The sequence below is a fragment of the Nothobranchius furzeri genome, chromosome 19, assembly GCF_043380555.1.
Source record: "Nothobranchius furzeri strain GRZ-AD chromosome 19, NfurGRZ-RIMD1, whole genome shotgun sequence".
Classification (NCBI taxonomy): Eukaryota; Metazoa; Chordata; class Actinopteri; order Cyprinodontiformes; family Nothobranchiidae; genus Nothobranchius; species Nothobranchius furzeri.
Genome location: NC_091759.1, coordinates 17,056,848 through 17,182,112, shown reverse-complemented (window position 1 = coordinate 17,182,112; position 125,265 = coordinate 17,056,848). Strand labels below are relative to the sequence as shown.

The 125,265-nt window shown below is 42.5% G+C and overlaps 3 protein-coding genes and 1 long non-coding RNA gene across 4 annotated transcripts; 3 read left to right on the top strand and 1 right to left on the bottom strand.

Annotated features, from left to right (window-relative positions):
* Positions 1 to 2,811: 2,811 nt before the first annotated feature.
* tpbg1b (trophoblast glycoprotein 1b) lies at positions 2,812 to 4,497 on the top strand. The gene is made up of 2 exons (XM_015976792.3): positions 2,812 to 3,265; positions 3,447 to 4,497. The coding sequence occupies exons 1-2, from the start codon at positions 3,012 to 3,014 to the stop codon at positions 4,294 to 4,296; spliced, it is 1,104 nt and encodes a 367-aa protein (XP_015832278.1). The 5' UTR covers positions 2,812 to 3,011; the 3' UTR covers positions 4,297 to 4,497.
* A 20,289-nt stretch (positions 4,498 to 24,786) lies between these two features.
* On the top strand, positions 24,787 to 26,483 carry LOC107396944 (another transcription unit protein). The gene is made up of 4 exons (XM_015976794.2): positions 24,787 to 24,894; positions 25,011 to 25,066; positions 25,146 to 26,368; positions 26,436 to 26,483. The coding sequence occupies exons 1-3, from the start codon at positions 24,872 to 24,874 to the stop codon at positions 26,363 to 26,365; spliced, it is 1,299 nt and encodes a 432-aa protein (XP_015832280.2). The 5' UTR covers positions 24,787 to 24,871; the 3' UTR covers positions 26,366 to 26,368; positions 26,436 to 26,483.
* Positions 26,484 to 27,990: 1,507 nt separating this feature from the next.
* Positions 27,991 to 122,764, bottom strand: arid1ab (AT-rich interactive domain 1Ab). The gene is made up of 20 exons (XM_015976791.3): positions 121,466 to 122,764; positions 72,500 to 72,721; positions 64,095 to 64,691; positions 63,876 to 63,980; positions 43,584 to 43,824; positions 43,403 to 43,477; positions 40,672 to 40,842; positions 40,017 to 40,317; positions 37,574 to 37,719; positions 37,369 to 37,466; positions 37,078 to 37,287; positions 36,785 to 36,989; positions 35,390 to 35,522; positions 34,266 to 34,441; positions 33,855 to 33,984; positions 33,618 to 33,737; positions 33,367 to 33,463; positions 32,371 to 33,190; positions 31,371 to 31,501; positions 27,991 to 31,298 (listed from the first exon to the last, which is right to left on the bottom strand). The coding sequence occupies exons 1-20, from the start codon at positions 122,351 to 122,353 to the stop codon at positions 29,379 to 29,381; spliced, it is 6,786 nt and encodes a 2,261-aa protein (XP_015832277.1). The 5' UTR covers positions 122,354 to 122,764; the 3' UTR covers positions 27,991 to 29,378.
* LOC107396940 (uncharacterized) lies at positions 41,121 to 43,399 on the top strand. The gene is made up of 6 exons (XR_008559832.2): positions 41,121 to 41,257; positions 41,415 to 41,475; positions 41,566 to 41,630; positions 41,725 to 41,846; positions 42,737 to 42,937; positions 43,073 to 43,399. It is a non-coding gene; the product is annotated as an uncharacterized lncRNA (long non-coding RNA).
* Positions 122,765 to 125,265: the final 2,501 nt, after the last annotated feature.

The window sequence follows — 125,265 nt, the reverse complement described above, 5'->3', positions numbered from 1 at the left end:
GGACATGCGTTGGAAAAATTCACCTTTTGCTTCTTTTATGCTGCCATTTCTACTGCCTATATAAACACTTCAAACATGAAAGAAATGCCCATCTGTTTTCTGGTTTAACAATTATATGCCTAAAACAAGCTGTTTAAAAAATACCCTGTTTGTGATGTCACAGGTGGGGAAATTAGAATAAAACCAGTTCTATCCTGGAATAGAGCAGCTACTACTCCAAGCCCCTCCCGGTTATTGGAGCTTCTCAGCTTGTAGCAGCCATGAGCAGGGGAGGGGTGGGCGTGGCCAGCTCCAACTTGTTTTCTTAAAGTAACAGAGCGCTTAAACGGCTCACTCTGGAAGGTCAAGAATTAAACTGCAAAATGCACTTTATATGGGAGGGATTTTGTCCAAAGAACTTCATAAACATGTTTTGTATAGACCATAGAACTGTTATTACTAAAAAAAACACATAATGTCTCCTTTATCTTCATCAGTTGCCTTATAGACTTGTTATAACTGTACTTTTTTACTCCACTTTTTACTTAATCTACTCAGTTTTACACCAAAATTCCCCCACTGAGGGACAATAAATGACTTTGCCACTGAAACACGTCAGCTTTTCTCTTTTGATCGCTGTGAGATGATGCAAAAGTGCCGAGTTGTGTTAGTAAAATATCTGCAAGTTTGTAGCCTAATGAACTAGACCAAATTCTTGCTTTGCAAAGAATGGTCTAGGCATGCTCCATTGGAACCTCAGCAGCTCCTACCAGGACTCTGGCTAGCCAATCACAGCTCTCTAGATGGTTTCAAACACATAAAGAGCTGTGATTGGTCCATAATGGTGGGCCAATCATAGTGCTCTATCTGCTTAGTGAACAAATCACAGAGCTTTATCTGCTTTGTGGGCCAATCAGGGCACTCTATGTGCCTGGTGGGTGGGATGATGCAACAGAGTGAAACAAGAGTATGTCACATTCATTGTCCAGTGGAATGAGGAGATCATTTGAAAGACAACGGTAGAACCCGCCCCACAACCGAGAGCCGTCAATGGAGCATGGCCAGACTAAATAATACATTTATTTAGTCTGGCTTGCCAGGCTAGCAAGTTTGCTCATTCCATGAAATGTTACATTTATGCTCAGGTAAAGCCGGGCGTACACTGTGAGACTTTTTCACTTTTTTGAGCCGATTTTCCACGAAAATCCACGAGATTGGGGGGAGTTTTGCGCCGAGCGCCGCGTGTACAGGGGGTTACGAGAGGCGATTAACACCACGTGACCAGCTACCGATCAGCAATCGTGAGCTCGCACAAACTTCTGGCGCGTTTGATATTTCGCTTGTCCCTCGTGAGGGTATCGCACTGTTGAAGCGGTGCTGCGAGCAGCTGCGACCCAAAAAGTATCAGAACCGCTCACGGCGCATGCGTAATCCTGCATCAACACCGCTCACCCGCTATTTCCCTAATAACACACGCTGTTCATTTTTGTTTCTACACGTTTTTTTTACTCACAGAGATTGTCAAGAAAGCGTGTTTGTCGTGTTCATGTCAAATTAAACTGATGACTAAACACAGATTTACTTTCTTTATTTCGTTTTCCTCATCCAACCCCCATAAACCCCTGTGTGTCCTCCTGCAGCACTCCCGAAGGACAACAGGCAAAACAAGACAAAACAGTCTGACGTGTTGAGTAAAAACTGCTATTTTTAGCACATTTTTAGGTCCGACGTGTTGCTACCAGACGTATGAGCGCATGACTCGTGAGATCTGCCCTGCGAGGAAGTCGTACAGTTTGAGCTGAAGCTGAGTGCTACAAGTGAAAAAGTCACACAGTGTCCGCCCGGCTTTAGAAAGGGGAAATCTAGTCTAAAAAACAAAAAAAGTTAAACCTGTGGTAATTTTATTTACTCTGAAACGTCAGAAGTGGAAGCGGCTCACTCATTAAAGGAAGCGGCTCACTCATTAAAGCTCAGGCTTGTGTATAAACATACAAATAATTTTTTTAATGGGAAATCATGCACGAGAATGCAACGCTGAGACTGAAACGGTTTTAGATATAACCTGCTGTGGTGCCTTGTATCCAGGAGCCCAGTGCAGGAATGTAGGAACCTGTGGTCCCGGAGGGGCTGGCCCATGTGGCTGGGGAGAGGGAAGTCTGGGCCTCTCTGCTCTGGAAATGTGTTTTTCTTTATAGATGACCTTTTTGAAATATGACCTTGTTTCATCAGAGCTGCCAGCTTGAAGTATGGCGTGACCACCTGCTCTCAGAGTGAATTTGGACCACCCCTGTTTTTGAGAAGGGAAATAAATGATGGCTGGGGAACTGTAGTCATTTTCCAACATTGAATAATCATAATAGACCAGGAAAGGAAATCTATCACCTTCACCAATAATAATTACGGAATTACATTTTTGGGGTAGTATTGAAAGGAGAATTTTGTCTTTCATCTTAAAAAGTTTGGACCCCACAACTCTAGAAGTTTATACACTCATGTAAATCCTGTAAAAATCCGTAGAGGAGGTGGGAAGCCTAATCCCACAGAGGTCTCCTGGCACCCACCCCCATGTTTACACCACATGGGGAGTTGGGAAGGCAGAAACAAAAAGAAGCCTTTCCTGTTTCAGTAATCTAATCATGAAGATCTAAACTGTAGGCGCAGGTGAGGGATTATTGGTCCGCTCCATGAGAAAGTCCTGAGAAGGGTCCGCTCCCCCTCCTGAGCGGAACTCGGACCGGCAGCCCCTCCCCGCGGACCCACGCACCAGACCATAGTTTCCTTTAACTGCATTGTTGGGGGAAGAAGCCACGGCAGAGAGGATCAAACAGTCCCAGCGGTCGGTACGAGCCCAGATCTATTCTCATGGAAATCAGACCCTGCCTCCAGGCGGCACTTTACGCGCAGATGCAGCGCTGAAGGCGCATTCCCATCTAGGACGGCGCGTGATGAGGGAGTCTCTGTGTTCCTGATTTCTTCCTTTATTGCCCCGTTATTTTCCCGTTTCTCTGCTGCTGCCCGCCTCCCTTTGCAAAATGCAGGAGTTCACGCGCTGCCTTGTTTTCTGCGCGCTCCTGGGCCCCGTTTACGCATCGTGCCCGCCGCGCTGCGAGTGCTCAGAGGCGGCGCAAACCGTCAAGTGCGTCTCCAAAGACCTGCGGAGCGTGCCCACTGGGATCCCCGGATACACCAGAAATCTGTTCATAACCGGGAATCAGATCAGCCGAGTCGGTCCGGAGTCCTTCATGGGTCTGAGTAATGTGACCAACCTGTCCCTGAGCAACAACAGGTAAGGATGCAGTTAGAGCTTTTTTTATCTGTCATCATAAAAAAATGTATGTATGTATATATATATATATATATATGTGTGTGTGTGTGTGTGTGTGTGTGTGTAAATACACACATACACACATGTGAATACATCCATTTATGTATCTGAAAATTTTGAATGTGGATTTCTTCCGACCCAGAATTTCCGAGGTTGAATCCCACAGCTTCGCTGGACTCCTCCGCCTTCGCTCCCTGGATCTGAGCAGCAATCAGCTGGCTGTCATCCATCCTGAAGCCTTCACGTTTCACAACCAGTCTCTGCGAGAGCTCAACCTCAGCCGGGCTCTCTACAACCGCTCGTCGGTGACAGCCCTGGCTACGTCTCTGCGCTGCAGCTCCATGGGGAGCCTGCGGTCCCTGGACCTATCTGACAACAGCCTCATCTATTTGCCTTCTCATGTGTTTTCCCACCTGAGCAGTCTGCGGAGACTCCAGCTCTCCAACAATTCTCTGGTGGCCATCCACAACTCTACCCTGTCTGGTTTGGAGCAACTTCAGGAGCTTGACCTGATGCTCAATGCCCTGAAGACACTGACTGAGGAGAGCCTGCGAGAGCTGGACTCCCTACCCAACGCTGCTCTTCTTCTGGGGGAAAACCCTTTCACGTGCACATGTGAGATTGAGCCTTTTGCCCTTTGGCTCAACAGGTCACAGGATCGCATCAGAGATGCCGAAGACCTGGTTTGTTCCTTCCCAGCCAGCATGAGGAACACCTCCATACTGGCTGCGGGAACGCTAACTCTGGGATGCTACCAGAGGGATGCAAGAGCAGATCTTGCTTTACAGACCTCTTACGTCTTCTTGGGAATCGTTTTGGGTTTCATAGGCCTCATTTTTCTATTTGTGCTTTACCTTAACCGCAAGGGGATCAAGAAGCGTGTGTACGACATGCGGGATGCCTGCAGGGAGGTGTGGGAAGGCTACCACTACCACTTTGAAGTAGACTCTGACCCCAGGTTGTCACAGGTCTCCACAGATGCAGAGATATGAGAGACAATCAATTTTTCTCTTATCAAAATTACTTTTCATGAATGCATTTGTCAGCAGCTGATTGTAACAAAACATACAGATGTGTCTGTAAATATGCACCAAACAGTATTTCTATTAGCCTTGTTGGATGAAGCATGCACTCTTGAGCTCAGTGGAGAAAAGAAAAAATGACATTTTTCACTTTTTCAGTAAAACTAACATAAAGGGAAGTGCCTAGAGTCGGCTCAGCGTCCAAATTAAACCCAAAACACTGAGATTTTCTGTTCCTATTTAGGTAAAAACAGAAAACACACCACTGCATTATAATTCTAACACTATCAAAACAAACCTTTAGGAATTTAAAGCACAAACAGACTCATTCATCTTTGATCCTTTTCAAGCCCTTTTGGTCCATTTGGCCTCCCTACCCCAGGGTGCCAAAGAGGAATTAACTCACCAAAAGCTTTTTCTCCCCAAAGCTCCACTTAAAACCTGCTTTTCTTTGGCTGTTGGATTAGAAGGAAAGGAGACAATTCAGCACAGGCCAACGGAAATCTCTCCACCCCTTCATTTTTCCCCCTTCCTTCTTCTTCATGAAACTTTGCTTTGTTTCAACTCCTAGAGTTTTATTGTCAGGGTGATGAGAACCAGTCCTGCGCTGAGAGCAATCTGCCTCTCTCTTAAAGGAGGCTGTTTGAAGGAAACAGTCTGACTCTCCATGTTTTTCTGTTTAGGGCCTTTCTTTTCTTTTTTTCCACCCCGGTGATAAGATACAGATGATTCTGAAACACCAGCTACACTAGCCTCTTTCACAAAACACTTCAAGCTGGGCCAGAGACCCTTCTGGCTCTCTGGCTGAGATTCCTGAAAAGATTGAGTCAGCATGGGGGGTGCAGTTACACTGATGCCCTGAGGCACCTAGAGAGGTACTAACAGCTCCAAGCGACGCCAGTCCGTCTGAAGCCATGTGCACACCTAGCCGCGTTTTTATAAAACTGAATATCTTCCCCCTAAACTCGTCCCCCTTTACATTTATCCCAATGCGACTTGAACTGAGCGCTGCTCAGGACTAGCCAATAGCATTAAGCGTGGTTTATGCATGACACATTCACTGTCCGCTTGGTGATGCGGCTCGTGGATGGAACGCGCTTCACAGCTCGCAGCGTTTATGGTTCATGCGGCTCGTTTCTGCAGTGAGCCAATATCCTCCCAAACTGCAGGGGGCAGCATGGAGCTCCATGGCATGCATCCAACACTACACCATAGTAGAAGTAGAAATTACTGTTTACAACATGGCATTCCAGCATTTTTAACAGCGTCCTCGTCTTTTCCGACAGTGCGAGCTATTTCTCTCCAAGAATTATTAACAACATGTTGATCACGGTGATCTCTGAGAGCTGAATCATACAAATGTCTGTGTTTACGAACCTCTGCCATACTAGTTCTTGCCGGTCCGCCATGTTTTTCCGCCTCCGACCGTCCGCGTGGTTAGAAAATTTCCTAGGTGCGCGGTGCGGAAATTTTGGGCCATGCGGAGGTGCGGTGGAGGGGCGTGGTTGTTAAAATGACGCAATTTCGCCACGCGGACCCGTGCGGACCTCGCGGACGCGTCAAGCATAAACCAACCTTTAGACAACGGCCCACGTACAGGTGTCAATCATAAAGCCTCTTTTAGAAAAGAATGCTGCAAATTTACTGCAACGCTGCGGCAGCATCATGGAGGTTAAGATCGTTTATAAGTGGTCAGACCGTGGCGGTAATGTTGCGCTACCGAGTCCTATTTACAAAAGATTACTCCGTGTCGGTATAAAGGGGGGTGGTCTCTGCGCTGCCGTGGACTTCCGTTTAACTTGGACGTAACTTGCTTTTTATTGAGATCACAGCTGCGGCCATTAAGTTTTTTTAACAAGCCACCTGTCCTCCACAGTCCGTTTTTATTTTCATGTTCAATATAATTGCTGGCCGGACTGGAGCTCGGCAGTAACTCCGCAAGTGATCATGACAACACCTCTGTTACACCAAGGCGTATTATGCATTTACAAGTCTACGTGGTGGCATGCCGTGTTCATTAGGCACACCGTGGCGGCAGTATAACGCTGATTTGCCAGCATAGTGTGTCTTCTAAAAGGGGATATATAGCGTGTGACAGCATTTGAGGGAGTACCTCGACACAATCAGAGTTGGTGACACTTCGAATGGACAAGTAAGTCTTTAAAACATATGAATAAATACCCTAACATGAGAATAATAATGATTAAACAATGTGTTTCAGCTCTTATGGCCAGCTAGCGGTGTGCATTCATGAACGAGAGGGGTTGCTTTTCGTCATAAATATGAAAGTGGTGACAACAGTTTAAGGTGGAATACATGTCAGTTAAAAGATACTCTAGATTAATGCAAAAAGATCAAATGCCATGTGAAGCACATTCATTGGCACGCCAAGACTGTAGGTGGCAGTATATACCCAAATCGTCTGCAGTCTTCCCTTGTCCCTTGGAAATGGACAAAAAAAACATCTTCAACGTCGTCCTTCACTTATGTTTTTATACGATGAGCTGCAATAGAGCTTGTAAAAACAAGCGAGTAGAAACACAGGTCCTCAAGCAAATGCTGACAATGGAGAATTTGCAAAAAAGTCTTTTTTGGTGTTGTTTATCTGCTCTTTATGTGGACATCCGTAGAAAACATCTTTGTTTTTGTGAAACACCCAGCCTCATGTGTCCAGGGCTTGAGTGACCTAATAACCATAATCGTTGCTAATAACAACAGTGTCCGTTTTGGGGGAAAGTCATTTTTTTATGCAACATTGAAATCCCAAGTCTTTAATTTGACTCACATGTTCAAACTGAATGAGTTCCAGACGGCAGTATCACTCTTGTTTTGCTTCTTTCTAAATGACAAAAGCAATTCTCTTTGACGCTCCAAATTCAGATCAAAAGACGAGATGGCGACCTGCCATTCCTCAGTGTGTTTATTACCCAAATTACTGTGTGTATTTAGAGTGGATATGGGGCGGGGTTGCATCTGAGCAGCATCTTTATCCCATCAAGATGTCCAAACCTCTCTGAGAAGGATCCAGAAATGTTCACATCACGCTGGGGCCTTTTTGGTGTTTTGAAAACAGCAAAAATGAATGTACTCCTGTTGTTTGGACTGAAGTTTATATTTCCTCTTAGGCCAGTACTTAGTCGCTGAGATATCCCGTAAATTGGTAGCTCAGAGGGCGAGCGAGTCTAAGGGGCATAGCCATGATGCTCATTCCTTTTCTGCGTTTCTCAGTTATGGAATAGCATCTAAAAGTCAAGCGCGCCAGTCCAGCTGTTGATTAAAATCACATTATTGTTCATAACTGCATGTGGGAGGAAAATCCCAGGAGGAGTTTTGGTTTTACACAACACAACAGTTTGCTGCATGTCATTAACTCTCATTATACTCATTAAATTATGCAATAAACAGTCTTTCCGCTCTTTTTTATGAGTTACATTTGCTATAGGTTGTGTTTCCTGCAATGAATCACATCCAGACAGAAGAGAAGCTTGTTAAAAACTCAAATGACTCCTTCAGTTGCATCAAAGATCCCATCTTTGTTTCTTTCAAAGTTCTGAATTGCCACAAGTTATTTCCTTAGCTCACACCCCATCCCCTCCAACTGGAAACATGTTTGAAACTCGGGGGGTTTTGTGCGGCGTGTAGTTTGTGCAGAGTACACACCAACAGCAGGCTTTGATTTTATTTGCCCGCTGCGCTTGGAGAACATCTTGGCGCCATTACATGGATTTAATGACCTTGATAGGAAATATGCTTTAAAAGTCAGCAGCACATCTGTGAGGAATTGAACATGTTAAAAGGAGACCACAACAGTCAGCAGTATGACGACCGAGACAAAGGCCCCCTCTGCTGACACATTTGCTATGACTCGGTTCAGCACATCACGTTCTTTAGGATTCATTTGTGCTCAGAACCAAACCATGCTCACTCTAAACACCTGGCTTTATTGTTTATCTGATATAAAACTCTAACTTCCTCCATCTTTTCCAATGAAAAGGCAGAAGTGGGTGTTGTTATTGTGCTTCCTGCTATAGATCGTTGTGACCAGGCGAAGACCTCACATTTATCATGTTAATAAAGGCGTTAGCTAACCACATATGCACACACACACACACACACACACACACACACACACACACACACACACACACACACACACACACACACACACACACACACACACACACACACACACACACACACACACACACACACACACACCAAATCTTTTTTGTTTTAAAAAAGGCTGAAAAAACAAATTGGAGCACCAATGCTCCGGTTTCCTAGCCTGGCAATTCATCCTATATATGTGAGTAGTCTGGCCACGACCCAAAGACAGAGCTCAGTCATAGGGCGGAATCTTGTCATGAGCTTGTCATGCTCATGGACAGCACAAAGGACCAATCAGAGCAATGAAAAATGTGATGTATTCACCGCTACTGAAATCAGTCAACGGGAAGAGTCCCCTATATAAGGTGGAAGAAACAAATATGTCTTTTTAAAAGTAAATGTACCTCTATGTGCTCAAAGAAATGCCCAAGCCTCGTTGACACCAAGTGCAGAACGGATGCAGTCCTGTTTCCGGGCGAACTGCCATTCAGACTGGCTACGGTTTGTGTGCTGATCGTCACCAGACATCTTCTCCCACAAGAGCACCGAATGATTAGAAACTTGACACAATCCGTTAAAAGAAATAAACCTGTAAAAATAATGTGAGCTATCATACACTGTGAGCTGATATAGCCATCATTAATAAAAAAGCAAAAGCTGGAAAAATAATGAGACACAGGTTTTAATTTCAAATATACTGGAGGCACCTTGCTCAAACACATCTCACTTCCTGTCTGGCACATGTAATTACTTTAAAGTGATAGTGTGTAATTTTCCTGACGATAGGGGCAGTAGATACCTAAATTGTTGCAAGCAAGCTGTATTTTCGTGTCGGAATAAGACCTTACCAACGGATGCCCATTAGGGTCAAAAAGCAAACTTCAGCAAAAAAAAAAAAAAAGCATGTCAGACTCCTTTTCATCACTGGCAACAAGTGAAGAGGTAAATGTGTAAAATAACAACTTTTATGAATGGTGAAATTTTGTAATCATTTGTTACAAATTAGCAAATGCATTTTGTCCTGATGGGCTCCCGTAGAAGGAAGCATGGCGTTGCCCAGAGACTTAGACCCACTCCCATGTAATTTAGACCTGATGTTTATGGTTATATGTTACAAAGCCACCAATATTTTTCAATAACTGGGCCTCATTTAATGAATTTTCAGCAACATTTTGATGGCTATTTCCAGAGATTTCCAGTAAAAACTACACATTGTAACTCAGCTCGTGACAATGTCTCTGATGAGCTCTGAACTGTAAACGCAACAACAGAAGGGCGCTGCTAGGACTGTCCGCCCACACGGCCGACTCTTTAACCTTCCCTCCACTGGGACCCTGCAAGCTTGATGTAGTCATTGTTGGCTACAAACCCGTCTCTCCATCCTTGTGGCTTGTCGGAAGTTTTGTTTTGTTGTTGCTGTGGTCGTTGTACAACGATGAGGTTAGAGACTTTTCAGTTAGAGCCATGCATTTCTCTTTTTCCCATCCAGTTTGATGTAAATCAGACTCAGCTGGGCTTCCCTTAGCTCCCCCTTTATTGAAACTCTGTTAGTAATTTTGCTCCATCACAGTTCAATTCAATTCAAGTTTATTTATATAGCGCCAAATCACGACAAGAGTCGTCTCAAGGCACTTCACATAATAAACATTCCAATTCAGGTCAGTTCATTAAGCCAATCAGAAATAATGTTTCCTATATAAGGAACCCAGCAAATTGCATCAAGTCACTGACTAGTGTCAGTGACTATACAGCAATCCTCATACTAAGCAAGCATGCAGCGACAGTGGAGAGGAAAACCCCCTTTTAACAGGAAGAAACCTCCAGAGAATCCTGGCTCAGTTTAAGCAGCCATCCTCCACGACTCACTGGGGATCGAGAAGACAGAGTAGGCAGACACACACACACACACACACACACACACACACACACACACACACACACACACACACACACACACACACACACACACACACACACACACACACACACACACACACACACACACACACACACACACACACACACACACACACACACACAAAGACTAGTAATGTGTCTATAGTTATATTGTGATGTCTTAGTAAATATTCTATTTGGTGAAAGATAAACTTTATTGTATTTATCCTAGTGGATCTATAATTAAACGGGTAAACTAGTAGTAGCACATCCAACGTCAATGAAAACAAATAGTTATTATCAGGAGAGAGAGAATGTATTAGTGGTTAGCAGCAGTGTGCTAGTTGATGGCCCTCTCCATGAGGCCACCACAGCTGAGCAGAACGTCATTGTAGCTTCTTCTGGGGAGAAAAACACTTACAGAGAAAATAAAGTTAACAGCTGAAATTGCACAAAATAGTACAGTTAAAGAGCAGACTGTAGAAGAAAGTAGTAGAGTGTGAAAAGTGGTCAGTGTATCCTCCAGCAGTCTAAGCCTATAGCAGCATAACTACAGAGTTAACTCTGGATAACCTATCCTATTTAGATGTAGGCATGTTGGAGGCAGGGCAAGGGAGAGCCGTCTTTACCGACTGTACACTCCACCTCCCTGTAATCCCCCACTTGTCCAGATTTAGGCTAACATCAGATTTTAACTATAAGCCCTATCAAATAAAAATGTTTTAAGCCTATTCTTAAAAGTAGACAAAGTGTCTGCCTCACGGACTAAAGCTGGGAGCTAGTTCCACAGGAGAGGAGCCTGATAACTAAAAGATCTGCCTCCCATCCTAAGTTTAGATATTCTGGGAACCACCAGTAGACCTGCAGTCTGAGAGCGAAGTGCTCGGTTAGGAACGTATGGAACAATCAGATCACTGATGTATGATGGAGCTTGATTATTAAGAGCTTTATATGTGAGAAGAAGGATCTTAAAATCTATTCTGAATTTAACAGGTAGCCAATGTAGGGAAGCTAAGACAGGAGAGATATGATCTCTCTTTTTAATTCTCATCAGAACTCTAGCTGCAGCATTTTGGACAAGCTGAAGACTTTTAACTACATTCTGTGGACTTCCTGAGAGTAATGAATTACAGTAATCCAGTCTTGATGTAATAAATGCATGAACTAGTTTTTCAGCATCACTCCTGGAAAGTATGCTTCTAATCTTAGCAATATTCCGAAGGTGGAAAAATGAAATCCGACAAACTTGTGAAACCTGGGATTTGAATGACATGTCCTGGTCAAAGATAACACCAAGGTTCCTTACTTTGTTCTCGGAGATTAATGTAATGCCATTCAGGTCAGGCGATTGACTAAGCAATTTCCTTTTCTGAAGTTCTGGTCCAAAGATGAGAACTTCCGTCTTGTCTTGATGTAAAAGCAAAAAGTTTAGAGTCATCCAATTTTTTTATGTCCTCAAGACAAGCCTGTAATCTACCCAACCGATTAGGTTCATCAGGGTTAATGGATTAATATATCTGAGTATCGTCAGCATAACAGTGGAAGTTTATCCCATGCTGTCTAATGATTTTACCAATTGGTAGCATATATATAGTAAAAAGAATTGGCCCAAGCACTGAACCCTGTGGTACTCCGCAAGTAACCCTGGAGTATGAAGACGATTTGTCAAGCACATTTACAAAATGAAATCTGTCAGACAGGTAGGATTTAAACCAGCCTAACGCTGTTCCTTTGATCCCTACAACATGTTCAAGTCTTTCTAAAAGAACATTGTGATCAACTGTGTCAAAGGCAGCACTGAGATCTAACAAGACTAGAACAGACACAAGATTCTTATCTGAGGCCATGAGAATATCATTTGTAACTCTCACTAATGCAGTTTCAGTGCTGTGATACTCTCTAAAATCAGACTGAAATTCCTCAAACAGAGCATTAGTGTTTAAATGCTGACATACTTGGATGGCCACTATTTTCTCCAGGACTTTGGATAAAAATGGAAGGTTAGATATTGGTCTATAATTCATTGGGTCATCTGGATCCAGAGAAGGCTTCTTAAGTGAAGGTTTGATTACAGCAACCTTAAAATCTTGTGGTACATATCCATTTACTAAGGATAGATTGATTATATCTAGAATGGGGGCAGTAACCAAAGGAAATGTATCGTTAAATAATTTGGTTGGGGTTGGATCCAAAATGCAAGTTGAAGGTTTAGATGAAGCTAATATTTTTGATAACTCCGAAAGCTCAACTGGATCAAAACGGTTCAAGCACAGATGAGGTTCTAGAGTTACCTCTGAAGCTGCCTCACTTACTGAGGAAGAAGAAATCGCATTAGGGAGGATGCTAAAGATTTTGTTTCTAATAGAATTAATTTTACTTGTAAAAAATCCCATGAAGTCATTGCTGCTGAGGGCTAAGGGAATAGATGGCTCAGAGCTACGATTCTGTGTAAGTTTAGCAACTGTACTGAAAAGAAATTTAGGATTATGCTTATTCTCCTCAATTAATGCTGAAAAATAAGCAGCTCTAGTTTGTCGAAGCTTATTTTTATAAAGCACAAGACTATTTTTCCAGGATAGGTAGGCCTCCTCATGGTGAGTAGAGCGCCATGTTCTCTCCAATTTCCTAGAGTTTTGTTTTAAGGCTCGTAGATGAGAGTTAAACCAGGGAGCCAAATTCCTGTCCCTAATTACCTTCTTTTTTAAAGGGGCAACATCATCTAATGCCACACATAAAGAGGAATTCACATGATGAACTAAGGCATCAATTTGTGAGGGGCTAGAACTGAAAATATTGCCCTCTGCTACATGCCTCTGAGATGCTGAGGACAGTAAAGATGGAACAGTTGATTTAAAAGATGCAACTGCGTTGTCAGATAGAGACCGACTATAGTGAAATTTACTTTCATGTCTCGAGAACTCAGTTATAAAAAACTCAAAGGTTATCAGAAAGTGGTCCGAGAGGACTGGATTATGTGGAAAGATTGTTATTTCCTCACACTCAATGCCATAAGTCAGAACAAGGTCTAATGTATGATGGCAGGAGTGGGTGGAGCTATGTATTCTTTGAGTAAAACCAATTGAGTTAAGATATTACTAAAGGCTACATTGAGGCTATCATTTTCGATGTCCACATGAATATTAAAATCCCCCACTACAATGACCTTATCAGTATTTAGCACCAAATCTGATAAAAAATCAGAGATCTGATCCAAAAACCCAGAGTAAGGGCCTGGTGGACGATATAAAACTACAAACAAGAGTGGTTTTACAGTTTTGCAATCTGGATTAGGAAAACTAAGAATAAGATGTTCAAACAAACTGTAGCTATTAATCTGTAAGGGACTGATTAATAAGTCCGAATGAAAAATGGTTGCCACTCCTCCTCCTCGCCCTGTACTTCGAGCAATATGATGATTTAAATAATTTGAAGGAGTCGACTCGTTTAAGCTAACATAGTCCTCTTGCTGCAGCCAGGATTCTGTGAGAGACAGCAAAGAGATCTGATTATCACAAATCAACTCATTAACTAACAAAGTCTTAGAAAAAATGGATCTAATGTTCAACAACCCACATTTAATTTTTCTAGTTTTCTGCTCAGTTGAATTTGTTCTAATATTTATGAGATTTCCATGATTTGCTTTATTATGCCTGATATTTAATCTGTGTGATTTTGGCCGTGGGCAGGACACTGTCTCTATGGGGTAGTGGGTGGGTAACAGTACAGAAGCTGCAGAGGGGTGTGTTAAACTACGACTCTGCTTCCTGGTCTGGACCCTGGGTTGTCATGGAGGACTAATAAAGCTGGCCATATTCCTAGAAAGAAGAGCTGCTCCATCCAAAGAGGGATGGATGCCGTCTCTCCGCATCAGACCAGGTTTTCCCCAAAAAGTTTTCCAATTATCAATGTAGCCCACGTTGTTTTCAGGGCTTCCCTTAGCTCCCCCTTTATTGAAACTCTGTTAGTAATTTTGCTCCATCACAGTTCTGGTGCTAAGCACACTTGTCTCTCTGCTGATTGGCTGAACCTGAAACTGTTTGGGCCAATGGTAGACCTGCGAGCCTACAATAGAGTGTGGCTAGACCGGCCTGCAGAGTAAAATGTCACTCTACTTTTAGTTTGACCAGATTTAGAAGTTTCCATAGGAACATTCTAATCAAGACTAAATAACACTTTCTACAGTAAACATCTCAATGGTTGCAACATGACAAACAAGAATGAACAAATCGTAAACAACTCATTATTTTTGCAAAACACTGTTTCTCTAACTTCCTTTAGCAACCAGCTGTGCTGCAAGAAGGGAGCCTGGCAAAGGTGACAAAATAAAAATCAAGGCTGTAGAAATCCATTTTGTTCATTTATTTGGTTGTGGTGACAGGATTGATCAAAATCTAAACGTGGATGGTGTTTTCTAGGCCCACGGTGACACCCAGTCATACTCCTCAGTAACGTTCCAGCTCCTCCCGGCGTAACCCAAGTCATTCCCAGGTCCTCCTTCAGAGGGATTTGCCCAAAACCTACTTCTGCAGAGAATCCTAATCAAACACTAATTGCCAGATATAATTTCACAATGAATCAAATTAAACTTTAATCATAAAACCTTCAGACTATTTGTTTTACACAGAATAACCACAGACTGCGCAGAACATGCAGACCCTTATGTCCACATGTTTTGTTTTAGGCTTGTGGAATTTAAACAAACCTTCCTTTAAGCCGAACCACAGTGGGTCCTTGTGGAAAACGGGAAACAAAAGGCTTGCGTAAAACACAGCACTGCAACAGTGCAGCTCAGCTCGTGACGGTGTCTCTGATGATCTCTGAACTGTAAACGCAACAACAGAAAGGCGCTGCTAGGACTGTCCGCCCTCACGGCCGACTCTTTAACCTTCCCTCCACTGGGACCCTGCAGCCTTGATGTGGTCCTTGTTGGCTACAAACCCGTCTCTCCATCCTTGTGGCTTGTCAGAAGTTTTGTTTTGTTGTTGCTGTGGTCGTTGTACAACGATGAGGTTAGAGACTTTTCAGTTAGAGCCATGCATTTCTCTTTTTCCCATCCAGCCTTGTTAAATCAAACTCAGAATGAGCTTCCTAAGCTGACTCTTTAACTGTGAGCTTTAGCTTGAAAAGAAGGAAACAGATTTCTGTCTTATGAGCTGGGAGGGAACCTCAAGGATGCTTAACCTTCTGGAGGCAGGCGTTGCAGATTTGCAACGTTAAAATCTACCCACCTGGTTACTCCACATACGAATTTCATGAGCATTTTTTAACTCAGAAGTACCCCTGAAGAACTTAGTTGTCTGTCCTTTTATCAAAACTTATTTTGAGCCTGAGAGGGTTAAAGAACAGCTCAGAGCAGCTCAGAATGAAGATGAATTGTCCAGAGGATGAACAAACTATCAGTCTCTTCAATTGATTATTCTTACTAGAGAAATAAGACCCGGTGTGAGTCATCAAGGTCTCTCTGAACCATGACAACACAAATAAGGCCAGTGTTTCTAGTTGATTCTAAACGGCCTTGACCCATTTAATAGGGACGAGAGATACACAAGACTCCAGTACCATACCATACCACCTTTATTTATATAGCACTTTAAAAACACAGCCATACGGCTGACCAAAGTGCTGAACAGTCGCACAATAACAGAGATAGAAAACATAAAACAGTACTATGAAATACTACCAACAATAAAAAAGACAAGCCGATAAAAAAGTACCAATAAAAAGCTTACAATGGATGATAAAATAAGAGTAGTAAAAACCAAACTAACTGTTGAAAGCAAGGGTAAAATAGTGTGTCTTTAGTCTAGACTTAAAATCTGCCAAGGTGGATGCCAGTCGAACTGTGACTGGAAGTTCGTTCCACAGTTTAGGACCCGCGACAGAGAAAGCTCTTTGTCCGCATGATTTGTAACACGCTTTTGGGACCTCGAGGAGCAACAGGCTGGAGGACCTGAGTGTGCAACCGGGAGTATAAATTGAAAGAAGATCAGATAAGTACACAGGGGCAAGACCATGGAGGGATTTGAAAACAAAGAGTAGCAGATTATATTGGACCCTGTAAGTGATGGTCAACCAATGAAGGGATTTGAGAACTGGTGTTATATGCTGGCGCCTGTCAGTACGCGTTAGGGGTCTAGCAGCTGCGTTTTGAACGAGTTGAAGTCGGGCAAGGGTTGACTTATTGACACCCAGCAAAATTGCATTCGAGTAGTCGAGCCTAGATGTGATGAAGGCATGAACAACTGATTCCAAATTTTTTTCTAGATAAAACGGCTCTTAATTTGTACAGATGGCGGAGTTGGAAAAAACAAGATTTTACAGTGGCATTGACCTGGGCGTCCATCCTTAGAGATGAATCCATCTACACACCCAGGTTTGTCACAACGTTTTTTCGATTTCACGAAACAGATGAAAGATCTGGGGTTTGGAATGAGCTAGATCTGACCGGATTAAACAGGATCAGTTCAGTCTTGGAATCATTGAGATGCAGAAAATTTGTGGACAGCCAACATTTCACATCACGTAGGCAATCTAGAAGAGGCTGGATGGATTGCTGGGGTTTCACCGACATGTAAATCTGACAGTCGTCAGCATATAAGTGATATTGAACACAGTGTTTTTTTTTTAGAATTAAGCTGAGGGGAAGGAAGTAAAGACAAAATAACAAAGGGCCCAGAATAGATCCCTGCGGGACCCCACATGAGAGAGGAGCAGAGCGAGATGAGATGTTGTTCAACACCACCCGTTGGGACCTGTTGGACAAATAAGACCTAAACCAAGTTAGGGCTGGACCATGTATTGCAGCAACCTCCTCTAAACGTAATAAAAGGATGTGGTGGTCGACGGTGTCAAAGGCGGCGGACAGATCGAGAAGTAATAACACATCATAGGAGCCAGAATCAGTAGCCATAAAAATGTCACTGAAGACACGGAGGAGAGAGGACTCAGTGCTGTGCAGGGGTCGAAAACCTGACTGAAAGACATCCATTATGTTATGATTGGCTAGATGAGTTGATAGCTGATCATAGACCACATTCTCCAGAATTTTTGCCAGAAATGGAAGCTTGGAAATAGGGCGATAATTAGAAAGAACCGAGGCATCAAGGCCTGGTTTTTTTAGAAGCGGCTGAACCACAGCATGTTCAGCATGAAGTACTACTTCATCATCTGTTTCATGCATCAATGAGCTATAGAGCTGAGCTAAATACTAAACAAAACCACACAAAAGGCAAGAAAGGATATGATTAGATATAAAAATATACTGCTTTTTCCTACCTACTTTTTAATCGACTACGATACTGTTGATGGTGTGGTTGACTGAGAAAAATTTTCTGATTATAATCAGTCACTCTGAGTTTTTTTATGTAGGCTGAACAAGAAAATAGTCTCCTACACCTATCTCCTGCATTTGCTTTTGACACACAATACACAGTGAAATGCTAGGACTTCAAAAGTCTGACAGATCTACATCACATTGTCACTCAACATTCATTGACTCCCTCATGTTGACTCATGGTGTAGAAGGCTGTTGTTGGTTTAGTGTCCAGGAATCAGCAGAGAATAACCGTTAGCATTAGCAACTTCACTTCACAGCAGAACTCCTCAGGCTTGGATTATTTGTGGAGATAAAACATCTGTGTTGCTGTTATCCAATCTGAGGTGAGATGTCCAAAAATCAGCAAATAAGAGTCCAAAACTTACTTTCTGAAGATCAGCTGTGATGTTGCACACTTGGCCTGCTGAGACAGGGGTTTGTGGGCTTTTTATGCCATGAGTTCTGCCTGCAAGGCATTCATTCTATCTAGAGACCACTGCAAACGTATTGATTAAACTGGTAGTAATTCACACCTTTAACAAGATAATTTCATGTGGAAGTGATCAGTTGTTCGTCTACATTAGGAGGCTAGTAAGTAAATAAGTAAAGTTTATTTATATAGCTCAAAAAACACACAAAAAACTAAAACTTAATTAAAAGACAAACACCCACAGATGATGTCGCTCAAAGCAAGCAGAGTCTTTGGAAACAGGAAGTGGTCATCAGTCTGGAGCAATCCTCAAGGCTAGCCTGATCGGAGACAAGTTAGTGAACCTCGGTCCGGTGAGCACTGGGATCTCAGAGCTGCAGGCCCAGATCTGCTAAATTAATAATCCCAAATCAGCGCTCCCTCAAAGATTTAGCTGCAACAGATTAACTTCAGAAAGCACACAATCATCTATAAACTGTGAATTACTTCAATAATGGGACAAAATGTTAGTGACAGGCCTAATAATTTCATTATTTTTATATATTTTCTTGTTCTTCTGGTTGCCTTTCTGGAGTTCCGGAGCCGCAGATTGATTCCAGAATTCCTTCTAAGCAAAAGAAGAAGAAAAAAGAGAAGAGAACACAGCTTTTCTCTTTCTTCAAGCTGCTGAAGGAGCGGGTGTAAATTCTCTGTAGGTAGTTTGACCTCTTGCTTTCCTGAAGGGGGGGCGGGGGGCGGGGACTTAAGCTCTTATTATTACCTTCATTAATTCCAACTTTGAGCAGATGCCGGAGCAGGAGGGGGCATAACAAACCTATAGGGCTCCGAGGTCCCTGATTGGTCGACAAGAGAGGAAAAGGTCAGAGGCCAGAGGAGAAATTCTCCAGAAAAGGAGATGCCATCTGCTGATTGTCTGTCTCTCTGACTTAAATCACATTAAAGATTTAAAGAAAGCTCAGAGGATAAGAATTGTGCAACGTGTTTTTTTTAGCAGTGAAACAAATGTGAGAAATACAGACGTAGTTTCAGATTCAGCTCTGATATGCCCTTCCGTGTCCTGCTGAGTTGACCTATTCCTTGACCTCACCACGTTCGAGGTACTGCACACACAAAGGCAAAGGCTACTTGGATTGCTCATGCTCAGATTTAATAAGCCAAGTTTAGGAAGCGCAAGATTATATGTCTTCGTCTGTCCTGCATCACGTCATCGCGGGGCATCACAGTCCAACACAACAGACCGAGCACATTCAGGGATGAAAGTTCACACCTGTCTGACAACCGGTGAGCGTGACCTGAGTGGATGTGAATACCTTGCTCAGGTCTTCTTCACACTGAGAATCCCAGATGGTCTCACATTAGTCAAGCAAGCTCAGGATGTGGTTCTCAGAAGTGAGCATGACATTATGCATCTTACCAGCCATATCCAGTCCCATGCATGTCCTCTGTGAGACATGCATGGGACTGAAACATAAGTTTTTGATTTGGATTTACTAAAAAGTCTAAAATGGGTTCAAAGTTTACTTTTATGGATTAAAAAAAGAAGAAAATGCCTTTTGTTAGGGAGGCATTGATACCACGTTTTTCAAACTGATGCAATACTGATACTTGGATCTGAGTACTCGCCAATACTTATTATCGATACTTCTACAACACAAAAAAATGCAATGAATCTGAATACAGGTTTTGCAAGTCACAAGTAAGTCACAAGTCTTTCCAGTCAAGTCTCAAGTCAAGTCCAAGTCAAAGACATTCAAGTACAAGTCGAGCCCAAAGTCAATGATGTGGAAGTCCAAGTCCAGTCCAAGTCCTTAACTTTGAATTTTCAAGTCATAATCAAGTCATCTGTCCAACTTCAATTTAGTGACAACGATAATAAATAAATTCCAGAAATAAAGCTTCTTAAAGCTTCATTTATTTGCTGAAACAAGAAGAAAGTACAACTGAAACTGATTATAAACAAAGTGCTGCTCCACCTGTCTTCAGTGTTTTCAGTGTTGCACTCCGTGTAGCTGTTTGGTGTTTGGGGCTCGCTAAAACTGATTTAATGTCTCTGTACTAGGATATCTCTGAGTTATTGTAGCACATAAGCACGCTAAAACACACATTTTCTGTTGTTCCACCTAGCTTTTAGGAAACCATTTGAGTTTGCACACAGTTTATTTGGTGTTGAACAGTTTGCTTGTCCAGTTAGCTTAGCCTCAGCACAGCTATGGCTACTTCTGTCTCTGCTCCTATCTCTTGCTCTCTGTGTCAGATGTTTAGTTACTCCTCTGCCTCCTTTAGTGATAATGGTACGTGTAATAAATGTAGCATTTTTGTAGCTTTGGAGGCGAGGGTGTCGGAATTGGAGTCCCGGCTCCGCGCTGTTGAAAAACCCGTAAACAGCCGTAGCTACTTAGCTAGCGCGGAGCTAACTAGCTCAGAACCACCCCGTAGCGGTCCTCCAGCAGAACCTGAGCAGCCGGGACCTCAGGCCAGCTGGGTGACGGTACGCAGGAAGCATAGAACCCAGCCCGTGGGCCACCACCAACCCGTCCACGTTTCTAATAGATTTTCCCCGCTCAGTGACGCACCCACTGACAAGCCGGCTCTGATCATTGGCAGCTCCATAGTCAGAAACGTGGCATTAGAGACTCTAGCAACCATAGTTAAATGTTTACCTGGGGCCAGAGCGGGCGACATTAAATCTTATCTGAAACTGCTGGCTAAGGATACGCGTAAATACAGTAAGATTGTTATTCACGCTGGCGGTAACGACACCCGGTTATGCCAATCGGAGGTCACTAAAATTAATGTTGCTTCAGTGTGTAAGTTTGCCAAAACAATGTCGGACTCCGTAATTTTCTCTGGCCCCCTACCTGATCGGACCAGTGACGACATGTTTAGCCGCATGCTGTCCTTCAACCGCTGGTTGTCTAGGTGGTGTCCTGAAAACAACGTGGGCTACATTGATAACTGGAAAACTTTTTGGGGAAAACCTGGTCTGATGCGGAGAGACGGCATCCATCCCTCTTTGGATGGAGCAGCTCTTCTTTCTAGGAACATGGCCAGTTTTATTAGTCCTCCATGACAACCCAGGGTCCAGACCAGGAAGCAGAGTCGTAGTTTAACCCACCCCTCTGCAGCTTCTGTACTGTTACCCACCCACTACCCCATAGAGACAGTGTCCTGCCCACGGCCAAAATCACACAGATTAAATATCAGGCTTAATAAAGCAAATCATGGAAATCTCATAAATATTAGAACAAATTCAATTGAGCAGAAAACTAGAAAAATTAAATGTGGGTTGCTGAACATTAGATCCATTTTTTCTAAGACTTTGTTAGTTAATGACTTGATTTGTGATAATCAGATCTCTTTGCTCTCTCTCACAGAATCCTGGCTGCAGCAAGAGGACTGTGTTAGCTTAAATGAGTCGACTCCTTCAAATTATTTAAATCATCATATTGCTCGAAGTACAGGGAGAGGAGGAGGAGTGGCAACTACAGTATTTTTCATTCGGACTTATTAATCAGTCCCTTACCGATTAATAGTTACAGTTTGTTTGAACATCTTATTCTTAGTTTTCCTAATCCAGATTGCAAAACTGTAAAACCACTCTTGTTTGTTGTTTTATATCGTCCACCAGGCCCTTACTCTGAGTTTGTGGATCAGATCTCTGATTTTTTTATCAGATTTGGTGCTAAATACTGATACGGTCATTGTAGTGGGGGATTTTAATATTCATGTGGACATTAAAAATGATAGCCTCAGTGTAGCCTTTAGTAATATCTTAGACTCAATTGGTTTTACCCAAAGAATACATAGCTCCACCCACTCCTGCCATCATACATTAGACCTTGTGCTGACTTATGGCATAGAGTGTGAGGAAATGACGATCTTTCCACGTAATCCAGTCCTCTCGGATCACTTTCTGATAACCTTTGAGTTTTTTATAACTGAGTTCTCGAGACATGAAAGTAAATTTCACTATAGTCGGTCTCTATCTGACAACGCAGTTGCATCTTTTAAATCAACTGTTCCATCTTTACTGTCCTCAGCATCTCAGAGGAACGTAGCAGAGGGCAATATTTTCAGTTCTAGCCCCTCACAAATTGATGCCTTAGTTCATAATGTTACTTCCTCTTTACGTGAAGCATTAGATGATGTTGCCCCTTTAAAAAAGAAGGTAATTAGGGACAGGAAGTTGACTCCCTAGTTTAATTCTCATTTACGAGCCTTAAAACAAAACTCTAGGAAATTGGAGAGGACATGGCACTCTATGCACCATGAGGAGGCCTACCTATCCTGGAAAAATAGTCTTGTGCTTTATAAAAATAAGCTTCGACAAACTAGAACTGCTTATTTCTCAGCATTAATTGAGGAGAATAAGCATAATCCTAAATTTCTTTTCAGTACAGTTGCTAAACTTACACAGAATCATAGCTCTGAGCCATCTATTTCCTTAGCCCTCAGCAGCAATGACTTCATGGGATTTTTTACAAGTAAAATTAATTCTATTAGAAACAAAATCTTTAGCATCCTCCCTAATGCAATTTCTTCTTCCTCAGTAAGTGAGGCAGCATCAGAGGTAACTGTAGAACCTCATCTGTGTTTGAACCGTTTTGATCCAGTTGAGCTTTCAGAGTTATCGAAAATATTAGCTTCATCCAAACCTTCAACTTGCATTTTGGATCCAATCCCAACCAAATTATTTAAAGAAGCATTTCCTTTGGTTACTGCCCCCATTCTATATATAATTAATCTATCCTTAGTAAATGGATATGTACCACAGGATTTTAAGGTTGCTGTAATCAAACCTTCACTTAAGAAGCCTTCTCTGGATCCAGATGACCCATTGAATTATAGACCAATATCTAACCTTCCATTTTTATCCAAAGTCCTGGAGAAAATAGTGGCCATCCAAGTATGTGAGCATTTAAACACTAATGCTCTGTTTGAGGAATTTCAGTCTGGTTTTAGAGAGTATCACAGCACTGAAACTGCATTAGTGAGAGTTACAAATGATATTCTCACAAAGTTCTTTTAAAGAGACTTGAACATGTTGTAGGGATCAAAGAAACAGTGTTAGGCTGGTTTAAATCCTACCTGTCTGACAGATTTCATTTTGTAAATGTACATGACGAATCGTCTTCATACTCCAGGGTTTTTTGTGGAGTACCACAGGGTTCAGTGCTTGGACCAATTCTTTTTACTATATATATGCTCCCAATTGGTAAAATCATTAGACAGCATGGGATAAACTTCCACTGTTATGCTGACGATACTCAGTTATATTTGTCCATTAACCCTGATGAACCTAATCGGTTGGGTAGATTACAGGCTTGTATGCTTGCTTAGTATGAGAATTGCTGTAAAGTCACTGACACTAGTCAGTGACTTGATGCAATTTGCTGGGTTCCTTATATAGGAAAAATTATTTCTGATTGGCTTAATGAACTGACCTGAATTAGAATGTTTATTATGTGAAGTGCCTTGAGACGACTCTTATTGTGATTTGGCGCTATATAAATAAAATTGAATTGAATTGAATTCATGATTTTTGTCCATGTCGTGCCACTTTTGTGCTAAAATAACAAATGTGCTCAAGTCATCATCAAGTCAAGCCAATAATCACAGATGCAAATCGATTCAAGTCGCAAGTCATTGGCATTCAAGTCTGAGTCAAGTTATGTCTTTGTAGATTTTATCAAGTTAAGTCAGAAGTCATTAAAATAATGACCCAAGTCTAACTCGAGTCCAAGTTATGTGACTCGAGTCCACACCTCTGATCCCTACCTTTTGTGAAATGTAACATTTAACGGAGATTCATCTGAATCAGGTACTTGTAGGTTTGATTTTGTGGAAGTTCGCATATTGATGCAAACAACAGAAAGTTTCAGCAATGACATGTGCAGTTTCATGGCCTAGAAATTTTCTATGGAAATTCCCAAGCAAATACTAAAACAGGACGAGGGCGGGAAAGAGGGGTAACATACGGGAGCTTCCCAGTTAAAATGTGAGGCTTGACAGGAATGGCTGAGCAAGCTTAGTACCAAAGCTGCAATGGAGTAAAACTACAAAGATGGCATTAGCTCATATGAAACGGCTTTTGCATCAACTGCCCCATCTGTCTGTTGTACTTTTCATCATCTCTATAATACACTGTATATATCCATCTCATACTCTCAACTACAATGTTGTATGATTAAAGTTAGACAATCACAAAAATAGCTAGTTTGTTTAGAAAAGCGGGGAAAAGCCTCCCCTAGATAAAATACCGCAGCACAACTTTAACAGACGTGGTGATGTCCCAGAGGTCTTCCAGGATATCGTTCATCAAACATCATGTATAAAACACAATCCTCTTGCATAAACATCACGCACTTTTCTCTCTTCACAAAACACAGTCAAGCTTAGACCTTTCACTAAAGCAGCACAAAGATATCAGGAAGTCTGGTGCGCCTCCTTGTGGTTGAAGTGAGAACACACATTTAATTTTCTGACAAAAACATAAGTTTGCAATCTGCACATCACACCTGCACCTCATGTTTTTAAAGTCGGGATTAAAAAATAGAAATATTCTGATTAGTGATACAACTGCAACATAAAACTGATGAGATGAGCCTCCACTCTCTACCTGAGCAGCACCTGCAGCCAATCAGCTCATTAAGCTGATTGGCTGCAGGTGCTGCTCAGGAAGTGTGGAGGCTCATTAAGCTGACTGGCTGCAGGTTGGGGTATATAAGGAGTCAGTGAGAAAGCATCTGAAGGCTTGTTTGATTCTCTTGCTTGGAGCTAAGCTGTGAAGAAGAGAAATGACTTGTGGACTTGGTTTGGGGTAAGAGCGTTTGATATATATATATATATATATATATATATATATTTTTTTTTTTTAACTTTTGTTTGTATTTGAGTCAGATGGTGTTTCTGATTGTGTCTTTGTTTCCTGAACAGGATTTTGCTGATTTGCATAGTTCAAATAGAGCATGTGTGTTCATTGGTTGAAAGAGGTAAGTGTCACAACATTTTAATGTTTGACGTTTTAACTTGCCACCACTGCTTAATGATCCTGTCTTCTCTGTCCTGCAGCACAGAGCTACCAGAACAGCAACGTTGGCCTCCCACTAGCAGATGGACTGAGACAATTTGGTAGCTATCCCCAGAATCAACTCAGACAAGGCCTCATTTCTCCACGCACGGTGCAGAGTAGCAGCAGCAGCTTCAATGCGGAGCCTGTGGTCAAAAGTGGTTATGGTCAAGGACTCTTCACTAGGAGCCACACACAAGCTCTCCCCCAACCAGCCAGGAGTTCAGTGAGAAAAGTGAAGAGTAGCTTGTTAAAATTTAACCGACAGAGCCCAGTCTCTCCACGTGCTAGTGCTCCAGCTGAACGACAGAGCCCAGTCTCTCCACGTGCTAGTGCTCCAGCTGAACGACAGAGCCCAGTCTCTCCACGTGCTAGTGCTCCAGCTGAACGACAGAGCCCAGTCTCTCCACGGGCTAGTGCTCCAGCTGAACCAAAGCGCTCATTTGGTCTTTCTATCGATATTGCAAGTGGATCCGCAGTGAGTCAGCGAAGTGAAAAGCTTAAGGATCTCGAGCAGAAAGGTTTGTCTGCTCAGCGGGAAATGCCACAGCCTAGAAAGCATCTGTCCAGCAGCCCTAGATCTGCCCAGAGTCCTTCTAGGGAGCGCTATTCCTTGAGTTCAGCTTCTCGACAGTCTCTAGCAGACTCTAGATCCAACAGTCCTTCTGGGGAGAATTATCCTTTCAGATTGGCTTCTCTGCCAACTGCAGCACGGAAAACTTCCTACGCTACTCCAAAGACTTCTTACAACAAGCAAATGAGTTCTTCTGCTGTCCTGTTTGGCCCAGTTGCTCCTGGACCACGTGAGCGCTACACGAGGATGCAGACCTTTGCTCGTGGCCCTGCTAAAAGAGTGGTCTCAAGTCGTCGCAGTGGAGCATCTAAAGCTGCCGTGTTCTCTCCTCGGATGGAGTCCTCAAAACCATTTGAGGGTCAAGGAAGCTACAGGCCAATGAGTCAGGTGCAGATCTACCAACCCAGCAGCGTCTCCAAAGGAGTCTACAACATGGCCTTCCCCAGAAGCAGCAGAGTGGACTCGTCAGTTATGGGATTTGCCCCAGTGACCGTCCACGATATCCCCAACCGTCTAGGGGGCTCATCAATCAGACGGCTGAAGGAACCTGACCAGAAAGGGGAGGCCATCCGAAAGCTTCAGCCCTACACACCTCATCTCCAACGTGGCCGTTCAGGATGGAGCAGGATCCAAGTGCACAAAGTCTAGAAGGTAAAAGTATCTGCCCTCAACATTCAATGTTCTGATTTCTTGTATTAAAGTTTTTCTAATTTCACAGGAACTGAAGCAAATCAGGGGTTTGAAATAAAGATTATTTCATTTAAAACTTCCTGAGTCTTAATTTCAAAGGTTGACTTTGATCCCAGTAGGAATGAGGTTTGTTTAAAAAAAAATAACCTCCCCCAATTGTGTGTTCTGATATTAAAGCAAAGCCTTAAAGCAAAGCCTCAATGCCGTTATCATCAAGTCATCTGTTTAACCAGATGAGGGTGCCACTGACTACAAAGAGCTGCATAGTGACTCAGGTTAAGGATTACAATGGATTCACCTTAAGGAATTTAAATATCCTTTTGCCACCAGATTTAAAAGCTTTGGCAAGCCCAATTTTTGCTTTTGCACTAAGTGATATGCGTGAAACTGAAGAAGCCACAGGCTTGTGTACTCGAGTGCAAATGACTGGGTCAGTAACCTACAAACATGGGAAAGACGGTATAAGTCACTACTAAAGCTGTCATAGCATGTTGAAAGAAATGTGCATGTCACCTCTAGCTAGATAAATTAAAAAATTGCTCACTGGTCTTCAGATTAAATTTCTAAAGTCTGGAAGAGAATCTACGTAGCTGGAAGTTTCCTGAACTTTGGGGTGCCATCTCAACTACAATGCCAGTGGTTACTGGGCTTGTTTGGCAAGTAAACTGGTCTGGCCTGAACCAAAGTATGGGTTCTGTTCAAACCCCAATGACCTGAAGTCTGTCAGCATTGTGGGCTTCCATCACACCTTGTTTGGGTTCACACCTTCACTTTATACTCATGATTTAATTTTCTATTGTATCACTGCTATTTTGATATTGGTTAGAGGTATTTGCCCTGAACTTTATCATGTTGTACAGCGCTTTGTGATATGTGAAAAGGTGCTATATAAATAAACTTTTACTTACTTACCTTAGCAGATGGGGGCTAGGCTAACTCCTAGTAAAATGAGGCACAACAGAATTGATGGACGGAAATTAACATTTTTGGAAACTTGACATTTGGTTATATCCTGTTGAGATTTGGAGTTTTCCTTAACTGTGAGCCAAATCAGAATTACAGGTAAGGAATTCAAACATGTTATTTTGATAGTTTCACTTAAATTGACAATTATAAACTTCCCAACATTGATTTTTTGTACATGTACCTGTAATTTAATACAGCATGATTTGTCTTTAGTGTCCCTGCCATCAAACCCCTAAATGTGGGCCTACAACGCTTTACACAGGTGACAAGAACTCTGGTGGGTCAGGGATGTATAAACCTGACATTTTTGGAAGGTTTAAGCTGGCTTTTGTGACCTTTGTCACCACCCTCCTTATTCTGCCTTTATTCCATTGATTTCTCCCTTTCCTTACTTTATTTTCTCATTTAAACATATTTTCAATCATTAAAAAATATTTTATACTTTTTTATCTTGAGGCGCTATATAAAAGATCATTTTCTTTTTAACATGTTTCAGAGTTTGTACTCCCAGACATGTTTCTGTAGTTTCATCAGAAAAATCTGGGACTTGGATTATTCCTGCTTTATCCACATCAATCCAAGGAAATGTTAAATAAATCCACAGCAAACATCTTACGAAGATTTCATGTACATTTATTCTTAACACGTGGAACATATAGTATAAAGATTTCATACTGAATAAATGATATTCATTAAGCCAAAAAAATGGGATAAAAGGAATTTACATCAAGTCTTTAGCTACATCATCTGAAATACAAATATGCAGAATCCGCATTGCTGAAAAAAAAAGTTTTTTTTTTCTTTTTTAAATTAAACCGGTATCTTCATCGGGGGTCAAGTTCATCATTTGTGACGGAGCTCAAATGAAACCTTAAACACGATTTTTGTTTTTACGCTCCACACCCAGACCGGAGACCAACAGAAATTTAGCTGGATGTGGCATCAAACAGCAGCTGAACATCCTCCTTCCCCAAAGAGCACAAAATCCGAGCAGGGCGAAGCGCTGAAGTAATGGGGGGGGCATCAAGTAATCCACGTCGGTGTGATCGAATGTGGGGAAAACTTGTCAAATATTAAAAAGGGTGAAGAGCAACAGAAGTGGACAAAAGGAGAAGTGTAATGTACAAGGTCTTATTTACACTGCAGCTCGGACTGCATCTAGCGTTAAGGACCAGTCCTATAGGTGACTTTAATATAATGGTCAAGTCATACAATCAAGGGACAAAGAGAAGAGGTCGGGGTGTTGTAGGTTCACCATACTTTGGGGGGAAAGCCGTTATCTCTCTCAACATCAACTAAAACTGTTTTTAAAAACTACAGTTTGCTGCCAAGACAGCGTATCTCAGTGTGAAACAGTATTATTACAGTATGTTTACAGTTTGTAAGGTGTACAGTACAGAATAAAAGTCCTACAATCTACTGCACGGGCCTTCCCACACAGACGTCCGTTCACAGCCAAAAAGTTGTGGTTCCTGTGAGGCCGAGGATAGTAGCATCCAGAGTTACAGCAATGATACCACGTCACAGTCCATGAGTCTGCGTCGCCTCCCAACATCCAACCAGTCCCTCTTCCCCTGCCGACCCCTCTGAGGGGAAAAGTGAGCACGTGTTATCCTCCAAACTCACTGTAAACGAGACAGCAACTTTGGTTACAGTTTGTTTTCTTCCTTTTTTTATTGAATTTTTGTTACTTTTCATTAAAAAACAAGTCCCTCCCACTCAGCAGCGCTCTGTTCTTTAGCCTGTGCGCTCCACGTGCTCCTCTCTGCCAGTCCCGACCCACTCTAGGTGGGTAAAATCCACAGCTACTTCATGATATTCCTTCGTTTCGAGAGAAGCTGGGGTAGAAAAACAGTGAAGTCCAAGGTGATTTTGCATAAATTAAAAAAAGAAAAAAGTTTTTATTATTTTCGCTCGCTCGCACACATCCACACTCACGTATTCACACACAAAAGGAGGTTGAGGGAGAACCGAAAGAGGCAGAGCTGACAGCTCCGAATGGCTGTCACGACTGGCCAATCAGGAACAGTACATCACAGATTACCTGGGACACCAGAGGGTTCATAAGTGGGGACACTGAGATATCAAGTAGCCGTGACTCGTACAAAGTGAACTCCAAGTGGTTTTCCTCCACCTTGGCCAAGGCATGCAGCGCCCGGGCCGCTCGTCGCATCATGTCCACGCTGGTTGGCTCAAACTGTGGGCCACCCTGCATCTGGAGCAGGGAGCTTTGGCTTTGTTGGTACTGCGTGGCTGCTAGGCTATCCTCTAGGAACCCCAGCAGGTTACCCACGCTGCCTTTCTGCACAGCAATAGCCCGAGCTGCCAGGCTGTCACCCTGAGCTAAGTTCGCTAGCAAGACAACTGCCATTTCCCGGCAGACAGCGATCTTCCGCTCACCGACGAGACGTACGAGCGAGCCGTAGAGCTTCTCCAAGCGGCTGAATGGTGGTGTTGCCAGAATGAGGTCAACGTTGTTGTCCTGGATGCTGAGCTTGCTGAGGGTCTCGAGGACCAGTCTCTGGGGTGAAAGGGAGCTGTGGGGCCCGAGCGTAGGGAAGGGATCCAAGGCCTCTGCTGAAGGGCAAACAGCCCAGTGGAGCAGACCATCCAGCAGCGGGAGGCATATGCTCTCAGAGTAGATGGAAAGGTCCAACTGGCCTGAGATGTTTGCCAGAGTGACCAAACAGTTCTCCCGTAACACCTCGAGGCAGTCCCACCACCACTCGTCCCTGCCACAGCTCACACCATCATCCTCCTCTTCCTCCTTCTCATAGGTCACGGGGGCCTGTTTGCGTTCGGGGTGCCTGTGGTGGAGCAGCACCAGACGGCCCAACAGCAACAAGAGGCTCGGGTGTTTCGACATCTCCAAGTCGTTGCCAGGCACAAAGGAGAGGCTTCGGACGATGTTGGAGATGCAGATGCAGCGCCGAGCCAGCGAGTCCTGCCAGTCCAACAGGGTGCTGAGCGGCGTTTCGTCCTTGCTGTGTGGCTCGTCTTCCAGGATTTTGATGTTGCGGCGGCTCTGTAGGTCAGGGTTGATGCTGAACAGGTACTTGCCATTCTCCTTCTGCTCCTCAGCACCTCCACGGACCACCTCCTCTGTGACGGACCCTGGCCGAGCAGATAGCACGTCATCGATGGTGGCCGTGACTGGTGCACCAATTGGAAGAGAAGGGGGGGTCTTCTCTGCTGGTTCCTTGGTGGGTTCAGAAATCTGAACATGCTGCTCCCGAGCCATCTCCTCTTCACAGCACTTGGACTTTTTAGGCTTCTCCACTGTGGTACCAGGCACCTTGTTCTTCTTGTGGCCTTCGGTGGCTGCTGTCATGCATTTTCTCTGCTGAAGAAGATCCATCCGACTCTCAAAGTGGGTCTGGATGTGGTCAGTAGTGTCACCACCTCCAATGCTCCAGTGTATGAGGCCACTGTTGAAGCTTTGTCGCTGCCCAAGTCTGGAAAAACCGTTACCCAGGAAGGGATTCTTCTTTCGCACCATCTTTATGGGCAGCTTATCAAACTTGCTAGCCTGCTTAGGCTTTTCCAAGTGAACATTGGGGTCCTGAAGGGACCCTGAGGTAGAAGTACTGGCTTCCTTGGCAGAAGACTCCTTTTCATCTTCTTCATCCTCTGAGGACTTAGCTTTCAGAAAGGTTTCCTCCTCCTCCTCTTTCACATGCACCAGCAAGGAAGCGTCAGGACTGGTTTTTGTTTCCTCTGTCTCCTCATCTTCCTCATCCTCCTCATCTGTGTGCATGTCTTCGCCCTCAGGAAGGAGGACATCATCGTCAGAGTCGTCTGCTGCATTGGGGTCTAATAGGATACGCTGGCCAGGATCTCCTACTTCGTATTCCTTTAAAATGCCAAAGATCTCAATGAGGCAACGTCTGAAGTACTCCACAACCATTTCCAAGAATCCAGGTAGCTGCAAAATAAATTTTAAAATCAGTCAGCTGATAACTAAACGACAAAACCTTAACAGACGTGCTGAACTTACCTGGCATAGGTTAAACGTAGAGATGCTGTTGTCGTCGTACAGTAGAATGTTAATGGTGTCCAGGGCCCAGGTGCTTTCAGCTAATAAACCCGACTTCAGTGACATCATCACTCTCCACGCTTCAGGAGTGCCTTCAGAAACACAAGTGTCAGAGAAACCTTAAGTCTTTTACACAACAGATAAAAGTCGATGGATAGTCAAGGGCACCACATGGAAAAATGGACAAATGCATGTTACTACCTCTTTACAAAGTCACAAATTAAGGTTGGGCAATATGTACATTTTGTAAACTTATTTTCTTGAGCCTAAATGACGTTGGGTGATAAACGCAATGACACACCGCCATCGTTCTTAATCAGTCTGCAGAAGCAGACCAGGAGTCCTAATGCGAGATTCTTTTCCAAAGTTTCATTGGCGATTTGATGCATCAATCAACCACATACTGTACCACAAACGGTTTAAGCTACACATGTGAGAAAGAGGGGCGGGGCTCCTGACATATCAGCCAATAGTTGAAGCTTTTGCCACAGCTTCACATATTGGATCAAAAGTTTGAAGCGCGAAGATGAGGATGCGAATGGCAGTTATGATAAGTGACGCATCTGAAGTTATCCTTCAATGTTTTCGTCGCTTAAATATGTTGGGTTGTGGACGTACTGTCCCACGTCCCGGCGGTTGTTGACGATGTTTGTCTTTTTTAAAATTTGTAATGGAGAAGTGTTTACAGTGGGTTAACGTCAAATGGGCTAATCCATGCAACCCTAATTAGCACATCTTTGGAATCACAAATATTCCATCTTTCCATTGACGTAGAAAATGTATATGCATACACAGTTGAGCAAAAAAAAGATGCAGATTTGACCTGATAGTTTGTAATGTCTGATCTGCAAGACAACTTCTAAAATAAAATTGCTCTTAAAACAAGATCAGTGAAGGACTCAGACGACTGCTGATGGTCTAAACGCCTAATCTTATCATGAATAAACGAGAAGTTCTTTACCGATTTCTTTCATGGTGAGCCGTCTTCGGGGTTTGAGGTGCGGTTGGGAAGCCTCCACAGAGCCAGGAGGAAAGGCCACATCTCGTCGAATCAAGGGTTGTTGCACAGGTGCCTGACCAATATGCGAGGCGGGCACTGGAGGACCTGCTTTCTGCACCTTGATGCCCGGATGCATGTAGGGAGACTTGCTGGGTGACGTCCTGCTCTCCACTGGCCTGGGCATAGGCGCTGGGCTTGACACCTGAGGAATGTGGTTCTGGGAAGTTTGGTAGGTGGAAGGAAGGGGTCTTGTCATTGGTGGTCCAGAGCCTGCAGGGCCAAACGGTGGCTGCCGCTGGTTAACGTGACCAGGCCACTGTCCCTCATGGTTCATGCGTTGGTCTGATGGTATCATCTCGTCTGAACGGTTCATGCTGTGGTACCCAGGTCCCTGGCCTGGTACAGGTGGTCCCTGTCTGTTGGAATAGTTGAGATAGCCCATCTCATTTCGACCCTGCCACACCGGGCCTTGGGGTCCATCAGGACCTGAAGGCATTGGGCTTCCCATTATCTGGGGAGGCATGTGGGATTGGGAGTTTGGACCTGCAGATGATGGTCCTCTGTCCCGTCCAAATGGGAAGGGAAACTGGCTCTGTGGGCCAGGTGGTCTGCGATCTCCACCTGGATATGGATTATACTGGTTATACATGTCCTGCTGGCCCTGGTGCCCAGAGGGCTGGGGTCCAGGCTGTTGCTGACCACTGTAAGGAACGTTGTACATCTCTCCCTCATGACGCTTGGCTGGAGGTCCATACCCTCCATCTACCGGACGTTTATAGTTCTGCCAATAGATTCATATAATTAGTGACTTCAATTAGTTTGTTTGCACGTAAATGTTTTACTGCTGGAATACAAGACATGGGAAGAGAAACCATGCCACGAGTTATCTATAATTACTAAATAATAATGAATAGGCTAGAGGAATAGTCCTGGAAACCCTGAAAAAAATGTCCGTACCGGCTGCTGCTGTTGGAACATTCCTGGCTGTTGATTTGGGTATGGGCCACCAGGGGGCGCTCCTTGACCAGGATATTGATTTGTATAGGCCTCATGCCTGAAAACAACAAAACAAAAGCTCACAATAGAACATCCTTCTCTTCAGCGATTGTGCTGCTATAAAGTTGTAACAACATCCCTGCAGTCGGCCATGACCACAGAGGCTAAATGCTTTCAGCCAGATTTTCCATGCCAGGCCCTGCTGTACTAACCGCTGCTGTGGTGGAGGACGGCTGGGTGAATACATCCCTGCATCTGCACCAGAAGGCATCATGTTGGGCTGAGGTGCTCCAGGCCCCATGTTGCCATCAGGGCCCATGCCTTGTTCTTGTCTGAAAACCCAACAAACAGCCCCAGTAGCTGTGGTGAATAAACAGCAGGGCACTGGACAGCGGAGCTGATCATCTCTTAATTTTTGCACAACACAACTTGGAGAGGCAGATGTTTACCTTCGATCAAATCCATACGGGTACTGTTGCCTCTGGCCCATGGGAATGTTGCCCATCGGCCCAGGTGGTCCTCTGTTGTACTGCTCACCCATTCCGCTGTTGGGGCCAGGTGGCATGAACTGTTCTCCAGCTAAAACAAACAACCCCAGGTATGGTGACCCCATTCACACCAGACACTTGCATTCATCGATGTTCATTTAAACTGTGTTAAACAGCTGTGAGCATGCTTCACTCAGATCACCTTTAGAGGTGCTCCGGTACTCTAGCTGCCTTATTTGATGTACTGAAGCAAATTCAAGGACAGCTTTTTAATATCAGGTGTAAAAACTTGCATCTAGAGCTGTTTACTTCAGCTTATTAATGTCAGATTCCTTCAGTAACATTTGTAATGGTGATGTGTCCAATACGCACCTTTCCTCATGCCTCCAAAGGGGTCCTTATTTGACTCGTAAGGACCCATTCGGCCCATAATCTCTGGACCACTCATCCCAGGCTGGTAGCCCTGAGAGTTGGGAGTCATGGCATTCCTCCTGGAAAATACTGGGTCTCCGCCATCAGCAAAGGGGTCTTGAAGATTAACACTACTTCTGTAGGAGGACACCAACCATGTTACCAAAATCACAGTGTTCTTCATTTAAAGGTCTCCTTCACTCACGTTTTTTCAATAAATCTGCTGTGGTCTATTATGAATTAATGCCATGCGAGTCATTTTCTAGGGAACAAAAACGCTGCTGCACAGCGTCTTGACCTGTTATTTAAACACCTCTCCTTCGATTGGCTAACAGCAGCGTGACTCTTCCACTGCCTTTGCTCGTCATTCTTAAGTGTAACACCGATGTGTCGCCTCCATAAATAATACAAGCCTGAACATGTTTCGCCATGTTACTGAATTGCTAATGCTAAGAGTTAGCTTCTACTAACAGAGACGTATTCTGATCTCCCACTGCTAAATAAACACTGCCTTCAGCAGTCAAAAGTCAAGGTGGGCGGGGCCATGAATGCTAATTTCCCATGTGAAGAGACTGGCTTTTTCCTACTTGATCATTTCTCTGGCAAATTCTGTGTGGCGGCTAATGCAGGTGATGGGGTAAACGACTGTTTCCTGTTTAGCATTTGCGACTCCAAGTGAGCGATTTTAGAAAAGACCATTTTAAATACAAACATCTTTACCATGTTGGCATTAACAGTTTGCATACCAACTATTGATTGGTATGGTATTTTTAATCACCCAGTTAATTCTGACATAATTACACTTTATTTCCTAAAACAATGATTTGTTTTTATTAGACATTATTATTATATTATATTATTATTATCTATTATAATAATATATATATTATTATTATTATGAAATAGATGCACTCCATGCTCATCTTCCAAAGCCCCTGATGTCTCAAAAATTTTTATGCTTCTTATATAATGTCATCAAAAAGTCACGGTGCTGAGTTAGCATCTACCCACAAGCATCTTCCCTGCATGCTGTGATGACACCATTAACACCATAGAAACTTGATACTGTGGCTTCAGCTTCTTACCTGACGCCGGGCATTGGAGGCATTTGTGAGTGGGGAGTGGACGCTGGGGTGGGGGGTTTCAGGTCTCCCCCTTCTGCCATTGAGCTAGTAGTGGACTGTGGGGTTTGGGGTCCTTGGAGGGACCCTGAACCAGCTGCAAAACAAGAATTAAACTATTAAGTATATGGGCAATGTTGCATACTGTTTCTCCTTTCCTTCTGTTGAATGAATGAAGACGAGAGTATTGAGAGGCCCTTCTGGACACACGCAGGTTTCAACAATCCTAAACCCCACGATGAACTTATCTGTGGCTTCACTGAATAAAGAAGCCTGGTTTAATGGAAATCCACGCGACTCTGTGGTTGCACCGTGGCACGGACCGACTGCTGCTGAGGTGTGTAGAGACGAAAGACAGCCGAGGGCGTGAGTGAGTGATGGTTTGTTTGTGTTGTCAGGATGTGTAGCGCTCATCCTTAACTTCAGCTTAGCTCTCACTATTAGCATGGCAGGCTGATGAGTCACAGGTTCCCATTCATTACACCAGCACATACACATGCACACACACACCACTGGGGTCACTGCCAGGTCACATTTATTCACATTTTCTCACATCAGCCTCTCCAGTTCTCACACACACACACACACCAACTCCCCCCCCCCCTCCCCCCTGCTCCCTCTGGGCAGGGATTTCCCTCTACAAAGATGAGGGGAAGGAAAGGGGAGGTGGAGGATCTCACAAGGATATTAAAAGTAGCATGGCAGAAACAGGGAGAAACAGACTGAATCATGTGACTCTACACACACACAAAAGCCCTGTCCTCATTCATAATTTCCTCCTCAGTGCTAATCTCCAGAGGACTGTTGCCTCGCTACTGAGGCGACAGGCCGGGCAGCCACAAAGCACCGCTGACGGATTCCTCCCTCCAACTAACTGGAGGACAGATGCCAGCCGACATCCTGACGTCTCCTGTAACCATGACGCTGTGTTTTGCATCTGACAAAACGGGTCTCGGCCCGACTGAATCAGCACGTGGTTGCTCCTTGCAGCAAGAACATGCATCTGTTCTAGGCAACAGCCTGGTCCGTGGACCACCATTCCACTTCCAGGCCAACTTTCGCCTGACCACTGCTTGATCCTAACCCTAACCTTGACCAACAGGGTTTAGAGAAATTTCAACCAGTCGGACCAAGGACCAATCAAGGTAAAGTTGGGGTAGTCCTTCAGCCAATAATGCTTCTTAAACTTCTGAGAGAATATTTTTGTCACTTTTACGTTTTAAATCCAGAACCACAGCAAGGATTTATGAAGAAAGCAACAACATACAACAACGCTGCCCTAATTATGCTATATGCTACACCAGCCCACTGATGGACGGCGTTGGCATGAAGTTAGGCCAACTGAGAGGCGGGGCTCACCTGGGCTCGGAGGCTGGATCTTCGTTTGGTTCTTTTTTGTATCCGTGTTGAAAAAGTCCGGAGGTGGGTCTTCACCACGTTCGATCTTGCACTCGAAGGCATACAAACACTGGATGTACTGTTTCTTTAGCGAGCTCGCCGCGCTGCTCGACGTGCCCACATTCAGGTTAGTGGCCAGCTCCCTCCACTTTTTGTTTTTGTTCACCTAGAGGTAAAAATGTTCTCATGAGTTACAGAGAATTCTCTCTGAAACTCAGATATTCATGTGAAACAGGTAAAAACCACCAGCACACCTGGGTGAGACCACCAATCTCTTTGACGGACACATAGAGTCTGAAGAGATCGAGAGGCTTACGGCCGACAGCAGGAAGATTGTTCATGCCCATGGCCTTTTCCTCGGCAAAAGCCAGGTACCGGTCCACCCACATCTTCCTCTCAGGCTCAGGACCGAGCTCATACAGCCGAGTGATCTTTTCATTAGTGATAGTGGAAGAACTCGACTTCTGTAGAGTGTAAAAACCATTAGATGGAAGAAATACCTCAGGAGAAAGAGCACGATTACCATCTGCACTTTGATTTCTGACCTTTTTGGATTCAGGCTTTGGAGTCCCCTCGACTTTGTTGTTGATCTTTTGGGTGGGGTTCATTTTGTCCATACCAAACTCAGAGCTAGGAGTCATTCCTGGATGTTTACAGGGAAACCAAAACAACAACAAACATTAGCTGTCTAGGAACACACATTAAATCCCAAATGTAACCTGATAATCCTGCAGCGGAAGACGAACTCACCTGGGGAGCTGTTGGTCATGTTTCCACCCATTGGATAAGACCCTGGCCCTCCCTGATTCATCACACCGTGCATGCTATTCATGCCTGGGCCGTATGGAGAGCCTGCTCCCATCATGCCCTGGGGCATGCTTGGGTAGCCCGGCGGTCTGGAGAAGACAAAATCCTTTCAGACGGCACATTTTGTAAAGTGCAGAACATGACTAAACAACATAAATGTGTATTCTCCGTAAACATAGGGCCAAAACTGGCAGAAGAAATAAAGGCTGATGGAATAGAAAGGGACACTGGTGAAAATAATGAAAGGAATAGAAGCTCAATATTTTTGAGAGAAGTGGAAGAGAAAGAGATCTATGGCATAGTTAGAGGACTTAAGAACAAAAACAGTACAAATTGGAATGATATTGATATGGTAACAGTAAAAACAGTCATTGATGGTATTGTAAAACCCTTAAAATATATATTCAACTTGTCATTTCAAAAAGGGCTTTTTCCACCAGATATGAAAGTTGCTAAAGTTATTCCCATATACAAAACCAGTGAAGGCATCATTTTACAAACGATAGACCAGTGTCGATACTCTCCCAGTTCTCTAAGATACTGGAAAGACTTTTCATAAAAAGATTTGACAGTTTTGTGGAAAAATATGAATTACTGACAGATAGCCACTTTGGGTCCAGAAGCAACGGATCAACAGCTTTGGCATTGACAGATTTAATGGAAAAGATAACGGACTGTATGGATAATAAGAGGTATGCACACTCGGACTTTTTTTAGACCTAAAAAAGGCGTTTAATACTGTTAATCATGAAATTCTATTAAAAACTGGAAAGGTACGGGTTTAGGGGAATCGTTGGGGGCTGGTTAAAAAGTTATGTAAGGAATAGGAAACAATATGTACAAATAAATGAATATAAATCTGATTTGATGGATATAGCTTGTGGAGTACCTCACGGTTCAGTACTGGGCCCTAAATTGTTTATTATGCACTTAAACGATATCTGCTGAGTATCAAAAATTTTAAAGTTTGTAATATTTGCAGATGACACAAATATACTTTGTTCAGATGTGGAATTGACACAGGTTTTGGAGTTGATCACACAGGAATTGACGATATTAAAAAAGTGGTTTGATATAAATAAATTATCATTGAATCAATATAAAACCAGATTTACCAAAAGAAAAACATCAGAATAGAAATATGTGTGGATAATGAATATTTAGAAAGAGTAAATGAAATAAAATTTCTTGGTGTGATCATTGACCATAAGCTCTGTTGGAAGCCACACATTACTTATGTTCGGGGGAAATTGGCACGGGTCGTTGCCATCCTGGGGAAAGCACAGAAGATGTTGGATCAGAAAGCCCTGCACATGTTATACTGTGCTTTACTACTGCCATATATGAGTTACTGAGTAGAGGTCTGGGGAAGCATACAAAAGCAACATACAGACGATAACTATAATACAGAAAAAGGCCATTAGAATAATAAATAATGTGGGGTACAGGGACCATACAAATGCACTCTGTCGAAATGCAAGTTATTAAATTCCAAGACTTGGTGAAGCTCAAAACAGCACAAATAATGCATAAAGCAAGAAATAAATTGCTTCCAAAAGAATTCTGTGTATTGTTCAAAGAAAGAGAAGGTGGGTATAACTTAAGAGGGAAATGGAATTTAAAAATACAAAGTGCTAGAACAACTTTAACAACGATGTCAATCACAATTGCAGGAGTTAAATTATGGAACAGTCTAACAGAAGAAATAAAAGAAAGTAAAAACATAAACCAGTTTAAAGTAAAATATAAAAACCTAATTTTAAATAAGTGTAAGAATGAAGAAAACAGGGTTAACCCAGGATGGTAATGTGGCTGGTTAGGTTGTTGTGCTTCTTTTTCGGTGTTTTTGGTTTGTTTGTTTGTTTGCTTTTTTCCCCATAAATGGTGAATCTGCAAATTTACACATTCTCTGTTTTTCATATGTTGTTTTGTTTTTTTTGTTTTAATATATATATTTTTTTCTTTTCTCATAGGTTATTTGTTTAAGATTGAAAGAAAATTAAATGAATAAGAAGTAAAAATTGGGGGTAGGGACAAATAAGTAAATACTTCTGCCTACTCCTTTTCAAACAAATAATGGAATGATATTTTGTAATGACATATGTGTGAAATGTTTGAAATAAAAATGAACTGAACTGACCTTTAGATTTAAATGAAATCTACGCCTTTGCTTTCAGATTTTACAATGTTGGGCTTATTTTCTTGGAAGCATCAGTTTATGTACACGGCAACGACCAGGCCCATGCTCACTTTGTGGATTAAATCTCCACCCAAGATTGGAGGAAAATTATTTAAAAAATGCTGTTTTTTAACCACCAAGTCTGCAGTACTAGGGCATCAAATACACAAACACAAGTGCTTCCAAATGTGTCACTGAAGCCCCCACCTGTTGTGTATAGAGTTAGTGGGACCGTGATGCATGGGGGGGCCACCCTCCTTCCTGTTCATGCCTGGAGGGGGACACATCCCGGACCCCACCTGGGGAGGCATGCCAGCCATGTTGGAGCCCATGCCAGGACCGTAGGGCCGTGCGCCCATCTGTCCAGGACCTATCCTCCCAGGAGGCATGTTTCCATACGGAGCGCCGCCTCCCTGACCTGACATGGGGTTCATAGAGCCACCCATCCCTGGACCACTGGAATAGTTGGCGTTGGGCATCCCCGTGTAACCAGGCTGCCTGGAATAACCTGGAAGTGTTACAAATGAGTCACACATTTAATAATTGTCTTAGACTTTCTGACAGATTAAATACATCTGCAGGTCCTTGCTTTGTTTCACCAGCCCAGCTCTAAAGCCACCTGTTCTGATGAGCAGCCTGATGAGACAGGTTTTATCTGGCCCCGCTGTTTGCTACCATGACTCATGGCAGAAGTTCTTCAAAGCCCACAGAAACCATCCAAGACTTCAAAGTGAAGGAGTATCATTGCATAAATGATACAAAGTAAGTGGAAATTTGCCCATCAAAGAAACGGGGCATCTAAAACCACGTGTTCATGCTCTCCAGCTGCTCTTTACCCATCACATCTACAAAGGTGCCTTACCTTGTGGGCCATACTGGCCCCCCTGAGGACCGTAGTTTCCCATGGTGTTGTTCTGGGGATAAGATCCCATCCCACCATGCATCTGGCCTCCCGAAGGCTGGCGTGGAGATAAAGCAGAGCCAGGCTGTCCAGGGGACCCGTATGGAGGCATCTGAGGGTTTCTCATGTACACTGAGGAAAAAGCAAAGGTAAATGTGTTTGGGCTAGTGATGGGTACCAAAATCTGCACCTCTTTGGTACAGAACAAACATTTTTTGACACTTTTTCAGTCCCTGTTACTGTGATGCTCCAATTCTTTTCCTGCTGGCACCGGCACCATGTCACATGATGTGCAGAGAAGACAAGCTTGTTTACTCACACACAGCCCCCTCCTCTCCCTTTCAATACATCTCCTACAAGCTAAATGTTGAAAATGCCTCCCACAATGTTCGGCTGCGGTTTGTAAAAGATAACGGGAACAGAGGAAATTGCAACATAAGCAAGATTTGTTCCACGAAATATGGGAATCTCTGCGATTTGTCAAAGCAACTCAACGCGCATGGAATCACCTTGTGAGCTGAAGCTAACATCACAGACAGTTCCAGAGGTAAGCAATAATAAACAAATAAAAATAAAAGCACAAATACGCCATGAACGAACCTCTCTGATGTTTGTTTACCTAGCGTTCAACAGGATTGTTATTATTGACAGGAAGTGAAGCATTAGTATTACTGGAAGGCTAGTCTTCTGCTTCTTGTATTTAGTGTTGCTGTTAACATGAGACCTATGGAGAACACGTGAAGAGGAGCTGCAGAATCATCAAAAGTGAGCATTATTGTGGCTTTTATTTGACGTTTCGTGTTGATTGTCCTAATGTATTAAATTTGATGTATTACCACATATTTTCCAATTCAGCAAACCAGAACACCCGAGTGCCGAGCTGGAACCCCTCAGAGGAAGATCAAGCAGCAAGCACAGAGGTGTGTATATATTTATTTATGTACCTCGTTATCAAGATGGAAAATATGATTTCTCTAATATTTCCTTCCTGTATTTAAAATGTAATATAAACAGAAGTGACACCGGCTTTCAGCCTTTGAGGAACTACTTTTTTGGAAGATCAGAAAATAGAAGCAATCACCACCACAGACCAGGTTCATGTGGAGCTGAAACTGTACAGGTTTCCTTCATTGTTGGTGAGCGTTAACCCTGTTGAGTGCTGGTGGAAAACGAAGATTTTGCCATTACTGGACACAACTGTACAGCCTGATTCATGCTTCTCCGTCTGCGTCAGCGCGGAGACACGCAACGTCCTTGCGGGCCTGCCGGAGAGCTTCGCAAGGACGGACGGAGTCGAGCTCTCTTTTCTAAACATACGTCAGTCGAGACGGACAACGCAAGCTTGTGATTGGTCAGGACGTGGCTGTCGTCTACACCGCCGGCATTGCGCCCTCAAAAACATAAAGAGAGTCGAGGATAACTAGCAGCAGACACGGAGAAGCTTGAAGAATACCTCGCAAAAGAACTCTAAAAACATGAACGTTTAATTCCCGTGACTGGAGGAGTGAAAAGATGTGCAGCAAGCGTTTTATTTATGGACGGAAATGACAGGAAACGTGGGTTTAGAGGTGGCGAGCGCAGGAAGAGGTGGAGGAGGATGAGAGACAAATTTGTCTGTGTTAAAAGTCTCTTTTGTACAAAAAACAATAGTAAGACTTGGACCGATACATGACAGGATACCACAGAACAGCGCTACGCCCTCTGTGGTCCTGCCGGGGAATTGCTTTGCAACACTCTCCAGGAGACGGAGAAGTAAGAGAGCAAAACGCTTCCGTCAATCCGTGCGTGTCTGTCCCTCGTGGAGCTGACGGAGAAGCATGAACCAGGCTTAAACGTACCTCTGCAGCCAAGCATCCTCAACACCAGCTGAACGCACATTTTCAACAGTTGGGGGCAAAATCAGTCAAAAAATTGCATGTCTGCTTCCAGAAAAAGCAGACATGCAATTTTTTCTGAAGAAAAACAGCTAGAACTCATGTTTATATAGTGAGTTAATTTTCCTCTGTTTCTGCCCGCAACCCGACAGACCTCCACCGTGCTGTAGAAGAGGTATATGATCAACAGGAGGATGGTGAACCCCTCAGGTCTCTGCTGCAGCTTTTCTTGTGCCTTTAAACCAGGATTTTCAGATATTGTTGGTCTTTTTAGGCTTTAACTCTACTGGCCAGCAACTGCCTGAAATTATGCTGACGCTGTGCTAGATTCACATTCTTCGGGAATCACCTAGGTGATACAAAAGTACTATTTTACCTTTTACATGTGTGTTATTGCAGGCAATTTTGTTTAAGCACTATCCTAAGAAACTACTGTTACACTTATTTGGACCTGACAAACTTTAAACATGTTCTTACTCAACCTGCAGGATGGAAGGACCAGAAACTGGATGCAGTAGAAGTTCTGGCACATCTGGATATTTTACGATTACACAACATTAGGGAAAGCTGCTGTCAGATGTTGCTACGGGGAGCTTTTTGCATGCCCATATTAAACTGGACCTGAACTGAACTACAGATCCTCACTATGAGATCTCACTCAAGAGGCAACAGAAGAAGGTGGCACAGCTTCCTGCTAACCAAATATTTTGTTTTTTGTTTTTGACTGTCAGGTAAAAAGTCACGTGGAAAACTACGGCTCAGAGATGTTTGGTTTCTTACTGGGACAAGGACATTAGTAGACATGACTCTGGACTCACCCCTGTCCTGGTTCATAGAAGAATGCATGATGCCGTCTGAATGGACGCTGGGCGGCCGGGGTGGCATCTGACTACCTGCAGGACAGCAAAGGAATATCATCTCAGTTACTCAGAGATCTAACTTTGTTTCAGTAACTTTGACATTTAAGGAGCTAAATAAGAAAAGCAAAGCTATTTCTACCTGGCACAGCAGCGGGGGACAGTGGGCCAGTGCGAGATGGGGTGACGCTAGCAGGGGAACCCACGGGTGAAGGCGAGGGCCCGCGTATGCCTGGCAGATGTGGCGGGGTGTGTGGGGAGAAGGGGGACTGGGCTGGGTTGCTCTGCTCGCCCTGGCTGCTGGACACCCCGGAGGTGCTGATGCCCGGACTCAAGGCGGCTTCTGTGCCAGTGGGCAGGTCATCGATGGAGCCCGAGAGATCCTGGAGGACAAAGAGCATTTAGTTCAGAGATGACTTCAAACAACACTAAAAAGTTTTAACACATTGCTTTCAAACTGGTTTCAATGGTTTTTCAACCATAAACCTGAACAACTTCACATTGGGTCATACCTGGGCATTTTACGGCCCGCGGGCCACATACGGCCCTTTGGTTGACTTTGACCGGCTCGCGTCAGGTTAATTGGAAATTACAAAATAAATGTATTTTCTCATTTTACCTCATGCATGGGCTAAGGCTGCATTGCTTTTATTTTGAAGTTGTTTTTTACGTGCACAATGACGCAATACGTATAGCAACAGGTGCCCGCGGTTGACATGGTGATTGTAGCCCCGAGAAATGTCCGCTCATGGAAAAAAAAATAAAAAAGAAAAAGAAAGATGCCAAATACAGGATTTTCAACAAAAATTGGACTGCTAAGCATTTTTTTTACTGAAGTCGGAGGTAAAGCCGTGTGTTTGGTTTGCGGGGAGGAGATTGCCGTGTTTAAGGACTACAATTTGAGTCGGCATTACGACAAGAAACACTCGGAAAAACACAAGAACTTGTCTGATGCTGAGAGGGCACGGACATCCGAAGCTTTGCTAGCAAAGTTGCAAAAGCAGCAAGGCTGTTTTACTAAGCTTCACACATCCAGGGATGCAGCAACCAGGACCAGCTTTGTGATATCCCACAAAATAGCTAAAAACAGCAAGCTGTTTTCGGAGGGAGAGTTTGTCAAAGAGTGCATGGGGGACTCTGCCGCACTAATATGCCCTGAAAAAAAAGGCGCATTTGAGCAAATCCCGCTGTCCAGGCGAACCGTGACCAGGAGGATCGAGGACATTGCGGGGAACCTGGAGCTTCAGCTGCAACGTGAAGCGGCAAGTTTTGACTTTTTCTCATTGGCCTTAGACGAGAGCTGTGATGTCTGGGGGATAACGGAGCTCACAGAGGAGCTGGCAGCAATGCGGTCGATGAAAGGGACAACGACAGGGAGTGATCTTTTTACAGAGGTAAATACGTGCATGGACACTCTGGGATTGAAAGGGGAGAGACTGTCAGGTGTCGCAACAGACAGTTGTCCAAATCTTACAGGCAAAAATGTCGGACTTTTGAAACGCATGCAAGATAAAGGGACAGATCAAAAATAGGTGTTTTTGCATTGAATTATACACCAACATGTGTTGTGCAAGTCAGTGCTAAAAATCAACCATGTTACTGATGTTGTTACTAAAATAATAAACTTCATCAGGGCGCGGGCGATGGATCACAGACAGTTTGTGGCTCTTTTGGAGGACTCCACACAGCTGTCAGATGGCTCAGCCTGGGGAAAGTGCTGAAGAGGGTTTGGGACTTGAAAGCAGAGATGCGAGAGTTTTGCGAGAGGAAAGGCAAAGACATTCCAGAGCTCTCAGATGAGGATTGGATGGCAGATTTTGCATTTGCTGTTCATGTGACTGCACTGATGAATGAACTGAACACCAGACTGCAAGGCAAGGGCCTTTTTGTTCATGAAATACACAGCCTCGTGAAGGCCTTCATGAGAAAGCTGCAGTTTCCTTCAAGTCAACCGGAGAGCAACACTCACTCACATGCAAACCCTGAACGAAGTCACACCATCAGCTGATCACCTCAGCAGGTACTCGTCCATGTTAGGAGCATTACATGGTGAGTTTTCAAGGCGTTTTGAAGTTCTCAGAACAATGGAGGATGAAATGCACATGATTTCCTCTCCCTTTACCTACAGTGTGGATAATGCACCCAGTGATGTGCAGCTGGAGCTCATTGACCTGCAGTCTGATGCAGTACTGGCAGAGCACTTTAAGTCAGGATCTCTGCTGGATTTCTACTCTTCTCTTAAGGAGGAGAACTTTCCAAACCTGAGGAGACATGCTCAGAAGATGTTGGTTCTCTTCGGCTCTACCTACCTTTGTGAACAAACATTTTCAATGATGAAGTTTACAAAATCCAGGTATAGATCCTCTCTCACTGATGATCATTAGTCAGCTGTGCTTCGCTTCTCCACCTCAGACATTCAACCTGACTCTGATGCACTCGCTAAAGCCCAGCAGAGACTAGATTTCTCTCACTGAATAAGAAAAAAATCGCTTAAAAACACAAAATAAGGTGTTTGGACCACAAATGAAGGCAACTAGCAGTGAACTGGGACACTTTTTTTTGAAACCTCTTTCTCAAGATCACAGTTCAGTGATTTTATTTTGTGTCTGTAGAATGCTAAGAACCTCTTTCCAACAACATTTGAAACTCAGAATGTGGTTTGGAGTGAATGTGACTAAAACTGTTAACTAATATAAGTCACAAATGTTTAACAAAAACCAAATGTGCACTTTGTTTACCATTGTCTTGGGACATTTGAATAAATCACATTTTTGTAAGCCAACCTCACTTTTTCCTTTTTGCTCATTTATAACATATAGTCTACTCTTACCAGCTTGAAAAAACAATGGTATTTACTGCTTTTTATAAAGAAATACCATTAATATTATGCATAATTGACTTCAGCCTTTTGGCCTGGCCCTCCACAATATTTTCTGTTTCTCATCTGGCCCCATGGAAAAAATAATTGCCCACCCCTGCATTGGGCGGCATTCTGTAGCCCTCTGCTGACCAGAAACTGCATTTAACAGATTTGTGGTTTGAATTAGCGGGAGGTCTCCATCTGCTTTGCAGCTTTAACTGTTTACATACTAGGGATGTGAAATGGTGAAATGATGGTGATATGTATCACGATACAGGGGAGGCGATGCAATATATCACAATATGCTGTGATACATTCAGTCAGACTGCAAATTAAACTCAAACAAACATGTCTGCTGTGAACCAAATTTACGGTGCATCTTCATTCGTTTTGCCGTTCATTTTCAAACAGTTGATTTTTCCTACTCGGAAGTCGGATTTTCCGAATATCGAGGATAAAGCGAACGCACCATTAGCTGCTAGCAACGGAAGCTCAAGTATCAAGCCAATGTTGTCTTAACAGTTTATTTACCTCAGGGGTGTCAAACTCATTTTAGGTCAGGGGCCACATTGAGGGAAATCTAGTCCCAAGTAGGCCGGACCGGTAAATTAAAACAACTTCAGATTGTTTTCTTTGTTTTAATGCAATCAATATAAAACAAGGCTGGAGCCTGAGGACAGTGTATCCAAAATAGTACAAGTACAACACCTGAAGTGTACTTGAAAATTTGAAAAATAAATAAATAAATAAATAAATCAACAAATAAAAACATTCCTTAGTGATTCAAAGTGCTTACAGATCACATGGCTAGATCAGTTTCATGCAGCACTTAAAGTATATTTGACTCATTTTACTTTACATCGTTTAGCTTTCAGCAGCACATCAACATCAGGAGTCATATCCTGAGTGGCGGCCATCTTCAGGATGTGATTCAAGTTGTTGTGTGAGCCTTGAGCGCAGCTTTCTTTTTATTTACACTCAAAGATACGTTTATTTTCACTCTACATTGTAAAGTATGAAAATAAAGTTTATCCAACCATCTCGCGGGCCGGATTTAACCCACTTGCGGGCCGGATCCGATATTTGACACCCCTGATTTACCTGCTGGAGCAGATTAAGATGATGATAGCTCACTTAGAACATTATCAATGTTGTCATCGTCACCCAGTCACCAATCGCATTTAGTGATGTAGACCCAAGCTTCAGAGCGTGTTTTTTCTACTGTGCTGTTAGCTCTGTTTACATCTTGCCCACAGCGACTGACGACATAACGCACTTGTGCATGCGCTGCCGTCTGTCTTGGGAAATCAGATAACGAACGCTAGTGTGTGAAAAAAGGTACCAAAACAAGGCACTGTTTTATATCACATGAATTGGTCCTTGGTCGGTACCACAGATTTCGGTCAGTGCATTAAAAAACACAGAATATGCCAGTAAAGAAAAGTAAAAAAACAGGTCAACATTTCCTGATTGAATTTATAACCATAAAGACTCCTCGGCTCGCTGTAAAGCGATGTCCAATCTTCACGGACATCTTTAACATCTCCTTGGAGTCCTGCCATGTTCCAGCCTGCTTTAAGCTGTCCACCATTGTCCCTGTCCCTAAGAAACCCCGTATCACTGAACTGAATGATTATAGGCCTGTGGCGCTGACGTCTGTAGTCATGAAGTCTTTTGAGTGCCTGGTCCTCCCTCATCTCAAGTCCTTCACCTCCCCCCTCCTGGACCCTCTGCAGTTCGCATACAGAGCTAATAGGTCAGTAGACGACACCATCAACCTGGCCCTCCACTTCATCCTGCAGCACCTGGACTCCCCGGGAACCTACGCTAGGATCCTGTTTGTGGACTTCAGCTCTGCGTTCAACACCATCCTCCTGCTCTGCTCCAGGACAAGCTCTCCATGCTTAACGTACCCAACTCCACCTGCAGGTGGATCACTGACTTCCTGACGGACCGAAGGCAGTGCGTGCGGCTGGGGAAGAATGTTTCCACCGCTAAGACAATTAGCACAGGATCCCCACAGGGTTGTGTACTTTCTCCTCTGCTCTTCTCCCTGTACACAAACTGCTGCACCTCGAGCCATGACTCGGTTAAACTGATCAAGTTTGCGGACGACACCACCCTCATCGGGCTCATCTCTGACGGTGATGAGTCCGCCTACAGGAGGGAGGTGGAACGGCTGGTGTACTGGTGCAGCAGCAACAACCTGGAGCTCAATGCTCAGAAGACAGTGGAGATGATTGTGGACTTCAGGAAAGTCACAGCCCCATCTCTCCCCCCGTCCTGACGGACACCCCCATCACCACTGTGGACTCCTTCCGCTTCCTCGGAACCACCATCACACAGGACCTTAGGTGGGAGCCATCCATCAGCTCCCTGCTCAAAAAGGCCCAGCAGAGGATGTACTTTCTGCGGCAGTTGAAAAAGGCCAAGCTGCCGGCCCAGATGATGGTGCAGTTCTACACGGCCATCATTGAGTCCATCCTCACCTCCTCCATCACTGTGTGGTACGCTGGAGCCACGGTGAGGGACAAACATAGACTGCAGTGCATTGTGCGCTCTGCTGAGAAGGTGATTGGCTGCAGCCTTCCATCTCTCCAGGACCTGTACGTCTCCAGAACTCAGGGGTGTGCAGGTCGGATAGCAGCTGACCCTTCTCACCCGGGACACAGACTTTTTGAGCCGCTTCCCTCAGGCGGGAGGTTACGGTCCATCCGGACCAGAACCTCCCGCCATAAGAACAGCTTCTTTCCATCTGCCGTTAGACTTGTGAACAGCTTATAAACACACAACCATGCTGGTCTTCTGTACTCGACACAACGTCACGTTATCGGCCATGTTACCATCACCTGCCTTTTTTATAGCTGAAAGTTTTATTCTAGTTTTTTTTATTCTATTTTTAATCTTATTATTCATGTTATGTGTAGCACATTAGTACCGAAGCAAGTTCCTAGTTTGTGAATTGTTTGTTCACTGACAATGGCAATAAACCTATTCTGATTCTGATAGTATGTGAAAAAGGTACCAAAACAAGGCACTGTTTTATATCACATGAATTGGTCCTTGGTCGGTACCACAGAATTCTGTCAGTGCCTTAAAAACACAGAATATGCCAGTAAAGAAAAGTAAAAAAAACAGGTCAACTTTTCCTGATTGAATTTATAACCATAAAGACTCCTCGGCTCGCTGTAAAGCGACCAAACATCACTCCACACAGAGCATCCTGATCTAGATGAGCATGTATAATCTCCATTTTTATTCTGGTAAGTTACAGATGATGTGTTTTTTGCACAGCTGTTCTTTAGTTCCATTTGAGCATGCATATCGACACACAGGGTACACACACACACATCGTTAAGCTAATGTGGGCGCACTGAAACACAACACGACTTCTTCTGCTACACTCCTATTGGATGACCGTTTTGATAGTTTTACTAGAATAAACTACAAATGAAACGTTTACCTCTCATCTTGGCATTTACATTCACTCATGTCACAAACAAGACAGCCGAAAATGTCCATTATGCAAAACCGCGGTAGCAACAAGTTGTCCTCGGTGCTCCAGTCTTGGGTTTTTCATATGGAACCAAACCATTTATGATGCTGATTTTGTCCATATACCAGTCCCCGACTTCCCTCTTCAACAGATCTCCGTATATTCTGCATCCTTTTCAGGATTTTAATGTGTTGTTTAACTTTTCCTTTCTCCCAAATCTGCTTCTTCTCTGTAACGTACTGTTTGTTTCCATGGTTTGTTTACACTCGTGCCGCTACCAACATGTCCGCCATGTCCCAGAATGCAACACAGAATCATGTGTGATCTCAAGCCTAGTTATATAAAAATGACAAACATGAGAAAAAGGCAGAAAAGTAGCATTTACTGTACAAAAATATTTCCGTTTCATGTTTCTCTGAAAGCTTAAGTTCCATAACTGATGATGATGCATATTGCCAAAGAAAACCGTTTTTTGTGACTTGCAAAGAGAAAATGGGAGTGAGTGGGGGGTGACTGAAGCAAGTCATCTCAGGAGGCAGCAGAATGAAGCAGCATGGGGCAGGGACTCTGCTGCCATGTGGTGTTGTTATTGAGCCAGGCTGGAACACAAAGACGAGCTGGGCCGGCAAGCGGACGAGAGGAGAGGAAGGCAGCTGGCGACGATTATGTTTGTAGAAGGTGAATGTTTACACACTGGGCCCGTCACGTGGAGAACATGTGCTCAGTTAGAAATGCAAGCTCATCTGCCAGTCACACTGAAGGAGGGAAAAAATAAGAGGGAGGAGGGGGGATGTCAGACACACACACACACCCACTGGAAGGTGGCCAAATATTCCCATAGAAATCTCACACTCACAGGCTGGCGGCAGCCCTGAAGCCGGCGGTTTTGCACTTGAAACGGCGCCCATAGCTATTTTTGGGATGTGACCTAGCGGAGGAGCCCCGGAGGGAGCGGCAGGGAGGAAAAGCTGATTCAGAATCCCCATCCCCCAAATCTTCAACCCACCTTCACCCAGTTGCCTCTGCCCCCCTTCCCTGTTGCAAACATTCAAACGCACATGTTTGCTACCTGCACGGGGAACATGAAGCCCATTCAGGCTGGGGGGTTGCTCAATGCAAATCCGCTAGCGGATAACCAGTTAATATTCTCTCACATGTGAAAGCAGGTCAGCAAGCGCCCCATAAGACTGGTCATCTGACAGAGGTCTTGGTCTGCACTGGACGGTCTCCATGACAACCACCTTTTTCCGCCTCCTGGCTCAAAAACACCGTGGAGAGGCGCCCTCCCAATTCAAGTAATGCTCCACCAACACCATCCTCACAGCCTCAGATGAAAGGAGCAAGAAGTCAAGGGTCAGCTAGCTGAGCCATGCATGGAATCTGATTTGTTTCCTGCCTGTAAAACACACGTGTAGTAAGGGAATTCTGTGCCTGTTCAATTGAACTTTATTAACAGTTTTGTTGCTGAAATGTGAACAAAACCAAGGTTCGAATAATTGGTTTAATTTTCAGTTTTTTGTCTGTGTTTCCTTAAAAACACAGACACAACACATGACTTCATTAAGAGAATGTCAAAAGTCAAGAAAACAGATCTGAGGTAAAGAGAGAAAACGTTGAGACAAATAATACTTCTTAGAACTAAATCTCATCAAAAGACTTTTGCCTGGAGGGACGGGAAGAGCCAGAACAAAGGGCTCCTGAAGGCTGGAGCAGCACTGAGTTTGTAGCTTACAGTGCGAGCGCTCTGTAAGAATCCGACAGCTCCGATTCCTCAGCCTCAGTAGGCAGAAGCATTGTACACCCCCCCACACACACACACACCAACCTACTCCCACTCTGCAGTCATTGATTTTTCCTGGCTCAATACTGCACAGCACCAACCTGTTCTGCTGACTGCACAAGCCGGACAGCGAGAGCAGAGGGAGGGGGCGGTGGGATGGTGGTGTTTGGCAGTTGATGCTGCTGCTGAGGCTCTGCTATTCAGCACACTCATTATTAGAAGGCAAACGATGATGGGGATGTGGACCAGGCATGAGAGGCTAAGTTAGAGGGGTGATAATGAGCAGAGATGAGGGTCACGGCGGCAGCATAGTCTGTAGAAAGCAACCAGCTGATGGTATGGCTTTATATACGCTCAGGTTTTTTTTATACACGTAGAGAATGCAGCTTGGGGTTGGGGAGAGAAGGAGAGAGCTGCACATCTTTCTGTAGGAGCCTTTCTGTGTGTGCGGCAGCCATTTTGTGCTTTTCCCCAGCACCACCTAACATGGAACGTCAGGGCAGCTGAGCGGTCTTCGTTCTCTCTCAAGAGTCCACGAGAGATGAAAAGGAAAGGTATGGAATGGAGAAAGTACCTATAAATACCACTCAGGTCTCATATGAGTTTTCCCAGGGGCAGGTCTAGTCTGGGAATGTTGAAACGGCAGAAAGTCTCCAGCGTTCCCACTAAAGTACAGGTTCTCCATCGCTCCAGTGCTGTGTCTGAGTCATCTGCTCTCTGCCAGCCTAATGTATTCCATTTGCAGATTACTTCACTGAATCAATCAAGCCTATCCAAAGCCATTAGCCCGCCATGCCAGCCGACCCCCACCCCCTCCCCCTTCAGGAGGAGGGAGACACAGAGCTGTGTGGTGGCCCTAAGATAATGGAACATATCTGGAATGTGTGACCCTGGCTAGTGGTTTCTGGAGTGGGTGTTGGTGGGGTAAGGCAGAGGGGGAGGGTTCACCCCACTGTCACACACACTTTTCCTGACCTTGCCCCCACCCCCTCCTCCTGTCATTCCCAGGCATGACCTGGCTTCCTTGTTAAACACAACATAGAATACATTTAAAAAACAGAGGATTCAGAAGGCTTGGCCTTCATATTTATTCCCGCCTCTACCTCAGTGTCTCTCCTGTTGCCTAGCAACCATGACAGCTCTAAACAGGAAGTTTAAACTAAACTTATTGGCAACTCAGAACCTGCCATATAAGCTTGTTAACAATAATTCTTTCTATTTTATCTGATAAAATATATTTAAAAGAAAATATGCAAATGCCGTGATGACAAAACCACTTTGGGCTTTAAATGTTTTTACAGCCAAATATTTTTATGCTTAAATTTATTTACTTACAAAAATTGCCTTTTCAGCTCGTAATGCATCCTGGAATAGCCTTTGCCCGTAAGGATACACGAAGTATTTTATGGAACCCTTCTCAGGCTTAGTTTAAGCTCCGCCCCCTCCATATGAATAAAATGAACTCTTTCCTGGTTAAATGATAGAAACATCTCACATGATCCTTTCCAGGTGTTGTTGATTATTGATTTGTGCAGTTCTGTAATGTGTTTCAGTCTCAGTGGCCTAGTGGTAGAGTGTCCACTCTGGGATTGGCAGATCGGGGTTCAAATCCTGGTCGGGTCATACCAAATACTTTAAAAATGAGAACCAGTACCATCCCACTTGACACTCAGCTTTAAGGTGTTGGATCGGGGGATTAAACCACCAAATGGCTCCCGAGCGTGGCCATAGCTTCAGTTCACCGCTCTCCATGGAGATGGGTCAAATGTGGAAATGTAATTTCACCAGTGTGTGATGACTAATGGGACTTTGACTTTAACCTTTTAGATAAGTAAAAATCTCTGATTATGTGTTATGGGAAAGGGTGTTATACAACAACATGGAAGAGGAAGTCGTTGAGCCATCCTCATCCAATCTGAGGATCTCGTCGTTTCAGCCCTTGTATTTTCTCTGAACTCAGACACTAAGTGTGGTGATAACTCAAGTCAGGGAGACGTTACCATCAGAGCACAATGCTCTGCTTCCCAATAGGTGCTCTGACTAAACACAATTCAGCCTGCTTGGCCTAAAAATAGACCAGAAGCAGCTCTGTCTAACACTCCCATCAAACCCCAGCAAGAGAGGAAAACATCAGCAGAATCTGCTGAAGCCTCAGCTTCATCTGTCAATGTATGAAGGCCTCAGGGAAGTCCACCAAGCTCCAGCAGCTCCAGCCCCTGGTTGAGGTTTGCAGGGCTGAGCACAACCATGAGGGGGCACTCCCATCCCACTCTGAGGAAAGAAGTAGAGAAAGGAGCAAAAGCAAGGCAACAGCAGCCATTACAGGCTTCCACGCACAGCACAGGGTGAAGAGAAACTCTCCACACACAGATTAGAGCACCTTACAGGTGTGATATGAACCTCTGCTCCAATCATGTCATTAGCCAGATCTGAGAGAGGGAGCAGACAACTCCAAAAGTGGCCATTATTTGAACTGAACATGTTGCAGAGTTGCAAAGTACAATTTTTCTAAAATGTGAGAAGACATCTAGGCTGATAGCTGTAGCAGAGTGACAAGGAGCTCGGAGGTTGGAGGAGTCCTGCTGGGGGGTACGCACACAGCCCGGAGCGTCAGAGCTAGCTCCAACTCTCAGGAGATCACTGTTACACCGCTGCCACACGGGAGGGATAACAACATCCACCAATGGAGGATGAAAGGGCAAACCATGAGAAATGGGGAAAAGGAATATAAATTGGATTTGATCACTGCTTCGTTCAATCAATAAGGAACTCAGGGCCAAATATGAATTTTAATCGATAAGTGAGGAGATCTTTTAATAAAGGCCCCTTATTTACCTAATGGATCTTCTCAGTGGGGGAAAAAAATAAAGGAGAAGCACTTGAGCTAGCCTGCAGAGATGCCAGATAGCGGGGGGGGGGGGGGGGGGGGGGGGGGGGCTGTGAATAATAGAAAGATGATGTACATGTGTACATGATGTCTTTTGTACAAATCACAATAGTAGCAAGGGGTCCCAAGGCAGCGCACAGATGCCCGAGTGAAGCAGGCAGCTGCCCAGCCCGAGGTGAGGGGTGCTGGGATACGGTGAGCCAAGGGGAGGGTGGATGTGTGGTGGTGGTGATGGGGGCCTCCAGACCCCTACAGTCACTCTGCCTGCTTGCTTTCCCGGACCAGCATCGCCCCTCCCCTTTAACCGTCTCACACAAGGACGCAGCGTTCGCAGGGGGGGGGGGGGGGGGGGGGGGGAATAAAAGTGTGAGTGAATTAACGAGAGAGACGAAAAATATATATAAAGAATAAATGTAGAACACGGAGGTTGTTTCATATTGTGAGAGTTAATTTGACTGTGAGGCTGCTCTCATCCATCCAGCCTCAGCAGCGTTTTTCCTCCGTTTTCCAGGAGAGAGCAGAGGACAGACAGTGCTGCAGTCAGCCACAGTCTTTGTGCTGCAAAACTAGCTCAGCCCAGCAGAAACGAAGGCAGAAGGGAGGGGCATGAGAGTGAGCAAAACGGGAGTGTGTGTGTGTGTGTGTGTGTGTGTGTGTGTGTGTGTGTGTGTGTGTGTGTGTGTGTGTGTGTGTGTGTGTGTGTGTGTGTGTGTGTGTGTGTGAGAGAGAGAGCTTGCAAGAGCAAAGCAGGGGTTTTTTGAGAAACAATTCACTGAAGCAAATGCAGAACAACACACTGTCAGCAGATTGAAATTTCTCAAGCACATTAATTAAAAATCATATAGAGGAAAAATAAAAAAAGGGTGGGATGGAGACAGAGAGGGGAGGCAGGGGAGAGAAACAGACGAGCTAAGAGAAGGGAGGGGGCAAGGGCTATGAGTGAGAGGCACCCTGGAATCTGAATAAGACACGTCCACACAGGAAGCAAGGGCCCCAGAATAGCAACAGGAAGCTGGCCCCGGACTCTGAATACTGCCAGCGTCAGAGCCTTCCAAAACAAGGCTTTGCTGCACGGCGTTATGAAAGCTGATTTACTGAGAGAGAGGAGAGGAGAGAGAGCCAGGGGGGAGGGAGGGGAGCACAGGCGAGGGAAAGAGAAAATGAGAATTTAGACTGAAAGAGGAAGGAGAGAGGCATGGAGAGGAGGAATAGAGGTATATTAAACATGGAAGGAAAGGAAAAAGAAAATGCATCATATAAGAGAAGCTAGAGAGGGGGCTGGGCTGGAAAGAAGGGACAAAAAAGGAAAGAGAAAAGTGGGCCGGCCTTGTCAGGCTGATTGCTCCAGAGCTATGTCGCAAAAACAAGCTTAGCTGCCGCAGGAGAGCAGAGCTGGGCTGGGCTGAGCCATGGAGAGGAGGGGGGTGCTGGAGCTGGAGGACTCGGGATGAAACATCCACAGACGGTACAGAAAACTCAACATCAGATGATGGTCCAGAGCTTTAGGAGGCAGATGGACCTGACTTCCATCTACTGAGGAAACAATACCACGTAAAACACAAAATCACATAATTAAAAGGAGCTTTTTGAGCTTGTAGCATCTGAAGCCAACATCCACTCAAAATATGTATATAAAAACGAATGATGGTGTTTTGAGAGCGTTTTCCACTCTCCTCCATTAACTTCAAATGTTGCTGCCATCATTGTTCCTCAGAGATCTCATCAACCAAAAATGATCAGAAGCACTTTAAAAACAAATTAGCCAACAACACCGTCAGTGATTTGTCTAAAATCTGAATATTCTTGAGCTCGTCCAGTTGAAACATCTAAAATTGTAACGGTTTCAAACCACTGGCTGGGTACCATTCTGTTTATTAGCGTTGTAAACCGACTGGTTATTAAAAATTTGATTCAAGTTTAATTCTATTTATGCCTTCTTCTTCCTCACTTAAAAAGCACCATATATGTAGTCTACTTAAGTACACAACTGTTCTTAGATTAAAAAAACAAAACAAGTAAATTAGTTACTGTTTGGTCATCCTTTAAAATAAATCAACTAAAGACTTATTTGTGAGATCAGGAGGAAACCAGAGAGGACAGGAAAAAAAACAGGCTCAGGCGTGAGAGTGTGACCAACATGTGACCTTCCTCTTAAGTTTGAAGCACTTTCAGGAGCATCAGAAGAGAGAAGCGCTACAAGAAGTGGGCGGTCCTGAGTGGGATTAACCCCTCAGTGGAGCAGGGCTGTACAAAAGACCAGGGAGAGGACAGAAGACTTTTTTAAGTGTGGTGGAGGGATCAAAAAAAAAAAAAAAAAAAAAGTAGGGCGGCGGTGGTCTGGTAGTTGTTCTCCTTCCTGTGGTTTGACAACAAGAGGAAATGTCGCATCTCAGAGTATAAAAGCCAGAGAGTGACAGCAAGACACTGGACTGCTTTGTGTCTGTGGGAGCCCTGATAGATAGAGCTAGGAGGAGGCGATCAGCAGCTGATGAGTTACAGATACTCGTCAATAGGGTTGTTTCCACTATCAGACCTTATGGGTAACTTTACCAGACCTTCACGGTATTCGTCAGGGACCAACACAGTACCTGCCTTGGAGCATGTACCCAGAAACTGCCTGGTAAAGTCAGGAGATGTGGGCAGCTCATGCTGATTGGATGCAACTCGGTGGAAAAGGAAGTTGTTGCTCAACAATCTGGCGTTTTTATAATGGGAAGACTCGGCAGGTGAGCGGAATGAAAATAAAATAAAATTGCAGATTCTTAACTTCCAAAGTTGAAAAATACAGCGGAAATCCCTCCACAATGCCATTGCATGACTGTGATCTCTTACAGAGCGCCATACAAACAGCATTTCTTATGGTCATTGATGTTTTTCACATAACACAACTCTAAAGAGTGCCGGTACACACCTCAGCATATGTCCATCAGAGCAGAGGTGGGGCTGGGTGAAGATTCAGAATTAAAAAGCTAGGTGTCCCTCCTTTCTCTGTCAGAGCGTGCACGGGGGGCTGGCATAGTAAGCAAACTAATTTCTAAAGGCTGGTTTATGCTTGACGCGTCCGCGAGGTCCGCACGGAAAAGTTGCGTCATTTTAACAACCACGCCCCTCCACCGCGCCTCCGCACGGCCCAGAATTTCCGCAACGCGCACCTCGGAAAATTTCTAACCACGCGGACGGACGGACGCGGAAAAACATGGCGGACCGGCAAGAACTAGTATGGCAGAGGTTCGTAAATACAGACATTTGTATGATTCAGCTCTCAGAGATCACCGTGATCAACATGTTGTTAATAATTCTTGGAGAGAAATAGCTCGCACTGTCGGAAAAGACGAGGACGCTGTTGAAAATGCTGGAATGCCATGTTGTAAACAGTAATTTCTACTTCTACTATGGTGTAGTGTTGGATGCATGCCGTAGAGCTCCATGCTGCCCCCTACAGTTTGGGAGAATATTGGCTCACCGCAGAGACGATCCGCACGAACCATAAACGCTGCGAGTTGTGAAGCGCGTTCCATCCGCGAGCCGCATCACCGCGCGGAAAGTGAATGCGTCAAGCATAAACCAAGCTTTATCAGTAGGGCTGGGCGATATGGACCAAAACTTATATCTCAATATGTTTTAGCTGAATTCTGATATATGATATATATCTTGATATTTTTCCTCCTGTAAAATATTTAAAAGTTAACTCACTTCAAGCTGTCTTGAGAAATTATATACATAAATCAGTAGATTATATGCATAACAATGTATTGATTCTTGTCAAACTTTAACCTTAGTGCCTATTCTCTCCAGTATGAGCTTTAGAAACACTGGTACAGCTGTCTGCTAACACCCCCCCCCCCCACACACACACACACACAGTTGAGAACTAGAGGTGTATCAAATGTCCCATAGGCACTTTTTAATTATATATTTATAACTAATGTAAAATTATGTAAATGTCATCCAGAGGTGGGCCATGTTGTTTATTTCTTGTCCAGAGAAAAAATAATCTATCATGTTAAACTAAATGTATGATGATGTAATTGCACCTACTGAAGGTCACATGGGTCATGCACAGTGGAGTTATTAGTTATTGGGCCAAACATGGCTGGAGTCTAACAGTATTGGCTCATATCAGCGATTATACTGCAATGATTCAGTCTCTGGTTTCTCTTTTATGAGTATTATTTTCGGGCTACTGTCGCCGTAACCCACGCCTTACAAACGCTTAGATTTTTCAACAGAACTACTCTTAACAGAGTATTTAGTAGCATAGCAAAACCAAAAAAAAAAAAAAAAAAAAAAAACGGAACCGGAACAACATTTCTCACCTGTTGAGCTCGCCTTCAAAATAAAACGTTAACCCTATAGTTTACTATTCAAACCCTTAAATAAGTTTGAGGTCATTTGGCCACTCCGGCTATCCATAGATGTTTCCCGATTACACAGGGAAGGGAGGGGTTTGACTCATCTCTCTGCACACGCAGGATGGAAAAACAGAACTTCGTTGGCGTTAAACGTCCCCAAATAATTAATAACCAGGACGCCAAATGCAAAGTTTAGATCAGCACATTTACCCAGAGGCCCTCAGATTGAGCAAACTTGTGAGAATACATGTAATAGCCGCTTAGAGATGGAGCAACATGTTGCTAGCATAGTGGCAAATCGCTAGCATAGCAGTTTGACCAGTTATATCGATATAAGAATTTAAAGTCATCTTATATCTTGTTTAAAAATTATATAGATATTTTAAAAATATCGATATATCGCCCAGCCCTAGTTACTAGTAGGCCAAGAAAAAGTCCTGATACGCTTAGAGTTAATATTATAAAGCTCCGATATGGTATACCAGGCCATACGGGCCCACTTAAAACACTGGTCTTACCTCACTGTTATTAATGTCTATGGGCATCTTTAGGTGCTGGTTGGTGATGTCAATCACTGCCAAAACGGTAGCGATATGCTGACGTCTCAGCAAATGTCCATAAAGATGCAATGCTGAGTTATCCCCCCTTTAAGGATTTATGTCTGAATTTCTTAGAAATCCGTAAAAGTGATACTTACCCTGAACTGTGATATAATGTAAGCAATACCTACGTTTGTTTGTCCGAAGCCCATCCCCATCCAGTAGAGTCCAATGCAATTTGAATTGAGCACCGCTCAGCACTAACAAACGTTAGGACTTAACCTAACGCCCAAGTGTTTAAGTACTTACCCGATGCCAAGTTTTTTCAAAAATATATACATATATGATTAAAGAGCATAATATGAGAATAAAAACTGTAAAACAATGTGTTTTAGCTCTACTGGTTGGCGAGAGGTGGACGTTCACGAACAAGAAGCATCCTATCTAGCCGTAAACACGGACACAGGGAAAGGAACTTAAAGTGCAATACATTTATCTGCCTTTAGATGGTACTGTCAGAGAAAAAAGTCCCCAAATTACTTCTTTAAAGGACTAATTTTGTATTGAGACACAGCTGCTGAGCGGCTGAGCCAATGTCAGTTCCCCTCCTATCCCCCCACCCCCAAGAAATGTCCAGAAACTCGTTCAGTGGAAATAGGCTAGGTTTTTATGTCAGAATTAATGAAGAGTACCTGTTTCAAACATGGTGGGAAAGGTGGCCTTGAAAGCTCCCACAGGATTCATGAAAGACATTAACCAGCTGTTTTCGCAAGCTGTACACCCTTCTTCTGATAAGCTTCTATGAGTAAAACTAGTAGAGACCTTTTAATCAGCAGCAATGGTTATTCATTACAGCATTTAGTCAATAACATGAGACCTGTTAGAGAACAAAAATGCCACTTTCCTCCATCTAATACTTAATTCACTTCCTTTCCTAGAAATTATATCAGCCTTTGCAAGTCACAGTAAAAGTCCAAGACACAAAGACTACAAACACCTATTGCCTTCTAAGAGTAGTTTAAGGGTCATTGAGGATAACTCACGATAATATTCAACAGTTGTATATGTGGCCTAGAAGCAAGGTGAAAACAAACCAGGAACCAGTTCAGCCTGCTCAGCTAGTTCCACCATTGAAGCCTGTTCCCCTCCCCCCTCCCTCCTCACATGATCCACAGCACTGCTGCAAGGCAGACTGCTGCGCCCCAACCAGCACCTTACAGCAGGAGCCGAGCCTCTTGCTCACCTTTATTCCCACCTGAGTGGCATGGTTTTGCATAAATGCTACTGAAGTAGCTAAATATTATTGACTCTTTTAGTGGTTGCTAGGCTGGGATTTGAACAGAAATTAGGAAGAAATAAAAAAAACCATCTATGATTTCCTTTGACTTCCTAAAAACCTCAGTCTGGCCTTTAAAGTACAACTCAACGTGTTCTACTGAGTCACTGTAAATAGAAGCATAGAAGGAATCGTTCTGCCTTCATACCACTAAACATATTAAAACAACAACAAAAAAACAAAACAATGGAAACAAAACATGTTGGATTTTCTTCTATTGCACAGTCAACAATAACAGTCGGACAAGAATATTTAAAAATGTATTTTATATTAACATGTGGCTGTTAGCGAAAAAAAGTATTAACGCTAGCTTACAAATCTTTACGGACAGTAGCAGAAGCTGCACGATTTTGTGCTGTACGTTGGTCTAGCCACTCTACAATGGAAGGTCAGCAGGTCGAACAATCTTGTGTCTTGCCGATCGCAGTGCTCTTTCGGTTTGGTGGCAGGATAACGCAATGGAGCGAAACAACATAGATGTCAACAGCTTGTTTGAAACAGCTTTGGAATCAACTTCGGACTATTCAGACTTGGGCTTCCTTTGTTTCAAGAGCAGACAAAGGTACTTAAATCCGTTATTTAGAAAAAGAATGTATTAGTGTATTTTTCGACAGTGTATGGAGGACTGCCCTGCTGGCTGACATCGTATTGGTGTGGTTCAAGAGCATGCAGAGATAGTTTGTAAAACAACCACAGACTCCGCCTCACAACTGTGAGTCTATGGCCAGACTATGGATTCATATATATAAGAGGGCTTGCCAGGCTACCTTATGCACTCGCATTCTTCAAAAAACTGGAAAAATGGACTTAAAAAAAGACCAAAATAGCAGGTGGCAAAAAAAAAAATCTATGTATGGTGGATGTAAATTATCTCAATCAAATGTCTTTATGAAAAAAAAAATCATGCAAGAACTTGAGAGATGATCATCTACTGTGACTGGGCATGAATCAGTTTTAGCGTCTGGTCTTCAATCAGCCTAAAAGAGCACACGTCACCCCTCTGTTCATTGAGCTCCACTGGCTACCGCTAGCAGCACGCATCAAATTCAAATAGCTAACACTAGCATACAAAGTCTGAGACGGTACGGCTCCCATCTACCTGAATCCTCTTGCAAAGGCTTACGTCTCGGCCCGGCCGCTCCGGTCATCACAGGATGGTCGGCTAGCAGTGCCTACACCACGCTCAGGACAATCCAGACTCTTCTCATGCATCGTTCCACAAATGTGGAATGACCTACCAAGCACTACCAGAACAGGGGCTTCCTTTTCAATTTTCAAGAAACTCCTGAAGACCCTGCTCTTCAGAGAGCATCTTCTAAACTAGCACCCTCCCTGCATCCGTCCCCCCTCTCTACTGTCCACTCCTTGTTCCCTCCTCTCCATGACTGATGTCAAGTTGTTGTTATTGTTGTTGATAGCCTCAAGGGCAACATGCCGATTATCACTTGTAAGTCGCTTTGGACAAAAGCGTCTGCTAAATACATAAACATGAACATAGTGTCAAAACCACTACATTACATGTCCTGTAGTTTAAAAGTCTTCTAACAAGGTAACAGAGAAGATGCTTGTTTTTTTTCATTTGGAGCAATATGGAGCTTAGAGTAGTGGTGCTCCCCTCTCTTTTACCCGTTGCGGTCACTTAGCTCTGTATGGCAGACCCTTTATTTTTGTGTGAAAAAAGGGCCTTCAGATGATTTTTCCACATTTTTATAGTGATTAGCATAACTTATCTTTTTATTGCAAACAGTGTTTATTCCTTTACGCACCACAGAGAAAAAGCTGGTAAGTTTTAATGTTCCTTTCAAATAATACTTGAACATGTATTTGGTTTTTGTCTACTATCTCACAGTTATAACTTTCCTGAGAAATTCAAGAAGACAAACAAGTTTTACAGTTATAGACCTCACACGTCACGCTGAGGATTTGTAGCGTCATGTTTTTCAGGTCAGACCTTTACATAAATCATAAACTGGTATCAGCCCTAAAACCGAATTTAGTGTAGTTCTCATATTGTATTTTGTCAGAGCTAAAAGGAAGAATGTGATCCAGGTGCAACAGATATCCCAGGTGAACGAGAACTGAAAACACCTGTAGGAACAAACTCAGCTGCCTTGACTACGCTTGTCAAAGTCCTGCTATCAGGCAGCATGGTCTAATGTGCACACAGATGTGTGCATGCTGCAGGGCTAAATGGGAAGAGGATTGGTTTACATCTACCTTAGCTAAATTAATGGCTCTCCTGGCTAATCACACAGGACAAATGGGGAATCCCCGAGAAGTTAGGGGAAAAAAAGAGACGAAACAAATAAAAACATCCCTGGCCCAGCTAGCCTGGCCAATGACTGAGCCTACTGAGAGAGGTATAAATAAATAACAGAAATAAATAAAATAGCAGGGAAACACATCCTAAGGGCATCCCCTAATGGCATAGAAAGCTCTGCCTCTTACCCCTCCCTCCTTCTTCAACCCCGGCCAATCACTCACAGTATTTGAAGTTATTTGTTTGCACCCCCCTCCCCTCCCCTCCCCTCCCCTCCCCTCCCCTCCCCTCCCCTCCCCTCCCCACTCCACTACTCTCTCACTCTCATTCCCTCTCATTAATGATCTCATTTCTCACTCTCGTTCCCCGAGGCCCAGAATGAGGTTAGCGCCACAGTCTGACCTATAAACACTGCCATGGAAACGGCGATGTGTTACAACAAGACCCCTTGTTATCAGGGAGAACCATCAGACTCCACTTTTACTTCCAACAACACTTCTACCAGATATAATAATCTTAAAGATGTCCGGGGAAAAAAACAGGAAAGCCCCTCAAAGAATCGCCTAAAAGAAAGAGGTGAGAAATGCATCTGTATTTCCTTTGTTGCTCTTAGGGTCCACTCCAAAGTAGCTCAGTACAGAACCAGGTAAGTGTCCAGGTTTATTAGCTGAAGGAATAGCAGGGTCTACTGAGCCACCCATGAAAGGCAAAATGCCAAAGTATAACATCAGTGAGATCATGGCTGCCTGTAGAAATGTCTGTTTATGGTCATTTTCTGGCTTTTCCAGGCAGAGCAGTAAAACAGACCAACAAAATCCAGACCCAACTAACAATCATCACAATTTCACAGCTGTACTGAACGTGTGAATGGAATCGGCTCAAAAACCAGGTGTGTGAGAGGAATAAAACACGAGGGGTGCTCACCGGCAGACTGGATGGTCGAGCCTGCATGCTGTCTTCCTGACCGCTCTTGCTGGTTTGGTTTGAAGGAGCACTGGACTGAGAGCTGAAGGAATCCTGGGAGAGTTCCTGATTATAACACAAACAGATAAAACAGACCAAGGGCATGAAAACAAGAGCTGTAGTTGAGCACTTAATAGTTGTTGGCTGTTAAAATGACCGTGAGTCCTGAGCAGGTCGTACCTGTGGAGGAGGCGGGAACCTCTGATATGGTGACTGCTGCTGCTGTGGTGGTTGCTGCTGTTGCAGAGGGGGTGTCTGGGAGTAAGGTGATTGACTTTGCTGTCCATGACCTGTGGGTTGCTGGGCTGGAGGAGGTGGACCTCCTGCTTGATTCTGCTGCTGTTGGTTCAGGGGTCCTCGCTGCTGCTGTGGAGTTTGCTGTTGAGGTGGCTGACCTGCTCCAGGTGGCTGTGGGTATCCAGCTTGGCCCTGAGAGCCCGGCTCACTTTGGGGAGCAGGGCCCTGCTGTTGCTGTTGTTGAGGCTGCTGCTGCTGGGTAGGGACATAAGGTGTCTGTCCTGGCTGAGATTGTGAGGACTGGTTGTAAGGAGGCTGGCCTGGAGCAGAACTGTGTGGCCCTTGAGACTGTTGATAAGCAGCCCCAGGCTGGCCATGTTGGCCAGGAGGTTGAGATGGATGACTCTGCTGGGAGTAGGGAGGGCCAGAGCTGCCTTGGGACTGACCAGGATATGGAGGTTGCGGTGGGCCATGCTGACTGTAGTAGCTCGGATTCTGCTGGCAGTAGCCTCCTGGACCTTGCTGTCCATAAGTGGACATCTAAACAAGAGACAAAAGGAAGATGTGAAAGCTAAAGAAAAAACTAAAAACCTCATTAATGCTCTCTACATAAGACATTTTATTCATTTTTTTATAGTTTGAGCAATGAATTGCATCCATGTTATAACCCCTATATCAGTTGATCCCAAGGTTTTCAGCTTTTGACTCACATAACGACAGCCTCAGAGACGTGTGACCATGACTGTTGTAGGTTAAAGTATACAAACATAGATAATAGGACATTAAACAAAGAGCTTTTTCAACCACTGTAATAATTTTATAAATTCAGTTTTAATTTTAGTTGAGGCCTAACAGCTCTTGGGCAAATATGTTTGAAGTTAATTGGATTTCTATAGATCCTTTACAGACCCAACACTCTACGTTTCATGGCTGATGGTGGGATCCTGACCCAAACGTTGGAAAATATTGATATTTGCAAACAACCAAACCTTTAAAAACTTGTGTATATTAGGGTGCAAAGTTATGACAATAGTAGGAATGCAGATTCAGATCAGTGTGCAGTTCTGACCTTAGATACACAATTCGGCACATTTTGATTACCTCAATAAGCTGTTTTTGAGTTATGTCTGCAAGATTGGTCAGTATTAGTCATCAAAGCGGGGAGCAGATTCATAAAAGCAAAAACCCCCAAACCAGCATTTGGACTTCCATCTCTGAAGTAGGAATCCGGGCCTTTTCATATTCTTTGGGTGTTCTGCACATTTACGTTTTTCAATGCAGTGTGTTTTCATTTTATTACTCATCACTCAAAAAGCATGGAAGGATGAAGCATTGACCTTGTGAGGAAACACGCTAGCATTTTAGAAAAATACAACCTTTTTAGACTGGGGGGGGGGGGGGGGCACTCAGCTACTCAAGAATTCAAAGAAATAACAAGATGGTAATGAAGAATTGCTACGCATTTAAAACAACATCAAGTGGCTCTATTGTATGTGGCCGACAGAGGCAAGGAAGCTGTTTTCTTCTCTGCAGGCCACTTATCGAGTTCATGGTCAGACACCAGGCAGGCCAGTATGAGATAATCACACCACACAATGGGCACAAGACCACCGGCGGTGGACGTTGAAGAAAAGCCTCCACTCTATGGGATTCCCTGCATGTATTTCTCTGTTCAGGTGTGCTGGCTGGCTGAGAAAGTTCAAACAGGGTCTTATTCTCTGCTATGAGTAAGTTTCAACTGCAAACTGGATGTTGAGTTTTCAGCTGGATGTGCTGTCCACTGCGCCCATCTACGCAGCACAATTTTTCTCCTTTTATTAAAACTCTCAAGCGTGAAAACAGACCTGACAGGGAGAACTTGACTGTTCTTGTCATGTATGATTTTGTCAGGGCTTTCCTTTAGTTTGTTTTAGGGCAAAACAAAAACTGAAGGAAGTTTCAAGCAACAGTGTTGGTTATATATGAAAAGTTAATTTCATGACAGCATGGTTTTGTAAAAACAGCTAATGTTTCCCAACCCTGGTCCTCCAGGCACACTGTCCTGCATGTTTTTCCATGTTGCCCTTTTAAACACCAGTGTTTCCCTGCTGCCACACACCTGACTTAAATGAATAAGTGATTAACAGGCATCTGCAGCACTTGGTGTCCTCCTGAGGAGTCAATGTAAATCAGGTGTAGTGAAGCAGACATGGAAAAAGTGCAGGAGAGTGTGCCCAGGGTTGGGAAACACTGTTTTAAGTAATAATATCAATTGGCTTGTGTTAGCATTAGCTCACTGTTAGCACTAGAACAGTAGGCTGTGGCAGTAAATATTGGGCGTGTCCGAATCCACGGAAAGGATGCTTGTAAGAGTGCGATGACGTCATAGCGCAGCGACGAGTACTGTTTGAATTCCAAGAATACTCATTCTCACGTCCTCAAACGCGTCCTCGCTCCGCCCACATTTCGAGGACGGGTCTGTTGTATCCTCACAGAACAAGGCTATCCCAGCATGCTTTGCGCGCCGGCTGTGGATTTTCAACAGGCAGAGAAAATGGGGAGAGCTACGAAGTTTTAAACGTAAGTTTGTTAAAAGCTAGCCGTAGAAATCTAAAAAGCTTAAAGCGGTTCAGTTTATAGACATTTTTCGTTTGTATATTTGTTTTTTAAATTATGTTTTAGGCAGAAATCAGCCAGACCGAGTTTGTATCGCGGGTCCCAGTTATTCCCGTGTGTGTGTGTGTGTGTGTGTGTAGCGAATTAAACTTGTCATTTGTTTTAAGGACAACAGAGCAAAGAAGCGTTTTTATTAAGCTTAGAGGTGAAGAGTGAAGCTGTTTACACACAACCACTGAAGTTCTTCTGTGAAAAGTAGTTTTACATTCAGAGATTTACACAGCTGACACGTTATAATGAAGTAAAAAGTTTGTGTGAAGAATATAATTTTTATCTTCTCATGTGGATAAATGTAAAAATGTGTTTATTGCCTTTTTGTCATCTGTGGTCTCTGATTTTCTCTGTAGGACTGCAGGTGTCCAGGGTCAGGAGAGTCTTTACCTGGTGGTCCTCCTGGGAGAGAGTCCTTCTACTGTCATCATGTTAATGTTATTTAGCTGTTTGATATTTGAACACATTTATTAAAACAAATAATAACTGATAACTCTTACTGGTCATTGATTTTATCACCAATTTTATTATTACTGATGTTTTTGAACATGTTACATGAACAGAAAATGAAAAGATGGTAAGGAGACAAGATTATTTATAATAGGTTACACTTGTTTACAGATCAGAACCAGTATGGACCAGTTTTGTACGGTTAAAGCAGGATTAACCTGAGTGACTCTTCCTGGATCATTTATTTAAACTGAGTGAGCAGGAAGTCTTTAACAGAGCAGTTGGATCTGCTGCAGGAGGATCCAGATGTGGATGGAGGGCTGGAGCAGACCCGTGGCTGGACGTTTCTGGTCAGAGGAACATCATACAGGACGGTCTGCAGAGAGAGCTTTGGGACGCTTCCTCTCACTGTCCACTCCATCGTCCATCTACAGGGCCTGCTGGGCTGGCTCAGACGACGGCTGTTAACAGCAGTGGTGGTCTGCTGGTACCTCCTGCAGGACAGAGCACCACTGACCTCCTCCACACACATCTTCCTCACGCTCATCCTCCAGACCCACAACTTCACCAGCACAGAGGCAGATGTGCAGCACAGTGCATGCTGACCTGTAACAGATTAAAAAAGAGTTTTTTTTATTGAAAACTGTGAAACAAAACATATAATCTGCAGTGCACTGGTTCTGTTCAGTTTAAAGAAAAGCAGCAGGGAAAACTACAGAGAATTTACATTTTTAAGACAGATCTAATCATTAGGCTTAAGTTGAATAAACAAATGCACACTGAAAACAGTTCAATGCTATTTTATTAAAAAGCCTGTTTTTTAAAACGTTTTACCCTCATTTGATGCAAAATAAGTTCTACGGTCCAATTTACATTAGAAAACATCCGACTGCATTCAACATTTATAATGCATTTGGTTTATATTAATTACCTACATGATAATACTCTGTAGTAATGTGTTGTGTATGTTTAACAAGTTCATTCTGTAGCTTAAAACATACATGAAGCCATCTAAAGTTAGCATGTAAGTCCTGAAAGCTTCTAGAATAAACAAAGTTACTTTACCTGAAAACGGTTGTGAACAAACGCTGCTGATGGACATGAAGCTGCTGCAGCTCCTTAATATTCCTGCTCCATTTTCGCTAGCTTTAGCATTTTTCCTTTGCGTGTAGCTGCCGCCACGGCTGTGACGGGACCTACGGGCCACCGTAGAGGTGAAGGCTAGACTGTCCGAATTCAGAGCCGCTGGGTTCCGGTTTTAGCGGTCTTCAAGGACCCGGCCTTGCTAGACCGGCGAGGACCCATACTCATAAGCATCCTTTCTTTGGATTCGGACACACCCATTACCAGTAAATTTGTCTTGCCAGTTAGTTGCGTAAGAGCACATGTGATGACATCTTACATTCACAGATGGAGAAGTAGCAAGCTAGCAAGAGCAACTCCTGCTAACTGTCTTGTTTGAAAATATATTGATGTTTTAAGAATCTTGAGATACTGTCCAAACCTTATTCAATTCAATTCAATTCAAGTTTATTTATAAAGCGCCAAATCACGACAAGAGTCGTCTCAAGGCACGTCACATAATAAACATTCCAATTCAGGTCAGTTCATTAAGCCAATCAGAAATAATGTTTCCTATATAAGGAACCCAGCAAATTGCATCAAGTCACTGACTAGTGTCAGTGACTTTACAGCAATCCTCATACTAAGCAAGCATGCAGCGACAGTGGAGAGGAAAACTCCCTTTTAACAGGAAGAAATCTCCAGAGGATCCTGGCTCAGTATAAGCAGCCGTCCTCCACGACTCACTGAGGATGGAGAAGACAGAGCAGACACACACACACACACACACACACACACACACACACACACACACACACACACACACACACACGTAATGTGTCTATGGTTATATTGTGATGTCTTAGTAAATATTCTATTTGGCGAGAGATAAACTTTATTGTATTTATCCTAGTGGATCTATAATTAAACGGGTAAACTAGTAGTAGCACATCCAACGTCAAGGAAACAAAACGTTATTATCAGGAGAGGGAGAACAAAAACTCTGGGTCGTGTTTTTAGGGGAAACAAACACAGATCTCTTTCTGCTGATTTTATGACCAATCTCGTTTCCCGATCAGCTGAGTTTTGGTCATCAATAAATTTAAAAGTAGGACTGGACGATATGGAAAAAAGTATATAGATAAAAAAAATTATATTGATCGATATAGATAATTCAGGGTATATACAGCAATCCTTAAGTAAAATTTACTACTTTATAATACTTTTTTTTACTACCTTCAAAATTTTTTTAAAACCATCACAACACTTAATTGCAAGTGTTAATCAGCGACCTATTTACACATATTTTAACATATATAACATACAAAACGAATAGACTTAGAGACTCACTGATGTTGACAACGTATTGCACATATTTATTTTACTTAGAAAATAAGACAGGCACTTCTGTTCAGCGGTTCAGACAGTTGACCACGAGGCCTGAAATGATGCACAACGACCACTGAATATGGCGTCATCATTATGTGACCGGATATGCTAAAGTAGGGCTGCTCGATTATGGCAAAAACAATAATCACGATTATTGTGACTGAAATTGAGATCTCGATTATTTAAGACGATTTTTCAATTTATGTAGATTTTTGTTTTTATTCAGTCATAAAACTGCTCAGGGCACAATCAGGGCAAAAATAAACAAGAAGCAAGATGATCACTAAAATAACTCCCGATTCCCAGTATAAAAAGACCAATATACTTGTGGCAAGGTGGATAGACGAGAGCCCAGGCAGGATTCGATCCCCAGACTCCCAGGTGAGAGTCATACTCTCTAACCAGTCAGCCAAAGAGACATCCCCTTGGCCAAGTAGCCAGGACGCATGATCTATCGGGACACTGTGACAGGACACTCACACTGCCACATACTTATAGCTCATAGTTTATGACCCTAGGGCTATAGACCTTGGTTTAACTCATTTAAGTCTAACCAGTACAGACCCAAATACCAATATCTTGCAAATACTGACAACAAGAATTATACAGTGGCATTTATAACAAATACATGCAAATTGATGTTCACAAAATGTTGCATAACATTTATTGAGTCGTGTCAAGGTGCTGTAGGAGAGTGCACTAGCAATGTGTCCTCAGAGAGATTAGTTATTATTTATCAGCGTGAGGAACTTATTTCTACCTTATTTATAAACTATTTATTTACAAGTCGTCCATCAGTTAATGTAATAATTGTCCCAATCACAGCTGCACCCCCCACCCCCCCAACCCAGTCTCACAGCTATCAGGGGCAAGCTGCACGCGCACATTTAGCCGTTTTTAGCGGCTCAGGAGTCCGCAGGTACGGTGTGTGTGTCACTCACTCTGGTTACTCCAACAGGGAGCCGGCTCCGAGAGCTGTTTCTTTAGCGACTGACACATCACTACATCATTCCCTTTCCTAATGTCCTGAAGAACGGTCCGGAGCGCAGGCGGAGTGTTTAGCTAACCTGCAGGAAATGTCGACGATAGTTATCCAGAAAGTAGCTAAGGGTTACCAGAGATGTTTCTGAGGTGTTCGCTAGGTACTTTTAAGTTAAAAAGTCAAGAAGGGGGTCTGAAAAGCTGTTAGAAATAGCGTCAAAGTCGCCAAGTTGGCAACACTGTGAGGAGCGCTTCATTTGGAACTCAGGGCAGCGCAAGTGGGAGGAGCAAATAATCGGCTTGTTTTGTTTTTATAATCGTTCAAAACATTTCATTCGGAATATATTTCTATGTCGATGTTCAGAATACGACACCTGATAGTCTGAAAAAATTAATACCTAATTTGGAAAAAATAATACCTCTGTGACCAAATTTAACACTTTTAATGGCCTTAAATTTGACTATTTTTATTTATCACTTTTTAATACTTTTTAAAACCCCGCGGACACCCTGTAATTATTGAAAAATATTTTAAAAATTGTAGAAAATATTTTGCGTGGACCCCTGGCCATTTTATTTTTGGTATTCTGAATTTTTTCTCTGCCTCTTCTCACTGCAACATTTTCAGGGCTGCCACAAACGACTATTTTAGTAATCGACTATTTTAGTAATCGTGTCATTTATAAAAGTTTAGCTTATTGCACCAGGATGCTCTAATATACCATCTTTAGCTTCTAGTCTGAAGTGTGATCAGCTATGGGTCATCTAATAATAAAGGCAAGATGACAGCTTAGCAAACAACTTTAATCAACTTTGGAACCTGTTGATACAAATGCTACAACCACATGGAGGTAGACACCTAAAACCAAAAAAACTTGTGTTCACAAGAGGCATGGTGCCAAGGTTGAAGCGCTTCATCTTCCAATCTTCTCTCAGGAAATAGCAGGACACACCAAGGTACGCCTCTGTAGCACGACTGGTCTACATGTCAGCAGTCAGGGACCATCGACAGCTCTGAGGGTCTGCTTTAGCATAATGATAAAAGATATTGAAGTTAGTTTATTTACCAGACATCACCGTCTTTACTGGTGTTGCTGCAGCTATAAATACAAGTAACTCTGTTGATGTTAGCTAACAAGAGGTAAACTTACCGAGGCGACTCTGTTCTTCCTCTTAAGATGCTCGTGCATCGCCGATATGCTCCTGTGAAAGGAGAGTTTCGCTTTGCAGAGTTTGCACTACGTGGCTTTCTTTTGAATTAGTATAATGCTCCCAAACTTTTTCAGATATGTTGCGACTCAACACTTTCTCCGACGATGAAGGCTGAGCTGGATGGCCACCACAGCGCATGCGCCTTGGAGCTAAAGCGGTGGCTGAGCAGAGAGGCAGGAAGCAAAAGCCAAACGTGCAGCAGCAGGCGACATTTAAAAAAAAGTTTATAAAATAAGGTCCTTTTTGTCGGCCATGTCGTGACGAGTCGACTAATCATGGCAGTCCTAAACATCTTGCTGCGGCTGCCTCTCGCTCTCTTTTGGTTTGAGAGGGGAGGGCCTGATGACGTAGCGTGCCGAGTCTGTGGTTTTGATTGGTTAGGAGTTAGTAGTGAGTCTAGTATGCTGCTACCTGATAAGTTATAATGAAAAAGGAAACTTTTTTATCGAAGTTTTATCGACCAGTTTTTATCTATCGCACCACATGTCTATCGATAGATATATTGAACTATTGAATTATCGTCCAGCCCTATGTAAAAGCACAACTTATTTTGCTGTTAACGTACAAAATGTAAAAAAGCCGATTACAAAAAGTCCATACACACTGACCTGCTGTCCGTACTGCATGCCACTCATAGAGCCTGGTGTGCGGCTCTGCATCCCCATTGGGTATCTCTGGGGGCCTGGAGGCCCAAAGCCTTGTCCAGGGTAAGAACTTCCTTGTTGGGGACCAGGACCAGATGGAGGCCCATGCTGATGCTGGGAATAAGGGTTGGGTCCTCCATATGGCTGGCTACGCATCTTCCCTACCTGATCCATGGGGTTTGGAGTCTGAAAGACACAAACCAAGAAAACATTTAGTTTGAACATGAAAAAAACAGTCACTTTTGTTTACTCGTGTTTTTCGGCTGACTTCGGTTCATTATCAAACAATTTCTACTCAACAACTTTCATTACGACGTAACCGATGCTCTGATTAGGACCCGGTTGAGTGTCATGTAAAAAATGGACTAATTTGATCTGTTTTTGTTGGGTATTTATAAAAAGCTTTACTTAGTGATGAATACAAATAATGATTATGTTTTGTTCTGTGAGCGTAATCCCATAAAACCGGTCACAGTATGATCAAACAAAAACAATACAAAGAGCTGAAGGCAGAGGAAAAAAAGAAAACAGTAGTGGATTTACTTTCCTACAAGAAAAAGGAGGAAAAATAACTGGCAATGAATGAATGAACGAGCCCACTACATCCGCCAGGAGCAAAGCCTTGCCCAGGAGACCACCACTCCAGTGGGTGGATACTGTTACGGCATAGGACAGTTTCTAAGAAAACAATGTTAAGGAAGTGGAAGCGTCTGCAACAGCTGGAGCCGGGCCCACCAACCCTCAGCTGGAGCCAGAGCTGGATGGTGCCCACAGACTCCAACAACACAAGGTCCAACAGTCGTCAGTAAAAACAAATGTCCTCCTGACAAAATAGAAATGCAATATTGGGATTTCACTGAAATTCCTGTAAATTCCATAAACAAAAAACATGGAAGAGCTTGTGGCCATAAAGTAATTGATAAGGGTGTAACGGATTTTAAACAACGATAGTTTGTCTGTTTTGTGTTGATTACATTAAATCAAATGTTGCACCATAACCACAGGCTGAAGCAACATTATGATTCTTTCTTCTTCAATTTAATTTCAGCAGAGTCCACATTTCAGACTTAGATCCCATGAAAGCCAAACCTATGACTGACAGTTTCCCCAACCCTTATTGGCGAGTGTGAACCCGTGGTACCAGCACATCACCTTCCCATCAAAACCACCACGGCAGCATCAGAAAGTATGAGCCACAGCAGAGGCTTTGAACACCTTCCGACCTGCTGACCTCAGGCGGCAGACACAAAGCTTTCATTGCTTCCCACGGTTATTAATCTCTGTGGGGTTTTTTCCCTCCCCCAAAAAAGCTCCTACCCTTGGTGAAGGAAGACAACCACAGAAGCTATTTATAGCCTGCGAGACGGAGAGGGCAGTCTGCCGAAAATGTAACAGGCCCCAGCTGCACCGCTGTTTGAACCCGGGCCAAACCTTGCTCTTCCTGGGCTTTAATAAAGCAGCAGGCTTTGGCATTCAGTGAATGACAGAGCTGTGATGAGAGGGGGGAGGTCAAATGAGGGCTGTGGACTCAGCAGGAGGATGGTGTGTGTTTGTGGTGGGAAATATTGTACGTGTTGGAAGTGGTGGGCCAGGGGGTGGGGTGAATCAACAAGCTGTCAGTGTGGTCAACCAACATTATCCAGGATAACATATTCCACTCCAGATCTTCCCTCTAGCCTCCCCCAGGCCACACTTTCCTCCTCTCCTTCAGGTTTGCAGAATGTGTGTGTGTGTGTGTGTGTGTGTGTGTGTGTGTGTGTGTGTGTGTGTGTGTGTGTGTGTGTGTGTGTGTGTGTGTGTGTGTGTGTGTGTGTGTGTGTGTGTGTGTGTGTGTGTGCAATGTTCCCTTGGGTCATTACTGGCCACACCTTGGGGGAGAGGTAACAGGCCCCAGAAGGACATCTCCTATGACCTCTAATGCACTTTTGACCTCACACTAGAAGAAGGACAACATAACTTTCTCCTCCTCCATCTGACATGATGCCAAACAACACACAGCTCAGAGACGGCGTGGTGGAGTAAATACCACGCTGGAACTGATCTTAAACAATTGCACGAGTCAAATTTAGGTAGAACTTTCTTTTATCTGTAAAATGTGACACTGATAGCCAGATCACCCACTGCAAATCCTTCAGTCCATCCTGACAAAGACTGAAGGGCGAATTAACTGCAGAGCAACAAAGCAATAAAGAGAAAATGGATCTATTTCTTGTGTGATAATCTTTATGATCCTTTATTGGCTAATTGAAACTTCCACTACATAAATTTGATCTTCAACTGGCTGTGAGAATGCTTCCACACTGGTTCTGCCTATATGAGTCAACATCATAGACATATAAAAATACGGTTGAGTGATTCAAAAGTGAAGCAGCATGAACTGAAAGGGCTACGGTGTTTCTGTGGCCTCCCTCAGATCCACAAGTGATCAATATGACTACAGTCTTGCATCGGAGTTGGTGCGTGCGTCCCGGCTGCCACGGGAATCAGGAACAGCCAGGCGCCTGCTGTTTTTGAGCAGGAGACAGACAAAGCCAGGCACCCGCTCAAGTTTCTTATACAGCCCCACTAACATGGTTGACCAAGCAGTTAAATGACACAGCAATCCCCCCATTCAACCAGCAAAATAAAGTACAGAAATATAATTTTACTTACTGATAAAAACAAGCAGAAACTGTTTGGATGATCTGTTAGTACAGTCAATAACCACAGCTTGCCCTCTTTGTCCAAATAATTCCACAATTAACATCCAAACAGACCGAAGACACAACTAAGGTTCAGAGTTTTGAACTGATCGAACATCCATTAATGTGAGGCCCAGGCTGAGGCCTATACCTGGGGCTAGCTCCCACTGCTAGCTCTGACGGTCATTAATTATTCAGAATTTTAAGCATTAAACTAGAAAAATGTGTATTTCTTGCAGAAATGCTGTTAGAATGCTGGATAGCTGAAACTGTAAGCTGAAGCTGCTGAACAACTGAAATGAAGCTGAAACTAAGCAAAACTGTCTAAATGAGCTGAATGTATTGAAAGAAGCAAAAAGCACCAACAACCAAGTAAAGCACAAAAAGTAAGTGAATAATAGAGAAAACTAATCCTAAACAGCAGAAAACCGAAATCTGTGAACATTGTATAAAAATCTGGAAAGCTAAAATGTCTAAACACCTGTTATTTCAGTAGGAAAAGTTTAACAGTTTAATTTTTACATTTAGCTGAACTGTGAAATTAACAGTATATGCAAAATTTGGAAACTGATTGCTGAAGCTGCTGAATAGCTGCAGTGAAGCTGAAACTAAGCTAAACTGTCGAAATGAGCTGAATGTATTTAAAGATTTAGAAGCAAAAATCACCAACAAATGTAATAAAGCTCAGAATATAGGTGAAGAATGGACAAAAATACATAACAGCAGAAAACTTACATCTTTGAACATGTATTAAAACTCAAAAGTTGAAATGTTTAAACAGCTGGCATTTGAATGACAATAGTTTAATAGGTACATTTTTACAATTGGCTGAACTGTGAATTTAGAAACATTTAGATATCTGAAACTGACAGATTAACATATGTTCAGACTTGATATGGAATTGATGAATGGTTGGATGAATTAAATGATGGATGGATGTTAGATGGTTTATTGGATGGATGGATGAATAGAAACATGTATGGATTTATATGTGGATGGATGGATTCCTTAGGCCAAGCCGATCAATTTGATGTCTCACATGTGTGGGTGTGCAATTCCATTTAGCCAGAAGATGATTGAACTCTCTCAACCAATCAGGGAGCTGGGAGGGAGCGGGGCACTTTCCCACTTTCTGACGGTCAATTAAATTGAACTTGTTTCTAGTTTTAAGTACAGATAGTTCAAAAAGATCAAAAACAGGAGTCTGTTATTGGCTCAATATTCAGCTTTTTAATATTCATTCCTATGAGACTTGGTTAAAGTGATTTGTAGTTCCTTGTGTTGCCATGGTAACAGATGACAGGAGTCTGCTTTGATAGTGCAATGCACAATGTCAAATGTCTCTTTTAAACTTTGAATAACATTTCTATATTAAAGTATGTTGATACAGTTGTGTCTAAAATGTTATTTAATTTTGTTGCTAAGCACGTTGCCATGGTAACGCAGAACACAGTATCAAGTTAATACAAGACTCGTAGGACCAAGCAGGTTGAATTTATGTATCATATGTGTAGGTGCATATTTCCTTTTAGGCAGAAGACGATTGAAAACTCTCAGCCAATGAGACAGCAACGAAGGAGGAGGGGGCGGTTCCTGCCTTCTGACTAGTGTTAAAATGTCAGCCATGCTGCTAGTTTTAAGTGTATAGAGCTCAGAAAGAAAAGAAACAGCAGTATGTTATAGGCTCAATATTAGGCTTTTCACAATCATTTCAATGAGACTTGTTTGGGGATATCCTTATGCACTTGTGTTACCATGGTAACAGATAATGCATTTAAAATTTAATACACGATTCCGGAGACCAAGTTGGTCGATTTGATGTATCATATGTGTGGGTGCTCGATCCTGCTTGGACAGAAAATGGTTGAACACTCTCAACCAATCAGAAAGCAGCACTGTTTTCCCGCCTTTTCCCCGGTTGTTGGAGGCACCGTACTCGTGTTAATGAGAGAAGCCTTTAAATCTGTCCTTCAGAAGTGAAATTGGACCTGTCAAACTTCTCATCACCATTCGAAAAGTACTGCACCGATTTGAAAAATCTGGGCGGCAGAAGGCTTTGGTGGTCATGTGTGCCTACCACAAAGTTTCTAGAAGATATGAGAGAACATTTCAGCCGTCTGTCGGCCACAAGTGCCTTTTTTTAAAGGGGTTTGGATCAAAGCTGGCACAGTTCTTCTGGGGATTGTAATACAAAAAATGTAATACCAACAGCAAAACTGAAGACAGCACTTAGAAGCTGACAAAAAACCCCACTAAATTTGAGAAAATCATTAGTGTACTATAAAAGATGTGGTCGGTGGAAATTTTTGTTTCAAGATTTCATATATTATGCATTTAACAGAGCTCAGATGTGATTTCAGACCTCTGAAACGTCTCATCGCCATTCAAAAACTGCTGCACCTGCTGGAAAAATTCAAAAGGCGTGAGCGGCAGAAGGCTTTGATGGTCATCTGTGTGAATTTTTATGTGCCTACCATGAATTATCTAGAAGCTACGACGAGAACAGTTTAGCTGTCTGAAGCCGATCGGAGGAGAAAATCTATGTTCCTTTAATATGGGTTTCAATGAGACAGAATCAGGGTCTCTCCTTCTAAGGCTTGTAGAGAAAGAAATGTAACACTTAAGGACAAAATGAAACCCATTCTGAAAAGCTGACAAAAATTCCTACTTTTTGAGCTACAATTCGGTAGTCCAAACTGTCTGGGTGTTGGAAAGAGTTGTTTCCAGAAAATGTGAAGGTCAAAAGTTAAGAGTGTGGAATTTTCAGTTTAGAGTGGTGAGAGACATTTTTTAAAATTTGAATATTCTCAAAGAAATGAACAAAATGACCACAATGTTTGGAGTACTTTCATGATTTATAGCTCAAAACAAAGGTGTATCCGCTAGCTGCAAACCAGCGTGTGTCTCATTTCAATTGGACTTACGGTTTTCTCAGGACAATGCCAGAAATGGAGCAAAGGAGGGTCATTGTTCCTTTCTCTGCCCTTATAATTTTTGTGATTTTTTCTGAAAATCTCAAGCTGTACCTCAACTTCTACCTGTGATTTTAGAAAAACTGTAATAGATATCAAAAAGATTGTCAACCCATTAATAGCTGAAAGTCTTGTGAGTTTGTTGAAATTTGAATGAAGTCTCCAAGTTAAAGTTAATCTACGAGTTCAAAAAAGTGATAGGATTTAGCTGAAAATTGAGCAATCCCATTAATTTCAATGGGACCAAAAATCGTAGAAAAAGCTAAATATCTCAAAAAGTAGGGATGCATCAATCAGGTGTTTTGCTGCCGATCACCGATACCGATCACGTGGATTGGCCAGAAATTTTCTACAACATTATAATGAGTGCTACAAACTAGATAATCTGGGAATAAAGGAAATGTAACCTAATCTAAAATGGTCTGTATTAGGGTTGTCACGGTGTGAAAATTTAACCTCACGGTTATTGTGACCAAAATTACCACGGTTTTCGGTATTATCGCGGTATTTTTTTTAAAACGTGCTACATTTTCACACAATTAAACCCTGTATGTCAGGAAATATTGTCCTCAGTTTGTGTCTAAATTTTGCCTAAAATGTGTTATTTTGTAATGATGTTGTTTATTTGTTTACATTTTTTCCCTTTAGTTTTTAAAATACCAATATTTGCCCATAACTTCTTATTTTATGTCTGTTTGATGTCATCATTTTAAAAATATTAGTTCAGATGATACTCAGTACTCAAGTAGTCTTCTAATCAGATACTTTTTTACCCTTACTTGAGTAATAAACCCTATATCAGGAAAATATCGTCCTCGGTTTGTGTCCTTCCAGTGAGCTTTGCAGATGTGGGAAAATGTCATCAGGCAGTAATCATTGTTAAATTCATAATTATTCTCGGAGAGAGACCAACTCTTATCTGCCCCTGGGAGCCCCGTAATGCATAGCGTCATTTCAACATGGGGGTGTCCGCGACACAGTTTATATGCAGGAAGCGGCGCTGCGGCTGCTTTATATAGCGACTCGTTGCTTTCTCCCTCAACCCAAATCCTCGGATCACGCATTTTAGCTAAAACGCTAACGTTAGCTTGCCTTGTGTTGACTGTAGAGTTGTGGGTGATGGTCACACAAATGTGTCATGAGATTTGAAGCGTTGCTGCCTTTCACAGACACTTTTTCTGCACGTGCTGCAAACAGGATAGCCGTCTTCTATCAGCTGTCCCTCGGCATTCTTCAAATATCCAAAAGATGCCCGTACTTCCCACTTTGTCTTCTTTGAGGGATAAAAAATGTCCTGAGCACTGCCGTCTCCTCCTTTGGCCATTATTTCAGCTTTAGCTTCAAGAAAGTTTTGGTTGTAAACAACAAAGCGTGCATGTGCCGCCGGCAACTTCAGCAGATGATACGGTGGCTGGTAAGGGTCACCGCGCCTACACCGCAGCCACGGTAATCCACCGAGATAGTATAGTTTTTTTTAAAAACAAGACGGTTATTATTATTTTTATTTTTTTTTACCGTGTCCTGTCTGGCTGTGAAGCAAGCAGAATTGATGTCTGAATGCTGGTAACAAGCCTTACAGATTTACTCTCAGAAGCGTCTGCTTTTAATGTCAAGCCTGATACTTAAAACTTTATTGTTATTGTTTTTGAATGCTTTGTAATTCCGACCAGACACGGAGACAGAGGTGAAAGAGAAAGGAAAAGACAAAAGGTGGGGAGGGGTCCACAAAAATAAACAATAATCAACAAGAGTCTGCTTCTAGACCTGCAGAAAAAGACAAAAAAAAAGCAAAAGGGCAAAAAAAAAAAGGGACACAACAACAATACAACAAGATCAAGCTATCACTGCGTCAACTTGAAGAAATATATAGTCAACATTGTTTAACTGAAGAATCACGATAATGAATCACAGTGCATTAAGTGCCCACCATAGTCTTAAGACCTGTGTTTAACGTGTCCAAGCCCATAATTTTGAGAGCACCATGTGAGCACCTGTGTGTGTACACGCGCTTGTTTATGTAAGGTTTCTCTATAGGAGCATCCAACAGAGAGTGTGAGGGACCACAGATCCGCCCCCCAAAGATGTGTAGAGACGGGGGGAGCTCCAAGTCCCAGACACCCATGCGCTGCCCCAGAACACAGGAACCCCAAGGAGACTGCAACCAGAAAGGCCCCCGCCCCCCTCGAGAGGCACACAGGATCGCCCCGGGGGGCCACAACCAGCAGCCGGCAGAGTCCCGGGAGACATCAGCGGCAAGCCCTCAGGCCCGCCCGCAGCCTCCCACCCCCTAGCCGGCCGAGCCCGGGACCCAGCGACCCGGGACCCAGGGGCGACCACCCCCGCCGGGGACCCAGCAGAGCCCAGGGACCCAGACCCCACCAGGCAGCCACCGGGATTGATCAGGCAGACGCCAAAAATCTTAAACCCCCAGACCCGGTTGCCACGAACACTCAGGCAGACCAAGGCACCATACCCCACACCAGGTGTAGCAGGGGGAGGGGGGACGAAGATCTATATCATCAAAAGAAGTTCCAGGAGAGAGGAGGAGTCAAAGGCCCCACCTGACATATACAGTCATACACAAACACAGTCACACACTCCCTCCCTCATGCTCACACATACACATACAACCCAAGACTTACAAAAATGTACGCCGGACATCCACTCATGCTCCCCATACACACCCTATTCACTCTGGTCCCGGTACTGCTGCACATTGGGTACAACCATCACCGGTAACCAGAGTTTGACCCTTTCTGCTGGGGTGCTGATGAGCAGGCTCCCCCGCCCAACGCTGAGCACAGCAACCCACCACCCCAGACCCCAACCAGACGGCCAGATCTCCCTCCTAGCCTCCAGCCCCAGGGAGCCAAGCAACAACAGAGGTGTGCTAAGACCCCTAGTCTCCCTCCGCCTACTCTAATATAGTGTTGTGTGATCATGAGGTGTATTCCATGGCTGTGGTGAGCGGGCAGTGTGGGCATCATCCGGCCTATGCCAGTTGATGCCACCGCACCACCCCACTTACACCCTCAGCCCTCGGTGTCCAAGTGTGGTTTAAAATTGGAAGTGGGCACCGGCACCTGGGAGGAGGCTGAGATATCCCCCTGCCAAATGCCGTTGAATGTGCTCACTCCCAAGGCCCTAAGTGTGTGTGTGTGTGTGTGGAATGTTGTCAGTGGAAGTGTATAAGGTGCAAATAAAATTGGGGGCAGGTTGCCACAGGAATGCGGAAATGGGGTCCATACCCGCACTCCCTGACTTGCCCATCCCCCAAGGCCCTATGTGTATGTTTGTGTGATGATGTGAGGGAGCAGGAGGAGAGAAATATGCGGGGATGGGGAGGAATGGCTGGTTGGGCTTAGCCCTCCAGGGAGCCAGCTCCCCTACTGGCCCCAATAGGCACCTCTGTTGTCAAACTGCCACCCAGGGCATGGAGACCCCAGCCCATCCTGCCAGGGCCCAAAGCAGCAGCATTACAGAGCCTCACCGAGTCCAAGGGCACCAACCCAGCCCCACCCCAGCCGAATATCTATGCCCATCCCTGCATTTGCACAACTTCCAGAATATATAAGACTTAAAGACTTAAAGATGGGATAACTGCAGTGATGCGGACGCTGAGCCGATCTGCCGTGGTGAAGACGGAGCTGAGCCAGAAAGCCAGGCTCTCGATTTACCGGTCGATTTACGTCCCAATCCTCACCTATGGTCATGAGCTTTGGGTAATGACCGAAAGAACAAGATCGCGGATACAAGCAGCCAAAATGAGTTTCCTCGGTAGGGTGGCCAGGCTCAGCCTTAGAGATAGGGTGAGGAGCTCGGACATTCGGGAGGGACTCGGAGTAGAACCGCTGCTCCTCCGGATCAAAAGGAGCCAGTTGAGGTGGTTTGGGCATCTGGTCAGGATGCCTCCTGGTCGCCTCCCCGGGGAGGTGTTTCGGGCATGTCCTGCCGGAGGGCCCCGGGTCGACCCAGGACACGTTGGAGAGGTTACATCTCCAATCTGGTCCGGGAACGCCTTGGGGTCCTGCCGGAGGAGCTGGTGGAGAAGGCCGGGGAGAGGACGGTCTGGAGCACCCTAGTTGGGATGCTGCCCCTGCGACCTGGACCCGGATAAGCGGAGGAAGACGAGACGAACTAACTAACTAATTTAACTAACAACTATAAAGAGAAACAGGATCACTATAGTTTGAATGCTTTCAAACAATTACACTTACAAAAACATTCACCCGCCTCAGAGTTGTCATGAATATAAACATGATCTATTAGACCTAAAATGGTGTTTTGAACCAGGCTGTGAAATTGGCATTTTTAACATGAGAGTCGATGAGGGTTTGCTCACTTCTGACACCAGCCCCTAGTGGATGAGGATGGAATGGCAATTTTGCCACTTTCTTGTTTGCTTCAGGTTTGAGAGGCTGGGGTTTCCCCTTGGTCAACATTCAGAGATCCAACATCTCTCACCAGTGGGGAAAGATTGGCAACAACAAAAAAAAGGACAAACACCGGAGTCGCACCCAGAAACAGACACTCATGGTCAGTGGTCTTTTGAACAAAGAAGGTATGCATGGCAATTGAATTATTACACTCACACATACTTTTTACATTAATCTCTAATATACAAGGAGTGCAGAATTATTAGGCAAATGAGTATTTTGTCCACATCATCCTCTTCATGCATGTTGTCTTACTCCAAGCTGTATAGGCTTGAAAGCCTACTACCAATTACGCATATCAGGTGATGTGCATCTCTGTAATGAGAAGGGGTGTGGTCTAATGACATCAACACCCTATATCAGGTATGCATAATTATTAGGCAACTTCCTTTCCTTTGGCAAAATGGGTCAAAAGAAGGACTTGACAGGCTCAGAAATTCAAAAATAGTGAGATATCTTGCAGAGGGATGCAGCAGTCTTAAAACTGCAAAGCTTCTGAAGAGTGAAAAATCGAACAATCAAGCGTTTCATTCAAAATAGTCAACAGGGTCGCAAGAAGCGTGTGGACAAACCAAGGCGCAAAATAACCGCCCATGAACTGAGAAAAGTCAAGCGTGCAGCTGCCAAGATGCCACTTGCCACCAGTTTGGCCATATTTCAGAGCTGCAACATCACTGGAGTGCCCAAAAGCACAAGGTGTGCAATACTCAGAGACGTGGCCAAGGTAAGAACGGCTGAAAGACGACCACCACTGAACAAGACACACAAGCTGAAACGTCAAGACCGGGCCAAGAAATATCTCCAGACTGATTGTTCTAAGGTTTTATGGACTGATGAAATGAGAGTGAGTCTTGATGGGCCAGATGGATGGGCCCGTGGCTGGATTGGTAAAGGGCAGAGAGCTCCAGTCCCACTCAGACGCCAGCAAGGTGGAGGTGGAGTACTGGTTTGGGCTGGTATCATCAAAGATGAGCTTGTGGGGCCTTTTCGGGTTGAGGATGGAGTCGAGCTCAACTCCCAGTCCTACTGCCAGTTTCTGGAAGACACCTTCTTCAAGCAGTGAAGCAGGAAGAAGTCTGCATCCTTCAAGAAAAACATGATGTTCATGCAGGACAATGCTCCATCACACGCGTCCAAGTACTCCACAGCGTGGCTGGCAAGAAAGGGTATAAAAGAAGAAAAACTAATGACATGGCCTCCTTGTTCACTGATCTGAACACCATTGAGAACCTGTGGTCCATCATCAAATGTAGGGCTGAAACGATTCCTCGAGTACCTCGAATAATTCGAGTACAAAAAATCCTCGAGTCAAATTCTCTGCCTCAAAGCTTCGCTTAATTCATGTTTGATTAATTCATGGCGTTGCAATCGCCCGTGGTCATGTTTCACCCGGACCGAAATAAGTGACGCACATACACACGGCACTGAATGCACACGCGAGTAGCGAACGCAACTTAACTTTCTTTTAAGCCATGGCGGACAATGTAGACCCCGGTGGAGTGCGAAAAAGACACAAAATGTCAAAGGTGTGGGACCATTTTTCACGTCGTAAGGCGGAAAACGTAGTCTAGTGTAAATACTGTAAAATGGATTTAGCCTAAAACAACACCACATTCCTCGATGCTGCAACCTGACCAGGAAACATCCACATGTAAATGTCACTTCTGCAAGCGGGACTCGGAGCCTCTACGAGATAATGCATTTTAGCCTGTATTTCTATATATTCTGCGGACACTGTGCGACTTTTTCATTTGTAGCACTCAGTTTCAGCTCACACCGTACGTCTGGTAGCAACACGTCGGTCTTAAAATGTGCTAAAAATAGCAGTTTTTACAACACGTCGGTCTTAAAATGTGCTAAAAATAGCAGTTTTTACAACACGTCTGACTTTTTATTGTGTTGTTATTGATGTCCGTTGTCCCTCGGGATTGCTGCAGGAGGACACAGGTATTTATGAGAGTGACAGAGGAAAATGAAAGGAAGTAAATAAATGTTGTGTGATCAGTGTAATTTGACATAACCACGGCAAACATGCTTTCGACAATCCTTGTTAGTGTGAGACAGAAAAAAAGTGTAGAAATTAAAACGAACGTGTGTTAATAGGGAAACAGCTGGCGAGCCATGTTTGCGCATGCGCCATGAGCGGTTCGGGTGCTGTTTGGGCCGCAGCCGCTCGCATTTGTTTACTGTGAAGTAAAGTTGAAGTGCTGAAGTTTTGAAAACTAATTTTGAATAAAGCTTGAAGAATAACTGGCAATTGCTTTCTCATTTCAAGAGGTCTTTCATATTTTATAACATGCTATTTGATATAATGGTTTAAAAACGCAAAAGAGTAATTTATTAAGAGTACTCGATTAATCGATAAAAGATTCGATAGAGTACTCGATTACAAAAATATTCGATAGCTGCAGCCCTAATCAAATGTGATTTACAAGGAGGGAAAACAGTACACCTCTCTGAACAGTGTCTGGGAGGCTGTGGTTGCTGCTGCACGCAATGTTGATGGTGAACAGATCAAAACACTGACAGAATCCATGGATGGCAGGCTTTTGAGTGTCCTTGCAAAGAAAGGTGGCTATACTGGTCGCTGATTGGTTTTTGTATTGTTTTTGAATGTCAGAAATGTATATTTGTGAATGTGGAGATGTTATATTGGTTTCACTGGTAAAAATAAATAATTGAAATGGGTATATATTTGTTTTTTGTTAAGTTGCCTAATAATTATGCACAGTAATAGTCACCTGCACACACAGATATCCCCCTAAAATAGCTCAAACTAAAAACAAACTAAAAACTACTTCCAAAAACATTCAGCTTTGATATTAATGAGTTTTTTGGGTTCATTGAGAACATGGTTGTTGTTCAATAATAACATTATTCCTCAAAAATACAACTTGCCTAATAATTCTGCACTCCCCTGTATTTAAAAAGGTAGCTGAGTGAGAAAAAACATCAACATTACAAGATGTCATTGAACATTTCAGAAACCAGAAAACAAATGGACTGAAGGCCAGTACATTAGCTACATAATCTCAGCATGCTGATCCAAAAGTTGCAACAACACGATTCTCAGTTAAATGTGCATTATGTAGAAATAAAGTAAACATGTATTGTGTATTTTAACAAAATTCTATAATTATATAACTCACAAAGTTCACAGCTTTACTCTGTGCAGATGTGAAACCAAGACTCAAGGACTGCTGTCGAGGAAACATCCGAGTTCATCTTGAAGCTTTTTACAGTCAATTTAATCCCAACTCTCAGCAATAACATCAAATGTAGTTTGGTGTTTAATATTGCTGAGATGAGAATAAAAATATCAGAGATGACGTCCATAATTTCTGCAGTTTCTAAAGACATGCTGGGAATCTTACTGAACTTAGACTGCATCAGTTCCAACTTTGTTTGCCCGTTATCCAAGATAAAGACATCGACTCTGACAGTGCAGGACATCAGTGACTGGAGGTGAGAGAGCCGATGGATTCAGTGGGGAAAAAAACAATGTGGCATGTAAAATTAAGCAATAGTGCAGTACGAGGCCTTGTGCCATAAAACAAAGATTCACACAAGAAAACCTCGTTAATGCTCACGGTGACATTAAAGTTTTCTTCTATTAAAAATAAACAGACTAATTGAAAAAACATTTAAGTTGAGAAACAAAGAGTTGCCACTAGTTGATTATGTGTTTTAGCTCTGTTGTCCAGCTAGAGGTAGGCTTTCCTGAACAAAATATGTTGTTTTCAGCTTTAATTACAGAAAAATGGCTTATTGCCGTTTTACCAGATCTGCAAAACAAGTCTGCTTTTAAACACAGTCACATAACTCTCACCCCTCCCATCAGCTATTTTTCTTAGGCCACGTCCCCGACATGGAAACACACACATTGCCACAATAAACGTGAGAGTGCTAAACGCCATTTGCATTTTTCTAGGTCCAAATGTCTTTTATTGTCCGTGACTTCAAAAAAAGTTTTTTTTTGTTTTGTTTTTTAACCATGTCCTGTCTGGCTGTGAAGCAAACAGAACTGATGTCTGAATGCTGGTGACAAGCCTTACAGATTTACTCTCAGGTGGAGCATCAAAGCGTCTGCTTTTAATGTCACGCCTGATACTTAAAACTTTATTGTTATTGTTTTTGAATGCTTTGTAATTCCGACCAGACATGTAGACAGAGGTGAAAGAGAAAGGAAAAGACAAGATGGGGGGGGGTCCCACAAGACTAAACAATAATGAACAAGAGTCTGCTTCTAGACCTGCAGAAAAAGACAAAAAAAAAAAAAAAAAAAAAGCAAAAGGGCAAAAAAAAAGGGGGACACACAACAACAATACAACAAGATCAAGCTATCACAAACTCAAAAGTTTTTCATTTTCAAACTCTGGTAATTTGTCCTGACTGGATGGTCTAATCCGGGGGAGGGGAACCCTGGTCCATTGAGGGCCACTATCCAGCATATTTTAGTTTCAATCCTACTTCAACTCACCTGATTTCAATCAGCAGGTGATTAACAGGCTTCTGCAGAGCTTGATGAGCTGCTGAACAGGTGACTCAACCACTGAATCAGAAGTGTTGGAGCACACATGCAGGATACCAACCCTCGAGGACCAGGGTTCCCCATGCCTGGTCTAATCGCTGGTTCTGCACCAAGCCATGTTACCCACAAAATATTTATAACTATACTATGTTAGAACAATGTTAACATGCATGAAAAAGCTTTTATTAAGCTAGCTTGTTTTTCAAATTTGACATAGCAGCTTTAAGGTGCAATACAAATTTTCAGCCTCTAGATGGTGTCATCTTTAAAAAACGCCCAGATTTTGTCTTTAATTTGAGGAGCTGCCATATTTGACATCAAAGTCAATATTTAAAAAATTGTTTGACTTTCTGAGTGGGGATCCAACCTCCCTTTCCCACTGGGAAGTTGGAATTTACAAGTTCCAAGTACAAATGGAATGCACCATTAGATGTTCCCAGAATTGGGTTCTCTGAGGTTGTTTCTACGATCTGTTGGAGCTACACAACCAGTCACGGTCCAGAGTGCTCAGCTGAACACTGGTACTACTGAGGTCTCTACTTACCGCAACTTTTACATTTTATTTAGCCACATTTAGCTAACAGCTGTAACAGGAAAAACAAACAAGTACGAAACTCCAGCATCAATTTCTTTCTTCTCTTTCATCAATCCCAGTTTCTGTAGCAAATACAGTTTTTAATCACATCAATCGTTTGTACAAATTTGCTGACGTAACTAAATATTTAATGACTATCCTTCTTAATCACTTGATCACTGAGCATCAAGAAATAGAAACAAAGCCTCTATTCAATTTAGCCATCAGGACCTTTTGTAATAAAATTTTAGTAACATATTTGATAACTAATTTCAGATCAGTTACATGGAAACACCCACATTCAAGTGTAAACACCAACTTTACCTAAACTTCAGGGGTGGACCTTTAAAGCGCCCGAGCGCCAATGGCGCTAAATTTTCTCGTCGGGCGGTAAATACTTGACGACTTACCGCCCGGGTGGCGCCCAAGCCTTATTTGTCATTTACACACCGGCTTTCACCTACATCATGGCCCCGCCCTGTAGGAAGCTGCAGTTTTCGTTTCGCGCGTGTGAACCTGCGCGCCTCTAGCCACGTACTGCACTTGTACGATTCGTGCACGTCCTGCACGATTCTAGTTATTGTCACGTGAACAGTGGCGGCTGGCCAGTAGAGGGCGATAGGGCGCCGCCCTCCCAGTTTTTCCGTGTTTTTAATTTTTATTTAAAAAAAATAAATAAATAAAATTAACAATAATCACATATTCTAAGTTAATTGTGTGTTTTGTAACAAAAATAAATCATATATATATATATCTATATTGGTCTCTGCCGGTCTTTGCCGAGCGGTGGAGGCTGTGTGCGGTTTTTCAATCGCCCAAACAGGACGAGACCAGCTGTCCAATTGCTGACAAGAATATCAAAGGGTAGGAATGGGAATATATCCAATCAGCGTCGACGTTGTTTCAGAACGTTTCAGAAGCATGATGGGCGATGGAGCTACCGCCAAAGGTTTCGTTGGTGTTCGGTAGAACTCGGAGAGTCGTTTTTGGTCGTGACGCAGATGTAACATGGATGCCGCCGGTGACTACAACCAGCATGGATACCGGATCTCAGCAGCCACTGAATTCAGTTCGGTCTCTTCTCCAGTATCCGTTCGAGAGGAGAACTATGGTGGAAAAACTTAATGTCAAAGAGCTTGGACCAGATCAGCCCGACGTAAAGATAAGCCAGCAGGAGAAGGAGAGAGGTAAACTGTACACACTAGGCTTCTCCCGAAATTGGTACACCAGGAAGGCTTGGCTAGCTGGATGCAATCACGCTAATGCGTTATTTTGCTTTCCGTGTTTGTTATTCAAAACGGCTGGGACAGATAAGGCATGGATGAGTCAGGAGTTACAGACATGAAACATTTTTCTGAGAAGGTGAAGAAACACGAGTCATCCCGGGCACACATGGACAACAACACGGTGAAGCTAGCCATGCTAGGCAGCAGAGCTAACGTTGCCATGCAGGGAACAACAGCAGCTGGGTGCAGAGGTAAGCTGTACATTACATTTCTGTGAACAAGACAATCAGAATCAGAAATCCTTGGTTGTCCCACAAACCGGGACATTTGTTTAATAACATGTTTAATGTGCAATAACTGTAAAAACTCATTTCAACACACATACTTATTATACATATTTAATCACGTAAATGTGTATTTCATGTAAATTTGTACATACATCAATCTGATTCCATTTTACTTGTTACACTTCTGCTGCAGCAAACAAATTTCCCAGCTTTTGGGACAATAAAACATTTCTGATTCTCAATCAGATGTTTTAACCTCAAATGTAAAAACATCTGATTGAGAATCAGAAATGTTTTATTGTCCCAAAAACTGGGAAATATGACATTTGTAAGAGGATACTGATGACATTATTTCCTATGAAAGTGTTTCCTATGTACTTATCTGTTGTTTTTTATTTATCATATGACAGGTTTTTCACACCATCCTGAGCCATGCAAAAGAAGATTCTTGTCACCACACCCATGACCACAGCCGAATCAGAAAGGTGCTTTTCTACTTTAAAGAGGATTAAGACTTTCCTTGAGGAACACCATGACACAGGATGGGCTGAATGCTCTTGCCATGCTCTCCATGGAAAAAAAGCTTGTCATAAACATTCTTGACTTCAATAAAAAGGTCATCGAGAGCTTTGCCACTCAGAAGGACAGAAGGGCAAAATTTCTGTACAAATGAGGTAACACACACACACACACACACACACACACACACACACACACACACACACACACACACACACACACACACACACACACACACACACACACACACACACACACACACACACACACACACACACACACACACAAATGCATCCACTTGATCTTTGAATAAAGTTGACCTTGGCACAACACTCCAGAAATATTTAACTAGGGCTGCAGCTATCGAATATTTTTGTAATCGAGTACTCTATCGAATCTTTTTTTCGATTAATCGAGTACTCTAATAAATTACCCTTTTGTGTTTGTAAACCATTATATCATATATTGATGAGCCAAGATGGCGCCGAGTATGGCTGCCTCGTCGCGAGCTCCACCAAGTTCCAACATTACACGCTCCATACTGTACATTAATGCCACTGTTTTGCACATACCAACCTCTGTACATTTTATATCTCATATCTTATTGTTTACTTTATTCATTTGTATACTTAGATTAGCCATTTTTATATTTTACTTGTTTTTACGTTACTGTATTTTTGCACAACTCTATTGCTGTGAAGCTCGCACACAAGAATTTCACTCGCATGTACTGTACCAGTGTACCTGCACATGTGACGTGACAATAAAAGTGATTTGATTTGATATCAAATAGCATGTTATAATTATGAAAGACCTCTTGAAATGAAAGCAATTGCCAGTTATTCTTCAAGTTTTATTCAAAATTAGTTTGCAAAACTTCAGCAACTTTACTTCACAGTAAACAAATGCCTGTGCAAAAAATAAGTAAACAACCTGAGCCGATGTTCCCCTCGTGCGAGAATCTGCTAGCCTGCAAGCCAGACAAAAACTAGGAGGATAACGCTGCGAGCGGCTGCGGCCCAAACAGAACCAGAACCGCTCACGGCGCAAACAGCTCGCCGGCTGATCCCTATTAACACACGTCCGTTTTAATTTCCACACTTTTTGTCTCACACTAACAAGGATTGCCAAAAGCATGTTGCTGTGGTTTTGTCAAATTATACTGATCACAAAACATTTATTTACTTTCCTTTGTTTTCCTCCACCACTCATAAATATCCGTGTCCTCCTGCAGAAACGCCGAGGGACAACAGACGTCAATAACAACACAATAAAAAGTCCGACGTGTTGTGTAAAAACTGCTATTTTTTAGCACATTTTAAGTCTGACGTGTTTCTACCAGACGTACGGTGTGAGCTGAAACTGAGTGCTAGAAACGAAAAAGTCGCAGTGTCCGCAGAATATATAGAAAAACAGGCTAAAAAGCATTATCTTGTAGAGGCTCCGAGTCCGCTTGCAGAAGTGACATTTACAGGTGCTGCAGCACGGAGGATGTGGTGTTGTGGTAGGCTAAATACATTTTACAGTACTTACACTGGACTACGTTTTCCGCCTTACGACGTGAAAAATGGTCCCACAACTTTGACATTTTCTGTCTTTTTCGCACTCCACCGGGGTCCACGTTGTCCGCCATGGCTTAAGAGAAAGTAAAGTTTTATTCGCTACTCGCGTGTGCATTCAGTCCAGTGAGCATGTGCGTCACTTATTTCGGTCCGGGTGAAACATGACCCCGGGCGATTGTAAAGCCATGAATTAATTAAACATGAATTAAGCGAAGCTTTGAGGCAGAGAATTTGACTCGAGGATTTTTTGTACTCGAATTATTCGAGGTACTCGAGGAATCGTTTCAGCTCTATATTTAACAGTGTAAATTTCTGGCATTTTGTCTAAGTAGTGTTTACTACCATTACTGTAACAGTGACCTGCTCATAATTTTTTGTGTTCACTCAAATGTTGAAATTAAACAAAATGTTTTTGTTACTTGCCTCTTGCATTGCCTATTTACCATTTATGGTCGTGTTATTTTATGTGCAATTTAATGCAGTATTTTTCAACCTTGGTCTGCAAGGCAGCGTGCCAATAGTCAGACACACCTGGATTAATCAGTTTGTCCAATAATGTAAGACAGGAAATAAAAGAGCTGTGCTTAATTCAGGAAATAGTGAAGTTGTGCACAAAGCCCAGAAAGCACAAGTTTGTTTAAAAAAAATAGCACAGCCCCACCAAAAATATTTTTCACCAGCTGCCACTGCACGTGAACTATAAGTTCACTATTAAAGACGAAGTGGAACCACGCTAGAAACACACAAGCACGCAGGAAGATCGCGCCACCACAGGGATTGGATTTCTTGATGAAATCTCCGGCAAAACGCTTTAAAACTGGTGAGGAGAAGCGAGACAGTTCGAAACGGTATGAAGCAGTGAAGCGTGTGCGAAGGTGGAACGATTCTTGGAGGTTTAAAGAAGACGGTAGGTGCAGAGAATGGCCGTATTTGAGTTGAGTAGCGGCTCGCCTGGAAAACAGACGAGAGCAGACGGAAGCAGCAGGGGGAGTGGCTGAAAGCCGGCGTTTAACGCCGGGGACACACCGGCCGCGGAAGCGCCCGAAGCGAATCGCTCACGAAGTCCGGCCGCTGCTCGCCGCTCCTCAGTCCAGATCAGACGCTCCCCATTCGAGGCTCAGACGCTCCCCATTCGAGGCTCAGACGCTCCCCATTCGAGGCTCAGACGCTCCCCATTCGAGGCTCAGACGCTCCCCATTCGAGGCGCGCCTCGGCTCCGCTGTAGTTTTTCTTTTAATTACTTGGTGTCCTCCATTTCCTCAGCTCTTTTCCTCTGTGTGTGTGTGTGTGTGTGTGTGTGTGTGTGTGTGTGTGTGTGTGTGTGTGTGTGTATGTGTGTGAGTGAGTGTGTGTGTGTGTGTGTGTGTGTGTGTGTGTGTGTGTGTATGTGTGTGTGTGTGTGTGTGTGTGTGTGTGTGTGTGTGTGTGTGTGTGTGTGTGTGTGTGTGTGTGTGTGTGTGTGTGTGTGTGAGTGTGTGTGTGTGTGTGAGTGAGTGTGAGTGAGTGAGTGAGTGAGAGTGTGTGGTGTGAACCAGTTGTTTCTGCCAGTTGAATCTCTTGGACTTCCCTGCATGTGTAGCTCGCGGGTGACGATGGATGAAGATATTGCGTTAGCATTCACACTTGTTCAATTTTCAATTTTAATTCTGGTGCCTGTTAGCAGCTGAAACACATCCTCACGTGCTTGTGGATATCATATATTGTATATGAAGACATGACTGTAATAATAAGTAAAGGTTATCAGCTGTAGCTTCAGTGTGCTCATAGGAAACGTGACAAAAGAACACAAAACACATTTCTCTTTATGGCCTATATTGTTGTTATCATCAACGTAACATGATTTACAGAATACATGTGACCAACTAACATTTCATGTTCTACCACCGGATGTTTGGATCAAAATGTGAACCAATCAGATCTTAGATCAGGTGAGAGCCAGGCGTTTCCCGTCATCCTCTAGGTTTTGCAGCCGAGGGAGAATAACTGCAGCGCCTTGCTCCAAAATCTGCGGCCGCCTTGATCTCACGAGGTTATCGTTGCCTACGTATGCATGACGTCAGAGCAAGTCGGGTCAATTCGGACACAAATCTAACCGGCATGCACAGCTCGCTGATCACTGCTGGTCTAATCTGCGCAGAACTGGCTCATCTCGAACACAGTCAATGGCTCGGGTACAGCAAAGCGGAGTTGGTGATGCACTGCATTGTATGCCGGAAGTATGCGACGACAAAATCGAGTTTTGTTGAGGGAACAAACAAATTCAAACTTGAATACGTTATTATGTTTGTGAATGTGTACAAAATAAAGGTTTATTACATTTAAAACGGTTCAGTTGTTATTTTGACTCGTTTTGGCAGCTGACCAGCGGGGCCGGTAGATTCTTGGCGGGACCGGTAAATATTCAGACTTACCGGCCCGGCTGGCCGGTTGGTTTTGAAGTTAATGTCCACCTCTGAACTTATATAAAAGATGGCTGCATCACAACCCCAGGCTAACCCTGCTAATGATGTTGCTGCTTTTTTCCTGTTTGAGTGTTTAGAACAAAAGGTCATAAACATTATCATTTATAAGAACAATTTGCACTCTCTCAGTTTTAAACACAGCACTGGCTTTCCCTTTTTTGCTTAGTCATCTCATCAGTTTCCTCTTTTATAAATTAATAAATAACCTAAATTAGCACGTGGCTAATCTGCATGAAGGAAAGGAGAGTACTCTAGCCAGAAGAGGTTGCACAGAGTGTATTGTGTCATGACTCAGACTGTCAGTGGATATTGCAACTATTGAGAACTGTGAGACACACAGAATGGGGTGGGGTGGGTTTGGTGGGGGGAGACAGTGCCTGGAAGCAAAGCTGGAGCCTATGGGGCTGAGAGCAGCAGATGGACCATGGGGGACAGACGATAAACAACTGCTGCTAATTTAATCCACCACATGGCCTCTGCTGAACACACACACACACACACACACACACACACACACACACACACACAGATATCCCGGTTGCTCCCACCCATGTGACGTGCAACGGTGACAGAATCTGTGGCTGAAAGTTATTTAATGTCATTTCTATTGTTTTAGACATGAACCCTCTGGGGTCCAGGGTATAATTTGCCGTTTTTGACTAATTTAGAGTTTCCCTTTGTATTTCCAAAATAAAAACCATAACCACTGCCTTATGTGGTATCAATCTTTTCAGCACAACCTGGACTTTATGAATTTATACTTATTGTTTATATTTGGACATAAAGGTGTTGCATATTAGACCTTAAATCACTCAAAAACACAAAATCCAAATTGGAAAAAAGTTGTTTATTTTACTGTGAAACCAAATGTTATGACAAATGTTTTTTTATAATTTAGAATGGTAATCTAGACTTTACATTTCTAAAATAATATGACTAAATTTAGCAAATAACAAATTAAAAAAAATTATTAGCCCTCTGGGGTCCAGGGTGTAAATCACAGTTTTTGACTCATTTTGGTTTCTCTTTTGTATTTTCTAATAAAAACAATAAATATTACCTTATGGGGTATCATTTTATTCAGGACAACCTGGACTTTCTGAATTTATACCTATTTTATTAATTTGGAAATAATGTACATGCATTTTGGAGTGGGGAGTGGCTCTGACAGCTGCGCGGCGCCGCCCACTCCTCTTGTTGGATCTCCGAGGAGCCGGATCTCTGCATTCATCCTCTACCTCATCATGACCCAACTCTTCTATGAGGAAGGATGGATCTGCCACATCATCATCATCATCCTCACTATCTGCCTCAGACTCCGGCTGTGACTCTCCGTCCAATTCCTCTGATTCCAGTTCAAAAAACAGCCGTACCATCTGAACTGCCTGGTGGACATTTATCCTTCCCATCATCCTTTATTAAAGCCTAATAGAAGCCTACTAAACTGCAGAGACAATATATCTGTCCGGATCGCTCTAAAATATGAAGTTTACCGTCAACATCTGTCTAATTGTTTGTTGTTACTCCGCTAACGCCACTCCTTTCCCCGCCAAGCGACTCCTTTTTGCACACATCTCGTTGCTCGTGCGGCCTTCCTCTCTCTCTCAGCTACATAATGATGCTTTTTATCAGCTGAATATGTGAGACTTCCACGAACAGCAAAAGGATCTCATGTTTTTGTGGGTTTTTAATGTTCACAAGCGCATTCCCTCTCACGGATTACTAAACTGCTGTTTTGACAAGTTATCAGGTTGTCTAAAAATAGGTCGTTTTTAGTTTAGTATAACTCCGCTTTTACGTTGCCTATTAACAAAATTTAAAAACTGGGGTGTAGTTTATAATCTTCTTTTTAAAGGTGAATTGAAACCGAAATTCAGGGAGGTGGAGTCTTGCTGCTACAGCGTCCCAAATCAGACCTGTTCAGAAGATGCAGATACGCGTCCATGGACCCCAGTGGGTTAATGTGCACAGATTGTAAAAAGTACTCAGATGTGAAACTAAGTTTGTTTGTGCTAAAATAAATATTATTTAAAATAATTTTAAAGAATGCTAAAAGAACTAAATGTAGGAAACTATAAGATCTTTGATGGACTAAAAAATGAGCTACAATCAAACACAACCTTCTATCTGACATCCACAACCCTCCATTAGTTGCTTGGCACTTTTTGCTTTCATTTCCAAAAGATTTTTGACCAAACGACACAATGTTTTATTTCATTTTATCAAGTTTGAACTGCTGCGGGTAGATTTACAACAGGCTGGTTAATCTAACCAAGTATTACAATAGGTCATGTTTTTAGTAAACACTAGCACTGTTCAAGTGTTCCTCCTTAATTTCCTCCCATACAATGAATAGCTGCAGTCCATCGCCTGCATTTTAACAGTACCAGAGTAATATGAATATATAACCATTGATTACAATTCAATCTGAATCTAACATAGCACAATGCAGCATGCCCATTGGACTAAAAGCATATACAACAACTACAACTGTATGATTCACCTCACTAGTACAACAAAAAGCTTTTACTTTCATGCACACCGATCTTATTTTTACTGCTGGCATAGCACCCTATTGTGAACAGTTCAACTGAAATAACGTTGCATTATAAAAATACACAAAACCTTTATTTAATTTAAACACAACTCATTCTTGCAGGAATAGTAAATAAATCTTAGTTGTAATTGCTGTCGGCTAAATCGCCAGAGAAGGATGATTTTAAGCATAACAACTGTTAACTAGTCCTGTTTGGCTGAAAAATACAAGGCTGGCTAGAGTGAAAGAAAACATTATTGTTACAAAAAGAAATAAATACAAAGCATTAGTGATTTAAATAACTGACTTTCTGAAAATTGTAACCAGAGCAAAACATTGTTGCCCATGCTTTGCTCAAAATGGGGGGTGATGAAAAAATGACAGTCTGATCATGTTGCAGTTCCAGCTTTATTGACTAAGCAACTAGATTTAAATACTGGATGGGTTAAGGACTGAATTTAATTTATGTCATTGATAGCGTTGGCCAGCAAGTGTCACAGCTATGTTTTACGAAGCCTTTTTGAGAAGTGACCGCCCATTTTTTTAAGGCCATACACATGATTTTGTTGATTAAAAATACGCAGAACCATGATATTCTAGTGTAATATGGTGGTGGTGGAGGTGTTAGTTCTATATTGCTTGTTTTTTCTATAACTTTATTGTTGAAAGATTTTGTTACATTTTAATATAAAGACGTTAAAAAAACATGCTATTCCGAACATCAGCAGTTTATTAATAAACTGGTCAAAATCATGAACTGGTATGAAAGGTCAACAGTGATGGATGGAGGTCAAATACAAAATATGGAAATCACCCCCCACCACCTTGTGACCACTGCATGACTCAAGAGAAGTAAGGATTTCCATTGAGCAGTGTGAAGAGGGTGGACCCCTTACACCTTTTCTACCAGTGTCATCATCCACACAGCAACACCCGGCTTACCCAGATGTTGACCCAGCAGTTCTAATAAATTCAAAGCATGTTCATCAAAAAGAGGAAGAACAATCTCACACACTCTGATGGAGCTGATGAACACAGAAACAACAAAAAGATCTGACATGTTTTTGGCACAACTATGGCAAAGTTTTGACAAACTACTTACAGTTTGGTACAAAGAGCCATGGGTGAATCGTGTGAAAAGCAATTTAGTTTTTCGTCTCCACTCTTGCTACATGCTTGCTTAGTAAAGGGATTGCTGTAAATTTACTGCTAGCTCTTTTTAGAAGACATCCTTATGGCAAATTAGCGCAATACTGCCACCACAGTGTGTCTTGTGAGCGTGCCGTGGCGGCATGGCGTGGGTATTTTGCGGCATTTGTGTCACTACACTTGGTAGTAATATTGCTGCGACACTGGACTTGTGAATGCATATTGCACCTTGGCGCAACCGAGGGTGGTGTTATGATCACATGGGGAGTTACTGCTCCCCAGTAACCCCCATGTCCCCAGTTGACAGTTTCTCTCTCACAGTTGATAATACAGTGGGGCAAAAAAGTATTTAGTCAGCCACCGATTGTGCAAGTTCTCCCACTTAAAATGATGACAGAGGTCAGTAATTTTCATCATAGGTACACTTCAACAGGATTTTTAAAGAATTTATTTGTAAATCAGGGTGGAAAATAAGTATTTGGTCAATAACAAAAATTCAACTTTGTAACATAACCTTTGCTGGCAATAACAGAGGTCAAACGATTACTATAGGTCTTTACCAGGTTTGCACACACAGTAGCTGGTAGGGCTGCTCAATTAATCGAATTTTAATCACGATTACGATCTGAGTTTTGAACGATTATAAAAAACAAAACAAGTCGATTATTTGCTCCTCCCGCTTGCGCTGCCCTGAGTTGCAAATGTGCTAAATGTGCGCGTGCGGCGTGCTAAACACACGTGCAGCTTGCCTCGATTGCTGTGAGACCGGGGTGGGGGGTGGGGGGTGCAGCTGTGGTTGGGACAATTATTACATTAACTGATGGACCTGTAAATAAATAGTTTACAAATAAGGTAGAAATAAGATCCTCACGCTGATAACTAGGGCTGCAACAAACGATTATTTGGATAATCGATTAATCGGATGGGGTCTCGACACGATTAATCGGATTACATGGGGAAATTTTTAAAAACTGCTAGGGAAACGTTATTTCTCTCCTTCCTTCACTTTATTTAACACAACATTATTAGAAAACAGTTCAATAGCAGAAAAACAACATGCCATCACCTAAATTGTCTTATAAGGTGTATAGACAGAGACCCTAAGCTACATCTATCTGTGACCTAAAATGCTTGGTCCAGTTAAACAGCTTAAGGGCAATTCTCATCTGTTTTGTTTGATCTCATCTGTAGACATTTATTATAACTGGGGATGTCAAACAAATAATTTTTAAATGTAATTAAACATAGGCTGTGAATTAATCAAAATTGATCACTATTTCCAAAAATGACTGAAAAAATAAGTTGTCACACACTCCATGGAAACTTTCAGAGAATCCACAAATAGTGGCTTTCAAATTGTTTTGTTACTTTCTGCAAGTTTAGAAAAGAAGCAGATGAGACAGCATGTCTGATAATTTAGTTTTTCATCTGATAATATTAGAACAAGTCAGTAATGCCTGAGGGGCTTTTATAAACACCATATAACTAACACTACTGGAGAGGGCATGAGTTACACAGAGGCTTCTGGGGAGCCCAGTTATTGGGGGGGGGGGGGGGGCATTTTGCCTCGGCCCCCAAAATGTCTTGAAACGGCCCTGGGTGTGTGACTGAGTGTTGAAGGTGACCTGAATAGTATCAAATTTATAAATATTACATGTGTGTAACTTATTGTTTTATAGGTAAAAACGTGTAGTGGAGATAAATCTATCTACATTTTACTTTTCAACACTTTGTTTTGTTTTGTTGTTTTTATTGAACTATTTTCCTGTCCTGTCTGTCTCTCTTCTTCCTGCATCTCCTCTTAATTCTCCAGAAAATCTGCTGCCTGGATTCTTACTTTTTCACCTCATCAGTTACTTCTGAGCAGATCAAAGGGATCTCCTGACCGCAAAGCGCAGAGCGCGTTTTCGATGCTGCATCAGTGAGGTGAAATCACCACAGCACAGGTGATGAGCTCCGCAGTAGCAGAGCGCTGCAGGCACAAATAAGACAGAATATAGAGAACATGTGCGGACAAGAACGATCGTGTGCTAATTATAGTTTTTTGGTTGCGCCACTTTGAGAATGGACCGTGCGCTGGAAGCAGCAGCCTGGATCGCTGCGCAGCAACGCAGCGCTGTGCCGCTCTCTGCTCAAAAGAGTCCAAAAATGATATAATATAGAAAACTTTTTTCCGGTTCCCCTGGATGTGTAGGATTTACAGCTCCCCCATAATTCGATCCCTGCTCCTGGATGAAAAGCCAGACATTTTCATCAGTACAAGAACCCGCAGTCCGGACGCGCCGGACAGAGAGTGAAAAGTGGACACGTCCGGGGAAAACGGAACGTACGGTCACCATAGTCCTCATAAAGCGGGAAATTATAGATACAGTAATTTGCTCGTGCCCTGGGCCCTTTAGAGTTCGTGGGCCCTGGGCAATTGCCCAGTTAATCCGGCCTTGGGCGGAACCGGTTCGCAGCAGCGCGAGTCCCCCCGCTCATCTAATAAGCGTCGCGCTCACGACTTTAGACTCTTTTTTTACGAGCTTAGGGCATGTCTAGCCTGTCTTTTTTTACGAGCTCAGGGCATGTCTAGCCTGTGTAATAATCCGGGACTTGGATGAATCACTTTTGAAAAGTTTTTAATTTACCCGGACACAGAGTTCTCTCCTTCCTCGCTGATGATCCCGACATGCTTGCGTTTAAGACGCTGCATCATCCCGTGCCATGCTAAGTCTGACCTAAACGTTGCAGGTAACGCATGGCTTCGCCTGATTTAACTGAAAATGCTCCCAAACTTAAAAAGTTTTTACTTTTTTGACTCTCGCTGCTTCTGCCATGTTCCTCTTCCAAACAACTGCCGGCTCTCCCTCGCGCTGATCTGTCTGCGCGCAACGGCGGGCGGGAAGGGGGGGCGCTTTTGGAAGAGTTGTGCGACACAACGAATCGATGACGCAATTCGTTGCCCACGCTTTTAGTAATCGATTTTCATCGAATTTATCGATTCGTTGTTGCAGCCCTACTGATAACTAATAACTAACCTCTCTGAGGACACATTGCTAGTGCACTCTCCTACAGCACCTTGACACGACTCAATAAATGTTATGCAACATTTTGTGAACATCAATTTATTTGCATTTATTTGTTATAAATGCCACTGTATAATTCTTGCTGTCAGTATTTGCAAGATATTGGTATTTGGGTCTGTACTGGTTAGACTTACATGAGTTAAACCAAGGTCTATAGCCCCTGGGTCATAGACTATGAGCTATAAGTATATTGGTCTTTTAATACTGGTAATCAGGAGTTCTTTTAGTGATCATCTTGTTTCTTATTTTTGTCCTGATTGTGCCCTGAGCAGTTTTATGACTGAATAAAAACAAATAAAATCAACATAAATTGAAAAATCGTCCTAAATAATCGAGATCTCAATTTAAGTCACAATAATCGTGATTATTGTTTTTGCCATAATCGAGCAGCCCTAGCCACAATAGCACTATTAATATTGCATATCAGTATTGGCCCATATTTTTATATCAGTGCATCTCTAAGTTCAATACTGTGTTATATTCATTACAGTTAAAATAACAGTTTGTTGCCAAATATAAGCAAAGCTTTGCAGTAAAGAGCCACTTTTAGACACAACATTGGCCTCACCCAGTCCATCTTTTAGTTTAAAATGGTACCAGTTCTTCAGTCATGAGTCAGAACTTGTGTCTCTATTAGAAACATCACAGCAGCAAGACTGTTCTGACTTTTAACTTGTCTGATTAATTACCATACTGTGAGGCATCAAAGTAACAGACTATCTACCACTCCCTAAAAGGCTAGGTCTTGAAAATGAGGATGTAGAGCATTTAATGAGAGCATAACAGTAAAATATATAACATATATATACTTATAATACAAAGAAACATAATAGCAAAAGCACTCAATTAAAAAGAAAATAATTCATCATTGTAATAAATGTTATGGGACCTCTCTTAAACTGGTAAAAAATAAACTCTTTCCCCAAAACTGATGACAAAGCAACAATTTGCTGGTCCCAGAAGTCACAATTTTAAACCAAAACCAAACCAAAGCACTAAACATATCCCTCAAGACCAGTTCTGCTACTTCATCATGATGCATTTTGAGCTTTCTAATCTACACAGGTCAATAGAAGACTGAAGCAAAAACCAGACAAGAGAAAAAGGTAATACTCAGCCAGTAAAACACCAGCAATTTTAAGAGCACAGTTAAAATAGAGGCACTGGGGTCACACAAGCACTTCAGCAGGAAACCTCATGAAAGAAAAAGTCATTTTTGCTCTCATCTTCTACTCAAAGAAGAAGGTGCTCCGTTTTTCAAGCATGATTCCTCCGTCAGCATTGTAGGAAGGACAATGATAGCTTACATCATGACATGTGCTGCCAGGAAGGATGCTTATTCAGGCTGACCACTAGCACCCTGGATGACCTGTTACAAAAAGTGTGCCACCCAGTAACACGCTAGGAATACCCAAGTTGCTGAGTGAGGCTGTTTAAGGACCTGGCCCGGGACACCAGCTGCCTCGTGTTGAGAGAGACAAGTCTGACACTGCTCTTGCACGAATGCACACACATATGCATATGTACACACAGACAGAGATGTGTTATAACAAGACTTGTTGCGATCTCAGATAAGAACAGTAAGTAGGCTGATTGATGTCAATATTAGAATCAGAACGTCAGTAAAAGCATTTCCATACAGTATAATGACTCATGGACAAACTGAAACAATTTAAACCACGGAGGTCGTTTTTCTGCATTCTCACACTGATGTGGGACGTAAATCTTCAAATCAAAACAATTCGATAAAACATCACATTGTCATACATCAATAGTCTAATGTTGGCATGAACCAGGCAACTAATGTGGATTCAATGAGTCTTTAGATTTTATTTGGGATGCACTACTTGATTTATTTCTAATGCAATGTATTGTGGTTTTAAAACATTGTATTATAATTAGAAAACAATCATCAATGCATTTTTCTACACCTCAACCTGTGTGATTACTAAATATTTATCAAGCAAAATTAATTTACTTCCACCAAGTTATTAGTAATAACAAAAAAATGCTGTGCTGATAATGTATACAACTGCCCTATTTCCAAAATTAAAATACAAAATCAAAGACCACTTCAGCAATGGTGATTTGTGATATAGTATTAAAAATAGAACTCGGGCGCATATATAACTATGAATAAATACATAAATATATTAGAAAAGTGAAATACTTAAAATAGGTCTAAAAATGTTTGATTCATCTATTCATTAATTGAGAACCTCATTAGCTCCCACCATAGTGCGGAGCTATTCTTCCTAAGGTCTCTTCCATTTTCATTACAAACATTTAGGTACTTTTGGAACAAACAGCAAGAATGGATAACGAAGAAGAAAAAACACCAAGTAAATGTCCGCTAGCTTGAAGGACTCCCGTGCTTTTGACTCCTTCAGTCTGAATCAGCTTATACATGGCTGTAGCACACATGATCTTAGGTTTGTCCGCCATGACGGTTTTAAAAAAGGCTTATGTGAGACAAAGTCGATGGGACCCAAATGAGGCAAAGCCTGACTAACATTTCCTATCTTAACAAAACATCATTATTTTGATTGAAAGATTGAAGAAACTAAAAATACTACATTGCTAAAAAAAATTATATATCATCTAAATTGTTAATGTCAACTACTTAGTTTGTCATGGATATAACCACTCAAAGCACTAAATTCATTAAATTGGTATAAATAAACAAACATTAATCAAGAGCCCAAAAGTTTAACAAATCTAACATTAAATCGTAGAATTTTTTTCCACAAATATTACTTTAGACTAGGGCTGGGCGATATGGCCTAAAATCAATATCACGATATATTGAGGATTTCACCTCAATAACGATAAATGGACGATAACTACAGGTATGCACAGAAACAAAAGTCGTCCGCTAGATGGGGCTGTCACATGTATTAGTTGAGTCACATTTTTACGTGACTCAATGTGGTACAGCTTCTTAAAGGGACAAGAATGTTGTCAACCTAAACACATCATTTCAATTTTTATTATCAAATTTATTGACATGGAATAAATTATCTTGATAATAGTCAAAAATTTCGATAACGATAAATTTTCGATTTATTGCCCAGCCCTACTTCAGGAAAAACTGCAGTGTATTTTAATGGGAGAGCCTGTAGGAAAAGGCTAATTTTAAGCAATATTTGAATGTTTTGAGGTGTAAACAGAAAAAAGATAAACAATCAGCTCTAATCTGGTCCATAAAGCAAATATTCTGCATTTAGGTTTAGTAGCTTTAAATTTGTACAGTTATGTTTAATAATCTGGAGATTATTTACAGATTTCCAGTAAGAAAGAGGGTTCTGCATGAAACTTTGTTTTCATAATTTCATTGGCTATTTGATTCATCAGTCAACTGTAAACAGCACTGCTGCTGGATCACACACACACACACACACACACACACACACACACACACACACACACACACACACACACACACACACACACACACGATAATAGAGAGTGGTAATTCTGACCTGTCAGCCAACAGCTGAGGATTTTGCACCATGCAGAGGTGAGAGGTAAGCCTTCACCTATTGTCACTCAAAACTTTGAAGCCAACATTTGGATGGTAACAGGGATTATAAGATATGCATCTGAAGGAAATTGTGAATGTTTTATGTGGTAAATGATGTTGTATTGTGAACGTAAGACTTTTGTGGACCATTAAATGTAATGGAGTATTTTTATTGGACATCTGGATGTAAAAAGGCCATTGTTTGTATAAGAGGCTTCAAACTGAGTTGGTGATTATTTTGAATTCCTTAGTGGTTTGACAAAACTGTATACCATATATACAGCTATGATTGGATCCTTGATTGCCATATTCATATAATTTAAACTAATACGTATAATATGTATATGCACTAGGGATGATCTGATTGATCGGCCACCTATCAAAACTTACAGATTTCCGTGACAAACTTGCGACAGGGTTTCCCCTTGCCCTTTATAAGATGATGGAATGTTCACGTTTCACCTAAATCTAAAAAAATGAGTTAAAGATAGAGCAGCAAATCCGTCCCAAAACGTTCATTTTAATTTAATCATATATTATTAAGTCTACTAGTTTACACCGAATTCAATAACTAGCTGTAAAATATCAAATTACATAAGAATCTTAATGGTTTTGTGTTTTGACAAAAGCAGCACTACTAACACACCAATTCTTTCTGTGGCTCTTATGTAGCTTAAAATCTAAAGACATTCACTGCACACTGACCACTTTTTTCCCAGTCATACCTGAAATGAGCACCTTGCATTTTTTTGGTGAGCAACAACAACAACAGTTCCAAAACTTCACCCTGACAGAGAGAAGCACAACATAAGCACTTGGCTCATTTACAGCTTCAACCTGTTTTATCTGCATACAGTCATCGAACAATATTGGGATTAAAATCTATGCTTTCTGAGATATTTTAGTTTGTTTGGCACAAATGGCCAACCCTAAATTGAATAAATTGTCATATTTGGTGCTGATAATGTCTTAAGTTTATGTATGCATGATAGGAGATATGTTATGTTGGTTACTTGAGGGTTTAGTTTTTGTTTGGGGGGGACCCCACATATATCGGTTTATATCAGAAAGTAAGAATTAGACAATTACGGTGAAGCAGATATCAGTGGGAAAAAAGGCAGACACTAATACTTAGCAAAAAACTTTCTCTATAATTTATTTGTTTTATTCTACATGAACTAGAAGCTGGTCCAGCGTAAAGCCAACACAGACATGACACAAACAAACAGAAACCCTGTGCATACACGAGGACAGGGAATCAAGGTAGACAGATATATTGGACGGTCGATTAATGATAGGCAGAGCCACGAATATTCCTATAGGAAGCCTTAGAAAAGAGGGGTTTGTTGCTTTGAAGTTGCTGCAAGTGTACCAAAAGTTTTTTTTTCTGGTAAATATTTGATTTTAATACTGTGCAGTGCAGAAAATTAAGATTCAAGAGTTGGTTGAGTTAAGAGATGTTGAGCCTTCACTTATATTAGTGACATTTTAACACGCAAATAAGTTGAGAAACCTTGCTATGAATATTGGCCCACATATCGTCCGTCGGCTGCCCATAACCTATACATAGCTGCACATAGAAAAACCCACATTGGATGACCTCTCCATTTATAATAGATTCAGCGATGCCAAAATAAGACCAGAAGGAACAATTCACAAAAAACACGTAATAACTACAAACCAAAACAATCAGTTCCAGCTCCATATACTAATGTTTGTTTCTCTCTGCTTTATAGTCAAACCATTGGCCTTTATTCTAATGCAGATCAAAGGTGAGAGGCATATAAAAGCTGCAAGGAAGCATCATTCTTTACCTTTTCAGTAACAGCATTCGCACCTATTTAAAGGTTAACCACTTTATTTCATAAGAACCCACACACCATACGTCATGCAAATGAGTCTGTAGTCCCGCACAGGCTCATTGAAGGATATTACTATGCTAATCTAGAACATTTTCCAAGCTAAATGTCAAAAGAAATGAATTACTTTTACATTTCAGCATGGGCCTAAGCAAAAGCCCCAGCCTGACATTTGTCCATAAGGGGCTCGTTTTCCCCCACTGTACTGTCAGATGTAGCACACATCACACAATTAAACCCATCAGCACATTTTCACCATCAGCGTGTGTTTAATAACACATCATTGTTCACTGAAAGACTAGTGGTATAACTCTTGGACAGATAAAAGCCTTAGTGTTTCATCAGTGCTGTGATGTTTTGTGTGGGATGCTTCTTGAAACAAAAACAAGAAAAGGGTTGGAAGCCATAAGTTTGTCTCGTGGCTGTCAGCGAGATGAAACAGGCTGGTGTTTGTACACAAAGACGAATGGCTGGTGACATGAGGAGTAAGAGCAGGTCAGACTCCTGAGGCAGGGACACACACACACACACACACACACACACACACACACACACACACACACACACAATCACACACAAAGTAACTACCATACTTTATGCACAAATACACACAGCTGTCAGGGACAGACGAAGATCATTCACAAAACACCCCCCTCCCTTCCCTGGGTATCACCGACACCATTTCTCCCTCATACATACACACACTACCCCACACACACATATAGAGATGCCAGGAGGCAGCATGCGGTCTGTGGCCTGTAGAGAACCATTACTCAGCAGTGAAGACTAAAAAGCAGCGTAAACGTCCCTATTTAAGCAGCAGAAGGGAGTTCGTTTTTGTTTTGATCTGTGTTGCTTTCCTTAGCGGTTTTGAAAGTGTCTTGTGTGTCAGAAATACTGTAACTCCGCTTGTTGTTGATGATGATATCATTGGGATCTGAATTATCAGACACATTTTATCTAATGCCAGCCTCTGCACGATGAAAAAGAGGATGGAATAAAGAAATGTCAGGAATGGGTCTACCCAAAAGCATCTAAAAATAGGACTGATACAGATTTGAATATTAAAAACTCAGAAACTAAAAAGGAGAATATTTAAAAGCCAAGTAGATGAAGTGAAACAGCGTGGTTGCTAGGGCTGTCACGGTAACCGCAAAAATGAAATATCGCAATATGAAGAAGCCCACCGCGCTGCATCATGGGCCAAAGCGATTACTGAACTTGGTTCAACTCAATGATGCATGTTGAGAAGGACGGCTGCACTGGTATCAAAACGAAACGTTACTTTGCTCCTTTGGGAGCACTTTGGTTTTCAGTACGTCAGCTGCTGCGCAGCCAGAGTCCTTGGCCGAGACAGAGCTGCCACCAGCGGCAAAAAAATAATAATAAACGCTCGGAGACCTCCTGAAGTCCCGGACAAGCACTGCTTCTGCAACCGTCCTGAAGAGAGTTTGAGCCGAGCTGGAGCTCACTCGCTACCTGCAGGAGGAATGCATCCACCCTAAAGAAAACCCCCTGACATGGTGGAGCAACAACCGGGAGAGATTCCCTTTGCTCGCCAGTCGCACGCAAGTACTTTTCCGCGCGGAGCCGTGCGGACCTCGCGGAGGCGTCAAGCATAACCCAACCTTTAGTGCAACGAGCGCACCATCCGAGAGGGTTTTCAGTGTTGCTGCAAATGTTGCCACCCCTCTCAGATCCTCTCTGAAACCGTATACGGTTAACATGCTGGTTTTCCTTGTGGGTAACAAGGACGTGACCGAGCTATAAAGCACCGTCATTCGTGTGTGTGAAAGTGAAATGATAGTGCGCCCGCCCCCCAGCGAGCGCGCGCCCGATACATGTAATTTTTTATGCTTGATTTTAAACAACTAAACAAAATGGGGACTTGTTTCTTATTTGTTAGATGCTGCAGCCAAATTAGCATTTAAAAGTTTAACCGTCTCCTGAATTTTGTTGTTTTTAAGTTCAGTCGGACTCCGACTGTCGGAGAAACAAGCGTTACTGCGATCTGTGTTGTTACTGCCCTTTGATCTGCATTCAGTAAAGTGTTATTGAAGAAGGCACGGCAATTTTTAACCTTTTTTAAATGTGTAAACATTATGTTTAGATAGTACTGCAATACAAAAAAGTGCTGCAATAATATCGCACACCGCAATATTAAGCCACCCTGAATCACCGCAGGAGGAATTCCTCAACCGCGACAGCCCTAGTTGTTGCATTCATGAATGAAGAATGGATTTCCTGTTGGACTTCTGTAATTTTTACTGTAAAGCAGAAAAAAAATTTCAACAGCAAAACCTAGAATTAAAAGCAAGACAATATCCTCAGTATCAAGTAGGATTGGACAGTATTTGTTGTTGACATTAAGTTCCTGTTGAAATTAAACATTTAATTAATTAAACAATTAATGTTTCAAAAAGATGGCTTTGTTTGGGTTCACACCTTCACTTTGTTTATACTAATGATTTAATTTTCTACTTTATCACTGCTATTGTTTTTATGACGTTTTTATTGGTTAGAGGTATTTGCCCTGATCTTTATCATGTTGTACAGCGCTTTGTGATTTATATCTGTGAAAGGCGCTCTATAAATAAACTACTTACTTACTTACTTACTAAACAAGGGTATACGGTACATACCTCTCTGAACAGGTAAGACTTTCTTCTTTCATTTTAAAATTCAGTAATTTCTTGTTATTGATAAGCATCATGATACGAATAAAGACTTTTTCACTCATACCATTTAGCTCCATCTCCAAACTGTATGACTTCCTCACAGGGCAAAACTCAAGGTCATGTTCTCAAACTGTACGACCCAATATAATGCAACTCGACTGCTGAAACTGTACATGCGGTAGCAACATGTCAGTCCTAAAAATGTGCTAAAGAATAGTAGGCTTAACACAAGATATTGGACCTTCATCTCCAAAAACCCAGAAGACCAGGAGTAGGGCTGCAACAATGAATCGATAAATTCGATGAAAATCGATTACTAAAAGCGTTGGCAACGAATTGCGTCATCGATTCGTTGTGTTGCGCAACTCTTCCAAAAGCCCCCTCCCCTCCCGCCCGCCGTTGCGCGCAGACCGGTGGAGAGCCGGCAGGTGTTTGTAAGAGGAACATGGCAGAAGCAGCGAGACTCCAAAAAAGTAAAAACTTCTAAAGTTTGCGAGCATTTTCAGTTAAATCAGGCGAAGACATTCAACGTTTGTAGGTCAGACAGCATGGCGCGGGGATACTACGGTGATGATGCAGCGTCTTAAACGCAAGCATGTCAGAATCATCAGCGAGGAGGGAGAGAGCTCTGTGTCCGGGTAAGTTAAAAACTTTTCAAAAGTGATTCACCCAAGCCCCGGATTATTACACAGGCTAGACATGCCCTAAGCTCGTATAAAAAAGTCCATAAAATTGTAAGCGCGACGCTATTAGTTAGGCGGGGGGGGGGGCAGGGGGGTGGGGTGGGGTGGGGGGGGGGGGGACTTGCGCCGCTGCGAACCGGTTCCGCCGTCACATTCCCGCAGAAACTGGTTGATCACACCGGGGCCAGACTACTAACATGTGGTTTTACAACCACAATGTCCTCAGAAGCGAAAACGCTTTTAAAAGGGAGGGAGGAGTCCTAACTGTTGCTGCAGGCGTGTTGTGTGAGAGTGCAGTTATATACTGGTTAATATATTTTTGGGTTCAGTTGCTTTCATGTGGCCTAATGTGAGTCTATTTGGGATCATTGGAATGATCAGCAGGATTTCTTGATGTGACTTTATGGCAGTTGCCCAGGGCATCATCACAAGGAGGGTGGCATTCATTTACTTTTGTTTTAGTTGGTATTTTTCAGTCATTTTTGGAAATATGGTAGTGATTAATTTTAATTAATTCACAGCCTATGTTTAATTACATTTAAAAATTAGTTGTTTAACATCCCCAGTTATAATGTCTACGGATGAGATCAAACAAAACAGATGAGAATTGCCCTTAAAGAGCAAGTCACCCCCAAATAAACTTTTTTTTGCTGATAAACTAAATAAACGAGTGTCTAATCGTGCTGCAGACACGTGTCGTCAATAATTTGGCACTTCAGTGCATCTTAGTTAAAATTTAAATATTCTGCCTAAAACTGGCAGTGTTGTGCCGTTGTCAGGTAAAAACTCTGCACTGTATTTGAATTTAAATCTGCCACCGCTATTGGCTAAGAAGTATGATATGATGTAAACTGGTACATTATGATGTCACAATGCTGTCGTGAGCCTGAGTGTGTGTGTATTTGTTAGCGGCTCCGCCCTCTCGGTCTGCCAGGCAACAGCATGTGTTGCATTTTTCAAACATAAAGCAGGAGTGGAGTTAGACTCTGGTAGGGGTTGACTTGCTCTTTAAGCTGTTTAACTTGGACCAAGCATTTTAGGTCACAGATAGGTGTAGCTTAGGGTCTCTGTCTATACACCTTATAAGACAATTTAGGTGATGGCATGTTGTTTTTCTGCTATTGAACTGTTTTCTAATAATGTTGTGTTTAATAAAGTGAAGGAAGGAGAAAAATAACGTTTCCCTAGCAGTTTTTAAAAATGTCCCTATGTAATCCGATTAATCGATTAATCGTGTCGAGACCCCATCCGATTAATCGATTATCCAAATAATCGTTTGTTGCAGCCCTAACCAGGAGACTGTTGAAATCAGCTGTCCTTCAGGCCTGTTGTGGTTGTATCAGGGGACACGGGGAGGGGGTTACGTGGGGATGAAGAAGGAAGACTGGTAAAAGAAAGTAAATTGAGGCTTTGGGATCTATTTTATTTTACGTAAACAAAGGCAAATACACTTTCTGGACAATCCTTACCATGGTGTGCAGAGAAAAACCGTATGGACATGGGCAGCCATGTTGGCGCATGCGCTGTGTGAGCCGTTCTGGGACAGTTGTTTCATGGAGATGCTTCAGTGTGATACCTTCACGAGGGACGGGCAGAATTTTTAACATCTTTTATACTTGTGCGACTGCATGATTGCTGATTGGTTGTGAGGTGTTAACTTCTCAAAACCCTCTTTATACTACACGACACACAAAACAACACTCGCCCCGAACTCAAAGAAAGGAAAACCAGCTCAAAATGGGTTAAAAAAAATCGCACAGAGTGCACCTAGCCTTAAATAACCGCTCACACAACAGGTTTACAACACCTCACTGAAATTAAGAGAATCAAAATCTGACCAAGTCGTTTTCCTTAAAAAGCTCAATGACTTGGTAATGTTACAAAATCAAGATGTTGCTTGTATAAATATTTTCTCTTCCCACCAGCGTAAAACACTAACTGTCCTATTTTATTGTGTTCCAATTTTCTTCCCATCCTCAACTTTTGCGGCCAATGCACTTGTAGAAGTATTAAATGCAGTAATGTGTTTATAATAGACTTAATTCAAGACAATTTTGTCCAGGTCTGTATCATAACATAGAATTTCTAATTATATTGGTGCATCGGTATTTTCTCATCACATTGAGGTCAGTTTCTTACAATAAGAGACTGAAGCATTAGACAAACTAAACCATTAAAATAATCAGACCTAGACCTGATAAAAATAATATGCAGGTAAGATAAGGTCTAATTTTAAAAAATGATCATGATTGATATGAATTTTTGAGCCATAAATTATTCATTTTACACCACATCCTGTGATATGCTAAAAAAGTATGTTAATACACTGTTTCTACATTTAGTCTTTACACTCTGCCGCCAGGCTGCTTTCTCACATGAGCTCTAAGCCATGTGTAAATACAGTAGCAGCAGGCAGCACAAAACCCATGGACTGGCATTTTCCTTTCCGTCTTCAACTGTGGGACTTTTTAGACAAGTACTTGCTGACTTGGTTTGATTATGATTCAGTTCTTACTGAGTGTGGGATGTCGGCCTTGCAGAGCTAGGAGGGCATTCCTGAAGGCTCGCACCCATGTTTCAAGCTTAGAGAAACACCTGCCGGTGTTAAGCCATCCAAAAGCAATTCTTAATACAAACTGGAGCCACTCGTAATAAAAACCCTAATATTAGCTCTCATCAACCACTAAATCATCACTATATTTCATCAATCAGGTGGCCGCAGACAGGTGAAAGGCACCATAAAAACACTTTGTGGGGATATATTACAAAGAGATGCATCTGTTGCAATTAAAAGCCCAAATGTGCTGATGAATGAGGAGTGAAATAATTTAATTACAGGAGGATGCAGGCAGGCTGATTTTGTAGAGTGAGATGGCTTTAAAAGAAACTTCAACCTAAACACTGCTCTGTAACATCAACGTTCTAATCAAAACAAATTTTGGGCGATTGGATTAATTTATTGACCATTAACTGAGCTTTTTATTGACCATTTTTAAGAGGTATATTTTTTATGCCTATTAGTTTCGCACATTACAACTTTCCATGTCGCATGTTTTGACACCGTGACTGCTTTACCCCCAAATTCCACTACCTCCGCTCCGCTCCGACACGAACGCCGGAGCAAAATCGGTCCCGTTGTAGTCAATCAGAGCCATTCCACTACTGCGGCCGTGCTCCGGCAGTGCGCCGCCCTCTGTTCCGGCGTCCGGCAAAAATAGAATCAATCCTATTTTTGCCGGACGCCGGAGCACCTCCGCAGTAAATGGACAGAAATCACAACCGCCCAACAGGAAAAGGAGCAAGCACAACTTCCGTTTTTCACAATAAATCGATAAACAAAAGGCGTTTTTTGTTTCATATGCACAGGTTTAACAACTTTTAACAACGATCAATGGCGGCTGAAGTTTAAATGCACAAAAATAAGCCATAAATACAGTTTCCACTATCAAAGTAGTCACACTTTGTTGATCCAAACACTGCTGATCTCTCAACACAAATGATGGGCAGATGAAACAGCTCATGCCGATGCTTCTCCCACACAACGGGTGTTTGGATCTAACTTCCACGTTTATTGCTCGGACTGTATCGCAAGGTCTCGAAAATCACGCGCATGCTTGTTTGCCCCCCTCAGGTCTCCGCACTGGAGCAGAGCCGTTGTAGAGCGGGTACCAGTAAAAATTGAGTTCGGAAGCGAGCGGCTGCAGAAGGCGGGGGCGGAGCGGAGGTAGTGGAATTTGGGGGTTAGTCAAACTTCTCAGGAAATCAAAATATTGTTAACTTTGAAGCCTCATGTCATTGAAGGAACAGGGCCATCGCAAACAGTCCGACAAAGGTACTCAAATAAAATGGTCCAGAACAAGTCTTACATCCACAATCCAACATAATGTCACTGAAAACCTTCAAAGTTTACTTAAGATGCATCTTTTTCTCATCATAACCTCCATTAGCAGCCTTGTATTAGCTTCAAACTTTTGATTCACATATTTGCTGTGGCAAAATCTTAACAAAACAAGAGGTGGACCCACAGGAATTGGGCATGGATTGAAATAATAATCATAACTTTTAATTTTTATATTTTAGTTAACTAACAAAGTAGCATTTAGTTGCAGCCGGTGCATGCTTTCATTACTGGGATGTACTTTGCAGTGTTTCATTGTTTAAACGTAAAAATAGGTTTGCTTTTAGCTTTTGCAATAATGAACGTCTTGTCTTGTAGGCAAACCACATTTATACTGAAATACTTTCCAGAGGCTAGCACACTGCTCTAATACCGCCGCTTCTTGGTGTGTCAGCGTATGACTCAAACAAGAAAACAATACTTTGATTCAGTCACAACTTTATTATTAAACTCTGCTTTTACCTGGTGCTCAGTGACCCGTCAGCATGTAAAAAATGTGTTGTATTTTCATATCATATCATTAATAGTGCAAAAAGACAATTTTGGCGCATTCACATCTGGGTTGGCCCGGCCTTGCTCTGGTAGGTCAATTATGTTCACATCTGACTAATCTGTGCATTTTCTGTGCTCAGCTGACCATTTCTGGACCTGATCTCTGGCAGTCAGCTTCATGCACAGACGACCCAATATACCAAGTACCGACTGATTGGCCGGCTGAAGTTCATGCCTACTTATAGAGGGAACTTCGGATTGGTGGGTAGAATCAGCCACTGGCGGCTTCCCGCTAGCGCAATACATTATCAGTTTGGAAGCAGTAAACATCTTCTACTGCTCTGACCCACTGCTCCAACTGCCACAGTGAGAGGAAAGTGTGTGCTTCTCACAGCAGTCTCAGTGAGAGAGTAGGAAGCTGTGTGTTTCATGTCAGAATCTCCAAAGGCAGCAAGAGCAGTTTTAAAATTTTGAGGTTAAAATAAATCTAGGATAGCCACTAGCATGAAGGCTAGCAAACATTTATCTCAGATTCTCCAAACAGGCGTCTCTGACTGCTTTATGCTGCACAGAAGTTGCCAGTTAATGAACCACAAAAGAAACCTTTCAAACAATCTGAACAATCGCTTTAATTCTGCAGGATAGTTTGAGTTTATCTTAGGCTAAAGGAAGTTTGATGGTTGGTTTTGAAATATTTCTGCAGATATTTTGTTCAGATGACAGTGATTCAACAACTGCAGCTTGAAAACAATGTGCGTTGTTTAACGATTACATAAAAAGTTAGTGCACTGTCATTTTTATTAGCTTTATGAATGTTTAGTATTGTTGTGTGGAGAGTATTTACAACACTGTCATGTCTACAAGGTTTAGCACCATCTTTGTAACCATAACATCATTTGGAGCTTTTCCTACTAAAAACTATGAAAACAAACATTTTACCGTACTAAAGACAAAAATGCTCCTAATCAATAACACAACCAGCTCTGGAAGTAGAGGCAAACATTTAATAGTGGCTAAATCAAATTCAGGTGCATTTTCAACACCATCAGGACAAAACCAAGACAGGTTGTGGGACATTTCTGGGAGGGGAGAAGGTGACGGAGAAAATATGATGGCTCTGTCCTTTTCGATACTGTGTCTCCATACAAAATAGTAGCTTTTAGGACTTTGCCAGGACATTAGCACATCGCAACCATTTCGCCAGTGAGCAATGTCACTGATTAGTGCCATAAGACTAGAGCTGAAACAACTAATCGATTTAATCGATTATAATCGATTATTAAAGTAGTTAACAACTTTTTTAGTCATCGATTAGTTGTTTAATTATCACATTGTACCGCATAAAATTTTAACTCTTCCTCACGCTGTAGGTGATTCTCCAAATACTATTACCTTGGTTACTCTGTGCCCTCACCGACTGTGCAATATTACCCAAGAGTTCTGATTGTAAATATGTTTTTACCCCCCCATCATATCATATGCTGCTACAAACCCATATTCTTTTACACAATACTTTAATCACTTTTGTGAATCGCCTGCACCGACGGCTTAATTATCCACAAGGATGCAGTCATGTATTTAATTAATTATTTTTTATTTTTTTTTACTTTTTATTTTTTTAATGAATATATTGTATATCATATTTCTATTTCACCTGTTCCTTTGTCTCTCCAACTGCTTTGAGCATGTACATGACACAAGAATTTCCCTCGGGATAAATAAAGTTGTTCTTATTCTTATTCTTATAAAGTCTATTTTTACTACAATCTGACATCAGTTACAATCTGTTAAATTTGCCGCCAGTGTGTGGCAGTAATGAGCCACTGATCTACCAGTGGAGCCGTAGAAGAAGAAACGAGCCAATAAGTGCCCTCGGTTTTCGTGACGTATCACGTTACTGACGCGCATCTTGCTGTGAGAGATGGCGGAACAAGAAGAAATACGGAAGAAAAATAGAAGCGACAAAACTGAAGAGAAACCCCGGACAAAAACCTCACGAGTATGGGAGCACTTCACTCTAGATGCCATGAAAAGACGGGTGACCTGCAAAATATGCAAAAACCATCTAGCATGGCACGACGTCCCTAAGTGAACATTTGAGACGAAAACATGTGGGGGCTGATGCAGCAGAGGAAGAGCCAGCCCGGTAAGTAACAGAAAATAAACAAGCTAAATATATTACACGTAGATCAAATTTGGGACTTAGTGTTAGCCGAGTTCGTTATAGTGGATGTTAAACATGTTTTTTTTTTTTTGCCGCGTCAGTCTACGGTGTTCTACTTCTGATTGACTAGATGCAATCGTGAATCTCCGTGTTGTGTATCATGGGCTTGCCAAATTTAGCACGTCTGTTTATAAGGATGTTCTCGTTAAGAGAAAAACGGCACGAACCCATAACTATGTTCCTCATTCAAAAAAAGGACAACTCCGTGGTGAAAAATATACAAACGAGCTGTGTCCAGGTGAATATAACGCGGCATAGTTGTACGCTTTCAATTTTTAAATACAGGAGAAATTCAGAAAAAGTCATTTTTGTACCTTTAAAAGGCTGTTTTACTGTCTAACGCTGTAAAACGCCTCACAACACATTTTTATCATGTCTCTTAAACAGTATTACACAAAATAAACATTTTTCACATTTCTCTAGCTAATTTAAACACTCCCGACTCAAAGTAAAAACCTCATGAGCTTCTTACTTATAGTAAAAAAGATTTGACTTTTTTTCTGAATATCTCCTGTTGCGGGCTATTTTGTAGAACGTAACCCTCAAAATAAGTGATCACTGTATATTATTAATTAATTCAAATAATATAATATTGATTTAGTGTTGTAGTGTGTGTGCTGCTTTATTTTATATGTGTACTTATTTCAGTCAATTTGTGTTTCTTATGCAGAAAAAAACAAGCAACGACAACTACATGGGGAACAAGACACTCACCCCCCAGCAATGCATACCACTTACAAACTCTATTCTAAACATGCTGGTAAAAGACATGAGGCCACTATCCATGGTGGAAGGAGCAGGCTTCCAGCTAATGCTAAAAAATTATTCAGGACTGATATTTTGCACTGTTTAGCTCATTTTACACTGCTGACTGTGTTCATGTGCAATAAAATAGATTGCAGTCAACTGCATAAATCTCTTATGTTTTTTTTCTTAACTGAAATGCATTAATCACTTGTATAGGTTAAATAGCTAAACAATAACAAACCGATTAATCAAAAAAATAATCGACAGATTAATCGATTATGAAAATAATCGTTTGTTGCAGCCCTACGTAAGACAGTCAGAAACATTATTAATGTTGAAGACACTATATTCTGTCAAAGTATACATCATTCAGGGGAAGTATTAAGAAAGCAGTTGTGAGACTAAGTGACGTTCAATGACCAAAAGAAATGCTGTTTAACAGAGCTCTCGAAGAGACCCCAAAGGGGCATAAATTACAACGCTGAGGAATTTCTGCTGCATTTTTGACATCAAAAATTTAGAAACAGCGTTCTCAACACATTGTCAAGGCTAGTGCTACCACGATTTGTCACAATGACGTTGGCAAACTAAATCATTGACAATAAATTTAATAATCAATGTTTTTCATTCTATGAAGCACTGTTTTTCATCTTGCCTGCTGCAGCACCTTCGGATGATTTCTGCCCTTCTGTTTGAAGCACATCAGCTGTCGCGTCACCGGAAGAACAAGACATCGTGATGAGCAGTTAACATAATTGAAATGTTTGGGAGCATTTTACAAAGATAAGAGAACCACGTGCAGTGCAAAATCAGCAAAGTAGAACTCTCTTTCACGAGAGCACAACGATGATGCACGAATACCTAAAAGGAAGCACGTTGTGGTAGAGGAGGAAGAGGGACAGTTGCCACTGTAAGCTAAGCTAATTACCTCTCGTTAGCTGCTAACATCAACAGTGAGTTACTCATATTTATAGCTATAACAACAACAGTAGTGACGGCGATTTCATTACCTTTAGCACATGTATGACATGTATTTACTCAAACATTACAAATGCTAATGATAATGCTAATTTATCATATACCTCTATGTTAGTGTTAAAAAAGCACTCCTTCAATTGACGAGTTTGGAAGCAATCAAACGTGCACACACCGGCAAATGAGGACCCTGTCACTAGAACAGCTATTATCTTGTCTTTATTTTTAGATTGCAAATAACAGATCACACTTCAAACTCGAAGCTAATGATGTAATGATAAGCTGTACTTTATACATGATGTGATTAATCGCTAATCGCCCAAAAAACTGGTGATTAGTCAATTATCGTATTGACACAAATATAAGACGAGTTTTTTTTTTTTTTTTGGTTGAAAATAAATTTAAAATGTGGGGTCGTCTTATAATCGGGGTCTAAGCATTTACACATGCAGATATTTGTCTGGGGTCATTACACGTCCGTAACAGCAGAGGGCGACAAGCTGTTTGTTCACAACAGGAGAAAAAAAATGGAGACGAGAGGTCCGAAGCAGAGTGGACCGAAAGTTGGGCAAGTTAACATAGTATGGCAAAGTTATGCAAATTTTAAGATGGGTGGTCAGTTCAGCAGAGGTGTCAACATTGCATATATGGATGCCTTGGATGGCAGTGAGGATGACATTCAATGGGAGGAGCTGGCAGGACAGGTGTAGCAATCTGATGGTACACCGGGACCACAGCAGCATGAGTGAGTACAGCAAGGCAGAGGGAAATTGAATTAAAGCCTCATTTGGCTTTTGATTTCACAAGTCAGCAAAGTTCTGATAGTTTGCATGAAAATAGTATTTTTGCTCAGTATTTGTTCTCAAATTTTCAATAAAAATATTTTGTTTAAAAATGTATTTATTTTTTGTCTTTTCCTGAAGATTAGTATCGGGGGGGGGGGGGTTGTCTTATAATCGAAGTAGTCCTATATTCGGGTCAATACGGTATTAAAATAATTGTTTGTGGCAGACCTAGTCAAGACTGCTCACTTTCATTTCCCTCCATTACGCTTCTCCATCAACTCTTCCAATTTTACAAATGTCGATTGTTTAACAAAATCTACTGGTTTCATTTCCCACGAGTTACAACCAATTAGCATGAGTTAACCACAAAGTCCGCCCAATGAATATATACCCCAAGCAGGTACCCGTTTGATTCCTGAAATAGCCCGGAAAGTAGTTCTTCTGAGCCAGCCCAGTAAAACTGAGAAACACATGTATTGTGAAGATCCGTAAAAAATTACTCGGACATTCCGATAGGGGAAACTGGCCTAAAACCTGACCAGAAGCCTAAGATCTGAGCACCCAAAAAATGTTTGCGCAAACAAATGTACGAAAAGTACATCTTTGTTTAGTTTTCTGTACAATAGGCATCAATACATTCAGATTTTCAGTGTTCCCATTTCTTACATCAGGAATATTACAAAAAAACAAACAGTGATTGTTGTAAATATGGAGAAATCTGTCGTGCTTTAGGTGCCCCATGACAGATAACACCTAAAATATAAATAGTTAAATAAAAATGGAACTACAAACTTTGCTTTAAAAATCTGACGCAGATCTTCCTGGGAAGGAACACAAACAGCCTGACACAAATCTTTTCCACTGTTAAAGCTATCCAAAATCGCTCGTTTGACAACACCATTTACTGCCACTGATATCAAGTCACAAAATATTGGGGTATCTGGTTTGAAGCATTCTGTGTCGAACACTTTTGCTGCCATTCAAGCCCAACTGCAAAAGTGCACTATGTGGCTGTAAGTGGCTGCAATTTACGTTGTCATTCGGGGAAGGCGGCAATCACAATGTGTGAAAAGCAGTCATCTTCCAGCCTAAAGCAACAAGTGATTGTATCACAACTCCAGAGGAAAAGTCAGACTTAATGAACACCACTTTGCTGGGAATGAAGTAGTACAAAGCAGACATCTACTTTCTTGTACATGGGCAGCACAACCTGTGTCATGACTAATTTATCACCTCATCATTTGAAAATTTCTCCACAAAACAGCACCATTATTATTTCAATCTACCTTAACAGGCAGAAATATGACATGCTTCTTGCAAACATGATCTGGATCTACATGGATTTTTTCCCCCACAAATACTAAATTATAAAGCTTAATGTTTAGTTTTAAGTCAGTTTACTTGAACTAAATTGTAGATGGCAGGAGCTACAGAGTAAAAATACTACATGTGTGGCAGTTATCTCAGAAAGGAAAGATCCAGGTAATGACTATTGACATGGAAACCCTGCCAGTGGAAGTAAATTAGGCAATTGTAAACCTGCAGGGAAAAAAAGCTGTGACACTTGGCTGACACCTTGGTTGCTTGTAAACAGAAATGCAGCCAGTCCAACTCTCGTGGTTGGAAGACATTTGAGCGCACGCCACGGATCTCCTTCGTTGCTGTTCTAAAACCAGTGGGAAGCTGGGCTGTACCACCACGCTACGTGACCACACCTACTCCATCTTTTGCCTTGGAAAGAGTAGTTACAAGTATAAAAATAAACAACAACAAAAAAGACAACATAACTTCACGTGTAGGTCTATGCTAAAAAGGTAATAAAGCACAGGTGTGATGTTAGGTTTGGTCACAAATATAAAAAAACAAAGGTGGATCTAGATCAGTACAGACAGAATGCAAATTACTGCAGAGGGAGGAAGTGAGCAAACAGTGCACACAAAGTGCTTTCAAAAATACGAACGAGGACTAGATAATAACTACAAAGATGCATCGCTTTTAGTGTATTCTTCATGTTTTGATGGGGCGTGCAGATATATCTCCACTTAAGGACTTATTTCAAAGCTATACAATTAAATTTAGATAAAAATCACAATAAAATAGCCCCCAAAAACTGTGGTGTTAGTGATCGACCCGTTAAATGAGCAAAGAAGGCTTTTTCTGCAGCCTTCTATTAGAGTCAATTATAAATGGCCGAGAGGAGAGGAACTGGGAACCAATCAGATCGCAGCTCGCATGTCAACCTAAGACCAACTGTCTCCTGGCTCTGACAGCAGGATTTTACCTCCATAATTCAAATCCCAAAGCAAAGGCAATCTGCACTTTGACAACTCTCAACCAGCGTGTTTAACTACTGGTGGCACAATTTCAGGAAAATAAGCACAAAAAAGCAGATGGGGGAACAAAAGGGAGGCGAACCGAGCCACTAGGAATGAATCATCCTGTCAAAGATGAAGCATTATCTGATCACAAATCGCACTTTTTTGACGCAAGCAGACGGAATTATGAGCAAAGAAGCGGCTTTCAACCCAGCCCGGTGGAACGGTCTATTCCCCGGCAATTATGCAAATGTTATTTAACGGGCATCAGTCATTTGCATCTTGTTTATTGCCCTGAAAGGACCAGTGAGGAAATTTAATGGTATCAACACAAAAAAAAAAAACGTTTGATGGCGTTTTCTCACAGAAATTGAGCAGCGATGCAATCCAAACATAAGGCTAGAAGAAAAAAAACTCATTCTCCGCTCTCTCTCACACACACACACACACACACACACACGTTCTCCTCACTAACTCTTGATCTACTTAGTCAAACTCCTGCCCTGTACCAAGGAGGGACACACACCGGCTCCCACAGCTCTTGGGATGGGTTCTTGCGGCACACGCGGCTTCTTTCTCCGAGTAAACACTGTTGTAAGGGTGGTATTGAGAGGAAAAACAGAGGCAGCCATTTTATAGAGCTCCTGCTACATAGACAATGGCTGGTCCAATGCAATATGCAACTGAACACAGCCTCTTCTCGGCCACAGTTTGGCTGAGTGTGCCGGTGTAGTAAATGGGAGTTTACCTGATTCCTGCTGGGTGGTTGTCCGGTGTTTCCCGGGCTCATGGGAGGTGGATGGTGGGTCCTTTGTTGCCAACTCGGGTGAACCCCACCATACTGACTGCTGCCCATGTCCCCTGGTCCCTTGTTGGCCCCTTCCTGATTGTTATAGTCTCCTTGGGGGTAGTTCGGGTAACTCTTAGTAGAGCTGGGAGATGTCAAAAGCTGATTTAAAGTTGGTGTAGACGTAGGCTGTTGATTTCCCATGTTATACCTGTGATTATTGTAAGAGGCAGCCATAGCGGTGGTTCCTCCTCCTGGCTGCTGCTTGCCTGGCTGCCCCCCAGCCGCCGGAGGCTGGCTGTTACGCGGGGAATTCATGGGCCCGTATCCTTGGCCCTGGTAAGAAGTCCTGTTCTGGAAGGGGGTGTAGTTGTTGTAGTTATTGTGATAGCCGTGTTCGTGTGAATTGGGGGGGTAAGGGTCCATCATGCCTGGCCCCGATGCAGCTGCCATGCCAGGGCTTTGTTGTCCGCCATGTTGAGGAAAAGAGCCCCGGCTATAGGGCTGATTGTAGCCGTATGGAGGTGGAGGAAAGGGGCCCTGGTGGTGGCCCATTCCGGGAAGGTTGTTCCCTTCGGGTCCGCCTGTATCATTCTGATTGCTGCTGTTGTTATTTACCCTGGGCAGATTCCCGTTGCTGTTCTTCATGTCAGGATCCCCTCCTCCCCCGGCGTTCCCAGCATCGCTCCCGTCCTGCAGCTCCTTCAGGCCCGGAGATCCCACGTCATGTCCCGTTTCCTTATTTTCATGTTGCTTCTCTCCCGGTACCGACTCCTCTTGAATGTCCCGATCCGGCTTTTTGAGTTCGGGTGGCGGGCTAGTGTTGAGAGTGGCGACCTGAGCGGCCATGATATCCCTCTGTCTCTCTCCACTCTTTCTGTACCTCTCTCAACACGGCGGCTTACTCGCACTCAAACTCCGAATAACCATTGAATATTAATACAATTACATTTGTAACGACATACCCGCTGTCCCGGTTCATTCCTCCCCTTTTCCTCCGGCCGCACCGGTGTCCAATAATCCACCGCGACTCCGTTTGAAGTTAAAAGAGAGAGGGGTAAAGTCTGGCTAAAAGATGTGTAAACACGGAGCCAGAAAAATAAATTTCACCAACACCAGTCAGTGTGTGTACGTGTATGTATGTGTGTGTGTGCGTGTTGGTGGGGGTAAGGGGGGGTTCTGTTACAGAACAAGGGCGCGAGCTAGAAATCAACCAGACCAGCACGAGGCTCCGCGAGACACAGCCATTTTACCGAGCTATCGCGAGAAAACGAAAATCTGGAGCGGAGCAGGAGCGAAAACTGGATCTGGATTGTGCTCTCTTCCACAAAACGATGTTTACAACAAAGGTAGCCAATTTAAAGGTTTAAAAGCCTTAAAACTTTTACAGTAAATAACATTTGGAGTTATTAAAACAACTGGAGACTATTCTATTTGTTTAAAGCTAATGCTAGATGTGGATAAAAGCTGTACGTCTTGTTTTGAATTCAGAATATAGAACATGGCATGGACGTAATTTTTTATTAAGGGACTTGTGCCCCAACTTTTTCAAAAGGCAGTTTAGATCCTTTAATTATTTCTGCGTATCATAACTGAATTAGGTCAAATGTTACGTTATTTTTTAATGATCTAGTGATTAGATATTTTAAAAATGTGTGTAATAACTGGATCCTTGACTCCCCCATCTCTCAAGCCATGTGTGTCCTCCCCACTCTGAATTAAAATAAATTGGAACACTGAATCATATAACTGATTTATTACTATCCAGATCATTAATACTGCAAGTTTTTTTTTCAAAATGCATGTTGTAATTCACAGTTATTTGTTTTTTATTATATATAATACATTAAAACCTTAAGCTTTTATTCCCTTTGCTTTCACACTAAAAGTTGATTATAACTGCTCTGAGCTCAGAGTGAAACAAAAACCGTGTCTGTGCCACATTTAAATGTGCATCTGTTTTTATTACTATCTTATTAGGTGGTGAAGAGTGGAACAAAACAGGCTACAGTGTCATCTTCTATGAGAGAGGGCTAATGGGTGGAAATGACTGCCTCCATGTGTCTGCAGCAGCAAATGAGAGGACTGAGCGCAGCTCAGGAAAGTGGAGGAAAGCATGAAATTACAACCTGTGTGTGTGTGTGTGTGTGTGTGTGTGTGTGTGTGTGTGTGTGTGTGTGTGTGTGTGTGTGTGTGTGTGTGTGTGTGTGTGTGTGTGTGTGTGTGTGTGTGTGTGTGTGTGTGTGAGAGAGAAAAGACACAGAGTGAGAGAATAGAAAAGGAAGGAGGATGGGCTGGAGGGGGTGGACTGAACCAGTCACAGAGCAGGAAGTGAAGACAGAAAATGAGAAACAGTGTTGAAAAAAGAGACTGCGTATAGGTCAGTGAAATGAGATGCACTGTGTATTATTTTAGGTGGATTTGAGTGTGGATTGATTTTCATCAATCCACACTGTTTTGGGTGAAAAATAAAGATGCTCTGTATAGTAAGAAGGGACAAGAACTTAGTCCCTCCCTCCCCAACCCCCTTTTCATCGTTCTCTGTCTTCCTGGTGCTCTGCAAGCAGCAGCAGCCCTCATGCTCCCTTCACGGGGTGTTGGTATTTTCTAATTTACCCCATGAGCCACATATAAATGGCTCCTACAAAATGAAGTTGCTAAATAGAAACAAAAAATACATATATATAAACAATTTACTCTGTTTTTAGAGAAATGGCACCGCTCACAGGCAGAACGTGTCATTCAGAGAAGGTTTTCATTTAATCCTTGAGGTCAGAATAAAAAAAAACAATTTTGATCTTAAGACAACAGATGCATTTGTAAAGGCTGCAACAAAATGTTCTTGGAGCACGTTCAATGATATCATGAGAAAAAAATTGAGGAAATACAAGTGCCATTATGTAACTTATTTATGCACTACATACATAAACCACACTTGGGTTTATTCATTACTACTGAATTTTGAGCCACACCTGTCTGAGGCTGCAGTCAAGCAAAATGATCCAGACATTCATCTATCTTAAAAAATAAAGCAAAAAATATTGTGTTACTATAATATAATAATACATTTTTGGGGTGATAATAATTAAAATTTCACTTTCATTCATAAATCTTATTTTTAAGAATATTAAAATTTAATTGTTGATTTTTTTTTGTTAAGATCGGTGCATTTTTCGTTAGGAAAAGTGAAATAAAATGTACTCTAACCAACTGATAGATCCGACAGTTAAAGAGTTAAACTAGTTAGAGGGGATGCTGTTGGAATGGTGAGTTTAAGTTGGTCAGTTTGGTGTAAAATTATCCATCTATTTGGACGGCAAGGGTGACTTTTAACTTGCTATAGTTTTCAAGGGTCATGATGTTATGGCTGATTGATGAACACACACTGTGAATATTCAAACTGGCATTTCAAGGGTTAAAATCCTCAAAATGATCGACATTTTTATAAGTTTGAGCAGGGCTGAAGTTGCTCAACAGATCTATGAAAATATATATATAAAAAAATAAATTAATTAATGTCTACATTTTTTACAGCCACTTTTACCAGCGGACATTTTTGTCCTCTAAAGTTTCAAGAGTATAGTAGGGTTTTTACATAGTGTTCCTTTGGTCTATTTTCAAAATTCCAAATTGAATTTCAAAATTTGTCCAGAGAGAGGTTTTATGACAAAATGTTGTACCATATACACAAACAGTGGTGAAATGGCATCAGAAAGAAAAGCAAAAAACTGCCAAAATGGACAAAAATATCCCTACTGAAG

Excerpts from the sequence above, each read along its gene's own strand:
- tpbg1b (XM_015976792.3), top strand. The coding sequence starts at position 3,012 with ATGCAGGAGTTCACGCGCTGCCTTGTTTTCTGCGCGCTCCTGGGCCCC. Across the intron at positions 3,266-3,446 it reads CTGTCCCTGAGCAACAACAG|AATTTCCGAGGTTGAATCCC; the intron begins GTAAGGATGCAG and ends CTTCCGACCCAG.
- LOC107396944 (XM_015976794.2), top strand. The coding sequence starts at position 24,872 with ATGACTTGTGGACTTGGTTTGGG. Across the intron at positions 24,895-25,010 it reads ACTTGTGGACTTGGTTTGGG|GATTTTGCTGATTTGCATAG; the intron begins GTAAGAGCGTTT and ends TTTCCTGAACAG. Across the intron at positions 25,067-25,145 it reads GTGTTCATTGGTTGAAAGAG|CACAGAGCTACCAGAACAGC; the intron begins GTAAGTGTCACA and ends TCTGTCCTGCAG.
- arid1ab (XM_015976791.3), bottom strand. The coding sequence starts at position 122,353 with ATGGCCGCTCAGGTCGCCACTCTCAACACTAGCCCGCCACCCGAACTC. Across the intron at positions 37,720-40,016 it reads ACTAACTCTATACACAACAG|ACCGCCGGGCTACCCAAGCA; the intron begins GTGGGGGCTTCA and ends TGTCTTCTCCAG. Across the intron at positions 33,738-33,854 it reads CCGTATGGATTTGATCGAAG|ACAAGAACAAGGCATGGGCC; the intron begins GTAAACATCTGC and ends TTGGGTTTTCAG.